General features: G+C 48.7%; 2 protein-coding genes and 1 long non-coding RNA gene across 6 annotated transcripts in view; 1 reads left to right on the top strand and 2 right to left on the bottom strand.

Annotated features, from left to right (window-relative positions):
- SAR1B (secretion associated Ras related GTPase 1B) overlaps nt 1-9,931 on the top strand; it is a 14,717-nt gene extending 4,786 nt beyond the window's left edge. For all 3 annotated transcript variants that reach the window (XM_027747664.2, XM_027747662.2, XM_039391002.1), the window contains exons 3-7: nt 2,683-2,802; nt 3,546-3,611; nt 4,152-4,255; nt 4,415-4,546; nt 6,120-9,931. In XM_027747664.2, the coding sequence (XP_027603465.1) occupies nt 2,683-2,802; nt 3,546-3,611; nt 4,152-4,255; nt 4,415-4,546; nt 6,120-6,236 (539 nt within the window). In that variant the 3' untranslated portion in view covers nt 6,237-9,931. The remainder of the gene's footprint in view (nt 1-2,682; nt 2,803-3,545; nt 3,612-4,151; nt 4,256-4,414; nt 4,547-6,119) is intronic.
- An 18,303-nt stretch (nt 9,932-28,234) lies between these two features.
- JADE2 (jade family PHD finger 2) lies at nt 28,235-101,072 on the bottom strand. 2 transcript variants are annotated; one of them, XM_027747591.2, is made up of 12 exons: nt 100,706-101,072; nt 94,156-94,213; nt 91,228-91,313; nt 80,142-80,299; nt 63,707-63,876; nt 53,341-53,552; nt 49,543-49,710; nt 48,918-49,034; nt 42,927-43,388; nt 38,249-38,366; nt 34,191-34,319; nt 28,235-32,806 (listed from the first exon to the last, which is right to left on the bottom strand). In XM_027747591.2, the coding sequence occupies exons 2-12, from the start codon at nt 94,211-94,213 to the stop codon at nt 31,938-31,940; spliced, it is 2,547 nt and encodes an 848-aa protein (XP_027603392.1). In that variant the 5' UTR covers nt 100,706-101,072; the 3' UTR covers nt 28,235-31,937. The 2 variants fall into 2 exon arrangements, with proteins under 2 accessions (XP_027603392.1, XP_027603394.1); XM_027747593.2 differs by lacking the exon at nt 34,191-34,319.
- A 1,920-nt stretch (nt 101,073-102,992) lies between these two features.
- Nucleotides 102,993-113,626, bottom strand: LOC114001983. The gene is made up of 6 exons (XR_003545721.2): nt 113,229-113,626; nt 111,859-111,938; nt 111,058-111,172; nt 107,387-107,560; nt 105,729-105,819; nt 102,993-104,556 (listed from the first exon to the last, which is right to left on the bottom strand). It is a non-coding gene; the product is annotated as an uncharacterized LOC114001983 (long non-coding RNA).
- Nucleotides 113,627-143,266: the final 29,640 nt, after the last annotated feature.

Raw genomic sequence — 143,266 nt, 5'->3', positions numbered from 1 at the left:
ATCTCACATTAAGCCTTAACTTCTTGAAAGAAATTACATTTTCCTTCACGATCATATTATGTTGGACTTTTCTAATCATAGTACATTTAAGCTGGTGTAGTTTAGTTGGCTTTTGTGGACCTTTTCCTGATTTTTCTCTGCTGTAAAGAACTGAACTCAGTTATTTTAGTTCAGTTCTTTTGCACATGAGGATGTTACTTCAGAATCCAAATAGGAGGAACTGTCTACAAAAATTAGTGCCAGCTATTAAGCCCTTTCTCATGTTCAACAATGTGTTGTTCTGTGACTGGTGTCACAGAAATCACCATGAAACTTCACTGGTATCTGCTCAAGAGCCTCAGAAAATTATTCCCTGGCCAAAAGAGTCTGCAATCCAGATCAGTCCAAGGTGAAATATTAGCTTGTGCTTAACAGGGAGGGGAAAAAACCCCACAACCAGGAGGAGAATGTGTTAGGACACTAAAAAAAGGAACAGAAGTTGCAGATCTCATAGGTAAAAGGCTCAATTTCCAAGTTCAAAGGATGTTATTGAAGTGGTCAAAAAGCATTTGAGGCTAAGGAATCATGGCAGGCTGTGCCACCTGCCTTTTATCAGTTGAAAGTTTAAAGTTTTTTGCTGAATGTTGGACCCTTGGCCTGCTGTCGAAATGCCAGCCAGTGAAATTTTAACTAAGTTGACTAATCCTTCTTATCTCCTCTTCCTTAGCTGTGCAGTGATTGCTGCACGCTGCCCTGCTCTTCCATTCCTGGGCAAGCAAAGGCTAATTTGGTGTAAGATACAGGAGCTTGAAGCAGGAAGGAGAATTACTTCCAATATGTCCCTCCTGTTCTAAAAGAAACACTTTCTCTTTTCATTCTCAGTTATGTTCACAGCTGAAGAAGGGTGATCATAACACTTGGGAGGCTCCCCACAGTTCCCTGTCCTGTCAGCAGGCTGATGGGATCACGTTAGGAAGCACATCATTGCACAAAGAATACTTTTTTATTTATATGTATATATAAAAACTCCAGTCTTGGTGTAGCCAATAGCTGAAGTATTGCTGCTTGTTAGTCTTGTGTTTCTGTGACAGACACTTGGGAAGTGTGAAATGTTTTGGAGAAAGCAGCAACATGTTACTGGGGAGCAAAGACTCCTTTATGTGCAGGCTGAGAGTGGCAAAAATGTTATTGTTTTACTGTGTATTAATAGACTTCTGTTTAACTCACAGGGTGAGTTTCTCCTGTGATGTAAGTAAATATATGAAAATGTTTGTCACTTTTTCTTTCTCTGTAAACATTAATATTTTCTCCTCCACTCTGTAGTTCAGTAGTTAATATACATATGGACATGTGAGAAGGTGAGTTTGGGAAGTAAGAGTTATTTGTATTTGAAAGAACTGTGAAGACATTCAACAGGACCTGGAGTAATAAAGATCATTAATGACATAAGATGAGGAATATGAGAGAATATCCATTTATGCAAGTTACAAAATATGTCCCTCTGGAACATGATCCCAGAGATTAGCTGAGAGGCAGAGGGAGAGGTGAGCAAACAGCAGCAGTGTAAAGGTCTGGGCAGAGGCACCTGTGCCCCTGGAATGCTGTGGCATCAGCAGGGCTGGCTTAAAATCCCACCACAGAAAACACACATGAGGATAACACTTTAGATGAGATGGTTTTTTTTTCAGTATGGAACAGAATCGACATTTTGTTTTTAAATTTAATTTATCTTAATGTTTTACTTTGAATATCAATCAGTTTGAGGCAGTGAAAACTAATTCTGGCAAAGGATGTAGTGTTGACAAGTTATTAGAGAATTGCCCTTTGATAATCTCCAACATTAAGAAAATATGGTGTTCGTGTTTTAAATGTCTTTCCACTCCTTCACAGCAACTGTTACATTTCTGGGGTTTCAAATAGAGGGGAGAAGAAGGGGAAAAGTCATTCTTATAAAGATGACAATCAATGAAAATAGGATTTCTTATTCCTTTTATGAAAGCATTGTCACATGGCAGCAGATGTGTCAGAAGTGCCCTGGCAATGCCATTCAGGATGTAGCCACCAGTTTTCCTGGGGGTATGGGTGGAAGTTACTTTTTGTCCAAATGAACCAACACTGAAGAATTCATACATACACTAATTATGAGCATTGTCATTGAAACCAATTTCTCTGTAATATTCTGACTGAAGTCTGAATTCTCTTTTTGCCTCAGACAAGTTTTTTGCTGTAATTGGAGGCAGCTGAACGAAGCTCTGTGCAGGTTCAGGTCCATGCTCCAGAGCCTGCTGGTGGTGCTGGACCTGCACACCCACCTCTCACCTCCTGTGAGCAAACTGGCCTTTTGCTGGGGCAGAGTAAACTCCACTGGCAGTGTTTAGTCCTGTTCTGCAGTGCTTTTCCTGAGCTAATGTAACTGCATTTCCAGGAGTGACACATTCACACCAGTTTTGTGCCTCTCCCACTGCTGCCAAGCTGCACATGGTACCACGTGGCAAGTGGGAATGTAATTTGTACAGGAGGAGAGCATGGATAAAGGGCAGTGGGGATAAAGTGACACTGATAAAGTGTGTGGTGGGGCTTGGCTGGCCTGTATTTTGTACTGGGACTGTAACACTTTGTTCCTGGGAGCAAAATCATCTGTAGGGCTGGAAATGAACTCCCACCACTTGAACTGATTATTCACTGGGTCCTTCTTTGTTCTAGGACTGTACAAGAAATCAGGCAAACTAGTGTTTCTTGGACTGGACAATGCTGGGAAAACTACACTGCTGCACATGCTCAAAGATGACAGACTGGGGCAACACGTCCCCACGTTACACCCCAGTAAGTGAATATTGCTGGTCCCATAACTAGAAAGTGTTGGAAGGATTGCAGGAAAAGCAGGATTTGATTATATGTCATGAGACCAACAGTGTAATTGGGAGAAACAAAGTAATAGTTCAAGTAATATTAAAAAAAAACATGTAGGATTGTTCAGTGTGTTACATTAAATTTAAGAGGTGAGTAACAAGCAGAACGATGAAGCTGAGAGTTTATATTATAGAAACTGGGGGGAAGAGGGGCCTGCAATTTTAGGGAACAGCTTCTCTGTGTAGCTGGAAAGTTAGAGTGTAATTGTTATCCTGGTAACCTTGCAGGAGTAAAAGTTCAACACAGGTTGAAAATGTGGATTGGTGAAGTCCAGTAAGGAGGTGAGAAATTGGGAATGGATGTGAAGAGGAGAAACCTTGAATAGTATTGGACATAAAATGCCATCTTTTTGGCAAACCAGATGCCAGAACCAACTGTTGTTTGTGTATTATTATGTAGGGATACATAATGGATGAATACTGTCTGCTGTTCTTAGTGTTGCAGATATTTCATTTCATGCTTTAATGGTTAATAACATTTTGGTGTTACACAAACGTGTCATTGATTTTGAGAGAATGTTTTGCTCTCATTTGCTTCTTGAATAACAAAATACTGAAAAGAACCAAGAGGAAAAAGTAAAATGTATGTGCTGGACGGTTAGACTGTTCCAATGCACTGCACAATCTTCACGGGAACATAATTCTGTGTATTTCCAGCTTCAGAAGAGCTGACGATTGCTGGCATGACTTTCACTACCTTTGATCTGGGTGGACATGCTCAAGGTAAGCGTGTCCATTGACTCACTTAAACTCAGTGAATTGGGTTGGAATTTGTTTCCAGTCAGAAATGCAAAGACTGACCTCCCACACTCTTCTTTGAGAGCATAAAAGACATTGGCTGGTTTTTTGTCTGTCTCCACCACTTACCACAAATCCCAAATACAATTTTCCAAGAGCTGCAGTAGAGCAGAAACTTTTGTCTAATACTGTGAAGGGGATTATGTACTTTGAATTGCTTGTATTTACCTTTAAGCTTTATGCTTCAAGCTTACCTTTGTTGACATAATTCTTGGGGAAACAAAAAAAAGTTCTGTACATCAGCATCCATGTGGGATAGAGGGGTGATAACAGTAAAGGAATGATATTTTTGCTCTGTCATTTCAAGTAAAACACGGGATTGCATTCTGAACACTGGCAACATAAGCTAAGACTTAAAAAAAATCAAATAAAAAAACTCTACCTGTTGCTCCTTAATGACCAATATACATCACTCTGAATTTGGGGATAATTTCCTTTTATTTTTAATTCTCATTTTCCCTGTAGCTCGCAGAGTGTGGAAAAACTACCTGCCTGCAATTAATGGCATTGTGTTCTTGGTGGACTGTGCAGATCATGAAAGGTTGCTTGAATCAAAAGAAGAACTTGATGTAAGTTTAAAGGAGCTTTTCAAAGCATGACCTTTCACTTGTAAGAGCTCAGCTCAAATACCCAGTGTCCAACAGAGCCCTGCTGTCACCTCACATGAGGAGGAGCGATTTGACCTGTATTCTAAATTCATCACTCCTTCTTTCTCCTTTCCTTTGTAGTCACTAATGACAGATGAAACTATTGCTAATGTGCCTATCCTAATTCTTGGTAACAAGATTGACAGACCAGAAGCCATCAGTGAAGAACGGCTACGGGAGACATTTGGTCTGTATGGCCAGACAACAGGAAAGGTATTGCTCCTTTTTTCTTTTTCTTTTTTTTTGGCAGGTTTTTGCTTTAGTGAGATTTTTTTGTTAGGGAGTTTGTTTGCTTTATTTATGTGTTGGCTCTGGTTCCTTCTAGCTACACAAAACAAATGTTTTTTTAATTTGTAAAGTACTTAGTACCTGATAACAATATATGAAATGAGTTCTGGGGTCTGTTTTTGTGTGTGTTAAATGCATCTTTACTACAACTTTTTAGCATCATATTTAATGCTACATTTTTTCAGAGAAAAAAAGAGAATAACTTCTAATACTTCAAGTTTCTTATGCAGTAGTTTTAAACTGAGTTTTAAGAGGCTATAGTTCTGGAGAGAATTACAAGAAAAAACTGGATAAAGTCTTTCAGTAAGTGACTTTTCTCGTGTGAAGTACAGGCTTTAATAATTTTCTACTTAAAATGTTTACCTGAAGCTTGAACCTAAATTTACACCTAAGTTTGTAGGTTGTGGGAAGGAAAAAGTTCCTACTGGTACCTGTAGAAACAAGGCAGATTTCTCATGTGGGTCTTCATGATAGTTCAACTCTTCTTAATATAAAGTTAATACAGTGCAGTGCTTATAGGAGACACTGGGACACAGGGCACTGGGAAGGAGTTGCTCCCTTGTCCTTGGCCCTTGGAGAGACACCTCTGTGCAGCTGATGGAGTCATTCCAGCGTGGCTTCCATCCCAGCTCCCATGAGCTGACCAGCACCGTGGTGCTGAGAGCGCCTGGTCTCACAATTCCTCTTTGCTTATTCACCCTTAGGGGCCTCCCCTAAAGTCCAGTGCCAGTCAGAGTTTAGGCTGAGCAGGAACAAAATCTTTACCTTCTTTTTTTCGGGTTCTTACACCCCCACACGTAGTCGATGAGGTCTGAACACTGTTGTGAAGCTCCAGTTGAGCAACAGCTTTATTGCACTCTACTGATCTTGGCAAGCACCTTGCACTCCTGCTTTGGTCAGTCCTAAAATCAGTATAAAATACTCTTTTTATCTGGCTGGAAAACTATTGGAAACGCAGCAGGGAACTGTGATTGAAAACCAAAACTCTAAAGTTCTCTGTGGACATGTTGCTGTTCCATTCTGACTTCAGGTACTTCACCCTCTCCAGTGTGGATGAAAATATGAAAATATGCCTTCAGCACACGAAAATATGCTTTGTGTATTCCTTGTGTACATGTTACTGAGATTAGGATGGCAGGGTTAGTTTAGAGGTTAGGAGGAAATCCTTCCCTGTGAGGGTGGGGAGGCCCTGGCACAGGGTGCCCAGAGCAGCTGTGGCTGCCCCATCCCTGGAAGTGTCCAAGGCCAGGCTGGACGGGGCTTGGAGCAACCTGGGCTGGTGGAAGGTGTCCCTGCCCATGGCAGGGGGTTGGAACAAGATGAGCTTTAAAGTCCCTTCCAACCCAACCCATTCTACGCTTTGAGATGAATTTATGTTCTAAAATTCCAGTATCCAACACAAGTTAAGTACTGGCATTCCGTAGAAACAGCTGTCCATGTAAAGTAGGAGTTGTTTTACAAGGAGACTGTAACTGGGGGTATTTCTGTGTCTCTGCAGGGCAGCACACCACTGAAGGACCTGAATGCCAGGCCCCTGGAGGTGTTCATGTGCAGTGTGCTAAAGAGACAAGGCTATGGGGAGGGGTTCCGCTGGATGGCCCAGTACATCAACTGATGGATGCCAAAATCCCAGCAGCACACCCTGCCCCTGGCTGAACCTTGTCTGCTCCTCCTCTGATCACTCAGTGTGCGTAACTTGAATCCATTTGACTGTTCAAGTCAGAAAAATACACCTTTTTAGCTGATTATATCATTGATGCTAAATTATAAGTGTTGAGGATTGAAAAATTATTTCACGTTTGTAAGTTGAAATACCACAACCTGTGAGCTTTCTAATCCCATGCAACTTCCTTTTGCAGCTTTTAATTTAATGAGTCTCCAGCACCATTTTTGGTCAGAGCAACTTTCCAGTACAGTATGTTTGAATGCACTTTTTAACAGCTAAAAACGATGAACATGTGAAAAAAAAAATATTTAATGCTTATGTTAAATTTTTTTATGTACTTTTTTTGAAACTGGTTTTATAACTTTAGAGTATATAACCATCTTTCAAGGAATAATAAATAATTAGCTGATGGATAATTGCATGATGCCTTACAGTTTTCAATAATACACTTTCTTATGCAACGTCATGCAATAAATTTAAATCCAGTTTTTGGCAACTTTAATGGGAAATGTTTCGTTTTAATGTGTCTTAACTAGTGAGGCTGCCTGGTGATCTGAATATGTGGGATATTTTCCTGAAACACAGCAGGCCACAAAGTAGTTCCATTGTAGGTTAGAGTAAGGTGGGGTTTTTTCAGACTACCAAATTGCATTTGTTTTAAGGATTTTGCATAGTAAAGGAAAAATCTAAGGTGATGCCCTTCAAGAACAAATAATGTAAATTAGCTGTGCCAAAGTAAATCTTAAACTAATATCAAAAGTGGTCTTAATCTCCTGGTCTCTGGAATTAAACCCCTGATGTGGCACAAGAAATACAGTTTCTTTCTGAAGAAAAAATTAAGAATATCACTGCACTAAATATCTTGTTTCCAATTTCATTAGTTTTGGGGTCTGCCAGCAGATTTGCCTGTGAAATTGCCAGGAAAAAAAAAGTGTTGCCATTGCTGCTTGTGAAAATTTATCAGCTGACACCCAATTGACCAGTTTTAGTTTTGGTACTTTAGACTGGGACAAGAGGGATTCTTTTGTGTGGTTTTTACCCTGACAGCTGGCCAGTGGGGCAGCTGCTGGCTGCCCAAGGGACTTATTTCTGGGGTAAAATTCAGTTATCTGCAGTCCCTGTTTCCAGTCTTCTGGTTTTCCCTGTCTTTGAGTGTGTTGGCTCCCCAAGGAAAAAGCAGGTTATCTTTGAAGAAAGGGTGTTGTCTGTCAGCATTTTGTTGGTGCTGCCTGGGAGCTGTGGTTGGTGCTTCCATGTGCTGGGGATGTTTTATTTTACTGTGAAATGAAGGTGGGGTTTCATCCCTGAAGTCACCGTTTCACCTTGATGGGTTTGGGTTTCACTCTGTAGTTTGTTTTCCCCTTGTACAAATACAAACTGCTGCAAGTTTTACTGGATCCCTTTTACCTCCTGCTGTAGGTCTTCAAAATACTTTAGGCCTTATGTTTCTAATATCCATGGCAGCAAATGTATTTCTGACTGGTTTGATTTCATAAATAACTTTCTCTGGGATGGAATCTCAGATTTAAAGCCTGTAGGCTCATAGCAAATAAATGAGACTTATTCCTTGCCCAGATCTGAACTGGTATGATTGAATATTGATGATCAGTTCCCCACAGTCCTAGACTGTGCATCTGAATAAGATGAATAATTCAGAACATAGCTAATATAAATTGTAAATGAAGTTTATTGCTGCAGAATCGTGTGCAGAGCATTAAGCCCAGTTTGTGCACAGTGAAGTTCAGTGTGATGGTATCAGATGGCTTTTCCAAATGACCAGCACAAGAGAATTCTGCATGTAAACCAGTGCTCAGCTGTAGTGTCTCTGCTGCAGAAATCCAAACTGGAGGTAAGAAGTGGCCTCTCACCAGCGTGTGGACAGTGTGTTGTGAGTCTTTACTCCCTACAGCCATTGTGTAGGGGATGTGCCTCTTGGGTTTTTTTTCTCTAGCTTTTTCTGATGGTGGCTGTAATGCAGAGAACAGCTAAATCACTAGATGGTGTAAATATTAAAGGTACTACTTGCAGAGTCACATTGTAGTGTTGATGTGAGAGACTCGGGACTGTGCTGCCTGTGCTGATGGAAATGAAGCTGGAGGTGGAGATGTTCTGCTGCACTTCCACAGGCTGAGCCACTGCATGGGCACAGAGGGTCCTCTTCACCTGCTCTTCCAACCAACCATGAGCAGCAGCAGCAAAGAAAGGGATAATCCTATGAAAAATTGAAAAGAAGGGAGGAGATAGTGCTTGAAAAGTGTGTGTTAAGAACAATTCTCACTGTTTTGGAAACACTCAGATTTCCTGGTTCCTGCTGTGGGATGCTGCCTGAAATGTGGTTGCTGTAAGGGCATGAAGAAATCTGGACCGTGTGTTTATCCACCTGGGTGCTGGAATGGTTCCTGCTGTGGGAACAGCTGATCAACACTCAGTGAAGTACACAAACAATCTTGCTCTGTTCATTCAGCAGAGGAAGGATCTTCCTTCTGTAGTTTACCTTCTGTTGTGCACTTGAATGTGAATGAGTGTTGTGTGTCTTTTTGTGAAGATTTCATTAATAGACAAATAACTTGATGAGAGTTTTCCTGGTGGTTCTCATTGCTACTCCCCCCCACATCTCCCTGGCCATTTATTTCTGTCTTATTCCTAAGACTGTGACCAGTCTTGCTTAAACAAAAGCAACATTCACATCTGGGTCTGACTTCTATGAATTGATTTTTTTTTTGCACTCTTGACTATGCAGATTTCAATTAAACATCACTTTAAAGAATGTGAAAAAGAAAACTCATTAATAAAGATGTTATTTATGAAGTGTCTCATTTTGTTTTTACATTACAACAGTTCCTTAAGAGAAATGAATGCAGATTTCTAAGATCCTAATAACTACTTGTGACAGTGGCCTGTATTTCACTGCAGTGACCCCAGTTGCTGGCATCTCTGGGTTGAGTAAGATTTATTTTGCTTGGATTTAGTTAAAATTGGGGTTTAGTATGTACTGTATAACTGAGAGGTGATTGCTGTATTTCAGTCTTGGTTTAATAAATTTTTCAGCAATTATTGGCATTGGAGAGGGGAAGGATCTCCAAGTTTTCTCATTTGTCCTCTTGCCAGATCAAGATAATTTCATTATTATTTCTGTGTTCAGGTCCTGTCTTTGATGTGCCAGAGGTGACCTGTGGCATTCACTGGAGTACAATACCAGAATGTATGGGAGCTTTATTGGATTTTGATGATTGCAACTGAACACCAAATAGAACATTTGGCACCTATTTATTTATAATAATGTCAGTTCAGAAAAATGATGGAGGTGGTCTCCAACCCCAGTGAATTCACAGGTCTGCTTGAGGTCGAATTGTTCTTCTCTTGTTTGTACTGTCCAAATATTTGATTGTTACCAACCAAAGTCCAGTATTTCTTGACTGCACCGTGCTCAGATTTAGGTCACATAAATGTTAGTTTTGGGCCGAGGAGTTACATTAAAACAACCTCATCCAGTGGCTGTCACTGGGTCTTGTAGCTTCCTCACACTGAGATAAAACCACTCTTTGCACCAGTATCTGTGTGGAACTGGATTCTGTTTGGAAATGTGAGTGCTCTAAGTGTTTAAAAGCATAATTTATATAATAAACTGTAGAAGAGAAGCTTAAGACCAGAGTGTCCGTTGACATGTTCTCAGTGTGTTTGTTGTTGTGTTATCCCATCCCATGCTGGAAATACAAGTATGAGAAATAGAAAATAAAATGTTGCTTGGAATGTGAAGAAAAGGAGTTTTAAACAGGGAGTTCTTGTAAAATTATCAAAACCAGGAAAAAAGTGTGCTCAGTACATGGTCTAGTAATGAGCTGGGTTCTAAGATGGGTATGGTAATAATTCAGTCTGGACTAAATGACATTTCCTTTTCTGCAATTCTAAAATGAGGTGGAAGGATCTGATCTTACAGGCAAATAATGCTGCCTGAGAATCCAGCTGCCCTCTAGGATTGGCACTGTTGGTGGAGTGGGGATTGCCATGGAGTATTATCAAACTGATAAACTCAACCTTGACACAGCCCATGGGGAAGTGTCTTAACCTACTGTGATAGACAACTATTTTCCAATCCTAAGCATATGTTCTCCTTAGTTTACATTTTTCAAGTTATTTCTTACTTGTCTGCTTTTGAATTAGAATTAGAAGTTCGGTGAGCAGGTATGGTAAAATAAAAAAAAAATACATCCCTTGTCTTCCTTATGACCCTGGTTCTTATTGCACATGTCCTGTCATGGTAAGAAATTTCCTAGTAATATTTTGGAGCCTTTGATGCCTTTCATTCCAGGATCTCAAAGCTCTCAACCTGCTGATGCTGCCTGATTATCCTTGTGGAGGCAGAGGGCACTCATCCTGTTTTCCCTGTGGCGAAGGTGATGGCTGGAGGGATCAGGTCATGCTTGGTCCCTGCCTGAACAAGAAGAGCTCTCACAGCAGCCTCGGAGGAAGCAGTGCCTCCCTAACTTGGGCACTGTCTGCCCATGTCCCAGTGGGATGACAGAAGCCTCCCTCACCTGCAAACTACTGGAGATCCTGCACAAACCGTGTGTAAATCAAGGGCATTTTGGGTCCCCTCCTTGGTGTTCGTGACACCACAGCCACTCTAAGCATGAGCCATTCACTGTGTTGCTCCCAAATGTGACAAGATTTAGTAGATAACAAAAACTTGCAATGTGAGGACTGGGTGCAAAGCTTGAATCCACTTGTAGTCCTGGATTCTCCTTCCTAAATGTGTAATAATAAACGCTCTCCTCATTGAAGGAGAATGTGAAGGCATACTTTCAGTATTGGGTCCAAATGCCTGGTTTTGGCACTGGCAAATAAGAATTTATGTTGCTTGGATAGATTTTCCCCCACAAGGGTGGTACTTCACTGTCAGAGTGGTTTGATTAACTCCCAGGAGCAGCACTAGCTGGAGCAAACCCTTGGCAGTAGCTCAGGGCAGGGATGAGCTGTTGGAGACCTGATCTTGGCCACTTGGTGATATTTGAGTGCCCGACCCCAGGGGTGGGAACAGCAGCTCTGTTGACAGGGGGTGTAGTGTGACAGGCTGCTGCTCTGGGCAGGGGCTGAGAGGGGAGCTGAGCTGAGGAGAACCTGAGCTTACCCTGGCAAGAGGCTGTGGGACAATTCAGGTTTTGTAGCACATGGGGGTTCTGATAGAAGGGATTTGCGTTTCCATCAGAATGTGACTCCCAAGAGGAAGGGCAGAATTTAAGTTGGAGTTTGTTCAAATCTTTGTTGAAGGGCAGCCCCAGGTCCTATGAGCATCTCTAGGAAATACTTGAGCAAGTTCCCACTGTGCAGTGGAGGAAGCAAAAAATCAGTTGGGTTGACAGATGTCCCCTTGCCAGCGAGGTAAAGAGGGAAAGCAATTCAGAACAGGGCTCCTGATGCTGCTGTGCCACAGCTCGTGTGTGGGGCTGACCCCAGGGTTTGGAAACACTGGTGCTTGTGAAAGCAAAGGAGGGAGAGCACCCAGGTAGTGAGAGGAGCTGTGTTTCAGTCAGCCTGTGCACCCTGTGGTGGTGCCAGCGTTTGTCAGGATATTTTGAAATCTATCCAGTGTCCTACAACTAAACTGGGCTTTGCTAAGTCACTGACAACTGCTGGTTCTTGGTGGACTGTTCCCCAAGGACAAAGCTGAACTCACTGGTTTAGCACACTTGACTTCTGACCAGATCATGAGCACAAGCTGCAAAACTTAAACCATACTTTAAGCTCTCTCTGCCCATTGGCACTCAGAGATGGATTTTGAGTTCAGCCCAAGCTCTTGGTCCCAGCCCCAGTGCCCAAATGTTGTTTCCTCTCTGCATTCTTAGAGCAGGTTTTGGTTTAGGTTCAAATAAATTGAAACTGTAAAAGGAAGACTCCTTTATGTGCCACTTAACTCTTCTATTCCTTGTCTTGTGTGTTTGTAATATGGCTACAGGATGTAAGTATATGAATATACATATATATACACACACAAGAGGTTTAATATGAACCTGTGCAAAATATTGTTACTGAGATGCATTAGCATGAAGGTGCAGAGGACATTTAGTGAAATTCTCTGCTCGTAGTAGGTTTTAAAGGGTAAAAAAAAATCAGGAGTTTGCAGTACAGAAAATTAAAAGCTTTTGCTTTACTGGGAAATAATTAATTACGGGAGATGGTGTGAGAGAAATTCAGATGTGCAGCTGCAGGAGAGCAGCTGGAGCTCGGTGCTGCCTGGACAAACAGCAGTTAAACAGAACAGGAGGCAGAGCTGGGAATGTAGTTTTCCCTTTTTTAGAGCTTCTGTTTTGTTTCTGGCGTCAGAGACACTTCTAGCATTGGTGTAAAGAAGTTTGGGTGTTCCTACAAAATGAGAGGTTTACTTGAGCATGTTTTTAGGGAGTGTGTCCCATCCACTTGCTCTGACTCACTGCTCTGTGACAGCTGGCTCTGAGGAGCTCCAGTGAACATCCACAAAAGAAAGTGATGATGATTTGACATTTGTGACTGAAAATCAGGCTGTAAAGAGAACTGCTTTTTGATTTATAGTATTTTTTTATTTTTTCACTCCCCCTCTAGCCCTCCTATGTTCTATTACCACTTCTGTAATAGCCTTTTGTTTCCTAACCTGTATTTTGAATTGCCTCCCAAGTTTAAAAAACAGTATGGTTCTGTTTCTCCCGGGCTGGTTTGGAGGGAGCTTTTTTCCAACACTCTGATGCTTAAAATTCTGGGGCAGAAATTTTTAAAGAGGCCTCTGTCAAAGAAGAAATTCTGCTGGTGTTTTCAGAGCTGTTGTCAGGCAGAATGCAAGAGAGAATTAGTACAAGGTTTACATGTGTTCTTTGCCATTATTATTTTGGGAGAAACGAGGAAAGCCCAAAAAGTTACAGTCTCTGTGGTTAGTTGAAGTTAACAGAGCTGCTGCAAGTCTGACTGCAGAGAAGAATGTGTAACAGATCCTCACTCATGTGACTGTGGATGAGTCTATTTCTGTCTCAGTAAACATGAAATTATGAAATCCATGCCATGGAGATGGGGCTGGTGAAGTCCTTGGCTGACCTGGTCAACTGTCATTGGACTTGCACCTCTCTGGGAGTACAAAGTGAATTTGAACTTACTGCAGAACATTGTGCTGCTGGAAGATGTGTAGTGAAAGGAAAGCAGGTTCAAGCAATATTGCAAAGAAACCACCCAGTATGTTACCAGGTAAGAGGGAAATATGTAATAATGTCTTACACACCTCGTGGGCATAAGAGCACTTCACAAAGACAACATCTGGGGAAAAAAAATCACCAAGAAACACGTTTTCTTTTGTACATTCCAGATTTGAAATACATTCTTCGTAAATCTGATGTGTGGCTGAGACTTGGATCCTTTCTGCAAAATTTAAAAAAGTGTGTGTCTCAAGGCTGCAAAACAAGGAGAAAAAGATGTGAGGGAAACGGGTCATACTTTGCCTTTGCACTCCTTAGATGGTTCCAGTGATCCCCTGCACAGTGCAAGGCTGTGGTGGGGAAGGAGCTGGTCCTACCCCAGCCCTTAGCTGGATCCTGCTTCATCAGTGCCCTTCCCTGCTGCTCCTCCAGGAGATGTGTCCCACCTGCACTGGGACCATCCCTGGCACCTCTGCTCTGCACCAGCTCCAGCTCTGAGCATCCCAGGTGCAAAGGTCGGTGATATTGCCCACCCCAAATGCTTAATTCCTCCCCCAGTATTCAGTTCTGCCCTGCCGTGGCATCTTCTCTCCAGCATCCCCATTCAGTGAGCTCAGTGCAGGAGGGAGGCTCAGGCAGCTCTTGGGATCCAGCCTGTTGCCAGAGGGGGAGGAGTGGGCAGGTTGCACTGGGCAGGAGCTTGCTGGGACAAGCACAGCCTGCCTGTGCAGGCAGGTGAGTCCTGGCAGGTGGGAGGAAAACCAGAGCCTGTCCTGGGAACTGGGTGAAAAAGTCATGCAAGGAGGGAGGGCAAAACCAGGGGGCAAAAAAGACCAGTGGGATCCCGGCTTTCATAGAATCCCAGAGTGATTTGGGTTGGAAGGGAACTTAAAACTCATCTCATTCCAACCCACCTGCAAGGGGCAGATACACCTCCACTATCCCAGGTTGCTCCAAGCCCCGTCCAACCTGTCCTTGGACACTTGCAGGGATGGGGCAGCCACAGCTTCTCTGGGCAGCCTGTGCCAGGGCCTCCCCACCCTCAGGGAAGAATTTATCCCTAATATCCAATATATCCCTGCCCTCTGTCACTGGGAAGCCATTCCCCCTTGTCCTGTCCCTCCATCCCTTGACCCAAGTCCCTCTCCAGCTCTCCTGGAGCCCCTTTAGGCACTGAAAGGAGCTCTAAGGTCTGTTGGATCCTTCTCCAGCTGAACACCCCCAGCTCTCCCAGCCTGGCTCCAGAGCAGAGGGACTCCAGCCTTCAGAGCATCTTTGTGGCCTCCTCTGGACTTGCTCCAACAGATCTGTGTCCTTTTTATTTACTTAATTCCTGATTTTCTCATTTTGCAGAGGAGGCAATCGAACTCCCACCTCATTTGCAGCAAGTGCCTGAGCACAGTCCTTTCAGAAGCAGATGGTGACCTTCCATTCACACACAACATCCCCCAAGCTCCTGGAGCAGCACGTGCCTTCACCTCCCTGCTGTGTAATGCAGCCTATAGGGCACGTGTTGCAACCCTGCACCTGATCCCTTTAGCCTGTATTTCTCTATCTCCCTAGGGAATAATCTGTTCCCAGTCCTGACCTTTTAGAAAGTTTGTGGGGTTTTTATGCTAAGAGTAAAAAAATTAGGTGAAGTGGAAAGAGCAGCTTTCCCCCACAAGCCTTCTACAGCCCTGGGAAGGTCCTCAGTAGAAATCTGTGCCTGATGGGCAGGATCAGGAGCCCAGGCTGGCACGTTACTGCTGCACAAGAGCCAGAGAAAGCCCTCAAGCCCCAAATCCAGCTCATTCCCCCAGGTCCTGGTGCGTAAGAAAAGCAGGATCAAGCCTTTCATTTTGCACCTTTTAAACTCTCAAGGCCCAGTTTTGCTCCTGCAAAATTTGTCCATCCCTCACACGCTGCTGGCACTGCATTCCCTGGGCAGGAATGATGTACCTCTGAGTGACAGAGGGGATTCCAGCTCCAAAAGAGCTCCTTTGACTCAGATTTCAAACAGACGTAGTTAGGATCTGTGTGAGAGCTTCAGTAAAGTGGATAATTTGGATGGTGGCCTCCTTTCCCCTGTGAATCCTAATAAATGAGAGGTGTCTCAGGAACCAACAGTTGTTTTTTTCTGCCTCGTGGCAGTTTCTAGAAACTTGATATTTCCAGGTATTTGAGTTCTATCATTTGGATACTTGTCTCTCCTTCCAAGTGTCTGTATTTAAACAGCAGACAGACTGTCAGTAAGACAGGGGTCATGTGAGTGCTCTTCATGAAAGATGATTAAAAAAGCAAATGGAATGATCACTCCAGGTTCACCCTTGGAAGTAGGAACAAACCCAGGCTTAACCAGTGATGAGTCAATGCAGAAATGAAGTGCCTGTTTATTGGTAAATTAAGGTTGGCTGCCATTCCCTGCTTCGAAGCCCATGTGCCCCCTGGGGTTTGGAAAGTGGTGATGCAGACTGATGAGTCACAGTTTAAAACAATAGTTTCTTCACGAGAAATGACTCAGGATAAAAGAAAAACAGGTTTTTCAAGAAGCTGATGAAATTACAAAAAAAAAAAAAAGAATAAAACAATAGGACATCTTTAACCCCGTGTTGAAAGTATTATACCTTTTTCTGAAGAGTAAGGTGGTGGATGCCTGAGATCAGGGGATTAAGTTGTGCCTGTTTTCAGCTCACTTTCCACTTCCAGAGAGTGCAGGTGGATAACCAGAGCAAAAAACAGTAACAACATCTCATATAACACTGAATTGTGGTAATTTGTTGGCACTGTGCTCCCTGCCCTCTCCTCTTTGCCCAGTTTAAGGTAAAGGTTGGTGCTGTTGGGCAGAGGGCAGCCTGGCCCCCCTGAGGTCTGGCAGGATGCTCTGGGAATGGGAGGTGTCCCCTGCCATGGACCAAAGAGCCTCTTCACGAGCCAAGAGCTCTGCTAGGTATGATGCTATAAAAATAACACTCATATTATAGACCTGTTATTGTCTATAACATTATCTATAGTATAGGTATCTCTGTTTCCTCCAGTGAGGGTGGAATATGCTGCCCTGTAGCTCCAATGGCCCCACAAATATCCATTTCAGGTGTTCTGTAGAGTTTTCCTGCAGAAATTATCACCTTAGCAATCTGAATGCAAACATGCACAATTTTTTTTTTTAAGGATTTAATTACATCAGAATAATTAGGTAAAGGGAGGGCAAGCCACAGTCTGTCAATGAAAACACCATAATCGGATTGATCCAGCAAGCCAAAAAACAGGCTTATTTCCTCTCTTGTACTACATGTACTCACATGATGCATAGCAAATTTCCTGCACTTTTTTGGGTTTGTCTGAAGTAGGAGAAGGCTCAGGTCTTTGCCCAGGGCTGCTGGCACATCCCCACTGCCAAGGGCTTTATCCAGAGTTCGAGTCTCCCTCCAGTCAGGCATGCTCCTGGGAGGATTCCTGCTCTCACTGCTTTCCTTCCATCCATAGGTGGCAGCAGGCTTTAAAATCTTTAACCTCTCAACATCGATGTTTTTTAAGAGCTCAGGGAATTGTGCAACGATCTCCAGAACTTTGGTGCCCAGAGCCCGGTGCAAGGGGAATGGCTTGTTTTCCAGGAATGAACCACCCTTTGCAGCTGTTCCCTGAATTGCTCCGTGAAGTCAAACAGCAGAAAGTCAAACCCAGGGGAAAGAAAGGGCAAATGGGCACCTCTTTGGGGCCAGCACAGCCTTGCAAAGAGCAGCATTTTTGTCAGATAAGTAACTCAGGAACAATAATGTGGTCCACAGCTTTCCCTTGCAAAAGCGTGTGAGTGCAAATTTAAGCAGCTTTGCTCCAGTTTGCTTTTGGATGCCTCTGCCTGCAGCTGGGGATCTCTCATCTCTGTGCCGTGGTGGTGCCTGGCTCTGTCTGGGTCAGCTGCAGGTGAGATCACCCAGAGACCCAGCTCAGGACATGGGGACACAGGGATGGCTTGGACAGGTTGGCTGCTCGTGCTCCAGCAGCACATGGAGCATGATCTGCTCCATGGTGATGAAACACCAGCTCCAAGGGGTGCTCAGGATCTCCAGGCCTTGGGATCTCCACCCTGATACCTCCACCTGCAGCTGCCCTGGGCTCAGCTGTGAGCCAGCCCTTCTGCAGCCTCCCCATCCCAATCCTTTCCTGAGGATGGAGCAGATGGAGGAAGGTCAGCACCATGGTGTTTCTACTCACATTAATTTTAGGTTGTGGGTCCCTGCTAGAACTGCTGGGCACATCCTGGGCAGTGTGGTGCCACGTGCCAAGCACACTCCATTGACTCTCTCTTTGGTTTGCCTTTTATTTTCCTGTGTTTCATGCCAGGCTCACACAAACAGTTCAGCTGTGTTGACAAGGACCAGCCAAAAGCCACACTGGCTGCAGGAAGAGCTGAGAGGTCAAAGGGCTCCTCGGGGGGCAGGATGAGGCAGGACTTGCTTGGAGGAGGCAATGAGTCACAGCCACCTCCCAGGGTGATTAATTGGGAATTTGTTAAAGCATGGAGAAAGAAAAGCAAAGTGGCAGGTGCACCAGCCAAGAGTAAGGGAAACTCTCCATACAAGTCATTATACTTCTCCTGCAAAAATTAATCACTGCTTTAATTGAACGAGATATTCTCCCCCTGCCCAGTAGCTGGTGGAGTGTTGCTGGAGCAATGGTAATGACTCACTTGGAAACCACAAAGGTGACAAGAATTCTGACAGGCAGCAGAGCAATCCTAAATAAAACCTTGCAAGCTGTACATGGTGTTGTAAGATTAAATAATAATCAAATGGTAGTTACAGTAGTGCCTGTATGCACAGGGTTGGTGCATGGCCCGGAGGGGAGGCATCATCCAAGGGGGAAGGAGAAAGCCTGGGTTTGTGAATGTCCTGGGGCTATGAGGGAGCAGGATCAGGCCTGGTGAGCAGAGGAGCTGAGAGAGGACATGGTCCCCTCCCTGTCTCCTCCAGGACAGACAGAGCCCATCCAGCTCTCTGCATGTGCAGCAGTGGACGCTGTGCTGTGCCTCAGGGAAAGGCATCTGCCCTGCATTTCCATCCTCAGCCTCGCTGCCTGATCCGGTAAGGAAGAGTACATGCTGACTTACACTTAACTTTCCTAATAACATGATTAAAACCACATGTTTTACACAGCTGACCTGCCCGAGGCAGGGAGGTGAGTCCCCGCGGGGCTGCAGTGCCGGTGCCACCGCTGGGACGTGGGGACCGAGGCTGCTGTGCCCCCCGGGCGTTATCCCACAGCCCTGGGGAGTGAGAGCCCTCCATCTCCACAGCCCCTGCTCTGAAGTGAAGCACGGCCACTTGTTTACAGCCAGGAGCTGGCTCTGCAGGCAAAATTACCCCTATTTTGACACCTCTCAGAAGCACTGAGTGACGGCTCTTGGAGAGGAGCAGCAGCTCAGCTCAGGCTGCCGTTGACAGTTCCAGATGACAGGAATATGAGGGATAATTATGATATAATTAAGTTGAAGTGATCATCTCATGTCTGTTTAGTGTCTAACATAAAATGAGCTGGTGATCTCGGTCTCCTTTGCAGTGGCCTTTGGTTAGAAAGCAGTAACGTGGGATGGGAGGGGGTGCTGGCATTCCAGGGGGAAAAGGGGGTCAGGGAGAAGGGTCCTGCCCAGGCAGTGGAGACCATGCAGGGAACGGGGCTTCTGCAGTGTTCTGCCTGTGTTTGAGTGGCTTTTTACCTTCCCTGCTCTGGGAAATTCCCAAAGAATGATTTCCATGTCAGACAGCTGTGAGAACAGTGGTTCTTCATCTGCTGTAGCATAAAATGCCAATTTGTGCATGACCCAGGCAGTGGCTGTGCTCGCTGGGCTCCTGCCTGGCCCAAGGGGGAAGGGTGGAGCCCTCAGCTTCCATCATCCTCGCTGGTCCTGAGCACCCAGCTGGAGTGCTCCCAGTACCCAGGAACACCAGCAAAAGGCAACAATATTTGCAAAAACCACTATTCAAACCACGGATGTGTAACCTCCCTTCTTGGTAGCTGCCAATATCACATTTCCCTGGAAGAAGAGTTGAGAGGATGGTCCCTGTCCAGGGTGAGCACCTGCCACAGGAGTGCAGGGACCCCCTGCACTGTGAGCAGCCCAAGGCTGAGCCTTGGTGGTGGCTGGTGCCCCACAGAATCACAGAATATTCCGAGTTGGAAGGTACCCACAGGGATCACGGAGTCCAACTCAGGAGACAAGTCAACGCCTCTCTTTCTTCCCACATGGAATTGGATTTTTCAACCTTAAATTCTGGGAATACATTTTTTCATCTATAGATATTCAAGATCTTGAATATCTATAGACAGAAAACTATATTTATATAGCTAGCTATCTATAGATATCTATTTATATAGATGTTCATATATAGATATTTCAAGCTATTCAATACAGACATGCCTGTAAGATACTTTTATAGGACTAAAAGCCTTTTTAATTCCAGGTAAATGTGGGTGCTGGCATTGATGGGATGCTCATCTGTAATGCCTGAGCAGTTTCTGTGCCCGCAGGTGGGAGCTGCATAAGGAGATGCTCTTTAACCCAACAGCTTCACCACAGGTATGCTTTTTGGTTGTGGTTGGTGCCATCAGGCCTGGCTTGGTTGTTTTCCTCTCAGCAGGAGCAGGGTAGGAAACGTTAGAACAGGTGTTAGGACATGTTTGTGTTTTAAAGGCATTTCCCATCGGGGTTCACATCTGTGTTGGGAAAGCCAGAGAGGGGAATTGCAGGTGGGTGGGGGACATTTACAGTTTAAGCATCACATGCAGTAGAACCCCCTCCTGCTCAGGCTGGGCTCTTTTATTCTGGCTGGATTATTCCCAGCCTCCATCTGTGCCTGCTGCTCCGACACAGAGTGCCTGCAATTACTTCCAGAAGAAGTTCAAGCTCTGTTTGAAAACACCTATTTCCCTCATGCCTGTATCCAAAAAAGATCTCCAAATGCTCTTTTTCTCTGAGCCAGGGATGCAGCAGCTCCTGGGCAGCTGAAACAGGGGGCTCTGTGTCCACTGGGTGAATTCTGCTCCATCTCTACAGTAAATGCTGGTTTTTATTTATTTTCACCATTTCCCTGCGTTAACCACCTGGGAAGTAGCTGCTGTGCAGCCAGGCAGGGTTTGTACCTGACAAGAGGCCACGAATTTCAGCATCTCCCCACCCTTCCCCTGTGCTCTGCTGGATTGTTTGCTGAAATAGTGGTTCTTGTGGAGCTCACTGAACATGTCAAAGCTGGGAGCTGTGTCAGAGCTGCCCTTCTACAAGCACAGCAAGCACCACCACGGGCAGTGGGACAGTTTCCTCAGCTGCTCCCAGACCATCCCAGGAGATGAAATTGCTTTGCAGGCACTCAGTGTGATCCACGTGGCAGCTCAAACCAGCCCAGTGGCACTGCACTTCCCAAAAATGCTTTCCTGGCACTGGGATGCCTGCCTGGAGGCAGCAGTGCCCAGGCTGGAACATGCACAAGTGGGGTGTTCATCAACAGGACCTTTGCCAGTGACCTTGCTGGGGCCTCATATTCCTGCAGGAAAGAGCAATTCCCACGTGCTGCTACCACAAAACTGCTCCTCCATGCACAGCCGAGTGTCACCCTGGGTCACCTCTGCTGTCCCTCCCAGTGGTGGCAGGTCTGGGAGAGCTGGAGTGGGCTGGGGCAAATGCCACACACAGCAGGCTGAGTGTTGCTTTTTCATGAAGGTTTTATTCATTTATGAGTTTATTTTGCCGGGTCCAGCCTGTCTCCCACCCACCAGCTTGCTGGGTGGTGAGTCACCAGGATGGGCACATGTCATTTGGAGGAGCAGTGATGGGTCCGGTGTGTTCTGCAGTGTAATCACCTGCCTGTGGGCCTGGAGTGACACTTTGCCATCAAATTAGACTCGAGAAGTCATAAAATTATTGTGGTAACATCTTCACAGTGTTTCCATCATTAAGCATAGAGCACTGCTCACACAGAGCACAGGGGAGCTGCTGGTCCTCGTGCTGTAACAGTGCTGGGCATCCTGGCATGCCTTAGGGTCCGTGTCCTCATCCCTACCCCCATGCCTGTCGCTGTCCTCGCTGCTGGGGTGGGAAGGTGCTCAGCAGCCAGCGCAGGGGGTGCGTGCAGCAGGGAGGGGAGCAAAGCCCCTCTGCACGGCATCAGACCCAACACGGGCTGCCCGGAGAGCTGCGGCAGGGAGGGCGAGATCAGCCCTGCTTTGTGTCCCTGCAGCCAGCTGGCCCAGATCGACCGCAAAAAACCCCCAGCCTTGAGAAAGGCAGCATCCTCTGGAGCAGAGCCGGGGGCTGCCGAGGTGGCGGCGGGGGGGAAGGAAGGAAGAAGGGGCCGGGCGCTGCCGGGAAGCCAAAGGCGCTCGTCTGGGGCTCGTTTTGGCCGCTCCCCCCGGCAGCGGGTGGGATCCTGCGGCTCGGGCTGACACCGGCTGTGCGCTGCGGAGATGACTCATGTGTTTCGCTGGGAAGATGATGCTCTCGGTGCCGCCAAGTGATGCCTCTGCTTTCCTCTCCTTCCCCAGGTGAAGGTGCCAAAACCCTTCCAGTACCTAAAGGGGCTGCAAGAAGGCTGGAGAGGGACTTCTGACAAGGGCATGGAGTGAAGGGGCAAGGGGGAATGGCTTTAAGCTGAAGGAGGAAAGATTTATATTAGATATTAGACATTAGAAAGAAATTCTTCCCTGTGAGGGTGGGGAGGCCCTGGCACAGGTTGCCCAGGGAAGCTGTGGATGTCCCATCCCTGGAAGTGTTCCAGGCCAGGTTGGACAGAACTTGGAGCAACCTGGGCTAGTGGAAGGTGCCCCTGCCCATGGCAGGGGAGTTGGATGAGATACATGAGCTTTAAGGTCCCTTCTAACCCAAACCATTCTGTGGTTCTATGAAAACTGTGCTGAGAGCAGATGATGGCCCTGGGGAGTAGAAAGGCAGGGATTGAGCCCTCCCTGAAACAGGCAGCACCATGGCTCCTTGTCTCAGTTAGGAGGGAGTTATTACGTTCCCTGCCTTGATAATTTGGTTCACTACTGTGCACTGAACTGCAGCAGGACTCAGCTGTGTGGGGCACTTGGGGAGGGGGGAGCAAAACCAGCATGTGGGCTGGGGGACTTGGGCCAGTGATGAGAGGAGCTGGGCTGGGCTGGGGACAACAGTGTTTCAGTCCCAACTTTTCTTTAGGTTTATGTTCGATGGTGTCACAGGATGAAAAACTAATTCCTCTGTGGATGATCTGAGCCTGTCAATCCTCTTGCTCAGATTGGAGCTAAGAGCATCCTAAAAGGGGCTGCAGCACCTGTGGGAAGCCAGGCTTGGGAGCAGAGGTGTGACTGTCCGAGGTCCCAGGCAGTCAGCCAGTGTCAGCCTCTCCACAGCCTCCCCACTGCCCCCAGCTCCTGGTGTGGGTTCAAACCTCCCCCAGGTTTCATTGTTTCAGGTGTCACCCGTCCTCCTGCCGAGGGTTTAGTTCTCACTTTCAGGCTGGGATGAGTCAAACTCTCAGAGCAAAATGTAAATGAAGCTGCTGCCTGTGGCTGGGTTTCCACTTGTACCAGCTCCTGAGGGAGCATCCTCGGGGGGGACAGCCCTATGGGGGGACACAGTCATGGCCCCACATGTCCCCCTGGGAAAGGCAAAGAGGCAGAAAGTGAAGAGAAGAGATGGGGATGTTTTGCCAGCAAGACCCCTGCTCCTGCTGCTTCCCTTCTGAGGGCTGTGGATGCTCATTCCATCTGGATTTAGCTGAGGGCTGAGTCTGGGAGATGTTTCATTTGCTGCTGCAAATTGACTCCTGTTTCTTTCCAGCCATTCAGCAACGAACCAATTCCTTTCTTATTTACCCCATCAGAACAGCCCTTCAGGCCCACACAGCCCCAGCCAGCAAACCTTTCCCCTGGTTCCCTCATTTCCAACAAACTCCTCTCATTGATACATACAGAAACCAAAAAGGCAAAATGAGTTTGTGAATGCATGACAAGTTCACTGCTGCCAGCCCCTGGCATCTCAGCTCTCCAGCAGCCAGCAACCACCCTCAGACTGAAAAATCAGCTGAAATGTGATTTCTGTGAGGGTCCCAGCACGTTTCCTCTGGCTGTCAGGCAGTGCTGCCCTTGGCCCATTCCTCAGTGTAAGGTAATTGTTTGCTCAAGCAGGTGTTGTCCACTTAATTGTCAGGAGATGGGAATCCCCAGGTAAGCCAAAGACTTTATGAAAGTCTAAAAAAAAGGCAGTGAGCAGTCATATTATAGGGGCATCCTGTGTTCCCCCATGAGGAAGCAGAGAGTTACACCGAGTTTCAAATCTCAGGTCATGTTTTCCAACAGGCAGCTCTGAGCCAGGGGCAGCAGTGACACCTCAGTCACTGACTCTTTTCTAATGCTTGGGATGGAAAACACTGCAGATGCCTGTCAGGTGGGCTGATGGGATGCAGAGAGGGGGCTGTGGCTGCTGGTGGTGCGGGGGAGGCACAGCCACTCTCAGTACCCCCCTGGCTCTGGCTGTGCCAGTGCCATGCCATGCCCACGCTGCTCCCAGCCTGTGCTCCTGCAGCTTGGCTATTTATACTCCTTCCTCCTCCTGCTGTATTTGTCTGAGCCAGTTTTAGAGCTGTTGTCTAGCACACACATAGGACTGGGGAGATGCTTGCAGGCTTCAGATCAGAGCAGTGACCTGAGTCCCCACGGCTTGGCACACGTCTGGCTCTTGCCACGCCAATAAATGTGCTGCTGCCCTGTGACTGGACTGTGCCTCAGCATCCTCGTGGCTCAGAAAGCCTAAAAAATCAGCCATGAGTCCTTTTGCTACTGGAGAAGAGCTGGTGCCAAGCAGGTGATGCTCGTGGCACAGGGCATGTGCGTCCCCAGCCTGCCTCTGGCAACACAGTGATGCTGCTTGGCCCTGTGCTGCTCCAGAGCTGCTCTCTGTGTGCTGGATTTAAAATCCTGATTGGAACCACCTCGTTCCCATGGCTCTCCAGAAGCAGCCCTTCAGGGAGCTGGCCCACCCCAGGGCTGTGTGCAGGTCTCTCTGGGTGCCCAGGACTCCTGTGTCCCCCAGCATGGCACCTGGCTAAAGCTGGTTTGGGGAATGCAGGGCACAAGAGCATCCTTGCTTGCTGTGCTTTATCCCCCAGACTTACTAAGTTTAAAGCTGGAGCTGCAAAAATTGCTGATTTCCCTCTTTTAGAAGTGCTTTATTGATCCTGCTTTCTTATTAAGGGCAGGAATTCATCCCCCGCCTGCCGGTCCCTCTGTGCACTGTGAGTGTTATTTGTGGTATCCCATACAACAAACACCTATTTTTAGCTGAGCATTCTTGGAAGGGGTTTTGGTACCTTGTTTTCTGGAGGGAATTTTCTCTCTTGCAGGGTGCTTCATTCCAACCTGCACGGGGAGAAGCTTGGATGGAGGCAGAGTACACGGCAGGTCCATTCCCACATGGATGGCTGGTGTCCTGCTCTAACAGCAGCAGGGTCCTGAACAAACACAGCATCTCCCTCCTGAGAATCATTTTCCCAGGAGTTATGGCTGAAGATCTGTTATTTTGCTTTTTGACCTGCCTGTCTCCCAGGAAAAACTCCCTTTCATCGATCCGACCCTCCAGAGCTCATTGCAGGGCTGCTAATGACCCAGTGTAACAGCACTATTGTAACCTCTGCATTTTCTCCTCCTGCTCAGTGTCAGCATTATGAAGCACCACTTAAAATACAAGCACAGGCAGTCAATTATTTTAATCTTTATTACATCTGAATGTACAGCAGCTACTCCTAAGGGAAAACACGGCATCTGATGTGCAGCAGAGTGAGTTTAGCTGGGAAACACCATCCCAAGGCTTAGGGAAATGCCAAAATCCCACCACTTTGGGAAACTCCATCCCACCGCTGCACACACCAGCAGAGCTCACAGACACCCCCAGGGCTCGTTTCTCAGGGCACCCACAGCCCAAACAACACCCCCAGCACCAGAGTCCTGATTTTGGAAGGGAGCTACGTTCCTCTTACCTCCTGATTCCCATATAAACTGTTTGCTGTTTGCATGATTTATACCCCATGGCAGGCAAGGTCCAGGATTCGTGCCCAAAGAACTCTCTTGTGGATGGGGGATGGATACAGGCAAAGCTGTGGCCCCCCTGTGCCCCCAAAACTTGGCTGGGGGCTGAGCACTTCCCCACCAGGACTCTGTGGTGGATCTGGACATCCATGGGGGGCCATCACAGGAGAAGAAAGAGCTGCCTGCAAGCAATGCCAGTCCCATCCCATCCCCAAGATAAACCTCCGTGAGAAAAGGTACCTGGATAAATCTTCCATTAAAAAAGTGCCTGGTTAGACCCTCCACGGGTCCATTTTTAACTTGTGCAGTAAATGAACAGGGAATTGAGTTTGTCAAGTGGATTTTGGGACGGGCAAGACATCAAAGCAGAGACAGCACTTGTGAAACCCTCTGGATCAGCCAGGGTGGGCATTGGCTGCAGTGGGATTTTTCCCTTGTTTTGTGGGTTAGTCATAGGTTTGTTTATTTTTTTAGAGGTTGTTTTTTTTTTTTCTTATTCATCTGTTGCAATCACAGCAGACACATCATTTCTCAGCCCTACATGGAAATCCAAGGCCAAGGAACTATTTTTAGAGCACAAAATGTCTCCCCTAAATGTATTAACTTTGGAAGAGTAAATATTAAATATGCTCTCATCACATTAGAGGCGTTTACGCAGAAGTACAACACCAGCGGTTTTAATGGTTAGGGGAAATTATGTTATACCACCAGCACTTAATCAAACACAATAAAACAAGGTCTTACTGCAATTCTTTCAGGAGAAGCTGAAGGGAAATTAATTCCTTTCCACATCCGTTGCTGATGATTTACTGACACCGGGGTGTATTTGCTCCATTAGTATTTATGGTGGCACTTCCAATCCTTATGCAAAACATATAGGGGCTAGCCTAACATTTATTTTGCAATTAAATTGAAATGATTCTTTGGCTGCTCATTCCAGATCGAGGTACTCAGCACCACCTGTGATGAGGATACTACAGACAAACCCCAAGGGAGCAACACAGGGAAACCCTATGTGCTCCAAGTGCCTATAAATATAGATTATTACTAAGAAAGGCTTTTTCTACCTTTATTGGGGAATCATTTCTCAGGCTGAGCTGTAGGAGAAGGATGATGTGGTGCTGCTGGTGGAGCACTGGTGCCCCAGGTCTGTCCATCCCTGCCCATGATAAATCCATCCAGACTATCCCAGATATCTCTGGTCTAAGGTGCCAGAGGCAGGAATGTACCTTCCCAGGAATTTGGCAACCTCTTCCATTAACCTCAAATACAAAATCCTTGTCACTTTGTAAGGGCAAACATCAGATCTCCAAGGTGTGTCTGGGCTGAGCATCATCCCCTCAGACATTCTGGGAGTTGGGAAGGTTGGAGTTAAGCCATGACAGGCAGGCTGGCCTCGCTCCCTGCTTTATGGAATTGAACTCTATTAATATCTCCCTGCCTAAAACAGGTGAAAAACTTATTACAGAAGACAACTCTTGAACTGGCTTTGTACAGGCAGGTTCATGCACGCTGCTGTGGGCATTGTGCCTGCACTGTGGGGTTTTGGGACCAGCCAGGAGTTTGAGTTCATCACTGGGGTGCCTGGAGAGCTGTGAGCAATAACACAGCCTAGTAATAAAATCCTTCATTTGCAATAAACTGATTCTTTGCCTTTTCCTTTAAGAGTGACATATAAGCCCATGACAGTTTAAGGTGAATTTCCCCCTCTTCTTCCCCTCAACGCCCAGAAAACCCATCTCAGATTGATGGATTTTGTGCTGTCTTCACCAGGCACTGTGATTTCCCTGATTAATCACTTGGCTAATAAATTGCACCAAGTATGTCTATTGAACAGCTCATTTTTCTTCAGCAGCTTGGACACGTGGTCAATTTTACAGAAGAAAAATGTGCCAGGAAATGCCAAGAAGGCAGAAAAAAAGAGCCATTCTTTGATGACTCCAGTATTTGCTGAAACAGGGCTGCACCCTTGCCTGTGGCCTCCAAGCCGGCCAAGTATTCACAGGAAGATGTGGATCCCATTCAAGTTTTTAAAGCTCTGTGATGAGCCCTGTGCTCCCACCACGCTCCACAGGTGGAGGGTCGGGCCCAGCAACCACAGCCCACACCAGCAGACCCACAGAATGGTTTGGGTTGGAAGGGACCCTAGAAAGATTTATTTCCAATCCCCTTCCATGGGCAGGGATGCCACCCACTAGATCAGGTTGCTGGTTGGTATCATCAGGAGAACGAGGAGTGTCTGACAAACAGCAACACATTGCTGGAGTAATTTGGATTTCACAGCTTGCCTTTGCTCCCACGAATAGCAAATCTAGCAGCGTTTTTCCCTGCCTGCTACACCAGCTCCTGGTGCAAGAAGCTGTTCCTGTGAGCATCCCAGCTCACAGCAGAGCTTCCCCTGCAGGTTTTGCTCCAAATCTGCAAAACAAGACTTAAATCTCCAGGAGAAAGGTGGTTCCCTTGAATTACAGAAACTTTTGGGCATGGGCGACTCTGTGAACATCCTCTTGCTTGGGCTTGCCCTTCCAGCTGTGACAAATGTCTCCAGCTGCATTTTCCAAGGGCTGGCTGAGGTCTGGCGATGGAAATGTAAATGGAAACGTAACAGAAGTTCAGGAATTTGCTATTCTCAGGCAGAGTGGCTGCACCAGCAGGGCTGACCCAGCCCTGCATCCCCACAGAGCTGCATCCCTGGGATGCTCCATGGGCTCTCCCTGGGTGAGTTTGCTCTGTGTGACTGCTCACTCCAACAACACGAGGTACACAGAAAACACTGCTTTATTGACTGCATTTGCCAACACATTGAGGAATGCAAAGGGGTTTTTCATAAGCAATGGGCCATGGTCCCAATGTGTATTAAAGCATACACTGTATCTGAACAGGATGAAAATAATGGCAGACAGAGCTATTCCAAGGCAACACAAATAGCATGCATAATACACTCTCACACAGAACGAGTTTGATAACATTATATTGCTTTAAGGATTAACTAACATGGAAAATGTACAAAAAGGAGAAATAGGTTTTTGCATTAATGAAAAATACATTTTTTCTCTACAAAGGAATTTCTAATACAAGAAAATAAATATTGCAACATAAGCCAAAAATAATTTAAAATTGCTCTTTTCAATATATTTTCAATATTTCTCTTTTGTATTAACAAATGGCACATCACGTTCTTTGAAACAAAGAAAACAGAAGGGTTTCTCCTCCTGCGACATTCATATCGTTTCCTGTAACTGATGTGAAGTGGGTTGTTTTGGATGTGGAATGGTGCAAACTGGGGGGGATTTCTTTAAAGAACAACCAAACCTCACGTCCTGCCCTGCAGCAGCATCCTCCTCCTGCATCCTGCATCCCTCCCAGCTCTGTTCTGCATCCCCCCTCGGGGCGGGCTCCGTGGGACAGCAGGCATCCTAACCCCATCAAAGAGGTGCAAGCAAAAAAAAAAAAAAACAGGAAAGAAAAATAACTGAAAGATGGGTGTGGGGAAAATGGGAGCGTGGAATGGGAGCTGCACTTGGGAAACTTCCACAGCCATCGGGGTTGGGGCTGGTGTGGGGGGCTGTGCTCCATCAGGGCATGATGCCTTGTGCATCCTCACCTCAACAGCTGCTGCTTCTCCAAGGAAACAGGTGCTCTTACAGTGCAAATGTCGATTCCTGCAGTTTATACATCTTAAAAGACAACATTTCTCTACTAAAATAAACCTTTTTTTTTTTCTTCTTTCTATTCATTTCAAAATACATTTACATTAACATCAAAAATATTTTCCTTGTGCATTTTCTCTCCAGAACACCAGACTCCCCCGCTCCGAGGACGCACCAGGCAGGGGATGCTCTGGGGTGGCCACAGCCCTCCTGCCACAGTCCAGTCCTCACTCAGCCCCATGGCTCACCAGAACCCCTTCCCTCCTCTCTATTCCCACCATCCCATTCTTCTCCCTGTGCCCCACCAGCCCCCTCAGCTTTCCCCACCCAAATGCCATCTCCTTATGGCAAAACACGATGCCTGATGTTTTGGGAGTCTCTCAAACTGGTTTATTGCCCGGTGCTGGTGGTGCAGGGTTGGTTGTTCTTTAAAGTGTCCCCCTTTTTGCTTTCCTGTACTGAGAAGACAAGTAGTGCAGAAGCTGATGAATGGAGCTGTGTACAGCGAAATTTGTGGATTGCTTTTTTTTTAACCATAATTGAGTGAAGCACACGGAAGCAAGATTCATTAAAAGGCAGCATATTGATTATTGTTATGACTCTTATACTAGGATACTGGAGCTAAAGCTAGCAAGCCTGATAAGATAAACTAAGTCCTATTTACTGTATTTAACATTATCTGAACATACTGAGCCTTAATTAATGAGCAGATTTTCATTTCCAACCTCAGTGGATTATGCTAATTTATAACAAAGGTGGTTCCCGTTTTGTTGGTTTTTTGATGTGGTTTTATTTTGTTTTCCTTCCCCCCCCCACCCCCCCATTAATAACTTGTGTCACATTTTTCCCATCTGAGGAAGATTCCTCCCCAGGCACGGTCAGTCTCAGCCGGGTGAGTGTTGGGCTCAGGCAGGGCTGGGCATCCCACCCGGAGCCGCCACCGCTCGCCGTGCCCGGGATCAGCTGGGCTGTCAGCGCTGATCTGTGCTGCAAATTTTACCAATAATAAGGACTTTTGGAAGGCTGATAAAGATGATCTACTCTAAAACATCAATCGAAAAGAGTCTCAGAGTTTCAAAAAGAAAGCTCACAGTGAAATGAGCAAAAAGCATCGGAAACCAAAACGGCAGGATGCAGTCTCGGAGCAGCAGCATCCCTCGGAGCAAGCTTGGAACCTAACGCCGCAGCAGTGTGGTATGAGTGTGTCTTTAGTCCTTGGTTGCTAAATAACTTCCAATTTTTTTTTTTTCATAGTGACAAGTTTCCGGTTTCTGGCTGTGCTGCTTGACTGTCAAAATATTTCTTTGGCATCCACAAAATTCTTTGACTGATTGGTTTGACAATTGCAAGGTTTTTTTTGTTTAGTGATGGGTTTAACCGGTTGCAGAAGTGTCCCAGGTTTGGGTTGGTTTTATTTGTGATTTTTTTTTTATTATTTTTTAACATTTTTTTATTTTTAAAAAACAACAACAACAAAAGTTTCAGTGAATTCCTTTTTTTTTTTTTGTTCCCTGAGCTCACACTGGGGTCACTCCAATAAAACACGTAGCATGACTTAACTGTGACCTTTGAAGCCAAAACCGAAGTAATGGTGCAATTAAGTGCAAACATGGAAATTCGCCTGACTTATAGGTAACATGGGCTTTTAAACAACATTTAAGGCTTATTGGGGACATTTTATGCATTAAATTATTGTAATATTTATAATGTCAGCTTCTGTGAATCACCCCTCCACAACAAGTCAACAGCTTGTAACCAGGATTTAAGGAATAAAAAAAAAAACCAAACCCCAAAGGATGGAGAGGAATAAATTCACCATTTCCACTGTAGCATTTTGTAGGAAAACACAATGGTGATGCCAAGGGTTGCCATTTCCCCTCGGTGATGGCACGTTTGGCCTCGGGGCCATTGTTTTGGTGTGCAAAGGGGATTTCAAACGTGCCAGCCTGGCATGGTGGGACCACGGCAGCATCACAGAGAACCACGGGCAGAAAAAATCGCTCAACTTCCCAGGTTACACCAACCCTGACTCCCCACGGTGGTTTTAAAGGATGCTTTTCTCCTCCACCCTGCCCCACGTTTCCATTTTCCAGCTTGCTGCCAGCTGATCCATTCACCTGAGTAAATCCCTTCAGTTCTCCTGACCTCAATGGGGGCAGGGATGGGGGGAAATTTAGCATCCTGGCCCCTGGACGGATCCTGACCAGATGGAAAGGTGAGGGGAAAAACAATGACCGAGGGGTTTTTTTTCCTAAAAATAGAAATGTAACATTGCTCTCTTCCACCCCAAGCGTTTTCCTCCAACAAGCTTTTTGTGCTTTAGTCATTAATTATTTTAGTATCGCTTATTTTGCTTCCTCGTCTCCGCACACACGGGCGGGAATTTCCCCTCCCACAGCTGGTCACTGCCGGACCCTCTGCTCGCTCCCTGCTCTGAGGGCAACCGTCCCGGGCAGGAACCTGCCCCTCATTAATAATGCCCGTTAATTGAACTGTCATCCCTGCAGAAAGCACGGGTACCGGCACCCTCCACCCTCCGGGCACCCTCGGCATCGGTCCTGCCGGGCGCCGGCTCGCGCTCCTGGGGAGTGGGGTCTGGCAGGGAGCCGGGGAGGGACCGCTGCTGTCACAGTCATCGATGTCGGTGAAGCTGAAGCTGTATCTCAGGCGTATCGAGAAGAGAAAGACAACAGTGCCGAACTTCCAACTATATACACATATTAAAAACCCCCCTCGCCGTGATACCAGGCAGAAATCGGACATGGCAGTTGGAACTGGGTTGAGGCCTCGTGGAGCCGGCGTGGCGGGAGGAGTTAGGACGCCAGGATGCTCATCCTGACGATGTCCTCACCGGCCGCGTCCAGCTGGCCCCGCTGTGCCCGGCCGCCGCGGGACTCCCCGTCCGAGTCGCTCATCTCGGCGTCGGAGAAGTATCCGTCCGTGTCGGCGTCGAAGCGACGCAGGGGAGCTCCGCCGGCGCCCTCGGGCTTGGGGGGCTGCGAGCGCCGCGCCCCCCGGCTCTCCTTTGGTAATTTGAACCGCACGATGGTTTTGGGGCTACCTACGGAGTCAGGCACTTTGGCCGCGGGGCTGAGCTCGGGCTGAGCGCAGCGCGGTGTCTCCTCCTCCTCCTCCTCCTCCTCCTCCTTGCTGACACAGCCCCGTGTCCCGGCAGGGGCGTGAGGCTCGCTGGCTCTCTGGAGAGAGCCCTTCTTGGCCGCCCTTTTGGCCTCGCCCGTCCCTTTGCGGTCGGTGGGAAGCTTCACCGCCCCTTTCTCCGACTTGCTCGGCCTGGAATCCAGAGCGAAGGGTTTGGCGGGATCATCCAACAAGTTGCTGGCGTTGGTAGTCCAGGGCTCCGAGCCCTCCGGGTGGCCCCCGCCCACAGCGGGGGGGCTGCTCCGCGGCAGCTTTTTCTTAGTGTTCGTTCTCGTTCTGCTTTTCACTTTCTTTGTGGCCTCGCTCTGCCTGAACGGGGACCTGAGGGAATGGTCCATCATGAAGCTCAGCAAGGTCTCCTCGTCCTGGAGGAGCTCCTCGGAGAGGCCGGGGGTGCTGTCCTCGTGGTGGGCGTTGTTGAGGGACCACTCGCTCATGGCCATGTTCTCCGCCGTGATCTGCACCGACTGCGCCAACCAGCTGTTGAAGAAGGTCCCGTCGATGGGGAAGGAGGTTGACAAGCCTGGAAAAAACAAGAATGGAAGATTTGCCTCAGAAGCCAGGAACACGCACGTTGTCCTCCACCACCGCCGTCAACTTCACCGAAACTCCCCGGCACCGGAGAAACACTCAAAAGGTCAACTCTAACACACCACACCAGGACAGAGGAGGGTTTACTCCAGCACTGATGCTGAATTTGGGGTTCACTGAGATCACAGCACGACAACCTGAGTTGTCCTTCACATGCCACACTCCATGAACCTCCCTGAATCCAAATCAAGCATCTTTCTTCAGCAGAGACGTCAAGCAATGACCCATCCCAGCATGGGGGCAAATACATTCCCGTGCAAAGGTGGCAGACAAACAATCCAAGCATACGCTGAAAAATTTGGTGACAGAGCAGGATTTGTGCCCAGGCAAGGGGTGACAAGTTCTCCAGGGAGCAGCTGCCACTAGGCCACCATGTGGGCCAGCACCAGAGCCAGGCAGCCAGTGTGGTGATGGCACTGGTGCTATATCTGCATGGGAGGCAGGTCTGAGAACATCTTGAGAGGTGAGGAGGCTGAAGAAGAGGAGCATAGATTAAGACTGGAATGGAAAAAGCTGAAAAACTTCCTAATAATGATCTCTGAGAGCAAGAGTGAGCGTTGTGGGTTGGGCTGGGTCTAATTAGCAAAGGCACACACCTGCACAGGCACAAGCATTGTAATCCCAGAAACGGAAACCCACGGATTCAACATCAGAGCTGGTTTTATGGATGCAGGAAAAATGAGGTTTGATTTTGGATTTCCTTTGAAGCAGTCACTCTGGCAACAGAGAGGGAAAGAGCAGTGGCACGGGCAGGGTGAGTCACGTCCACAATGTCTGCTGCTTGTGGTGACAGCTTTGCATCACCCTCACCTGTGAGCAACGATGGGATGTGACCCTGCACCTCCTGCACCTTACCGTGGTCCTTTTGGAGGAGACAACACCCCACCCTGGCACCTGACCAGGGGCAGTACATGCCATGAGAACTCCCAGCCCACGTGCTGTGCTCACCATCGTTGCACAGCACAGAGGACACGGGGGAACAGCCCTACCACGGGCTGGGTAAGTCTGATTTTATCCCCCGAAAGCAAAATCACACTCCAGCAGCACATCACAGGTTTTGTAACACGTTCTCCCAATCCTGGGGCTACGGGGGTGGATTTTACACCCCCTGCCCCACCAGGGACTGTATTTCAGTCCCAGTCTCTCTCACAGGACCTGGATAATTCAGGTTGAGTTCTACAAAGGAGAGATGGAAGGTGTAACTCCACCGTGTACGTGCAGGAGGGATCAGGGGCTGGGACTCTTAAACCCTGCTCCCCAAAACAGGGAGTCTCCAGTGGCACGGGTCAGCTCCACACTCATAAAATCAGACTTACCCAGTTGTCCCAATACAGTTTCGTTGACTGATTTCCTTTTTTCTGTCTTCTCAGGACTATTTTTTCTACCATCTCTTCCTTTCCTTCTTGGGTCACTTTTCTTACCCTTTGTCCTCTTCCCAGTTTGTTCTGGCATTTTTTAGGAAAAAAAGGAAAACGCCGTGTGAGACGAGGCACCAGGGACGCTGCGGTGAACAAGTTCCCCTGGGGACACCCCACAGTGGAGACCTGGAGCAGACCTGCAAGCAACTCCAACACAAAGGGGGAACAACAGCCACTTTTTGGAGAGCTGTTAGGCTATGGTCTCCATATTTTAAGAAAATCTGAATCCTGTAGGTTATATAAAAAAGAGGTTTGGGCCTTGGAGAGGAGCTTGGCAAGGCCACAGGAGCAGCCCCACTGAAGGCAGGGACCCCGCTGGAGACCCTGCAGCCACCAAGGTGCCCCCCTGGACCAGGGCTTTGGGGTGAGGACTCACAAAGGAGTAACCTCAAATCCTGCTTGGACACCTGCCAAGAGGCTGATCTTGATTCGATTTGACCTTTCAGCAACAGCAGCTGTTCACACTCAAACTGTGCAGGGGTGATAAAAAAACCAAAATTACATAAGTACATGGAGCAGGAAAGATGACCAGGATTGCCCATGGAAAGGCAGGGAGCAAACTCTTAGCTATGCAGACATTCACCTAAAAATTAGCATTTCCTAAATGGCTTTGAAGCCCTACTGGATTTATTCCTCCTGGGTAAACAGGACAAATGCCCTATAAAAGTACAACCTGCATTGCCAAGTAAAATACTTACAACAGTTTTTACTTACTCTGTTAGGCCAATGTCCCTCAGAAGTCCATGCTAAAAGTTCTATTAATTTTCAGAGGGGGAAGGATATTGCCCTTAAACCAAAATGTGGGTGGCTGATGGAAGTGGACGTGAGACAGGCAGTTTTTCAGAGGCTGGCCCATAGGCTGAGCAATGATTTTAAGGAGGAAATCGGTTTATTGTGTCAGCCAGCAGCAAATCCTCAACAGACCTGGCAGAGAGGCCAAGGAGTGGATGGGTCAGAGGGAGTAACCCCAGCTCTCCCCTTGCTGTGGCAGTGGAAATGTACTGGGTGAGCTGGGGAGGGAATTTGCATTGCACCTGCCTGAGTTCTGGATTAACAGAGGATTTACAGTCCTGGGGTTGCCAAGCCAGGAACCCCTCCTGACCCAAGGACTCGCAGGAAGAAAGAAAAGCAAAGGCAAAACTGGTATTTGCCGCGTTCCTGCCAAGTAACGGGAGGAAGGCAGACACATTTTTCAGTTCCCTTAGAAAATCAAAATCTTAACTTTGTTTAGACAGCACAACGGGGCTGAAGAGAAACCCGAGCAGCACTTTCTGAAGAGGAACCTGTCAAAATAGTAGCCGTGTTTCAAAGCCAGACAGTGTTTACTTTTCACTCCGTGCAAGAAAAATACAGGGAGGAGAGGAGGGTTCATTTTACACGGGCAGTTCTCACTGATTTTATTAAGAATCTCCTGCTTAAATGATCATTTGACAGCGGGAAAAATAAACCCCTCCTGTTCTGAGTTTTATGTGGGAGCCAGTCCAAAAAAACCTTTGTGCCAAAACCATCTTTGGAACAACCCCAACAGATCTCGGTCGATGGCTACTGTAACAGCAGTTAAAAACTGGCCTCATCCGGCTGGAATAACTGAGACTTCTTCCTTTCTCCAAGGAACCCCAGGTATGGAGAGCAGCCCTGTCGGGAGCTGTGGGGGGGATGGAACCATCCCCTGCTTCCACACCAGTAAGTGCTTTGTAATGCTGGAAAATTCAGCAGTGAGTTATCCAAAGCTTTGGTCCCACTGGCTGCTGAGTATCTGCAGCTCTAGGTACCATCACCTGGCAAGGGAACTCCTCCCAAGCTCAGGAGACTCCATGGACTGATGACAAAAGGCATTCAGGTCCCTAATGTCCCCTGGCACAGGAAGGACCTAGATGCCCAAACCACCTGGAGATTCCAGGACCAAAGGAGGCAGCTGGGCCCTTTCTCTGGCAGCAGTGACTCCTGGGGCCTGGGTGCCAGAGGGAGCAGTCAGTCCCTGCTCAGACTCAACCAAACAGTCCATCCCAGGAGAGACAAGCAGCTCATCCCAGTGGGTTCAGAGTGGAAAACGAATGGGCAAACACCGGCCAGGTGGGGCAGGAGAGAAGAGCATCTGCATCCCAGAGTCTGAAGTGATCCCTGAACACCAATTCCCAGCTGGGCCACCCTCTCAACTGGGGGTTTGTCTCTGATCACTCACCTTCGGGTGTTGGTGTTCACCAAGAACAAACATCATGGGAACAGCAGCTGTGCTTTTCCTCAAGTACACATAACATTTTGGGGAAAGGCAATTGCACAGCACTGGCACTGGGCAGTGCAGACAATCTCGAAACACCATCAGAAGAGCCCCAACACAGCTCCCCATCATTGGTTGGCATCTACACCCCACTGGCAAGGCCCTGGCTCAGCTCTCCCTGGGAGGATTTGCCAGCTCCTACCCCATCACTGCATCAGAGACAGGGTCAGGCATGCACTGGTGGTCAGACTGCCCAAGGCATTTTGGGCAACACAGGTCCCCAGGGGCATTTCCAGCTATCTAACACCTTGTTTGCAAGGGAGGTGAGCTCAAAAACCTGGCACACTACCCTGCACCTGTCTCCTTCTGAGAGCTGCAAATGATGAACTGGGTTCACCCAGCTGAACTGAAAAGCAGCCCGAGGTCCCCTGAGATCCCCCTGAAGGCCAGAGAACCCAGGAGCACAGTGCATGGCACCTGCCTTCAGGATCCTCTTGTCTTCTATCTGTATTCCTGAGCTGGATCTCCCACCTCACCACCCCAGCCAGCACATCACTGCTGGGAGCACCACCCAGCACAAACATCCCAGGTGACAGGAATGGATGTGCAATGCAGGGTCTCCAGTTGCTGGGAACAGCTGGGAACACCACTTTGTGTGTGTTCAGGCTGGCTCAGTGAGGACATAGAGCAACACACAGTGTCACAGGGACCAGGATTTACGGGTCCCACAGCTCCCTGGAGAAACCCTGGGGTCCAGCCACCCCTGTCCCCATCGCTGCCTGGCTTTGGCCATCCAGAGGAATTCACACGGGCCTGAGTCACAGGCACCTCAATATACACATCCCTCAGCCTCCAAAACTTCAGTGAAAGGAGACTTTTGTCAAGGAAAGCTCAGCCCAGACGGTTCCTGAAGCAACCCCAACCATGTGATGGTTTCAAACACAACTCCAAAGCCACAAACACAACAACCGTCGGAAGCGGCTGCCAAAGCGCCAGATGCTGCTGCTGGAAAAACTGTTCTGCAGCCATGGGGTCTGCTCTGCCCTGCCACCGAAGGGAAAGGAGGAGAAGGAGGAGGGAGCAGGAGCTGTGGGCTCCGGCACTGCTTGTGCAAAAGGAAAAAGAAGTAGGACAAAAGGAAATCAACTTTATTTCAGTTGCTCAATAAAAGTTGCCAGAGGCTTTGCATGCAGCAGCATGATCTCCACTAATGGGTACGTGGAGCAGAGAGCTGCAGCCCTCCAGAGCTGAAGGAGCTGGTCTCCTGGAGCAACAGACCCCCCACCAGCAGCTTAACCCTTGATTCCTGACAGAGCCAAAGGAAAAGGAGAAGAGCCCAAAGTGGGGCTGCCACTGGGCCAGGGAACCAGCTGCCAGGGATCAGCCCCGTGCCCAGGATTTACCATCTCCTCCCAGACAGCTCCAGCTCCACGAAAGGCACCAAACACTGCCTCAGCATCTCCATCCAAGCAAATGCTTGCTCCTTCTGACTGATTCCCAGGGAGAGGAGGATCAAGAGGGGTCTGTGAAAACAGGAGCTCCAGCTCACTGGTCATCCAGGGTCTGGCCTTATTTTGTGTTCCTGAGTCAACACAGGAACCATGTGTTCCAAAATAACACATCAGGGGAGGGGGCAGCTCTGGTTTCCTTGGGGTGGGGGGCTTGGGCACCCAACTTTGGCTTCAGAAGATGGCAGGGACAGTGGCTGCAAGACCAAGCTCTGGGAAGCAGTACTGACCTGGGTAAAGATCCTTCTCAATAAGTTTCATCTGGAGATGGAAGATCTGCTCTTGCAGTTTACAAATGGTGTGTTTCATTTTCTCCCGTCTTGTCACCATGTAACAGAGATTTCTTACCTACAGAAACACAAGAAACAGTGTCTGGTTTAGGCAGGGTCAAAACAGGTCCCCTCAAGTGGCGTTGCTGCTTCTGCTGCCCAGGGAAATCCCCACTCCCTGGGATTGGGTCCTCTTCACCTCACCATCATCTGTGTTCCACCAGAACTCCTACCAGGGCCCTTTGGGTGAGCCAGGACTAGCAGTGAGGGCTCCTGATCCAAACTGTGGAATACATATGGGAAAAAGCATGTGGTGAATGATTCCCAGCCTAAACCTCTCTGTTCTGGCTCCAACAAACAAGACCTCAATGGGGGCAAGGAAGGCTGGCTGGCTTCTCCAGCACGGGCACTGGGAAGTCTCAGAAGGAAGATGCTGTAGAAGGACCATTATAACAGAGTTCTGGAGGTCCAGCTCCAAGCCCCTGAGCACTGTGCTGAGCCCACCCAGCAGCTGCATCATGCACATCCCTGTCACAGACACCTGCACCAAAAAATGCCAAATGCTGAGAAGTACCTTGGTACCCTGAGTCAATACACCAGTTCTCACCCACAAATTGATCCTTCTGCAGGGAGGGAGAGACCCTCTTCCCACAGCCAGTGCAGGGAAGGGGCAGAGCTGGGATGGAGGTGTCCATATCAGGCTAAGAACACTGAAAGCCTTACCGAACTGTCTGATGCCCTAAAGCAGGTACCAGGGCAAAGCATAGAAAACACAGCAAAATACCCCAGTGATGCTGGCCCAGGTCAGCAGCCAGTGCAGCTCCCGACCTCAAATCTGGCCCCTCTATTTGGTTACTCACCCTTGCTCCACATCTACCTGCAAATCCCTGCTGCATTTTGTCCCAGTCCAAGGAATTTCATTAACCACGGTGCTGGGGTTGGAACCAGGTGATCTTTAAGGTCCCTTCCAACCCAAACCAACCCATTCTACGATTACCTGAAGCTCTAAACACAAACAGCAAAGCACAAGATGCAACTGCTCACACGCAACAGTGGCTAAACCTTGCTTATCACACGGGGCTGCTGATAAAAACACCCCAGCAGCATAAGATGACAGAGCTGCTGCTGATACCTGCTGGCACCTGCCTCCTGACGAGTCTCAGTGCCACGCTTTTGCCAGCCCTGAGCATGGGTGGCTGCAGAGCCAGGCTCTGGCACCACGGCTGCGGCGGGCACTGAGGCTCCGGGAGGAAGTGGAGGCGTTTGGCTGTGGGACAGAAATGCTAATGGCAGCTAACAGGATTTGACAGCATTTACTCAGCTTTCTGATGCTCTGAGAGAGCAAAGCTGCCTGTAATAAGGTAAGGAGGAGGTGGCCTGAATGGGGGCGTGGGATTCACGGCAGGAACGTGCGTGGACACGTCCACACCCATGTGTGATGCTGATGTCTTCAGTTCCTCCCCCCTCTAGTCTCCAAACCCCTCTCTGCAGAGTATTGTCAGGCTTGGGGGACTGTCCCTACGTGGTCAGGAGGCTTCGTGCCTCTCACAGTGACACTGTCCATGCCTACCTGGAATCTGCCACCAAAGGCTGTGAGGGCAAAAGGACGACTGCAGCTGTCCTTTAATGACACTGGTCTTACCTAAGGACAATTTGGGAATGCTTAGGGATATGGGAGAAAAAGCTGTTCTTTTTTTGTTGTTGCTGTTGAATCCCCTAGCTGTAAATACAAGGCAGTGAGCTTTGTAGTGTATTTTACTATGTTATATCTTTTTTTCATTCTGGATTGGAGAAAACATCAAACTAAAATTTCTTTATGAAGAAAACAACTGCCTCTGGCAACCTGAACCTCCAAGTGTTTGGCGGTATCTCTTCTCTATGATTTGATATTCCTGGAAGAAAACATTACTTTAGCTTTGCTTAGAGACTGCTGGTATTTACCCACACTTACACAGCTCAACACCACCCAGTGCTGCTTCCCCAAGCCAAGCTTAGATGCTGGTGTGAAAGCCTGGAAACTACAGCTTTTTGTTAAAGTTAATTTAAACACTCAGCCCTTGGGAAAAAGCTTTAAAAAAAGGCAAAGAGTGTTAACAGAAGGTCAAAAAGAAAACAAGGGGAATGTATTAGGATTCCCAGGCAATAGGTTAAATTTGCTGACACTGTGAAGTGCAGGAATGACAGGGGTTAAAAAATGGCAGAGGGAAGGAAACATCATCACCCTGGATGTCCCCATGTCATCTGCTATGCTGCTTCTGCCTCCTCAACAACTCTCCTGGATCCAGAGACCACTATTAGTCCTGAAATCACACCCAATTCCAGATTAATTGCTGAAAACATTAAAATCCAACTTGATGCCCCACGGACACCCTCTGAAAGTCCGCCCTCCATGCTGCTTGTCTCCAATCCCAATCTGATGTGAAGCAGGGTGGTTGTGACTGGCACTGCCAGGCAGGATCAGACACCTGGGATGCACTGGAAACAATTGGATTTAAACCTGTATCACCCATATGAGCACTGGACTTTGATCCAGCTGGTGTTTACTGTTCCACTCTTGGAAGTAGAACAAACAAACAGCTCTTCCACGGCCAGGCAGTGAAACCTGGCAGGGAGTTGCTAAGCAGAGGCTGAATGCCGATGGGCACACCCCACAAAGCCTGGAGGCAACTCTGGAAAACGGGAAATCTGGTAAAACACCGAGTTTTGACACAAAGAAATCAAAGAGAAGCCGCTGTGAGCAAAGTGTGGTACCCAGGGGTGCACAGTGGTTCACTGCAGCTGGGAAAGCCAAGCTGGGAACAAGGGGAAGCAGTGGGAGGCATAGCAGCCTGGTTTAGATTTACAATATGGAGCAGATGAAGGGGGAAAAGTGAGTTGAACTTGTCACCCTCGGATGGGCAGCTGCAGCCTGTTGCCATAGCTTGGTGATGGAGACCCACTAACGGTGGCAGCCCCACACAGAGAGGGGAATGTGAGGGGGTAAAGGCAGGAACAAAGGAGGGGCAGACTGGCAGAGCGATGGCAATAATGACCACAGGGATGAAGGAAGACCGGACCATAGAAAAGAGATTAATAGCTTCAAACCCAATTGCTTTTACACAGAAGAAGGCTCTCAGGCTCCAGGATGCACCTGGGAGGTGGGTGCAGGAAGGAACCAGGGCAGGCTGGTCCAGAGCTGAAACCCCACCTGGACATGAATGCAGTGCCCACCCACACCACCTTCCCACTCATAAGTTAAACTCTGCCACAGACCCTCAGCAGCTTGGAGAGAGGGTTCAGGGACATGCAGGGGCAGCATCCCCACCACCTTCACCTTCCAGGGAGCTGCAGCACCCGCAGCCCCCTGCTCAGGGAACCACAGCACCACACCCACTGAGTCAAAGCAATGCTGTTTTCCTGCTTTCCTCCTTCCTTGCTCCCAGAGACCCCCTGAGCCCTTCCGTGGCTTTTGCACCCTGAGTGGGCAGTCAGGCAGGGACTTGAGCAAGGGCCATGGATTCACCCCTCTGGCAGAAGGAGGAGAGGGGGGACTAGGCAGGGTTTGGGTCTTAAGCAGAGGAGGAGAGGGAGTTTGGGCTCTGCATGCCAGGCTGAGCACCCCTGCCCTGCCTGTCCCTGTCCCACTGCTCCCCTGTGCTATGTCCATGTGCTCCCTAGCAGCACCACTACTGTACCTGTCCCCTCTCCAGGTTCTGTGTGTGCTTCTTCCCCTGTGCTTCCCTGTGCTTCTTCCCCTCGCTGCCTCTCACCTTTGCTGCCACTCCTCATCTCCAGCCTGCCTCTGCCCTCCACACAAGCAGCTTGGAGGGGTGTCTCCAGGGCATCACACCATTTTTAGTGTCTTCAGCAATTAATCTGGTGGAAGTGGTTGTGATTTTGGGGCTGACAGTGGTGCAGCCACAACAGCCAAATGCACAGAGAGCAGCACAGTGCAGCACCAAGCCCAGCCCGGGGAGCTCCAGCACCATTTGAGCCCTGCTGCTCCACCAGTGCCCTCACCCAAAAACCTGCTCCCTTCCCCTGTGGATGGGAGGATTCAAGGATGCCCTGCACCACGGGGACCTGCAGGTGCCTGCATGCTCTGTCTGCATCCTCTGGCATGGCTCTGCCTCCGCCAGCAGCTCCCGGAGGAGCCGACCCACTTTCGGCTGCGGCAGGGCAGGGAATGCCCAGTCCCACTGGCCCTGCTCTCACTCCTGCCTTTCACACGTCTTGGATGTTTAATGGAAGTAAATAATGATGTGTTCCTGTGCCTTGCTGCTGGAAAGCATCTGAGAGGCAACACAGGGTAATTTTTAGCTTTCAGACTATTTAGACACAGTGGACATAAACTGCAGCATCATCTGCCTCCCACCCACCCAGCCCAGCCGAGGCACTCTCCCTGCACACATTTGTTCTTTTGAACCCCCAGCGGAGACCAACACTAACTTACTCCATCAGTGTCAGTGTTTTGGCAGGGGTGATGTACACACACTGAGCACTGTTATGTTTCTGAATGAAGATGGAAGGACACAACTTTTAAGGGGGTCAGACTGAGCTGGGGGGAACAGGGCTTATGCTGTCTACAGTCCCCATCACACACTACAGCAGCCCTGGTGGAGCATGTGGGGTACATGACTGAAGGAAAGGCTGTACTCACCCTCTCCAGGTCTTGCCTGAGGTGCATGAAGAGCTTTAAGCGTCGGTAGAGAACATCCTGCTCTTGCTGAGCCAAGTTGTCCACTTCATCCGTTTTTGGTGTCAGCAGCGGTTTGTTGGAATTTGCTTTCCTCTTTAGCTTCCAGTACTGGTAGACAAAATCCACCAGCGATTCACTTAAGTCGAGGTTCTCCGCCACCTCCGAGGGCTTCACGAGTTCATAGAAGTCCTCCTCCAGCTGCTGGAGCTTCTGCTTCCGCAGCGTCACCTTCTCCAAGTCCAGCTGGGTTTGGTCGGGCTCTGTCCGCGCCTCCTCGGGCAGTTTGGTGGCACCGGTGCTGTGCTCGAGGCAGAAGGACTTGAACTTCACCTCGTCGTTGTCTGCCAGGATCGTCCGCATGTCCAGGTTGTGGTCGAAGGCGCAGGTGACGTGGAACGCGGTGACGCAGGCGGGCATGGAGCACTGCGGGACAGGGACAGGGCTCAGGGCCAGGCAAGGCACCAGGGCAGGGGGACACCGACCAACACAGCGGGCAGCAAGTGCTTCCCAGGAACCCAGGAGAGCCACCTGAGTGACACCTGTCCCAGGGACGGGTGCTCCATGACACACACTCCCATGGAGAACACCGGTACTGGCCCAGCCAGGGACACCCGAGAGCCCAACACCAGAAACTCAAGCAGAACCCCAGGGTTCAAAAGGTACCACTGGGCACCTTCCCACCTAACCTTCTTTAATCCTCTGTGACAGGCCCTGCTCATCTCCCACCCACCACAACCAGGAGCTTCCGATGCTTCTCCCAAGAAGACACGTCAAAAGCCAAAGAACAGCACCAGCCTACAGGATGCCTCAGGAATGTCAATTTGTTTCTCCTGACGAAGAAATGCTATTCTTTATTTCACCCTTAAGCTACTCCCCTCTCCTACCACATCTAAAGCCAATATGCCATTTTTATTGGAAGCACAGAGAACATGGCAAAGTTTAGTTGTGAACATGGGATCTAAGCAGCAGCCAATGCTCCCAAATGCCTTCCTCCTCTGGAAATTATACACTCTAACTAGTTCCATTTAAAAAAAGAAAGGAAAAAAAAAAAGGCAACCAGAGCAAAACATGTGGCTAGAATGTCATCAAACTTGTATCAGATTAATTTTTTAACCATTTCCCTAACTTACCTCAGGCTTAAAACACTTTGGATCCCACAGGCAACAAATCTCAGCCTGGTGTCCTACAGAGGAACCCCCACCAGTCAGTACTGAGCCCGTGTCCACCTCAGCACCTTCTCCCCCTCTACTCATTAACTGTTTTTTAATGGTTCAGAGTGTCAGGTAATTATTTCAACCATAACCCATAAGAAATCAGGCTATTCCAGCTGCTAATGACCAGTTAAACTGCAATAATGAGACATTTTCAGTGGGCTATTAACCGTAGGCACCATTTTGGAGTTAACAGAAGAATTGTTCTTGTGGAGGATGAAGATGCACTTGTGGCCTGAAGGACTAGGTGGAGGCAGGTGAGATTTCCTGGATGTCGATGACAAACCACTCAGTTTTACTGCACCTTAATTCTCAAAAAGAAAACTAAATACATTCTGGCAGTAATTGAGGAGTAGAAGTTTTACAGCTTTTAATCTCCACCCCATCCATCAGCCCTGAATCCTGCTCAGGCATCCAGGTGTGAACTTTTGACATTGCTGCTTTTAGATATTTTCCTCTGGCTTTTTTTAATCAATCTGCTGGTGTTCATGCAGCTGCCAGGGCCAAGAAAAGTATAGGCAAGCATTGTCCAGGTCCTCCACTTCCAGGGCTCTCCAGGCCCTGTTCCAAAGCCTCCAAGACCAGTGGGAAGAGCTGGATGCAGCTCTGGCTGTACCAGCACGGCTCCAGGCAGTGATGCTGAGCACTAACTCCTGCAGGCACCACACACAACTGGATTATGAACTCTCACACCCTGTTAAATATGGCCATTTGGTCCTAACTTCAGTTTGAAATTGTTCACAAAAATAGCTGATAACTTGCAAAGCTCAGCTCCCTCTGCTATGCTGTTGGTGCCTGGCATTGTGAGGGACCCACTGGTGCTCCCCGTGCCAGCCTGGGGCACCCACCACCACAGCAGGGAGCAGGGGCCTGCCCTGCCACCCTGCCCATCCCATGGGACAAGCCCTGTCACAGCATCCCACATGGCTGAAGCACTGGCTCCGCTCTCCAGTATTTATTTTTGGCATCGAGGGAGGGACAGAGGGAGCCCAGCCTGACTTCCAGCTTCCAGATTTACTCAGGGCAGTCAGTATATCACCTACTGGCTTTTAAAGCACACAGAGTGATGTCCCTTCCCTCCTGTTTCTGCCACCAGTGCTAAAAACAGCATTAACAACACGGCTGTGTCTTCTGCCAGGACAATGTCCTGCTAACAGGAATGGCCATCACTCCACCTTAGGAATAAAGCAAATCCAGTGACATCCGTCCTGGACCTCTCCTGTGACAGATGGCAAGCAGCACTCATCAGAAACCGTGCCCAAAATGCAAACAGAAAATAATTAGGCAGCTCAGCTGACAGGGCAACAAAGAAAGGTACCCGGTCGGCCACAGCTACTGAAGGACCTTGGATAAACTAACAATAAAAACATATTGATCCATCCCAGAACGGCGCTGGAATGAAGCCACTGGTGATGGCAGGGAGGGATCTGCCACCCAGAATAAACCAGGCTCAAAAACTGGCTTCGTTATTGATCGTGCTTCGCTATCTTACAGCACCTCCCATTCAAGGATTTCAGCATATTGCTTATCCAGGCAAATCCATCCCCAAACACAGTTCCCAGAGAGAGAGAGACAGAGAGGGTGAAAACTGCCCCAGAGATTAATGTGGGCTGTCAATTAGCCTGCAAATCACTCTTACTGGGAAGAAACAGAGGGATGATTTCAGTTGCCAAGGAAATTCAAACAGAAGTTCAGCAGCTTGCAGTGGTGCTCTGCTGCAGTTTGGGGCCGGAGGGGAAGGAAGCGGCTCCTCCAACAGACCTGCGAGGGGAGCTCGGGAAGGAAAAATTAATTACCGGTGCTGAACGCCGGCCAAGCCATCAGAGACAACACTTCTGCATCCTTACAGAACTGCCATGTGATTTTCTGTGACCACAGATGGTCTGGATGCTGGCAGAGCCTCTCAGCCGAGACGGGCACTGTCGGCCTCCCAGACACCCTCCCAGGATGTGGGGCAGGGGGTGGCAGGGGGGCACACACGCTGCTCTTCCCCTGTGTCACCCTGTGTGCTTTCAGGGCTACAGGTACAACCACAAGACAGCTTTGGGAACCACCACACTGGTTATCCCAGTGGATGGGGACCAGTGGCCCAAGCAGCTCAAGGGGAGTGGGCAGCAGCGGGCAGAGGAGCAATGACAGACAAATGAGTGGTGGAGGACATTTCCAAGGGCTTTTTCTCCAAAAAACAACAAAAGGTAAGCTGGAAGATGATGACAGCAGAAGACTGTGCCCTTTGGAGAAGCCTGCCAGCAACTAACAGAGCCCTGGCATTCCATTCTGCCTCGGTTACCACTTCCTGTCTCTCTGACAAGTGAGGAGGAGGGAGCTGGGTCCCAAAAAAGCATGGTCAGGACTCGGTTGCACCAGAGCCTGGCTCCTGGCACTCTCTTTTCCACCTCAGCAATGCAAACAAGAAAATTCCTGCTACATACCGAGCTCTCTGGCATCTCCTGATGTCTGACCACAAGAACCACCATGAAATAATGACTTCCCCTTAACAGGAGCTAGGGAAAGGGTGTCTCCAGGACTGCATCCCTGCACAGTGTCCAGGAGCTCTGGCTCAGCTACAGCCACACCGAATTACACTGGGCTCACAGCTCTGTACCAGGAAGCAAGGGATGAGTTACATGCAAGTAGCAAGGGCAGAGGCATCGAGAGCAGTGGGGAGCCCTTCCTCAGGCTTCCCTGGGTTTGTTTCCCTTTCGATGGACAAATTTGGATGGGGAAAAACACCTCCACACACAGAGGTGCCTGTGCAAAGATTTCTCACATTTGTCTCTGCAAATGTGGTTCAGGAGGGTGTTTTCTTAAGCTGTGGTGCTGCCTCTGAGCATCCCATGCCCTGTTGGGATGAGTCTTCCTCTCCTCCAGTCTGCCTCCCAGATTCCACCTTTGCAAAACCCAGATCCCACTGCCCACTTGGAAAACCCCCTCCTGGAAGCAACGTCCTTCCTTCCCCAGACCTGCCCACCTGCAGCACCCGATTCCTGCTCCCAAGAATAAACACCCAGTGCTTTTGCAGAAAACAACCTTCTCCTTTCAGAGCTTGGTCACAAACCCAAAATGCTGACAAAGGTAGATCACACCTGCATAAACAGGCACTAGCACAAAGTATGCTCCATAAACATAAGCTTTCAAAACAGACCTCTGTACCACTGAAGAGTACAGAGCATATTTATTTATCTATGGGTGTTCATTTACCCCATAAATCCTTAAAGAAAGGCACTGCCTACTTTTTTTTTTCACTTCTCCCCCTTTTCCTTGAAGCAAAACCAGCCTGCACACGCCAGGGTGGCCTCGGCAAATGCTCCAGTGACAATTTCACGAAGACTTATAAACTGTGAACTGCTGGCACATGAGACAAGCAGGCTCCTGTTCCATCTCAGGTGACCTTTAACGCAAATCCACCCAGCCCCCGGGATCTCGTGGCTCCCGTGTCATGCTGGCGCTAAGAGGATGAAGCCTGAGAGACGCTGAATTCTTTTTGATGCTGCCAAGCCTGTTTGCCTCCTTCCCTGCCCCTCTGTTCTTTGAAAGCAGTTGCCATTCTGACACAGTATCTCCATCTGGCAGGGTGAATAAGCATCCAGAGCCATCAAAAAAGAAGTGAGTCAATGCTACAGATTTAAAGGAGTATTGTGAAATTTCGTTTCAAACTACGGGGATTGCTTTTAAATAGCTCCCTTTAAAGGATTAAACCCAAGACGATGGCATAAACACAGTGGAGCCTGCAGACCTCCTATCCCTGATGTCCTTCTGCAAACAGGCAGCTGTTCTGGTCCCCCATCATCACCACTGTGTACACCAACATCAGATCCCCTGGGACTGTTACACATCCCAAACTTTCTCTCCATTTTTCAAAGCTTAAAGGCTCTTCCATTTCCCCCTGCATGCCAAGGCTGCTCCAGTGCCTGCTCTGCCAATGGAAGCAACCGGCACTGTAGATGCTGATGGGCTGCAGATGCTCCATCCCATCCCCAGGGATCACCAGGATCACACTGGCCAAGCAAGGGGAAGGAGGGGGAATCAGGGGGTTCAGCAAGGCTCCCCAGATGCTCTCACACCAAGTGTGCTGCATTTGGGATGGGAGCTTCTACTCTTTGCTCCCCAAGTAGAGGGATCACAGGGTGGGAAGCTCTGTCCCACTTTTGCAACAGGAAAGCCCAGAGCATCCTGCTTTCCATCTGAAAAGAGAATGTCTGCCCTCCTGCTGCAGGGAGAGCAGGCAATCAGATGTCTGCAGTAGTTTGGTTAGGTGTGGCAAAACAGAAAATGTGGAAATGCAGTACATGGTAAATACTTTATTTTCCAAGCCAGCAGGCTAGTGAGGACTCTCCAACCCTGGGGTTCCCTGGGATCCCCCCAACTGAAACCCCAAGTGTTTGTGAAATACTTGGGCTGTGTATCTCATGAGCATCTCACTTTCCTGGCAGCTTCCCAAAGCTCTTTCTGCTGGAAATTCCTGATCCAAATCAAGGTCATTTGCAGTCCCAGTCATTAGTGTCACTACAGCAACATCACTGTGTTATGCAAAGAAAGTTAATCTACATTTCTAGCACTCAATGCATTAAGTGATTGCAAACAACATCTGATGATGCCTGACGGGTTCTTGTTATCAGGTTTACTCAGAGCAGAAATAAGCCTTTGGCCAGACTGTGTCCTCCAGCACCTCCAGAATCTCCAGTGGCTGATACAGGCACAACCCTGGAGGTCTGAGTGTCTTCAGTGCCAAGCTACATACCTGAATACATGTCCCAGTGCACTCCTTGCAGAGGCTGCAGGACAAAGCCCATCTGCTTGCTGGGATATGTGAGATCTTCGTAATGGGTTCCATTTTTTCAGGACATCCAATGCTAACCTGGCCATGAGATAGAAGACAAGTTGTAAATACTGGCTACCATCCCACATCTCCTACAAGGGGGTGTCTGTGGCGGTCTGAATGAGGGATGGATTACATTTATTAATTTTTGGGGTCAGTTGCAATTTTGAAAAGAAAACCAAACCCAAACCCACATCTGGATGAAACAGAAGGAAAAATGTATGTTGGTGTTTCCTCTGAATTAATTCCTCCCGTGGATGTTGCTGCGTATCTCAAATGGGCACATGAAATTAGCTTTACTCCACTACACAGAGCTATGCCCCCCAGCTCTGTGCCCTTGCACCCCAGCTCTGTGCCCTCCCTCCACAGGGTGCCCCTTGGCTGCTAATTAAACACACAGTCTGATGACTGCCCCGCATCGCTCTGGCACAGCTTGACGAGCCAAACTGGGGTTGCAATTTAGACCATTAATGAATGGTCTGGGCCGAGACCTGAAACCAGGTCTGTGCCCAGCCACGTGCCACGAGGAGGCTGCAGAACATCTTACTTCAGGAATCCATAAGGCACAGCTAACGTGGACCCATTTCGTCCCGCTCCGTGTGGGCTTCAGCGCTCCCCCTCTCTTGGGGCACAGCAGACACTTGGGCTGAACTCCCAGGGCACAGGTCCGGCACAGCCAGCTCCCGATGGGGACCTTCAGGATGCCATAGCACGCCTGGGCAGACAGGAGGGAGGAGGGTTAGTCCCAGCAGCCAGGATGAGCATCCTCCCAGACCTCCTCCATCACTCCCACCTTTCTTACCGCCGCTGCCTCCCAATAAACAGCAGACAAAGGCACAGACAGTGAGGTTAAGCTCTTCCTTCCTTACTACCTTCCCTGTTTTCACATGGATACTCGTGGCAGACCAATATGTCCTGGGCTTTAATTAAAAATTCCAGGTTGGGAGTGGGCAACCAGGCTGCTCAATCAGAGCACCCACCACCGGCAGCTCTGCGGTTTGGACATCTGCCCACTCATCTCCTGCCTGTTCCCGACCCATGACAACTCAGGGAAGTAAGAAATGCTGTGCAGAGAAATCCTCTGAGGTCACTGAGGGCTGAAAAGCCACAAGCCCATGATTGAGAAAGTTGGTCACACTGGTTACAGACCCAGAGCAGCCCAAAGAGGAAGCAAAAATAACTATGGAAAGGTAAAAAGGGGAAACCAATAGTCATGAATGTAAATTAGATGAGAGGAACCAAAAAGGGTGATAAATCTTAAGGATGACACATCTAAAGGAGGCAAATCTACAAATGGACAAATCCACAACCAAGAGAGTGAGAACTGAAGGACTTGGGTTGCCCACGGAGCTCCCTGACCTGCTGTGGTAATGCCGGAGGCAGAGAAGCCAAAGTGTTTCATAAACATTTCTCTTCTGTACTTGGGGAAGAGCCAAATGATAAGCTAAGCTGTATCACATCATGATAAACTACTTTCCACTTTGACCATAATTCATGATTATATTAAACAGCTACTACTAAAACTAGACAGTTTTTAACCAGCAGGTCCTGATAACTCGCACTTAAAGGGTTTTCAGAGGGCAACACACACTGCCTTGGGCACTAGCACAGGGCTGTGTCTCTATTTAAAGTGAGGAGACGTAATTAATTCTAGATCTGGCTGCTCTGACATCCCTGCAGAAGGCAAGCGGGCAGGGCTGACAAGGACCCCCAGCGCTGGTGGCTTCACGTTGAGCCCAGGCATTTGTCAGCTCCACTTCTACAAGTTTACCCCCAAAAAGAACAGCTTTTCATCCTGCTGCTGCAGGGCATTGTCACCGTGAGTGACAGTGCTGCAAAAGGGGATGGGGACAGAGGGGGCACACGGAGATGTGTGAGCGTGAGAAAAACACATCTTCGGTCTTTACTGGCCAAGAACAGACTTTAGAACATGACTTTAGGTTGCCCCAAATCATAAGTTGACTCTGATAGTGATTTCCAAGGGGAAAAAGCCACTTTATGAACAGATTATTGGGATAACAAGGAATTAAGGGAGGTAATATTATTGCAGTGAGTCTACACAGTTCAGAGAGACTTAACTGTGTGTTTCACAGCACCTCCAAATCTGGCAGATAAATCATCTCTGGAACAGAGTTTTATAAAGCACATGATTTAGTACCAGACAAGATTCAGCCTGATATGTACTACCAGGAGAGTAAACTGGCAGACTGATCTCAAAATCGAGGGGAAAGCAGGAATTATGATCAGGTGTCCATCTCTAGCAGATTCTTGGCTCCTGGTTATTTATTTCTAGTGGTTTTAGAGTGTCTGAAGGTGCAAATCTGCTCCTTAGGAGCAAATACTACAGGGTCTCTGTCCTGGACAAGGAGCAGCTCTAGAAATGAGGTGCATTACCAGCTAAACACACTTTCCCAAGTCCAGCACCAGGCAAAAGGTGGAACATGGAGCCAGAGGAATGCTGAACAGGAACAGAGCAGCTATTGCTATCACCGTCTGTCACGGGTGCAACATCACTGAGAAGGGGGTGCCAAAAAACCGGGGAGGATGCCAAGCCACAGACAAGCTTGGTGTGGTCCACGGAACAGAGGGTGGGCTCAGCCATGTGCCCACACCAGGGAATGGGAATTCAGCCATGGCAGGACCATGGCAGGGTGGTTGGAAGCTGGAGGTGGATCGTTCCCATGCTGAACAGAAGTGTGACTCTGTCACTGCGAGAGCAGTGAACTGTGATTTAGCAGCAGGGGGTACAATTCCACCTCACTGGCAATTTTAGAACGACTGCATGTGCCTCCTAAAAGCCACGCTTCATAGGAATTAATTAATAGCAAGCCTCGTGGCTTGTTATGCAGATGAGATGATTACATCGATACCTTCTGGCACTGTAACCCAGCACCGTGTGGTCCTGAGCCCCTTCCCGATGGGATGCAGGATGACAAAGCCTGTGGCACCAGCACCCCTATGCCCACAGGGAAGCATGGTCCCCAGCAGGTTTGGGATGTGGGGCAGGTTAGGTAAGAACCACGATGCCATGTAACACCCTGCACTGTGGCTCTGGCTTAGTGGCTTAGGGTGTAAATTGGGGCAGAGATTAAATCAGGGGCAGCTTATGGACTGGCACAGGGTTTAGGGCTGGACTCTGCTCCCTGAAAACAAGGGAAAATCCCTCTTTCAACAGCCTTGAAATCCCCCCCACTGTGTCCCCTTCTGCAGCACTGGGGCTGCTGCTGAGAGCGGAGCCCACAGGGTGCCACAGCTCCCCCTGAGCCCCTGCTGTGGCACATGCCAGCCCTCAGCCTGACATTGCCACTTGGGCTGGTTAGAAAAGAACCCAACACAAAAAAAGTACCCCAACCCCAACCCTGAATCATTCCGGTATTTTGTGGGATCTGATTCACTGATGGAAACCATTCAAAACACCCACCTCCCACAACTATAGATATCTCCAGTGCTCTCCCACCTCCAGGAAGAGCTGATGGAAAACCTGCCCAAAAGATGAGCAAATGGTTCTCTTTAGAACTAAAAAAAAAAAAACAACAAAACCCTTCACACAGAGGGTGAAGCCCAGGAGCTGCTGACCCCCACCAGACGTTGCTTCCCCTCAAAGCACGACCAGTAAAACTTCCCTGGGCCCACGTGGGACCCAGAAGACCCTCACTTGGCTGCCTCCTCCTTGACAAGGTTTCCCCAAAAGCAGGAGCCCACAGGCCCCCCCAGCAAGGGCTCGAAGCATTAGCATTCAATTCTAAAAATAAAATTATTTTCCTCCAGGCAGCAAAATAAAATGAAATCCCACGCTCATGCAGCAGGGAAGCTGGGACAGAAACCCTGCAATGTGAGACAGAGCTGGTGGAGCGGGAAGGTCCTACCACCCCCCAGACAAAGTGGAGGAGGAGGAGGCTGGGGGGGTCTGTGCAATCCCACCCCTCTGGTGAGTGCAGGGCTGCAGACCTACATCCCACCAAGCCACCAGCCAGTCCTGTACACGGTGCTGGGGTGCTAAAAGTCCCACTGCAGTTCAAAAAATGGGATAAAGAAAGAAGAATACGCATAGTAATGGATGAGGAGACATAAAACCTCACAGAGACCAGAGAATAAGGAGGAAGGAGAAATTCAGCCTCTGGTTGTGCATTTCTGCGGGCACCTACAAAAGGGTTGCAGGTAAGAAAGTAAGAAAAGCAAGTTTGCTGACTGCCAGCTATCCAAAACCCCACTGCTATGCTCGCTCCACTGCAGCCGCCTGGGAATCCAGCAGGAAAGCTTAACAGGAGTCCAGAGCAGCCCAGGGCAGGGGGACAGTGGGGGTGGGAGGAACCCAGAGGAAGGTACCAGAGCACGAGGGGCTCACCTGGTGCACGCAGACGTTGCACTTGTCACAAAACACCATCTCGTTGCCGTCCTCCCCCTCGGGCGAGCGGCACACGTCGCACACCACGTCCTCGTCGTACTCGATGCCCAAGCCCTCCTCGGTCTCGATGGCGATGTTCATGTTCTCGTAGCACATGGTCTCCAGCTCCTCCAGCACTCGCTCCAGGGTGATCTCGTCCAGCTCGGGCTTTTCTGCAAGGCAGAAGGCAGAGGATGAAGGCGAAGCCACCGATGCAGCTCCGGCGCCTTCGGGGAGCGTCTCCGATCGCGACTCCAGAGGCAAATCCACGGTGACGGGAAAAGCGACGATTCGGAAAACGCCTGCTCCTAACTCGGGATGCAGTTTATATTTCATAGACAGTAACGAAATATTGCTGCTGGCTGAGAGGAAAGAAACCCATTCAGCCGAAGCACTGCGGATAATTGGGGCTGACAGTTTAAATGTTCAAGGAGACAAGTTTTGCAAAGATGCTTTCTGCAGCGAGGGCTCAGACAAGCTCTGGCAACACAAAGTCAATGCTTTAATTGTTAAGACCGAAAACTGACCCTTTTAAAGCCAATTAAATGGAACTGTAAAACTGAAGACAAAGGTGGAAATTGATGGTAAATGAGGGGGGTTTTTTCCTGTTTGGGTTTAGCAGAATCAGAAGGTTGGACTCGGGTGCGTCTTTTGTTCCCCCCACACCAGGATCTTTAATGGTAAGAGGTGGAAGAGATGCTTCACCAGAGCTTTCTCCACAGAGACAACCAGGAATACAAGGTCAATAACCAGGAGAGGCTTTTTCAGAGCAGCAGTGGGACACCCAGTTGCCTTTAGAGGGGGGATGCTGCTGCCAGGAGCTCAGCCGCACTGAAATGGTGCCACACTGAATGCTGGTCCCAAAGGTGATGCTTCTCACCTGCACACAAAGATCCTGGTGCCATAAACACACTGTGAGGTCACTCCAGGTAAGGAAAAAAAGAAGGAAAAAGATCGGTCAGCAGCAAAACAATCTCCTCAGCAGCAGGAGTGAGGATCTCTGCAAAGGGCTGGAGGCAGAGTTAAGCCCTCACCACACCCTGTCTCCTCCCATGAGCACTATCCCATCACCCAAGGTGGCAGAGAGATGAGGATAGAAGTATCAGAAGGATGCAATACAAAACAATTAAACGTTGCATTTCATTAGTGTGTTATCACCCAGAACGGGGCAGACAGTGAAGGAGCACGACCTGCACTGTTGTCCATCCTCCTTGCTGCAAAGAAATGGGAGAAAACACCTCACTTATGAGCAGAGAGGGAGAAAAAAAGGCTGGAGGAAGGAGCATAAGGAGCAGTTACTAATTAAATGTTCAGTGAAAAATCTGACTTCCTGGGTATCTCTCGAGCCACAGTGTGATGTCCTGTCCTGGACTGAGCTCTGGAGCCCTGATAAGCCCCCAGGGGTGGGGAGGGCTGGGGTTGAGGGGTTCCCAGACAGTGCTCCCAGCACCTCTGGCTGGATGGGGCTGGCAGAGGTTGCACCATTCCCCCACAGCCACCGACCTGCTAAAAAAACTCTGTCAAGGGGGAAATCATCCCGTAGGCGAGCTCGGCAAGCAAACACACCATTGTCTGCCTTTTTAAGCTCTTCCCCAATGTTTCGCATTGGCACGGTTTCCCTTGGCTTGACAAGTCTCTGCAAACATCCAGCCTGGCATTTTACACGTCTATGTCGAGTCTGAGATACCATCTAAGACAGACAACACTGTTCCCTATCACAGCCCTTTCAAGAGCTGGAGCTGCTGTGCTGCAACACGCCAAGGAACCTGCCGGTACCTGTCTGATTCCGGAGCAGCCCCGGCGATGGGCGCGGGATCCCTGCAGAGCCCCAGGCTGGCACAGCCTGCTTGGGGCTGCTGGAGCTCAGCAATGTGAAGCATCCTGCTCTAGAACAGCGAGTTCTGAGCAGCAGAGATAGGACAGAGCCACCGTCTTGCTCTTGGCGCAGTGCTGGTTGGATGCAACAGGTCAGGAAGCACAAAATCATGGAATGGGTTTGGTTGGAAGGGACCTGGAAGGGACCTGAAAGTGTACCTCTTTCCAACCCTCTTTCACAGGCAGGGACACCTTCCACTATATCCCAGGTTGCTCCAAGCCCTGTCCAACCTGGCCTTGGACACTTCCAGGGATGGGGCAGCCACAGTTTCTCTGGGCAACCTGTGCCAGGGGCTCCCCACCCTCCCAGGGAGGAATTTCTTCCCAATATCTAATCTAAATCGACCCTCCTTCAACTTAAAGCCACTTCTGCCTGTCCTGTCATTGCATGCATGTTACAGAAAAAGTCAGAGCATTATTTTTGCCTTAATGGAGTCCCTTCATAAACACACCACCCAAGGTGCACTTGCTCAACACTTTATGTGAGCATCAAACCAGTCCAGCAAGAATATCCTCCTCTTGGTCAGGGTTTCAACTCCCTGTCTGTGACTACGAGCCTGGCACTGGAGTGTCAGCCCAGAGTTATTCCCTTCCTCCCAACATTTCAGGCTGTGCTTCTCTGGAAAGCATTAAGGTGTTCCCAGTGTTTTTTCCCCATGTGCTTTCCAGAGTTGCCCTGTGCTCAGAGGACAGGGCAGGCAGAGAGCTGGCAGCTGCAGGCAGCACGAGGAAGCAAAGGGAGGGCGTTTTCCACAGGAATCATGACCCTGACCTGCCCACAGGGTCGGGATCACGCTGGCACTGCCACCGTTCCGCTTCGCCTCAAGTGGAAAGAACCAGCGCCCATCCCCATCTCCTGCATTTTCCAGCATCACCTGCTTAACCCCGGGAAGGAAGTTCACGCTGATCCCAAAACTGCTGCACCGGAGCAAGACCAGCCCCTTGGCGGGGTTTCCTTGTCAGCCCACGAGCCGTGTGGCTGTTGCACCATTAGATGGGAGAATATAGACCCTCGTCCCGCAGGCGCAGGCGCTCTCCCACTCCATTCAGATGTAATTACATTGGGAATGCGTTTGCCAGGCGTCACTCCCAGTACCTCCGAGCTCATTGAATCGACAATTGCACTTGATGGGGATGAAGCGATTAATCGTTTATGAAACACTAAACAATGGGGCCTGGGGGTGAAGTGCTTTTTCCGTTTGTGCTCCATTTATCTCCTCCTGCATCACACGACGTTCGTGCTGTTAAACTCCATTCACAAAACTGTCATCTTTTTGGCTGCCAAAAGGCTCTCTTTGTTGACCGTGGCCAGCCAAAATGGTAAACACAAAAAACCTCTCCACCAAAACATTCCCTGTGCACACGCACAAGTGACACTATCACTGTCCCCAAGGAAGCAAAAGTAAAGGCACAGATACTGATCTTGGCTACAATTAATAAATCCAGTGACATCCACATTTTTGAGACCATCACCGGGACAGTGGACTCTACCTGCTGACCAACAGAACTACTTTCACCTGGTTAAGGTATGCCAAGGTCTTGTACGAAAAGTGGGGGAGAAAACGAAGCCTTTCTGAGCCTCCACAGAGAAGGGCAGTGTAGCTACAAACTTCTCAAGAGTTTCTGTCCAGAGGAATGCAGGCAGGAGTGAGGCTTCCATCTCATGCCAACACAATCATCAGCGATTTGGAGCAACGTTCAGAACACTGACACAGGAGGAAAAGGCTCCATGTCCCATCACCCCTTCCAGGAGGCCACCTGCACCCTCTCCTTATTAACACTGAGTGTGTTAATGATGATGAGTTTTGGTGTTGCCACCCAGCCTCCCCGAGACACCCTGGCATTACCCTGCAAGTGGGAAGGGCTGTTATCCAGGGAGTGCTGCCTCCCATGGCATCCCAGATGGACAAAGGATGTCCCTCCCCTCTCTGCTTGGGGCAGGCTGATGGGGGCTGGCACATCCCCAGCTAAGGGAAGGATCAAAAAGGGGGACTTTGCTTCAGAAATGAAGGAGGAGAAGAGGTGCAGGTGATGATGCACTACAGGAAGTCTCCAGATCTGATTCAGGAAGGGAAAACATGAAGGAACTTTGCTCCAAGCAAGGAACTCTTCACCGTATCTCTGCGTCGGGGTCTGCCACAACCCCTGAAGCTCCACAGACACCCAGCCTTCCACTTATCCCAGGGGGCTTCCAAGGGGCCCAGCCCCAAACCCACATAACTCAGCTCCCCCAGCTGCCTGTAAAGCACCTGAAACACAGAACTTAAATGCTTTATCCCAAAGGGGCTGGGATGGCTGGCCTGGCACCGGAGCCACAGCGCCACGTCTGGGAGAAGCACCAGGCACATTCCTTCACACAACGCCGCTCTCCCTTATAATTGTGTCTGTAATATCGTAATTTATGTGGCATGAAGGAGCAATATTCTTCTGCTAAATGAATTCTCAGCTACTCCTTGTCGTGGTGTGAGCCAATTCACTGTGCAGGGGAGGAAAAAAATAGCTGGAGAGCCACCTTTCACAACACCAAGACCTATTTCTGACTGAACTGTGCTCCACTAATATCAATTTACTGAAACAATAAATCCTCTCCCCCTGTGGAGAATACATGGAGATAGAAGCAGCTCATGAACAAACAGCTATCAGGACTGCAGGCTGTGCCATTTGCTGATTCACAGCCTATAAACCTGGAAGTCTACTTTTCAGTAAAAATATATCTATAAACAAGCAAAATTACTGCCTCTTTATAATAACAATAAAAAAAGGGAAAGCATTTGTGAGATGATGTAGGCTTGTCTCTTACTCTCTTTGAAAAACTGGGAGTGAAAGAATGACAGGTCCCTGATGGGAATGGGGTGTTCACACACGGCATAGGAATCACAGACTCCAGAGATCTCCTTCCAGCTCACTGTCCCTCCAGCTCGCCCCAGGCAAGACACTTCAAACCTGCCTGCTTTGGCACCTGAGGGGACACCAACCACCCTGCCCCGGGCTGGGTGATCCCCAGGGCATTCCACATCCTGTCCCAAGATTCCTTCAGGGACGTCAGGGACTGACAGCCAACCACCTGAACACCACACTGGGTCATCTGGGACTCCCCCAGTCACCTCCACTTTCCCATGTGCAGGCCCACAGCGCTTGGGAGATGCAGCAATCGTACATTAATCTTTTATCAATGTTATTTATAAACAGACCCTGCACGCAAAGTGTGGCCAACGCACAAAACAGCAAGCTGAGCATCCACAGTAAAACTTCCAGACATTTTGTTACAAACACAGCCTGCTAATGCACTTAAAAGATTTACAGGAACCAATTATCACCCTTTCTGCCACCCACCGACATCAATTATTGCTCAAATTTAAGATGATGACAAAATGTTTCAGGAGCCACTTTATAAGGCTCTGCCTCTCTGCGGCGATGCTCAGCTCTGACAGAGCTGTCCTAGAGCACTCCTGCTGAAAGCCTCCTTGCTCTACCCAGCAGCAAAACCTGGAGTATTGCTGGAAACTACTGCAATTACTGCCAGGAATTTATGGAAACAGCAAAACAACAGCCTGACGTGAAAACTGATTGTGCTGGAAAATGTGGAGGCAAAACGTCTGAAGGGTCTCCCACTGATCTCCAACCCTGCTATTCTGTACATCAATACATCATATACATACAATTAATACATTAACCTACACATGGTATAGATTATCTGTTTCTCTAAGGAGCTAAATAAGTCCAGCTCCCCCTTCCATAGGCTTGCAGTTTTCATCTCTGCCAACAACTTAAGAAACTGTCACCTGAAAATTTTCCTGAATTTCCTTGCTTAAAGATAAGCTTAAAGGCCAAGGCTATTTTCACACGTGGATTATTTGTGCTTGGGTTCTTCTTTTTCCCTCCCTTCCCTTCAGCCACCCCATGCTGCAGCAGCCCAACAAATGGTCCCATCTCACCTGTTCTCACCTGGGTACAGTGGCTCCCATTGTTTTGGGAGCACCCCTGGTCAGTGATGGAGGCGCTCGTGGGAGTGATGCTGTTCACAGCAGAGGCAGAAGCCCTACACACCCACCTTTGGCTTTCCAAGACCCCCACCATACTTTCAGCAGCTCTCCATGGACCTGCCACAGTGTGCTCTCATCTTCATCATTCCTGACTGCCATCAGTCCTGTGCCCCTTCACCCCCTGAGCCCACCAACTCTCCTGCTTACAAGGCGAGTTCTGCTCTTGACTTAAATTGGGGGATGGAGTCCTACACGAAGAGCAACAACCCAACAGCAAAGTGTGAGAGTGGCACCTGCCTATGGGCAGCTCAGGTGAGTCCTCCTCCCTTTGACAGCAACAGCATTAATCCAGACCAACACAGTGACATTGAGAGCAGCTTCCAGCCCTAAATCTGTTCCCAAAACACTTCTACACTGTACATCAGTACCTCTGTTAAATATCTCCTGCTTGTACAACACCACCAGGTAGTGGAGGGTTTGCTGGTTCCTCTGTCCACACAGTCCACCCTTCTGCTGCTGAAATGGTACCTGTGCCATGAGCTTACCAACCCGGGGGAAAACAAAGATTCCAGGATTCCAGGCTACACACGGATGTTTGTTGTGGGCTGCAGCACAGACACATTATAAAACAGCTCCAAACTGGCAGGATTTCTTCAAAACAACAACAATAACAATATCCAAACAAACAGACCCTGAGTTATTAATGGGCTTTCCCAAGCTCTGAGTGGCAAAGCAGGGTGAGCCTGGGTGTGGGGCCACGGCAGGGAAGGGGTGCAGGGCCATTGCTGGGAGTGGTCCCCTATGGCTATTAAAGGAAACCCTATGGCTGTGTGACAGACCTCTGCCCCTCCTCCTGCCAGCCTGGCCTGGGGAGCACCCTCATGGTGGGACAGCAGCCCTGGATCCCCTGCAGCTGGGTGCACCAGTGGATGCTGCAGCCACGGCACAGTGGGGCATTGCTCCTCAAGCTGATAAAATAATGGGAGAGCTGACAGACTTCTGACAAGGGCATGGAGAGAGGACAAGGGGCAATGGCTTCCCAGTGACACAGGGCAGGGTTAGATTGGCTGCTAGGAAGAAATTTTTCCCTGTGTGGCTGGTGAGGCCCTGGAACAAGGTGCCCAGAGAAGCTGTGGCTGCCCTGTCCCTGAAGTGTCCAAGGTCAGGTTGCACAGGGCTTGGAGCAACCTGGGAGAGTGGAGGGTGTTAGAACTGGATGATCTTTAAGGTCCCTCCCAACCCAAACCATTCTAGGATCCTACCTTGGGGTGGCCCTGCACAGCCGGGACATGGGGAGGGACACCCGGGGGTGGGCAGCAGCTGCCTGGAGACAGGCTCTGCTTGGGGAACGCCAACTTGCTGCCTCAGGGTGGAAAAGGGGCTCCTAGAATCCCAAAAGCATGCAGTGGGATGGGAGCAGCCTCAGCCTGGGACATGCAGCACTGCTGGGGAGGCAGCGTCAGTCTGCGGGAGTACGACTAACTGCAGCCTCTGCTCCAGAGAGCACATCTTCCCCAGGGGTCCTCCACTGACTTCAGCTTATTTCACATCTACTTGACCAATCTCACCTCTGCCGAGGGAGGTATCATCTCATTAGTACACAGACATATCTCAAGTATGCAGCGATGAATTCCCCCCAGAGCTTCAAAAGCAATCCATGTGACCTTTGCATGTTCCTGCCGTAAAATACCAGGAACACCTCCAAGCTCCCAAGATAGAAGCTGTGGTGGGCATATGTGAGCAGAATACACCATATGGATTAAGTCAAGGGAATACTTAGAAACTTCAACTCTGCCTTCAGCAAAATTGATTCCGACAACAATTTTAGCAATTTCTTCAGGATTTTCCATGTGTTTATGAAGTGCCAATCTCTGCAAAGGGATCTTTCAGCCTTGCTCTTTGAAGTCTCTCTAGCCCTGCTCTTACAATGGCTTTGGATTTAGTGGAGATCACAAAATACAGCATAAAATGTTAATATAAAACCAAAAACTTACGGTACGGCTCCCATCTAAAAGGAAAGGCCTGTGCTGCCTGCAGTGGCATGGACATAAATCTGGCTCAGGGTTTCATTCAGCCCTCTTCAGAGCCACTTTTTTTACAATCTCATATTGCAGCAGCAACAAATAAAACACTTAGGCATGCCTAAATACTGACTTCATCTCTAGCACACAGAGGTTCTTTAAACAGCACATTTCCACCAAGTACAGCAATAGCTCCTGAGGCATCTTACTGGGGGGTTTAAAACTATTTAAAGCTCTTTTATGTTTGAAAGTTTTGCTCTTCATGTAGAAGTTTTGCTTTTCACAGCAATTCCACCTAATTGGAAGAGGAATCAGCAGGCAGAACGCAGAGAGATGGAGCTATCTGGAGGTTTATCTGATCCCAGTGATAAAATTCCATCCCTGGGGTGACCTAAAAAGGACTGGAAAAGGCATGTGCTACGTGGATCCACGAAAGGAGAGCTGGATGATCTCATAGGTGTTTTCCAGCTCTCCTCCCCGCAGATCCTCAAGAGCCAGTCAGAGATCAGGATCCTTCTCTGTCATTAAATATTTTGGGAATGACATATTGTGCCCCTGGACTGCCCAGTGACAACAACTCAGCCAAACACCCAGGAGGAATTTAAACTTCTGCCTATCTCTTAAGGCTGGGAGATAAGTCCTGACTCCTCTGAATGGAAGGGGAGGCTGCAGTTCTCCAGTTAAGTCACATTAATGATCTCAGAGATTAGCAAAGCGGGTTTGGAAATCTCGGCGTGTCATTAATGTCAAGGGCTTCCGGGAGAAAGCACTATTTATGGACTGCCTTTGGACCAACCCAGGCCACAGCAATCCTCTGTCTTGGGTGGTGAAGGGCACCCAGATCCCACCCTGGCTTCTCCCATCTGGGAAGCAGAGGAAGCAAAGCCTCTGCTCTGGCACAGCCCAGGAGGTGAGAAGCAACAGATGTGCTGCAACAACTTTCCTCTCTGAGCACCCAAACCCCACCACTCCCACGGGCAGGAAAATGCACCCCCCCAAAGAAGCCCACTGCCCCAAGACTCTGTGCTGGGCGTGGCTGCCATGGGGGGTGTGACTCTGACAAGGAGATGGAGGAAGAAGAACGGATTTTGCTCAGAATTGCAGGGGGTCAGTGGTAAAGCATGACCTCTGTCCTGACATCGATCCACGGGGATGTTGAGGTGAGAGCCCACCCAGAGCACCTGCACAGAGCACCTGCACAGAGCAGGGCTACCAGGGGGCACTGCTGTGATGAAGCTTAAGCTCCCTTCCTAAACCCAAGTGCCTCCCAAAGCAGTGCCACTGGAGAAGCTGCCTCTCTCTCCTGGCACACTCGGGTTGGGCCCAAAGGTGACGTGGGGACACCAGTAGCCAGCTCCCATCTGGCCTGGGGCTGAGACCTTCCAGCTATCTCAACCTTCCATCAACACAAGAGCTCCATATCTGAAAGCCATTTAGGACACTGCACTTGAAACTTAATACTCTGAAGAAATAATAAAGTGAGCCAAATTTAACCAAACTGAGCTGGAGAAGCCAAACCTCTGCCCACGACAGAGCTGAGACTAAGGCAAGACCAGTTGACAAGGGCAAAACTGACTGTGGTTTGCAAGTGATGCTACAGGTTCCACAATGCTGAGATTATGGGAATTCCAATATACAGGATACCTATAACAGATAATCAGAGCAACTGCCAAAGCAGCCTCTGTAACTTTCCCAAGGTCATGGTAACAAAATTTACTTGTAAATCGTGAGTACATCAGAAGAGAGACATCTTCCAAGATCAGGCAATGTGGTGGCCAACTTCTGAGCTGGTTTATGCTCCAGGCAAGCTCACTGAAGTGCATCTTCCCTGCCTTCCTCCTGAATCTCACTGCAGCCCTCAGCCAGCTGCCTGTGAGACCGAGCACAACCCTCCTGCTCCACAGTGCACGATCCCATCTGCCCAAGCACTTAGTGACATACTCTGCCCCACCCTTGAAAGACCTTTGCCACTGCAAGGAATGCTTCATGCAGGCACACTTCAGCCTTCACTGACCTCACAAGGTGAATGTTTTATTGAGGTGTTATTCTTACCTGCACAGCAGCAGCCACATCACAGCAACCCTTACCTAACAAGGACTGGAAAATCCCTCCACGGTCTGGCAGGACTACACACCCAGGGGTCTGTGCCAACAAATCTGCCCAGCAGACCATGCTAAGCACTTAGTGCCAGTGGTCAAATTCCAAGCTCAGGTACTTGCACTCAACCAAAATGCACTAAAGGATTTGAAGAATGTGCAGTGATATAACAGCAGTGGTGCAGGCAATGTTATGCTGTGGTATTTAGAGATGCCTGGGAAAGGAGGCAATCAGGACCAGTGTTTCTGAGATTTCTTCCTTAGGGTCTTCTGCCCCACATGATTACCCAAAAAGCCCAAAATGTCCACTCTGGGACACCCAGGCAAGGAAAAAAACAACTGCAATACTCACCCATCTCCTTGAGCTCCATATTAACAAGCTCCAACCAGCAGGCATCGAGCTCGTCCAGGTCATAGCGGCTCATTCCTTGCAAGTAAGTCCTTGTGGCTTCTGAAATCTCAGAGCCAGGCAGGCTGCTCGGTGACACCTGTGAAAGGGAGCTCTCCAGCTGGGGGATGATCCTGGAAGGAAAGAAGGAGAGGCTGAAAAAGAGCTACAACTCACAAAAATTCTGTTTCTTGCCCCGGAGGGTGAGACCACGCCGTGTACAAACCCTACTCCAAGAATGAAAGCACCAAAGTCAAACCACGTGCACTGACAGTGGCCTCAGCACAGGTCCATGGCAACTTTCCTTCTACTGCAGCAACAGTTTTCCCATTCACCTGCAGAAATTTAATCTTTACATGAGAAAAATGAGCTACAATGGATATGATGGTCCAAATACTGAGAGCAACAGTGACCCCCCCAGCCATTACCTCCCCCATGAACACCTCCAGCGTGCTGTGCCACTGCAGTGCCACAAACACACCAGGCTGAGCAGCACTTTGGCAGCCCTGGCACTGGAGGACATCCCACGGTGGCCTGTGACATTTGTTCTGAGTCTGATCACAACCACAGGGGTGGGGAGAGGAGTTTATCTGCTGCAAACTCCCTGCCCAGAGAGCGACCAGGCACTGGCTGTCAGCTCTGCTGCCTTTCCTTGGCAACTCTGCAGCAATATGCCTCGTACTTGCCATGCACATGTCAACAGTGTCATGCCTAATGACATGCAAGCAGAGGGCAAGCTGGAAATGAGAAGCAGCCCCTGGTGCCAGCTGACAGATCTCGGCAAAGTTGGGAGCTGGAGCTCGCTGCAGTATTTGCACAGCTCACATTTCCTCCCACAAAATCCACCTCCTGGCACAGATACTGAGACAGAAAGATGCTGCAAAGAAACAACAACCAAATAGCAACCTGCTGCAGCACATCGACCCCTTCTAAGCAGCTTCTCCCCATGCAGAGCTGGAGGACCCAGCCCTGCTCTTGCACCAGAGCCAGTTGGGAAGGCCACTGATGCCTGCAAGACTTTTATCTGCCTTCTGTCCTGCTGTGTAAGTTAATGTCAGAGCACTGAGTGCCTCGTGCTCTGTGATGTGTCTGGGGCAAAGCCATCGTGCCCATCACATAACCAGATGAATCGTGGTACCAGATGCTCCAAGGTCTCTAAGTGCCAAGGGAAGAAACTTGTGCCCAGCTGTCCTCGGGAATGGGATCCTACCTTCCTTGCCCAAGGTCAGGAAGGAAATCTGTGGCAGGGCAGGAAAAAGAACCTGGAGTGTCTACAGACCCAGGCATGCAGTTTAATTGCTGTCTTCTGCAGTTACAAACACTGGACGAGCTTCAGGAGCCACCAGCAGGAGAAGCAACAATTTGAAACATCTAGACATGGATTATTTTCATCTCTTTTGCTTTACTTTCCCCACCAGTAAACTGAAAATAAAGATGTGACCCAATGCCCTGAGTACATCTCCAAATTTCAAGTCAGGAAATGAAATAATCCCATGAAAGGACAGCTCTCAGTCCCCACATCTTAAAATGAGCTCACTGTAATCTAGAACAGGTCTTAGGGATTCAGTAATGTCTGTATTTAATGCAGATGGAGTAATGACACTGAAACTAGGCATGCTCCAGCCAACACTTCAGGACTGACATCTAAGGAGCTCCCAAACCCCTAAAATCATAGAATCACAGAATGGTTTGGGTTGGAAGGGACCTTAAAGATCATCCAGTTCCTCCTCCTCCTGCCACAGGCAGGGACACCTTCCACTAGCCCAGGTTGCTCCAAGCCCTGTCCAACCTTGCCCTGAACACTTCCAGGGATGGGGCAGCCACAGCTTCCCTGGGCAGCCCCTGCCAGGGCCTCCCCACCCTCACAGGGAGGAATTTCTTTCTAATATATAATCTAAACCTGCCCTCTGTCAGTAGGAAGCCATTTCCCCTTGTCTAGCCTTTAGGCACTGGAAGATGCTATTAAAAAAAAAGCAGAAGCTGCTGGTGTAAGGTGCATTGGTTCACAGAGGAGTGAACCTCTCCTTCCCACGTCCAGCTCACCCCTGAACAGAAACAGGCCCTGGGAGGGTCAGCAGCCAGGCTGGACAACAGGGCTGTCTTACAGGAGAGACCTCAGAGCTGTTGAGAAAAAAACAATCCTCCAGCTGCAATGGATGTTCTGGCTGGAAAGAGCTGCCTGAGCAGCACGAGGCTGGCCCTGTAAGCCTCCCCTAAGCCGAGTTACACAAGCTGCTCACCCAACAGGCGGCTGCAACAGGTGATGGTCTGACACCCGGCCAGCCCGGGATGCTCGGGATGGCAGCAGGAAGGAGCTGCTATTTTTACCCTGGCATAAAAGGGCAAAGATTAATGCTCTGTGTACATATCACAGGAGTATCCTGAGCAGGTCATTCACTGTACTGACAGCACTGCAATGCCCTCGGTGTGATAAGGATGCTGACGTGACTGGAGAAACTTCCTGGGGTTCTCACTGACACGGGACACACGACACCACTCAGAGCTGAGCACTGCACTCCCAGTGAGGGACACAGCACCTGCCTGAGCCTGGGCATGTCAGCTCCATGTGCAGCCTCCACCTTCTTTCTGCAGGTACCTTGTAAAGAAGGATCTTTGCTGAACCTGGTGCTCAGAGACGGGAGACAAGTGCCCCTCCCCAGTCATGCCTGCCCCACGCTCCCAAACCTCTCCAAACCTGATGTGTGTAGACTCTCAGGCCCTGGCTTTGCACAGCCCCTGGTGATGCAGAGACCACAGGGAGCTCAGGGGCTCACTGATGATAACAGCACCACCAGCCCTTGACGTCCAGCTTTTCCTGACACTAATTAAATGGAGTTTGCTTTGGTTTAATGGGAACTGGCACTTACAGAGTGATGCTTTGCTTCTCACCATGTCACTGATGATGAAGATCAAGGTAATTAAGATACAAACATCTAACAAGCTCCACGTGCTCGCTGGCACTCTGTTCAAAGGTTTGAAACGTGCCAATGCAGAGATGGCAGGTGCCTCCCCCATCTGGGAACACACGGATCAGGGAGGGATGATCAGGTGCTGCAGCACTCGGCAGCCACTTTCCATTACTAGTTATCGGTCCTACAAGGAATAAGTATTAATATGAAATGTATCTTCTTAAGAGAACCACTAAACTTTACTTTTGGAGTTTCCTCTCCATGGGCACGACCCCGTGCCCCCACACTGATCAGGCAGCATGGGCTGGATTCCCAGTTAATTCAGGTTTGGGGATGCTGGGACACATCTGTGCCATATTCTCACCATTTCAAATATCAGCAAATGGAGGAGGTCAGAAATGAACAAACTGAAATAACTGCTAAATTATTTTTCATACAGTGAGCAGCTTGTATAACCCTACGGAGACCCGCTGGAAGCCTGGTCCAGATCAACCTCCTGACTCATCCACAGCACTTAAACAAGAGGTTTTCCTGGCTTGCAAACAATTCAGCAAATCCTATGAGAGGCTGTGCCTGCTCCCATGAGCATCTCCTCCCATCCCCAGGGGAGCTGGAGGCTGCCAGAAGCTGAGGCTCACATGGGACACCCCAAGCCTCTGGGAAGACCGAGCAGGATGTGATGCCCAGAGGTGCACAGCCTCCCATCAATTCCTGGATTTGCTTTAGTGGGTAAAATCATGTTCCTAAAAAGCAGCTCACTCCTTCCTGACACAAGTTAACACACCCGCAAAGAGCTTCTTGGTGTTCAGGTATAAAGATCAATGACTGCAGTGACAGTGCCTTGGGCTAGAAAGGAAGAGAGCCTACAATTTAATACAAGAGAGCAATCCTTTGGAAAAGCCTGTGCCCTGCCTTACAGCAATACAGAAAACAGACCAAGCTGTGCAGCCCTCCTAAACTCCAACAGCATCAAGAAACTTAGCCCAAAAAGCTGCCAGCTTTGTGCTGCCCAGACACACTGCAGTGGACTCACAGCGAGAAAAAGGGAACAAACCACGGGGGCTGCCCTCAGCAGGGTCTCCTGCCCATCTCCTGTTGGGTCCTGAGAGCTGGGCATGTCATCAGGGCTCCAATTCCATGGAGGAACAAGGTTTAATTCCTTTGGAAATACTCAAGTTTCCAAACAGTTGCTCAGTGGACAAAAAGAAACACATGCCAGCAACCCACCCAAATTCCCTGCAGCATCAGGGTGAAGAATCACGGAGGCAAAGCCTCCACCAAGAGCCAAACCATTTGCAGGAGCTCCATCACACTGGAGGAGCATTCACTCCTTTATTTATCCAGCCAGAGACATGACATTTTAAAAAAAATCCGTATCAGTCAAAGGCTCATTTAAACGAAGGGCTGAAAATTGGGATCAGCCTGAAAAAGCACAACAAACCTGAGGCCATTAGTCTGAAAGTGGGTCTCAAGGGCACTTGAGGAAAAGGAGTAAGTGGACCCCAACACTCTTGAGGATCACATCCATCCCTGGAGAAGATTACACAGTAATAAAATATACTCAGCAAATTCCCATGGTTAATCATCTCTGTAAACTGAATGCTTCACTTGGCTGAAGGGAGAAGGCATTTTTTTCTATATGCTCTCTTTTAATATACTAGATAGAAATAATTAATCCTGCATAGTGTTTCTCATCTGAAAATACTTAATTTTATTACAGCAAAGGCTTTAGTCTGTCATCTTTTCTTTACCTCCATTCCAGTCTAAATTAGTCTTGCCCAGTGTCCATAAATAAATCAGCTTAGGAAAGTCAGTGGAAAGATAACTCTGCCAGCAACCTTCAGTGGATGCTGATACTGTTCCTACTGCCAGCTCTGCTCCCAGGGGAATTCTCCTGCAGCACACGACAACTTTAAAAGGCCAATTTAAAGGATGATTTTCACTTTCTGTTTATTAAAATAGTATCTAGCAGGCCATTTGGACCAGATGCCCCATCTTCTTATGAACTCAAGCTAACAAATTTTATAGATGGTACTGCTTCTCCATAGCAGAGCAGAATTTAAGATGTTAGGAAAAGAGCCTGGGGGTAATAAGGGTGAAGGATGGGGTTGGAGATAGTGGTGGATGGTCGCAATAATGAGCTGCAACCCACACACAAGATTTTGTGACCCTCAGCGTACCCACACCCGGATTTACTAACCATGTTACACCTACTTATTGCATTTTTATGGCTTCTAGTAAAGTCTATAAAACCATGAGCCAAAAACTATACTCCCAAAGCTGGGTTCAAAAAGAAAGGGAACGCCAAGAAGATATTAAACGGTTAGGTTTTAAATTAACTGGCCTGATGTTCAGACCTGCATGCAAGCTGGCTGGACCGGCTGGACGAGCCTAAAAGCATCTTTAGGATCCAGGTTTTGGTGCTAACAGGTACCTGTGCACTTCACCCCTCCCCTCCTTCACTGAAGATACTCCAGGAAACATCCGGAGCACCCTGGTCACCAGCACAGGGTGCTGGAGAGCTCAGAGCCCTGTGGGCATCCTGCTGTCACCCCTGGCACAAGTCACCCCTAACCAGAGTCCCTGGACCCCATAGGAGGGACCACTGGTACCCAGGGTCTGCCAACACATCCTCCTGCAGATAGAGCAGAGAAAGGGCTGGAGGTGGTTGGTCCCAGGGAGGTGACACAGAGTATGTCAACAGGCCACTGTCACCAAACCCTTTTATTTTAAAACAAACAAGAACCTGAGCAGAATCAGATGGTACTGCTGGGACCACTCTATGTGCAGAAAATAAAGGATTTGCGGTATTTCCTTACTGGTTGCTGGAGCCAAAACCCCCTCAAGATTTGGCAACGGCCTCTGCAAATCCATGAAAATTCCTACATATATTAACAGCAGCCAGGGGGTCCGGGTTGGGCCTGGGAAGAGGAACCTGTGGTGGCTGATGGCCCCGTCTGTCACCCCTCTTTGTGCCACTGTAAGCTGTTCACATGTGAGGGGCTGTAACAAGCACATTCCTTGCAAGAAAAAGCCGATGGAGGGAACATCACACCAACCCCTGCCGTGCACATCCCTGCTCCAGCAAGCAGCCCAGTGCCACCGTGCAGATGGTCCCCACTGCTGCTGCTGGGCACAGCACGTGGCTGGGCTGGCACTGCCCTTGGGTATAACCTAAACCTTCTGTAAAGTGCTTGTCCCAAAAACCTGCGCAGGCAGCAAATGCCTGGTTCAGCTCTGAAGCTCCCGCTCGGCTTTTGCGGCAGTTCTGGGGAGAACAAAGCAGCTGGATTTGGCCCTGGGAGGATTCACCAAGCTCTGGTAACAGGAGCAGCCGTGCCCAAAAGGCGCTCCCTGACTGCACAGAGACCAGTGGCCACTGCTCAGCCCTGGGAAGGTCCCTTTGTGCTACCCAAGTGGCGCTGAGGACGTTCAGGAAGGGGTTAATGCTGCTTGCAGCAGCGTCCTGCCCTCCGGGTACCAGCAGCCAGTGAGTGCAGCTCCAGGTGACGTAATGCCTGGGTGGCTGCGCAGGCTGCACATCCACCCCATCCCTGCACACCCCATCCCTCCTGCGCTGGGCAGGGACCACGGGATGCATGTCTCAGGGACCCTGCTGCCCTCTGCCAGGCTCAGGCACACCCACCGTCCCTTCAGCTGACGCCCTGGTCCTTCCCCGCTGAATTCTGACACTCGGCACTACCCAGTGAATGTCAGAAATTATCATTATCGGCTTTTAAAACATCCCCAGCAATCGGGAATGTGTGATCCATGACCAGCACCACACAGCACCACAGGGCACAGCATCGGCACGGTCCCAGTTGGGAAACTCCTCTGGGCTCTGGGACCATTCAAGGTCTCTCTCCCTCCGGGCTTGGAAATCCCCCTGTGACAATCCCATTTCTGTGCAGAATGTTAAGGACAGGGCAGGGTGGCCCCTCCCAAGCTGCTGGCAGTTTAGGATGTACACAGGCAGGTTCTGGAAGTTTTAAAGAAATGCAGCTGAAGCTCCAAATCACAATTAGCAGGTGCAATAAAAAAAATGCTCAGTTTTCCCCCCACCCACCTAAAATCTCCTCCAGTAACAGCCCGTAACCATAGTTGGTCCTTCCAGGCCTCTGGAATAATGTAATCCTCTAAGGAGAAAGTGATTCACTCTTCTTTGATGTGATAAAAAGAGGAAAACAAGTGAACAGGAGGCACTAAACAGCCATCTTGTGAAACCCAGACAGCTTTTCCAATTCCGTTTCTGAGCTGTTTATCACCACATAAAAAGCCTGATACCCAGCAGACTAGAGAAAGACCGGAGCGTTGATGTCCCTGTCTTCCTCACGTTTATATTCCAGCCTAAATCTCACCGAGATTCAGCTCAACAAATGAATTATTTAAGTTGCAACCCTGATTCAGTGCCCAGAAAATCATTTGGATGTAAAAGGGAGCAGGGACCTGGAACAGAAGCACTCAGGTGCAGAGCAGTCTGCCTTCCCAAGGCAGGGGAGAGGACGGGCACCATGGCACAGCTGGGCTCATCTCCACACTTCTGTGGGAAGCAAACCACGGCTGCAGGGACACAGCAGTGGCTGGGCAGTGGTTTGCTGGTGGGCTGGTTGGAACAACAAAATGCAGATGTTTTTCTGGTTGACTAGACAAAAGCGGCGTCTGGGCTGAGAGCAAAGTACACATGTAACTTCTGATGCTGTGCAAGGATCTTCCCCATATTCCTTTCCCCCCTTTCTCTCTGTGCCATTGAGTTTTAACAGTAATGCTGAAGGCAGCAGGAGGGGACTGTGCCCCGCTGCTGGGACAGAGCACAGCCTGTGCTGCTCTTCTGGCTCTGAAACCCAGCAAACCCCAGCAGCCTCCGGCCCCAGGGCAGCTGCAGAGGATGCTCAGGCAGCATCTTCTCCCCACAGGCAAGCAGGGCAGAGCCAGCCACAGCCCTAACACCCGTGGGTGCTGCTCTCCATCTCTTCCCAGAACATCACTGACCTACCTGGTGGCCCTTCAGGGACCCATGCCACACACCAACCTTCTCCAAACCCAGCCCACAGGCTGCTAGCATTCTGCTCTTTTCCATTTACGCAACATATATCTTGGAATTGCTACTAGGGAAGCCAGGGACACTTGAGTGTGTGTTTTCTGGACATAAAAAGACAAAAAAAAGTTGCTTCTTTATGTAACTTAAGCCAAGCTACTAACATTAAAGCATCTGGAATTAATTATCCCAGACAGATAATGTTCGCACAATTACTTCAGTAACGCAAACAGTTCCACTTGCCTTTGTATCCATCTCCTAATGGGGACCAGAGACAGAAGATGTGAGAAATGGTGGCAGCTCTGCACCTGCTATGGTCTGAGCTTGAGCCACAGCAGATCAGGAACTAGCCAAGTGCCCCTGACACTGCTGCTCTCAGAGTTGAGCATCTGAGAGCTCAAAATACAGACAAGGGCACAAAGAAGACAATTCCCATCCTCAGCACGGTGTCATCCCATGGGTCTCCTGACACAAACCCAGCCTAAGGAAAGCAAAGCTTTGAGGGATTTGAAAAGGCAGCACCCAGACTCTTTTAATGTGTTCTGGATGGCTGCACTAACGCTGAACCCTGAAATACATGAGAACAGTTCTGATGCCGAGTCACCCAAGCAGCTCACAGCCCATCCCAGAAAACCAGGAGGGATCCGTCTCCCTCTTGCACCATCCACGTGCAGCTACACTTGTCTGGGTGCACTTCATGGAATCCTACCATGGTTTGAGTTGGAAGGGACCTTTGAAGGTCTCCAAGTCCAAGCCTCCTTCCATGAGCACAGACACCTTCAACTAGATCAGATTTTCCAGGTCTTCTTCAAGTGCACTGAAAAAACCCACCCACCAGCTCTCCTCCACCTCCCCAGGGTCCTGGGAGCAGAGGGACGCTCACTTTCCAGCAATACAGGCTTCACCTAAATTCAACAGGATTATGTGCAGCGGCACCAAGAACCCAGCAGCTATTCCTGCTGCTGGGCTGTCCCGCTCCTCCCATCACTCTGAAGAGCACTTAAAAATAATAGTTCAATGGGGACCTAAGGTGCACTAAATCACTAAGAGGTGATTTAATTACTCCTGCGGTTGCAAGCCCAGCAACCAGAGCTGCTGGGGTTTGCCTGGCTAGACACTAAATCCATGGTTCTGGATGGGGAGCAGAGGCAATGAAGCGGGATGGGGAGGCTCCCAAAGCTGTACCAAACTGGAGTTGGTCCCAAGAGCTGTAAACCTCGTTACAGAGCAGTAGGAAATCAAGCTCACTCATTCTATACCTTTGCTGCTGAAATACACTTGACTTTCTGTGTGCTGGATCCAGTATAAACCACAGGCATCCACTGGGAGGATTAGCAAACATTCAAAATAAAAGTCCAAGTGGCTCAGAACAAGGTAAGAACAGGTTGGATTAATACATTTCCCGCAGCAAGCTAATAAAGGTGAGGACTTGCTGAAAGGCCACACAAGAACTTGTCAAGCAGAGAGTAAACCAGAGCTGAGGACGAGTAAGAGGCAGAGTAAATCACACTTACTCCTTTGCAAAGCACTTGTGGGCACCGGGCATGAGCTCACAACCCTCCACAGCACCAGCACCACCCTCTGCATTGCCCAGACCCTCTGCACCACACTGAGAGTGTTCCACCCCATCCCAAACCAGGTACCTGAACCACCAGCAGGACAGACCACCCTGTGCACAGCCCATCCCTCCCCGCTGCCTGCAGGGACAAGGGTTTCCTGAGCAGATCTGACTGGAGTCCTCCCTTTGCCAGTGGCAGAGGGAACTCACTGATGTTACATCACTGGGGTGGTTCTGCTGCCCTGGATCAGTGCCACCAACCAGCCTGTCCTCCCCGTGGCCAGGTGTCCCTGTGGGGGTCCCCAGGAGTGGGCAGGCAGCGAGCTTTCCTCTCCCCACGTTCCCCCGTCCCAGGGCTTGTGATCTGAACATTTAGGCCCAGGGAAGTCAGGATTTTCACTTCTTTTGATCAGAGCACAGCCTCAGATCTTGAAAGGGAAGCGTACACGTATTTCTGGAGCATACCAGAACCCAGGCATATTTAAGGGCAGGCAGCCACAGAACGGGGATAACCAACCCGAGAAATAGCCCTTTGTAAAATCACCAGCGTGCCATCTGCGAGCTCCAAACTCACACATTTTTTGTGATGAGCTGGAGGGAATGAAAAAAAAAAAAGGGGGGGGGAAGGAAAAAAAGGAACATGTTAAAAAAAAAAAAAAAAGCTCTGCTCCAAAAGCTACTCAAACTGCTGCAGAATCCTGCCTGCCCCTTCTGCAGCAAAGCCCAAGGGAAGCTGCTGATGAGTCAACAGCCAGCCTGCGTTGCCGACCGAGGAAAGGAAGTCCAATCTCACCACTCGAGAACAAAGTGTGCTGGTTCATGCAGTACACACTGAACGCAGCCTCGGGAAGCCCTCCCCGGGCTGGGAGCAGCAAGGATCCAGCCTGGCTGCCAGCCAGGGCTCCTGCTGCACGCCAGGGAGAGGGAGAGGTGACGTCCAGACATTGCTGGGACATCTGCACCGTGCCACCCTGCTGCCAGGCCAGCCTGGCCACAGCCCCTCGGGCTACCACGCTCCACACCACAGCAGAGGCTGCTCCAGGGGGATTTTCTCCCTTGGCTGGAATTGCTCCCTCCCTGGACCACGTGTTCTGGATGCAGCACCCAGCCCTGCTGGGATGAGCAGAGGTGTCTGCTCACTGCCAGATGGGGGGCAGGGATGTGTCCCAGTCCTAACCCTCTACTGGTGCCCCAGTTAGTTCTCCCTGCCTCAGTGCACTCATCTCCAGCACTGCTCCTCGCAAGCAGACCTGCTCCTCGGGGATCCTCTTCCAGTGATGCTGGTACTGCAAAACCACGGCCTGCCAACAACTATGTACCCTCTGAAAGAGCTGCTGGAACTCCTGGAGATGTGAAGGAGACTGGAGTCCAGCAAAGAGCAGCACAGCTCGAAGGAGATGAACACCAATTGGGCAGCCCCACACCACCAGGATCTGGGCACAGGAGCCCTGCCCCACCTTGATGCGTGCCCAGCAGCACAGCAAGGGGCTGCCTGACCTCTGTGTGTGGTCATCAGAGGAGAAGGGCAGAGGGGACCTAAGGCAGGAGGACGGGGAGGGACACAGCCCCCGTGCGACGTGGCAGACGGCGTTTGTGCCGGTGCCGCCGCCATCGCCGAGCTGGTACCCGCCGAGGTTGTGCCTTCCTGTTGCCACAGCACTTTCTGTTTTCTGTTAAAACAGGGCCACAGCGACGATGCAAGTATAGATCTGCAATGCCAAGAATATCTGGGAAGCCTGCCAGCAAGAAGCAGCCTTCCTGCTCGTCCTCCCGCTGTGTGCAAATTCACAGGAAACAGAATCTACAGCACATACTAATGTGGCTTAATGCGAGATCCAAGAGCCACCTCGAGATCCTGCTTACATCCCTGTCAGCCTGGGGAAGGAGCCACATGCCAAAAGCATTAAATCATTAAATAAAGGAGGAAATAAAACCTGTACAGGTGCATAAAATCCCACGTAGATGATGCTGCTTTATGAAGGGGTGCTCTGCTGTGTGAGCTCAACACTCTGCCAGCATCAGCACTGGCATCGCCACCAGTGGGAAGGGACGAGCCTGGGTCTGATCCCGGCACACCCCCTGTGCAAAAAGGGCTTCACAGCCTCCTACGAGCACTCATGGCAAACCAGCAAAGCCTACTTTCCCCTTGGGTTTATCACAATGTGACTCTGGGAAGACACAGCTCATCTGAAGCATCTCCTTCCCATTTACAACAGGAGAGGTACCCACAGCTCCGATGCTCCAAAACTGGTGAAAACTCTTACCCGCACTTTATCTTGCTTAATCCTTAAACTCAAGCTCTAATGAGATGGGCTAGCTTTGCATCCAGCACCCAACTGCACCCCACACCAGACTGGGACCTTGTGCCCGGCTCTACCACTGACTTATGGTGTAAATCTCCATGCCTCACTTTGCCCAAGTGTAAAATAACTGTAGGGCTCACACAGGGGCTTGTGAGGCTCATCTCTGGTCCCAGAAAGCCAGTGGGGATCCTTCAGCGATGGGGTCTAGCACAGGTGGAACGTCCTGTCACCACTGGGGTGGAGTGTCACCACCACCCACATCCCAGGTGGGTGACCAGGAGACTCATGGGCAGAGGATGCCAGCCTGCCTGTCGGGAGGGAAACTCACCTCCACTACTCACTCCTCTGCTCCCAGCTGACTGGAAGCAGCTTTTATCACCACGCTGGAGCCCTTCAAGCTTTGGGCAATTCTCAGACATGTTACCATACAAAATAAAACCCTTTTCAGTAGCAATGAGCCAGAAATAATCATGGAGAGGAAACAGCTCATCTCCTGCACTGCCTAATGACCCTGGCACACAGGTGGCCCCCAGCAGCACCCATGCCTCCCGGGACACCAAGCCAAGAGATGCTGCACCTCTTCCCCCACCGCTTTCCTCACAACTGCACCGTGATTTGTGCTAACCTAGAAAGGACCCTTGAGTTTAAGGTGGCTCTTAGTGGAGGCATTTTGAGACAGCTGCTTTCTGGGGAAAGCATTCCTTAAAATACAGCTCTTTCCTTCTGCCTCACCCCCAGCTTTTGACATTTTAGAGGTTCCAGTAAAACAAGATGTTTCAAAAATCTAATTTTCAGCTTCGGAGGCACAAAACCTCGAGGCAGGGTGCAGGCAGGGAGAGCTGGTTTCCAAGCGCCCGGGTGGGAGATGAAAAGAGCAGCAGCGGCTGCGTGAACGGCAGCACCTTTGGAGAACAAGATCCACCTCTGGAGCAGGAAGCAATTCCCACACACTCTGCAGCACAATCCGCTGGCTGGTGATGGCTCAGCCCAGGAACCAAACCCCTGGGCTTCAGGATGATGGGCTGGGTATTATTTCGCAGGCAGCGCTTGCCTGCTCGCCAGCTCCTGGGGCTCTAGTGGCTTCTCCCCCCTGCTGCCTCCCTCTAGGAATTTCACATGGAAGTGGCTGTCAGAATTGACAACATCAGGACTGGGTTACCATAGGAATCCCTCTCTAAGGGCAGGGTGCTGTGTCACACCTCTGAGATGGGGGGACAGCAAAGTGCTGCCCCGACAGTGAGGAAGAGAGGCAACTGCTGGGCTCAACATTTCCAGTCTACAGAAAACATCACTGCTGGGATTTTTTTCAGCAGGTTAAAGGAATTTGGACGGTTCATATCTCACACAGAGAGGATCTGCTGGGTTTATGTGAATTTTTTTTGTTTCGAATAGGGAAAATGGAAAGTTAGGAAGCAAAGGGGGAAAGTGATGCTGAGGCCATGGGGCAGCAGCTACAGGGTGGGAGCGAAAGCAGCAGCTCAGGGGGGACCAGAGAGGTACCTGCTCATCCATCACCTGGGATGGAGACCAGGGTGAATTAAAGCAATTAAACTAGGGAGGTAAATGGAGTTGTAAGGCTTTTTAAGGCTGCTCTCTTTAGGCAGATGAAATACAGTCATCTCTTGTGAAAAAACACTTGACATTTCTCCAACGCAGGGCAAGCTGCAAGAGGGAGTTGTCTAACCCTGGAGATAGGAAAACAGCTGCAGTCTGCACCGTCCCTGGCAGTCCAACGCTGCCCTCTCCACCTCCAACTCTCACAGCGCGACCCAAGTGGGAAAACACCGAGGGCAGGGATGCTTTTGGAGGGAGAGCTGCTTGGCAGAAGCACACTGTCCCCACTGTGCCTTCTGGTGTGGCACAGCAGCATGTGCAGATGCTGTCCTGACCAAAACAAATCTGGCAATGTCACTGCCTGTCCCCCTGGGATGTGCATCATGGCCACAAACCAGGTGCAGCTATTAATGCTGCTGTAAAATGAGCTCTTCGTTCCACTCACATCACACCAGTGAAGGCAAAATATCCCAAACAGGCTTCAGTCTGAGGAAAAAGTCCTTCAGGATTGATTGATGTCCTGCCAGCAAAGAGAGATGGTTCAGGCAGATGGGACGTGGTGCAGGACAGACAGACAGACAGAGCAACAAGAGAGGAAAGAACTCCAAGGAAGCTAAGGCTTTGGGTAAGCAGCACAACTCCAGAGTATCCCTGGAGCAGCCTGGGATGAGCAGGGCATGGTGCAAACCTGAGGGGCTGCAGAAATCCACCTGGGATTAGCTAGGAGTGATGGAGCCAGCAATGAGTATCTCTAAAAGGTCACAGAGAATGGGTCAGATCTGAGAACCATAGAATGGCTTGGGTTGGAAAGGACCTTAAAGATCATGCAGTTCCATCCCCTGCCATGGGTAGGAACACCTTCCACAAGCCCAGGTTGCTCCAACCCTCATCCAACCTGGCCTTGGACACTTCCAGGGATGGGGCAGCCACAACTTCTCTGGGCAAGTGCCTTAACACCCTCACAGGGAAGAATTTCTTTCTAATATCCATGATACACATTATCAGACTTCAAAAATAAAACAACTCTCTGGAGAGAAAGGCTTGAACACCAAATGGTATTGAGGAACTGAAGAAAGAGCTGGAACCACGGCAGGAGGCAATGCATCAAGGATTATGGAATCGTGCCGAGATTGAGAATAATCACATAAGCAAAATTACCCCAAGAATTGGGAAATTCTTCAGAGGAGAATCCGATGGTGGAAGTGAAACCTCACACTCAAGGTGAGTGGGCAGCACCAGGATGTCCCCTCCAGAAGCCGTGGGTATGTCCCTGTGGTGGTGGTGTGGGTGAAAGCAGGGGAAGCCTCAAGACTGACAAACATGTTCACAACTCCAGAAAACATAACCTTTGATGGGAGCTTAAAATAAATGGATCTGCTTTGTCTTGAGGAGAGGACTGAGAGAAGACACAAGAGTGGCCTGAAAAATGTGAAAGATATCAGGAAAGGGCTGGTGCCAGAGCGAGACAGAGTGGGATGGGGACATGGGAAGGATGACCTGCACCAGGAGTAATTCTAGGAATATCCATGCATGGGAACACATGGCAGTGGCAGAGCTGCCCCAGGACCCCCAAAATCAAGAGCTTAGAGACAAGCAGAAGGGCACATTTTCAACCTGCCCTGTGCCCTGGCAGCTCCTGGCTGCCAGGTCTGGGATGCCAAACCCCACCCCACAGGCAGCCACTGCCAGGTTGGATCTAAATGGGCACTGCCAGCCTGGGCAGCACCAAGATCACTTTTCACTGGAAACAGCCCCGGCACAAGCCCTCAAGCTGGGGAGCAGAGCACTGGCAAAGCCAGGCTGTGGTTAGCTATCAAAGACAACTAAAAAAAGATATTACACACACAGGTTTTTTTTTTTCCCCTCTCTTTTTTTTTTTTTTTTCTGTTTGGGGTTGGTGTTTTTCTTTTTTTTTTCCCAAGGATTAAATCAACTCAACAGCCCCCTTTACAACTTCCCTTTTGATGTGTTCAGACTCATTAAAGTTTCATTTCTTTCTCTGTCTTCCCCGGGGGAGGAAGGGGAGCGTACACAAAAGTTTACTTCAGGAGCAGGGTCGGCAGCTGCAGCAGCAGCTGCTGTTGCTGTGGGACAAGCGGAGCCTCCGCCGGCCTCTGCTCCCTGCCGGGATCCCTGGGCAAAACACAACCCCCTGCAGCCTCCCTGCTCCCACGAGCAACCCCAGCGGCACCCGGGCACGATGCTTCACCAGTGTTCCTGCAGGATGCACACCCGCTGCCACACGTCACGAAGGGAACACATGAGAGCTCCAAAGCTCCTGCAAACCCTGCGGGGAGTTTCGGGTCTGACCCCGAGAGTTTTGGGGTCCCTTCCCAACCTGCCCAGTTCACCCCAGCAGCAGCACCAGCCTTTCCCCCACAGCTTTGGCCACTGCCCTGGGACAATCCCACACACACATCAAGCGGGTGGCAGTTCCCCCACGTTTCTTTTTTGCCTGAGCAGCTGTTTAAGTGTCTATTTTAAAACCCAGTTCCCTATTTTAAAATAGCTAATGAGCCCCCGATCTCGGCTGACAGACGTCGTCTCTACAAGGTCTGGGAGATGCTTCTCTATTCGCTGGGCTCCTTTTCCCAAGCCCTGAATCTCAGCATGCCCAGCACGTTCCCAATCCACACAAACATAGTAAAGAGGGAAGTTTTTAATTTAAGGGCCAACTCCTGCTCCCCTGCCGTGAAATACCAGCAGTACAGCCACGTGTTTCTAGGCAGAGAGGCATCAGCCAGCCAGGCAGAGGCTGGAGTTCTGGGTGGTTTTCTGCTGGTACTTTTTTATCCTCTCTTTGATTTTATCACATCTTTTTTAAAATTCCCCGATCAAGAGGAAGCAGGGAGCTGGCCCGCCTGGCCACTGCCCAAAAAAAGCCAGGCACACAAGAGGGACTTTTCAGGGTGTGGTGGGAGGTCCCTGTGAATCCCTGTGCAAGCCCAGGTTCCCATGCATCACCTCTGCGTGCCCCCCGAGATGGTGTGCACCCCACCAAGGCAGAGGGGACCCCGCAGAGGGGACAGCGCTCACTTACCTGACCACAGGCTCAGGGATGGCCTCGGCACTCGCCGGCACCTGGACACCCTTCTCCCACTCCTGCCTCCAAGGATCAGCCAGGACGTAGTACTCGTCAGGGCTCAGCTGGAAGGAGTCAGGGATCTTCATGGCTGTTATCAGGTCCGTACGGAAAACCTGCACCGGAGAAAAACCCATCCTGAGTGAAGGGGTCTGGCAGGGGCTGGGGGCACGTGTGCCCTGGGGAAATGTCCTGGGGGTTTGCATCACCAGTGGTATGGCTTCAGGGTGTCATTTAGTGTCACTTCAGGGTGAGGTCTGGGCAGGAGAACACCGGCACACAGGCAGGGACTCCCCTCCAGCCAGGCAGTGCTGAGAGCCCAAGCCCTGCAGCCACAACCCTTCCGAGGTCCCACAAACCAGGCAGTCAGGAAATCCAGCCACAAGGTGTGAGCTCCCATGAGACATTAACTTGGATTAATCCTAGTTTTTAATCCAAAAACTAGGATGAAACTAAAGAAACAGGCTGCCTTCTCTTAAAGGATTGATGGTTTCAATGTAGCCACACAAATATCTACCCAAATGCCAAGGGATGTCCTGCAACTGGGCTTCTCTGCACTTAGTCCTCCTGGGAGAAGGGAAATTATGTTCTTGACACGAATGAAGCTGTGGGAGACAAAGAGCACATCATCCCAAGCACCTTCATGTCCCCATCACATCACCTCATGACCCTGAGCATTTTTGTGTCCTCTTCATGTCACCTCATCGCCCTGAGCACCTTCATGTCCCCATCGTGGTTACCTCATCACCTTGAGAACCTTCATGTCCCTGTCATGTTACCTCACTCACTGTCCCAAGCACCTCTGTGTGCCCATCATGTCCCCTCATCGTCCTGAGCAGGGACAATCAAAAGCTAAAGGTGAAAAATAACTGGCTAAAAGGTAATCTAGGTGCTGCTCACACATCCACAGCCAAACACACCGAGATGTGTCCTGACACAAAAAAACCCTTGTCAGATCAACACTGGACCCCTCCTTTAGGAAAATCATCCAGTCCTTCAGTCAGTGAATGGGTTCATTTTCCATCTCACTGCTGGCCCTGCAGCATCTTCTCCCAATACACTAGGATGAAAAACTCATTCCAAAAATATCCCTCACGGTAAATAAGGTTTTCCTTCCAGAGGGCTGCCTGACAGCAATGACTCGAGCAATCCTGCCTCTTGCAGCATAAAAATAAATTGTAAATGAAAATGGATGATTTCTCCTCTCTACCATCTGCTATTAGCTGGAATAATAACTGCCAGTGCCAGCAATCCTGCCTGGACACCATCTCGCTCCATCCACTCCATCCCTGCTACTTCTGCATTCCTTCCACGAGGCCGGGATGGATCAGATGTTTTCTTCAGATGTTGTTTAATCTCTTCACAGAGTCTATTCTCCAAATGAGTATTGCTGTGTCAGAACCACAAGAAATAATACAATATAGTTTCACATTTTTGATACAAAAATAACATGCTTTGGAGAGTATTGGGGAACCCAAATCGGCTGAGATGCAGGAAACTAGACATTAACTAAGACCACTGAGACCAGTATTTAGGTCAGTTTGCTTAATCCTCAGAGTCTCAGCTGCTAACCCAATTAGAATTAAATACAATATATAAACAACCTTTGCTATATTGGGACCTCTTTGAATTTTCCTGGTGCTTTCCTCCTGATGCAGCTGCTTGGAGACATTTTTGACTATGCCTATATAAACCTGATTTGAATTGGTCAGACAGTCTCAGTGCATCCTTCAACAAACATAATTAACAGCCTATATACTACAGGCAGAATTAGGCTCAGTTTGGGAAAGATCATGGTCCTTTAAGTCTCTGTGTGCTACAAAAGCATCGTTAGAGATACTACAGTAACCTCTTAATACACTGCCAGTGTGAGAGATTTAAAAAAAAAATTAAAATAGGCATTAATTAAACATGAGAAGAGATATGGGAGATATCACAGTCCTTCCAGCGCTGTGTCTGAGTATCCAAACAAGCACAGGAATCCTGCTGAAGCTCATTTTCTACAAGACAGGGTAGAAATACACCCTGTTCTTGCCAGCCCTGCACTGACAGGTCACAGCTTGGGCAAACACCACCTCATAACCCAGTTTTGGTGCCCAGTTCCAATGAGGACAATGCAAACCCCAGTTAGTGTCCCTTCCTTGGAGCACCTGGCTTTGGTGGATGAGATGCTCCCCTGTGCCCTAACCACACAGGTTGAGGGCAGCATGGGGATCAGTGCCACCTCCCTGCCCTGGCCACCAGCACCACAGAACCACTGAACCACAGAATCACTCAGGTTGGAAAAGCTCTCTGAGATCATCGAGTCCAACCATTAACCTGGCACTGCCAAGGCCACCACTAACCCATGTCCCCAAGTGCCACATCTACACGTGTTTCTAATACCTCCAGGGGTGGTGATTCCACCACCCTGGGCTTAACCATCCTTCCAGTGAAGAAAGTTTTCTTAATCTCCAGCCTAAACTTCCCCTGGCACCAGCACAACGGTGTCACGGAAAACACCATTCTGGAGACACGTGCCCTGGGGATTTGTGGGCAAAGCCAGGTAGGAATGGTTTCCAAAGGTGTGGGGCACCCAACAGCTCTTCTAAACCAAAATCCTGGCCCATCACCCTCCTCCTACTGATGGAGAAGCCTGCAACACGTCATGCAACCAACCCAGGGAGGAGCTGACAGCACCACTGGGGAGCCCCGGCCACCCCCAGGGCTGCCATCCACGGGTAGGAAACACAACAGCTCCATACAAACCTCGTGTCACAAGCTTAACTCATTTTCCTTTGCTTACAGCTATCAGGAAACTTCTTCAGTGCTCTCAGCTCTTTGCTGGGGTCATGTCTCCAGCAGTCCAAGTGCCCTGGGGCAGCCTTCTGCTGCTCACCACTGCTCTGAACAAGGCTCAGCCTTACCAATGCTTCCCAACACCCTCACCAGACACAAAACCCTCCAGAACCTCGGAGCCTGGGCACTGGAAAACGCAACAATGGGACCAGCCCTCGGTATAATTCCTCCCCTCTGCACGGTGCAGATCCCAGGCTCCTGTTTTCCCGCATTAAGTCTTCCCCAAATTCATCCCTTCTGGCTTCTCAGCCCGCGTCGGCACAGGCAGCTTAGTTTTAATTTTAAGCCAAATAAGCACGATTGTATCTATCTCCCTGAAGATAAGGAGCATCGCGGGCTGGATTTGCAATCTCACTACTTCATTTATTAGTCCTTCTTGGAAAACAGATAAGCTCGCCCCTCCGACGGCAGCACACGCGCCCGCGCTTTATCACAGCGACGCCTCTGTCTTTTCATGAAGAACTGGATATGCTCAAATTATTAACTATCAAAGCAGAACACTTTAGAAATGATAGAACAGCGCAGAAATTGTAAAGGAAAGCAGATCAGTTGTCTGGAAATCTCCCAACAGCTAATACGCTCAAATTGTAATCTAAATGTCTTTTTGTTTTGAATTGTCTGGGATTAGGGTTGGGAAAAGACTCAATTATTCTACTCAAACTCTTCTGAATTATTTATGAAAACCAAATAAAGGATAAATTGGGCACTGATGAACCGAGGACCTGGCGGTGAAGAAAAAGTTGGGTACCAGAAAACAAGCAATTTTCCCTCAATAGGAGTGTTTACTGTTTCTCCCCGGCCGTGGGAGATGAATTGTCTGCTGCCCTGCACCCTGCTCCCCCTGCCATCACCACAGCCCTGGTCAGGCTCTGTCCTCCCCTTCCAGCCTGGCAGCAGGATCCAGGTTATTGCCTATCGATCTGCCAGCAGCGGGAAAGGCCAAACCAAGATGTTCCTTTATTGCCTCTGCTTGCTCAGAAATCTCAGACACGTTTAGGGATGCTCAGAGATGCATCACACCGATGCCCAGGGCCAGCCTCCCCTTTTGCTAGTGTCAGCTTTAGAGATGAGGAAAAAGAACATTAAATTGCAAAATCCCAAATATTTTTGCCTTCATATTGCCAAATGAGAGGGACATGGTGTCAGGGTCAGCGTAGTTGTGCAGTCTCAGACCCCAGGCAAAAAAAAAGCACATGGAGAAAACTTCCCTCTCCCTCATATCTCACAGGCCAGGCATCTGGATTACCCATCTTTGCTACTTCCCCAACTTTTCAGTCCACCAGTTCGTGGTGTTGGACTGACTGCCTCACTAGTAGAGCCAGTCCCAGCAGTCTGGGAAGGTGAGAAGTCACTGGGACACCAAAGCCATCACATTCGCAAATGATACATCAGTGTCACTTGTTATTTCTGTAATTTGCTGTTCTGAGGCAAAAGCTGTATTGATTTTCTCTCTCAAAAAGAAAAAAACCCTGAGCTAATAAAATGTAACACATCCTCTGATTTTGACAGCCTATTGCTTCACCTGGATCCAGTCTGGCACTGGAAGGATGACACTGTGGGTGTGGCACAGACCTGCAAGGCAGAGGTTGGATTCGGCTCCTCCTTGAGCCCCCAGTGCCTCGTGCATCAGTTGCTCCACCTTGGCAAGGATCTGCTGCTTCTTCCACCAGACACAGCCCTGCAGCCTCTCCCTGTGCCCTGCAACAGCTGTGAGGCACCTCCAGGAGCCCTCCATGGACCAGCAGCAATTTGTCCAACACTTGGACAACCTCAGAGAAAAACACGTACTCCTGGGAGGAGATGCCCAGGCACACGGTGCCTTGCCATGACAGGAAGGATGATAGGCATTGGAAACTCCATCCCTCTCTTAGCAAAGGGCTCCTAGGCTGTGCCGCTTTCCAGCATCCTTCTCCTCCTCCTCTGCCTCTCCCCCATCATCATCCAGCCCCTCTCAGAGCCTCTCCACCACCTTTCCATGCAATCCTTGCATCGATTTCCAGGCTCTTTGATTCACTCACAAACCCCTCTTAGCGAAGTGGCTGACAATCTCCCCATCATTCAGCTCCCACTCCACGTGCTCTGCCAAGGGCTCAGCTTTTCCAGCGACTGTTCTGTAGGTCCGAGCCTGCCAATTATCCCCTTAGCCCCAAATACCCACCCAAAAACACCAAATTCGGATCCTTTGGTAACAACGTTCCGCTCGTACGAAACCAACTGCTGGGAGGGAGCCAAAAAGACGGAGCTGTTTTGGGCTTTAAATCGAAACGAAAGGAAACACTCGTCTAGCACTGGGTACAATTAGCCCTTAGAGCAGCAGCCAGCCCGGGCACTGCTGTGCTGGATCCAGCGTGGCCCATCGCTCCGCCGAGGCGGCACGGCCGCGGCATCACCCGGCTCCGGGCGCCTGCTGCAAACCAGCCCAGGAGAAAACCAGCTCTGCAGGGACCAGGCAGCTCAGCAGAACACAGATGGGCTCCAGCAGGCCGTGTCCCTGCACACGAGGCTTCCCGGGCTGGCAGGAATTCTGTTACACATTCTCCCCTGCCATCTGCACCCAGCTGACCTTGGAGCTTTCAGACCTTGCTCTTTGGGGCGAGCTCTGCCCCTCCTCCCAGTCCCGGGATAGGATGGTATTTTTAAAAATATGCACTGACATCTTTTTTTGTCTGCCTAACAGTTTTAGCAAAAAGAAACCTTTCCAAAGCACTCCACACTGCAAGGCAGTGGTACAAAATGTAAGAGAAGCAAAGCTGGTTGTTCAAAATGAAGTCTGTGAAGGAAAACACACTGAGGTCAGTAGGGAGAAGGCAGATGGGAGAGGTGGGAAGGGACTGGTCACAGCCTGCATCCGAGATCTCACATCTGATCCATTCCCTCCATCACCCAAGAGACCTGCAATCCTCCTCCAGTTCCCTCACACACACAGTAGCTGTGTGGGATCTCACAGTGGTGACCTTGCCACAGCAGGCACAGGCACTGGGTGCTCCAAAGGATGGGCAGCAGCAGGTCACCACATGGGGATGTGGGAGTGCTTTCTGACAGTGAAATAACAGGTTGTCTTCAGGTTTTGGCTCAATGCTCTTTTTCCCCCCTGATTGCAGCCCTGGCAGCTGTGTCCTGCTACCCTCCCTGCCATAACCACCCTCCTCCATCTGCACCAGGACCAGGGCAGTCTCCAGCTCCCTCCTCACTTCCAGTGGGCTCTGTTAGCCCTTCACTCTCTGAAGCACAAAGTTGTTTGTTGTAGCTCATGAGTCACAAGGCTTTTTGGAGAAAGAGAAAACAACGGGAACAATGGGAGCCCTGGGAATAGTTTTTGGTTGTACAAACTGTCTTCATATCAGCCTGAGACGGTACCTCCGTGCCCGGCCCCACTCCCCTCTAGACTCCCAGCCCTGCTTCCCTGCTGTTATATCACATTTTTCCAGTCCCTTCTGAAATGAGAGAAGCGTTGATACTCGGTAGCAAAGCTCTGAAATGTGACAGTGCCTGGAGTGTGTGTGCAACCAGCAATAATATTTGCCTGTGGGGAGAAAAATCCTGAACTCCTGTGTCCATTTGGGAGCCAGTCTCCTATCTCTTCATTTAGTCTCGTTTCCTCTCGAAATGCTGGATGTTAAAGATCCAATGAACAACAGAACTTAAAATAGGAACAAGAAGCATTTTTGTCTGGCCCTTCTCAGCATTCAGAAGACAATGGTATTAATCTGTTATCCCCGTGCCAGCATGGGAAAACTGACAAAGCCACTGCAGTCAAACCTTTCAACAGAGACAGATCTTCTCATCCAGCCCAATAAAAGCTTGTCCAGTCTTGCTTGGCCATACTCACAAAAGCTCTTCTCCAAGCATGGACAGCTAAATTCACATTATATACCTACTGCAGGGGGAAAAAACCATGATCCAATGCATGAATAATTACTTTTTAGAAGGGAAACAACGAGGATGTTTGTTAAATGAGTTAAAACCTTGTATAGAGATATGAAAAGGCATCTTTCAAAACACGGAAGTAACAACTAAACAAGGCAAGCAGAAAATAATGTAAATTGTATAAATTTGTGGTTTCCCCTTCATCCTGAGCCCTGCCTGCAGCTGTGGTCTCCCCTCGCCTCCTGAAGGTCCCGAGCAAAGGAGAAGGGCCATGAGGATGTCCGGTGGGATGAGCAGCAGAGCTGAGACTGCACAGGGCTCTCCTCTCCAGTTGAGAAAGGGGATGGCTGGAGCACTGTCAGGTAGGTGGTTTGCACAAAAATGCAGGCTTTTGTCCCTCCACAGTGTATTCCAGCAGCGCAGGTGAGCATTTTGGATCTCAAATAGCTCTGGAGCTAATGACGAACACAGCGGTTCAGGCAGTGACTCAGAGGCAGCATCCCAGGGAGCCCCCGGGCTGCCGATGGCTGGGAGCTGGCAGATAGAACCAGCTACTATCATTACACACTTGCCTTGTTCTTATATTCTCTCCTTAGACACTGACAACTGTTCCCTGTCAGGAACAGCAGAGAGGCTTGATGACTGCAGTCAAACCAGCGAGCCTTGTGCTCACGTCCCCAGCAGCCCTACAGCCGGGGGCAGGACTGTGCTAATGTGCCACCAACACAAGCAGAAATGCACACTTCAGGCACATCTTACTCCCTGCTGCAGACTCAGAGCCATGACAGGTAGGACCTGAGCGAGCATCCCCTCCTTCCAGCTCCCGCAGGGCAGGGAGCACGACCGGCGTCTCCTCGCAGGGACCCAGGGATGGGTACCAGCCACCACACTCAGTCTGAATCCAAGCTCTAATGAGATTAATTAAAATCACCAGATTGGTAGACTGCTATCACTGCAGATGCAAGAAGCTGCTGGCAGCTGCCCACGTCCATCCTCTGCCTTCAGGCAGAAGCAGGGCAGCAGAGCCATGCCCACGCCCGGGGCACCATCAGGCTTAGCCCCAAAGGCTCTGCTGCCCAGGAAGGGGCACGGGAGGACGGCTGTCACCTCTGCAAGGGAGACAGCCAAGACAGAGGCCTGGTGCCTGGGACACATCAGGAAAGAGCCCGGGCAGAGCCCCGTGACAGGCACAGATAAATATAATCACCCTCCCTGGCAATGGCCCCTTCACGGATGTTTACAAACAGCTCAGTACTTTTCCATGGTAAGAAGCTTGTTTTTCCAGATGCCTTGTATCGGGTGGTTTTTAATGTGTATAGTTAATCCCTTCTCACAGAGTCTTTCATAATAAACATCACCCCCTGACCTGACTAATAACTATGTAACACTAATGCTTTTGATTTTTTTATCTCCTGCCTGGGTTGTCAGGGCGAATGCATGTTTCTCTAGGACAGCAGCTCCCAGAGAAACGGGGACACGACTTGGAGAGGGGCAGGAGAGGCCAGTGGGTCCTGCTCCACCAGCCCATCCTCCAGCATCACCATCCCTCAGGACACGCCTGCACCCACTGCAGCTCTTGACAAATCTAAAAGCCACCTGTAAAACTGGAGTTTGAGTTATTGTTTGAAAAGATTCGTCCAGACCCAAATGTCTGGGGGTTCAACATCTGATAATACATTCATCCTGCTCTCCCTGTTACCCTCCTGTGGTTTCCATCCTCAGTGGGATGGACAAGAGAAAGGTACTTTGTCATTTCATGTGAAGTAGTTTGACAGTGGTGTGGTTCACATTTTAAATTTCTCAGTATTTGCTCCAGCAGGACATGATGCCCATCCCAGACTGTGCCTGAAATCCTCCAGGGTTCCTACAAGGATGTGCCAAGCCCTGCAGTGTGTCACAGATGACAGGCAGTGGATCCCACACGTGGACCAGATGGGTTCACGGCTGATCACAGGAACAGCAGACGTTGGGTCACTCGTGGAAGATTTTGGAAGATGCTGTTGTAGAAGAAATCCATACTGGAATGACCTCCAAACCACCACCCTGCACTGCTGCAGATCTTGGGGTAATCCTGTGTCCAACCTCACACACTCCATCCCGATCCCCGGGTTCCACCTGGAGCTGATTTCCAGCAGACCTGGACACAGGAGCCACAGGGGTGATGGAGGGTAAGGGGAGCACGGCTGAGATCTGGACTGCTCCATGTGCTTGTGTTCCCACCACGCTTTTGCAAAGATGGTTTGTCAGCTTGAGCATCCTGGCCACACTCCAGCTTGAGCAATCACACATCGCCTCCCAAATTCCCCTGGAGTTTCAGTTCAGATAAGCCACAGAGGTTCACTTTCTGTCCCAACTGTTGCTCAGTTGGGCACTGTTCAGCTTTTGCTCCACTTTATTTGTTCCAGAGCTACATTTCACTGAGAATCCTCCTCAGGGCATAACAGAGCATGAAGCAGAGGGATGAGCCTGGCCCTCCACAGGCACCACATCTGACGTCTCCCCGGGTGCCATGGACTAAGATCTAGTTTTCACTCCAGCTGTTGTTGAGCAGCAACTTGGATCCAGGTCTGACCATCCTTCAGCAAGTCCAGAAGCATTTTCACTTGGAGTCTTAGATTTATATCCAGTAACTTCATTAGCAGCCGGGTAAAATCCTAGATGGCTGATTAAACTAATTCATATTATAAGCAAAAGCATGTCTGTACCACCGATGCAGTAAAGAGATGCATCAACTCTTGGAGGAAAGTTTTACTGGGCAGCAGCAGGGTGGCACATATCACACTGTCCTGATGCACGAATCACATCCTGTCACATCTAACCAGGTCTAACACTGGGCATCTCCACCTTAGGGACTCCTGACAGCACCTGAAGGGCTCACCCCAGGCCTTTATGGGTGCATCAGGCACAGGGGTGAGCATTTTTTTCAGAGAGGGATAACGGTGCCAGAGGAGGAGGAGGTACCCTAAATGCTTCGCTTTCCTTGGGAGGATTCACCTCACAAAAATCACCCCTTGATCTGTATCAAGACACATCTATAACCAGTGCTAATGTTCAACTTTCTAACAGCCTTGTCAGCAGCCAGTGACATCTGCACCCCTGGTTCTTGCTCTCTGGAGTGTTTCCAACTACCTCAGCTGGTCCTAACAGCTTTCCAGTCCCTCTCTTTTCCCACGGCACAAACAACTTGGACTTTTTCAGTCTCTGTCCTTCACCAACACTTAAGATGTTTCAATGTAAACCTGTCAGAGCAGTAAAAAAACAAGTGTAGCTGTAATTCAGGCAGTGACCACAGGAAAACCTCAAAATCTCTACTCAGCTTGATGCAAAAGGAGGATGTTACAGAGGTTTGTGCTCACCAGGCCACAGCATCAGGAGAGGTGAAACGGGGGAAGCTTGGGAAGGAGTTCACATTAGCCATGCCAGCTTCACCTGCCTCTAAACTTAGCTCTGTCTGACTCCAACCCCTGGTCCAGAGGGAAGGGAATGTGAGAACAGTGTCCCTCTGGCTTTGCTCAGGCTGCTGCTGAAATGAAGATGACCACTGCCAAACACCGTGGTTGCTACAACAGCAGCTCATGCCTGCTGTAGTTTCCATGGCTCGTGGAAATGTATCCGAGGCACACGAAGGAAAACAGGGCACAGCACTGTCCCTTCCACCACAGCCCCGGGGACACACGGCTGCTCCTGCCCCAGTCCCAGACCCTGCACTCAGAGCTGGCAGGGGAACCTGGGCAGTGTCCCCAGGGTGGGCAGCACTGCCCGTCCCAGCCAGGGAAAACCCTGTGGGCAAGGTCAGACACCGACGGCCTCGGCCTAATGCCCTTGAGCCCCGTGACAGGAGGAAACCAACACAACATGATCTGCAACTCAGCTGTGCTGTCTCTCATTTCACAGCTCCCTGTGCCTCCCACTTGTTCACGGGGAGGAGCCTCCACGTCACCCTCCCCTGCCATCAGTGCTGTGACCTGTGCCACTAACGAAAGGGCACCCGGGCGGGCACCCAAAGCAGGGAACCTTGGCACACAGACACCCCAAAACTGTAGGACCTCCCAATCCCACCAAACTCAACCCACGTTTACTTGCATCGACAGGGGTGGAGTGGGCACTAGGACCCCACACCCTTCACCAGAGATGCCCATCGGGTTTCCCCCCCTGCTCCCTCCAAGCAGAGCTGGGGTTGGCACCACTGCCAGGAGCTGTGGGCTCTGCCTTCCTGGAGATGCCTTGTCCTGGCACCCACTGCCCACAGCCAGCCATGGGCACGCTGGTTGCCACATCTGGGCAAGCTCAGTGCCATGGGAAAACCCCCCCTCTGGCAAAAGCCTGAAAGCCCACATACCTCAGAGGGCTTCTTCTCCTTCTGCCGTGACCAGGGGGATTTGGTATTCGGAATTTTGGAGCATCTGGAGGTGGATGTGGTGTGACCTGCAACGAAGCAACAGACACAGGTTACCCGGAAAAGAGTCAAAAAGTTTTTTCCACATCTTTGCCACCAGCCCCACTGCTACAGCCTCAACCAACACTCTGGGTCAGCACTAAGAGGCAATAACACCTTGACACGGCATTATTTTTGTGCACACCCCAGGGTACCTCACCAAAACACATTAACATCACTCCTGCTACTGATGATGATGTAGATGATGAAATAGAGGCCCCTGAAATTTAAAAACACTGTTTTCAAATGCAGACATCAGAAATGAGAAACCCAGAATCACAAGCAAGACAGGCTTCTGAGAGGGAATGAACCAGGGCTCATTCCTGGAATCAGGAGTCTATTGGGATTAGGAATTAAGGAGATAAAAGTTTTCTACCAAGGATGCTTAAAGACAGGTATCTGAACAGCTCATGGACTTCAGACCCCATGGACAAAACTACTGACAAAATTGGGTCAAACTCCTCTGCCCACACCACGACTAAGAATTCCCACAGCTGTGTGCAGTTCAGCATCCACTGGGGACCACACAACAGAACACATCAAGCAAAGGCACTTTACACTTTTCAGTAGTAAGAGAGTATTTGCTTTGAGATTTGGGAATACTTTCCTCAGGGAGCATTATGAATGATCTCTCCTCCTCACTGCAGCAATATCATCACCACTGCTACCACCTCTGTAAGGCAAGGGTAGCTAAAGCCCAAAATGTTCTGGGACCATTATGTTACTGATCTTTATTTCCAACCCACATTTGTTAATAATAAATAACAAACTAATTATTGGAATTTTTGTATAAAAATGATGACAGTCCAGTTTACCACTGACTTTATCCTTTTATCCTGAATAGGAGGAAACAACACTGCACCTAATCAATGACCAAACACGATGGAGCCCTGCACATGAGAAAGGGCTCTGGCCAGGAGCTGAGCTGAGTTGACCCAAGGGATCAGGGTGCAGTACCACTGCAATGGGAAGTGTCTGTTCCTCCACCAGCTCAGGCAACTGAGCCCAGATAAATCCCACATGCCTATTTCTGCTGGCAGGGGAAGAGGCACCAGCTCACCTTGCACTCTTTACTTGCAGTACACTTTCCTGTTCTCCATCAAATGAAAACCAAATGTGGGGGCATCACCTGTTCCCAAAAGACAGCTGGTTTTTTCACTGCAGTGTCAAGATAGATGTCACTAAAGAGGGCTCCATATAAATGACTTTTTTATAGCATTTCAGTGCATAACAGGGCAGTGCAGGCAAAGCCCACAGCAGACATCCCTATGCTGCAGCCACATGGACATGCTGCTTTACTCAGTGAGCTGCTCAAAGGAGGGCAGCAGCAGCTCCACAGCTTTTATGGAGAGATTGAGCCACTAATTTCCACCTTGCTCCCTCGTTTCAAGCTACAGTGTGATGCTACAACTATGCAAACCTGGATAACACACCACTACCACCCTTTCCTGGTAGAGAATAAAAAAAGATGGTCACCACTCTGTTTACAATTATCCTGCAGGAGAGCATTTTGTCAACAGCTTAGATATCACCTGCAGCATAAATATCCAAGCCCAACAGAGATAAGGCCATGTTGTTTAATGCCATGATTAAAGATGCCTTACCCCTGAAAGGCAGCGAAGCCAACGAGCTGCTCCGTAAGCCTTTGAGCATCTGGGGATTAGGAGATGGGAAGTTTGAAGCACAGCTTCCAAAACAAACCCCTTTCTGAGATAGAGACGTTTCGTTTTACGAGAAGCCAGTGGTGCTGACAGAGCCTGAAACACTTTCTGTAGGCACAGCTCAGCTCCCAGGCCCCCCCAGGGCTGCAGCAGGACGGGGGTCCCCGCCAGCAGCCCAACAGCAGGTTCCTGTCGGCAGTGCTGGTGCAAACTCCTCTCACACTGACAATTTTTTTGGCTGAAGCTGTGGGAACGGCAGCCAAACCCAGCAAGATCAGCCTTTCCATAACCCCCTGTAATCTCCCCATCATCCTGTTAGGAAAAGGCCCAGAAGTTTAGTGTCTTTAGCAAAGTCCCTTTCGTTCTCGGGTATCCAGCAGCCAGATCCTGTAAAGTGTGGAGAGCAAATTCCCAGCACGGCCCAGATGAAATTACTGTGACATTTGTAAAAGACCAAGAGCAACTAGTAAGAAACTCTGGAGCCCAGACAAGGGATTAGGCTGGTGCCTCGAGGGTTCTGAACACCGAGGCACTGCGGTATGTCTGCAGTGGGTGAAACCCTGGGATAAGTGGGAGAGGAAAGTGCTCTATTTATAGCCAAAATTCAGCACACTTGCACATGTTTATTGTTGAGCACATGCTCCTGTGCCTTCCTGAACGAGGATGAAGTGAGGTAGATGTTGAAAAGCAAGCGTGGGCTTGCAAGTTTTGCTGGCTTGAGCTTTATCCCTTTTCCCACATCACTCTTCAGCTTGCAAAAGGGAACAATGCGGCTCCAATTTTACCCTGACTCCAATAAAAACTTCCCTTTCCCCCGTACGACCCAAATCAAGAGCAAACTAGTCTCAGGCTGCAGCTCACAGGAAAGGACAACTCATCTACAAAGGGTGTTTGCTGCTTTGTTAGCAGATCTGCAATCAGCAGCTCTCCTCGCCCAGACTCCTCACACGAGGGAGACACTCTCATCAGTTAAGAGGAGCCACAGCCAAGTGTTTAAATAAATTGGTATCAGCTTGTTGCTGCGTTTCTGACAAACCCAGCCCTGCACACAATTCATTGTGCAGGGACTTCCCAGTAAATGCAGCTTCCTCCAATCTTTGCAAAGTAATTATTCAAGCATTTTCCCTGCTGGAGGTGAATCTTGTTCAAAGCTTTGAATTAAAGGTCTTACTGTCAGTGGTGTCTGAGTTATCACTGCTGATGGAGTACTTGCGTCGTTTTTCTTCCATCTGTAACAAAAGAAATTGAACATTATACTTAATGTACAGAAAACTCACCTCAGCACCAAATCACTGTTATCTCTAAATATCTGCACACCGTGTTAACCCAGCACCAGTCAGTCCTTACCCTCAAGACAGAAAACTACCCAGAGGCTGAAAAAAAAGCAAGAAAACGATCCTCACAGGGCTTTTGAAATGTGTCTCTTTGCCAGCCTTCCCCACTCCCAGGAGTTACCGTGGGTACACCTGGATCACTCAGCTTTGCATGGCAAATTGTCCAGGCAGGATTTGCGACCAAATGGTTCTTCCTCTGGAAGAGCATTGCCATGGGAGGGTGCTCCACCACAGACCAGAGGATGCTCCACCACGAACCAGAGGATGCCCCACCATGGACAGTGGTGCTGTTGGACGGGACAAGAGATGTCCTATGAACCACAGTCCTGGGCTGCAAGGTTGAGAAATGTGAAGACAGAAGAATGGAAACTGTGCACGCTCTCGGTATGTCTGCAAGGGGAAGTACAAGCATCCCAGACCTGAAGAAAACCCCTGTGTACCACAAGCTTGGGGTTTTACCCACTGACTCATCTTCCCATTCAGCCAGTATCTCCTTCTATTAAAGACTTCTGGGGTATGTGTCACACAGGCAACATGCACCAGCCCAGCCCAAAGCACACTTCCCACCACCCTGCACTGCTCTGCCCGCTCCAGCACAGCCGGGCAGCCCTGCAGCAGCTCCCGCGGGCTGAGCAAGTGGCTTCTGCACAGCTGCTGTGACTTCTCCATCCTCTCAGAGTCAAAATCACAGCAGCAGGTACCACCACACCGATTAGGAGACCCCGTTTCAAGCTCAGCTGGTTTGCTTTGTGACTTTGAACAAGCCACAGAAGCGCTTGAAATCAGCAGGTTCTCCTGAACTCGCCCCTCGGGAACTGAGCGCTCGGAACTGAGTCAAGTATCTGTACTGGTAGGTGCTTTAAAAAAAAAAAAAACACGGAAGAAAAAAGGTATTCTAACTTTTAAAGACCTCGGTTTACCAATGTGGCTAGTGACTGATGAACGTGGCCCCCAACACAGGGCTTGGGGAGCTCTGCAGGGAAAGGGATACCCATGGACCAGACAATACTCAACAGGCTGTGAGCCAAAACACATCCACAGGAAAACAATGTTAATCTCATGCACATCTTCCTAGTACTTTCTGAGATATTTTGTAAGAATCTAAAGGCGTTGAGATGTCATACACACTACTGCTTCCACAAATGATAAGTGGGAATGATATTAGACACCAGGTTTGTGTGGTTTGGTCGCAGCAGCTACAAGCAGCACACACACTGGACAGCAAGCTAGAGCATGACATTCCCCCCAAACATCAGGAAATGTTCCACATAAGCAAAAAAAACCAATGCAATATCTGTATTTTACAATATATGTGCTCTGTGTTATCATAGCATTATCAGGGAAAATACTACAAAGTATCCTAAACATTTTAACTATCAGTGTTGTGGTAAGGCATTGCCCTGTCAAAACGTGACTTAAAACATTCCTTGAGAATATGGCAATATCAATAGTTTTCCCCCAGTGATTCAAGGGGAAACAGATGTTATTAAAACAGCCTGGTTCCAAGTAGCCATTAGGTTTTGCTCGGGGAAAACGAAATTGAAGACAGTTTTAACTGCAGCTTACTTACTTTTTTAGTGGACATTCTACCTGAACCTTTTAAACTGGTTTCTACTGGTCTGAAGTGGCAAACAGGCATTTGGAGCACAGAGCAATGCTTTTATTGATTCTGGAGTTCCTAATCACAGACATTAAATAAGCCAAAGCCAACGGAGGGAAAATAACCACCTGAGCTGAAGCAAAGGAATGCTATTGATAGCCAGTGAGATTTCCCAGGTTTCCCATCTTTGCCTTTACAGCAAGACAGTATCACTGACATCACTCTCCTTCCAGGGCAGGGAAAAGGTTTACAATCAATGCTCAGCACAGGCATCAGATGCTGGGACTGGTTTTGGCTCTGATATTTATGTGAGGAGATGCACTGATCATCCCTCTAACTGAACTTGGTCCCTGCATCCTGCTTCTGTCCCACACCCACCTACAGAACACCCCTGAACGTGCTCACTACATAACAGGATGGACTGATATTCACATACAGAAGTGGTTCACATTGCAGGTGAAACAGTGGCTCTACTTCAGTAAATCATTTTGGCAGGATCCAGGACAGCATCCTCTGAACCAAACTGCATCAAATTTCTGAATGAAATTCTGGCTTGAGCAAAGTGGGGACATCTCTGAACAGCAGCACTGAAAGCCAACGACCCCCCGGGCAGGGGATGGCACACAAGGTACTGTGTGCCTGAAGGGAGCAAAATTTGTGACCAAGACCAGCCCATTCCAGAAAATGGTTAAATTCCAGGCCATGCTAAGAAGATGCTGTTTTCCGAGGGACTCATCAGGAGCAGCCCAACAGTAGTAAACCGAGGGCACTTAACTGAGGAATTTACTGTAGAAGAAGGGTAATTTGGCCATTTCCCCATCTGGATCACAGAGTTATAAAGTCTGATGGTGGCTGGGCTCCCACCACCCCTTTGGCACCGCGGGGGGGACCCACTGCCCACATCCTGCCCAGGGCTGGAGCTCCAGCTCCCACAAGCTCTCAGGAGCAATTCAGTTGGTGAACTACTGAGCAACTTATGTCCCCACAAAATACGGTCTCTGCTCCAAAATTAATCTTTTGTTTCCATTAGAAGTTAATTTCACCTTTAACTGACCCATTCCCCGCATGGCATCATTAATAAAGTCATAAACAAATACCAAAAAAATTTGTAATACTTTGAAAAGGTCACTCTTAGGTCAAACTTGGCCCAAAATCTAGTTTTTACAGAGCCAGAAACCAAGTGAAAGGTTTCTATGTAGGCTTGCTTAAAAAATTCAAACAGAAACAGATGTGGGTTTCTTTTATAAACAAATGAACATCCCCCTGAAGTGTCTGCAACTCAAATCCACAGGCACAGCCCTGGCTAAAGCCTGGAAACCAAAAAAACAGAATTGCTTGCAAACCAACACATGTTTAGCATTGCCTTTGTTCAAGCTGAGAAAGGCAGATAAATGCTAAACCAAGGAAAATGATGGCCCTCCATCAGCCTAAACAAATGTAAATCACAGGGGCCTCGGACAAATTAGCACCAGGATTGGCGTTAAAATTGAGATGATGGTCTGAGGCTGGCTGGTCCTGCTTCACAGCAGGGGGGAGGGCTGGAGAGGAGCTCTCGGGAATGCAATTTTACCCATGCAACCTGGGAGAGGTGAAGGCAGCAGCACTCCTGGCACAGATACCTGTGCCCAGGTCCTGAGCTCCTGTCCCCTCTGGGCACAGTGCCCAGGGACAGGTGCCCGTTTCCATCCACACTAAACCAAAATGCCTTATCCAGCCTCCAGCCAGCACAGAACTCTTCCTCTGCGGACCCCTCCGCCATCCCTGTGCTCTGGGGAACCCCCTGATGTTTCCCAGCTCCCTGCAAACTCTTCTGTACATCAAGCCCCGTGTGATTTGGAGATTTTAGTGGCACCTCAGCACCCCGTGCAAGGGCTGTTCACAAGAATTAACCATTCGGGACTGTGGCAAGCAAAGAGAGAAATTCATACACGCCTGTGCTCCCGAAATCCACGGGGAACAGGCACAGAAACCTGCGTAAGTTGCAGTAAAAAAAAAAAAAGGGGGGGGGGAAGTATTTGTTCATCACCTCTCCCAGCCTCCCCGCAGGCTGAGGGATGCGCCGCGCCGGTCCCCGCGCCGTCACCTCTGACGCTGTGAGCAACACCGGCTGAATGATGTGCTCTGTTTGTGAGCTGCAATGAGACTGCAGAAAAACCACTTCCCTGTTTGTTCTTCCAGCCCAGAAATAGGAACACAAACGGAACATAGTGCCCCCAGCGGCACACACACCGCTCCGGCCAGCGGACCCCGCGCCGGGGACCCCCGCGCCCGTCCCACCGCCCGCGCCCCGCGGGGGATGTGGAGCCCCGGGGCTGCTCCCAACGCACCCCCTTCAACGCTTCCCCTCTGCCTTAATTGTGGTTTTTTCCCCCTCTCTGTCTAGGAACACCAGTTGTTAGAAAGTGTAATAAGAAGGGTGGAGGGCTGGAACGTCCCAGTCTTTACACCGTGGGAGGGTTGTCCTCTTCCCATCGCCTTTTCCCATCAGCGATTCTGGAGCCAAGTGCTGCTACAGGAGGCTCTGAGAGAGCGGCAGCGTCCCCCGAATTGGCCCAGCCCCAGTCTCATAGGGACAGAAGAACAAAGTTTTGGACCGAAGGATGCGCAGCGGCTGGGCCAACAGACCCTCAGCGAACCGTGGTGCACAGCCCTGACGTCTGGGAGGAAGCTTTTCTTAACCTCCCTGGAAACCCTGCAGAAGTGTAAAAGCAGACAGGCAGGATCCTGGTACCCAGAACACCCATTTTCCGGGCAGTGGGAGCCTGTCCCTGCCCGCCGGGGCTCGCCTGCCCCTCGCCTCCTCCACAGGTTGTTGCCAGCCCCAACTTTGCAGCAAAAACTCAGGTACCCAGTGAGGAGCGAGGCATCCCTCCTCTCCTCCACACCAACTCTGCTGGCTGTCTTGGCTCCCTGGGGCAAAATTTAATCTCATTTCAATTTAAAACAAAACAAGCCCTCGTTTACTTCCTGTGCTTTGCCTTTCTCCACATCTACAAGGGGATTTTTTTTCTTTACTACTCACATTTATAACTCCACTTGCCTCTTCTGACTCGTTACCCTCTAATTATCTATTTTTTTTTCAGCAAGCCCAGACAGAGCACAGGTAATCAGAAAGGTTACTGAGGGCACTGGAAACATCTCTGCCTTTGAGGGGGAGGGTGAGGGCAGGGACACCGGGCAGGGACACCGGGCACGGCTCCACGCCCCATCCTGCAGGTCTCTGAGCATCCACAGCTCAGAGGAAATCAACAGGAGCTATGGGCACTCCGATCTTTGTACGGAACACCCACAGAAAGGCAAAGACCACATCTAAATAGTTTGGGGACCACCCACCCATCAGCTTTCAGAACTTGGGTGTCAAACACTATCAGCAGCCATCGATACTTTAAAGGAATTGCATCTCCCTGCCTACAGACCCCCTAACATGTACCCTCCATCCTTTGCTCCAAGCCTACATTTTTGAACATCAAGCCTCAATTTTCCTAGGAAAAACAAATTTAACCTTCGATTTAACCTTTCTGCAAGCTATTTTTACTTCTATCTCAAGCTTATTTTAACCCCAGTAGCCAATAAATGCTTAAAGGTCAAACACCATTCCTAAGAGCCGTGCTCCTTACCCCCGGGGAGAAGGCTGAGATCACTGAATTTTTCTTCCCTCAAGCAAAATCTCCTCCTAAAAATGTCCCAGCCGTCGGAGGGTCCTGGCTCAAACCCTTCAGCAAACAATTCTCACTGTGGGTGCTGAGAAGGCGCTGGGAATTTTCCCTGTGAGTGCCATGCCATCCTTCCCTTCCCACTCAAAAAGCGCTCAGGATGTGCAGGTATGGCGAGAGATAAATATATAATTTTTTTTTTTCCCCCTCCGAGGTTGACAATTCAGCAGCCTCCCGCCTTTGCAGCGCTTCCCAACTTCCAGCTCGCTGCTCCCACCCCGGGCGCGGGGGGCTCCCAGCCCCGCACCCTGGGCGGGAAGCGGCTCGGCAGGTGGGGAAGGGGCAGGAGCGCGGCGGGGGCGCCGCTGGATCCCCGGAGGATGCGGGAGAGCGCCCGGGGAGGGGGCAGGTGGCCGGGGATGGAGGGAGAAGGGGGGGCCGCCCCGCGGGGACCACAGCGCGGGGAAGGGAGGGCGGGACGCGGGATGTTTTCGAGCGCGGTGATGCCGCGGGGGGAGCGGCGGGTACCCCCCCCCCGGGGCCGGCAGCGCCGGGACCCGCCAGCGCGGTGCGGCGGGGGAAGGCGGCGGGGAAAGCCCCGCGGTGGGGAGGGAAGGGAAGGGGGGAGGAAGGGGAGGGCAGGCGGGAGCCGGCAGCCGCCACGCCCCCGGGCACCGCCATCCCGGCCCCGCGCCGCGCTCCGCGCCCGCGGCCCCGCCGCGCTCCGCGGCCCCGCGCCGAGCCCGCACAGCCCCGGGAGCGGAGCCCGCCCGAGCCCCGCGGGCCGCCGGGCCGCCCCCTCCCCTCCCGGCGGGCAGGGCAGGGCGCGGGGCCGCTGCCGCAGTCATTAATTCGGGGGGATAAAGGGGGCGAAGCGGCGAACCGAGCCTCGAAAAGTTCTTGTTTACGTCCCCGCCGCCTCCCTCCCGCACTTCCAAAGGAGAGTGACCACCGTGCGCCATCCGCCCCGGGAATGCTGCACATCCCCCGCCCGGCAGCCGGGGGAGGGAGGGGGGTGAAAAATAAATAATAAAAAAAAAAAAGACAGAAATACAGCAAAAGCAGGGGGAGCTGCAAAATAACCATCCGCTGCAAACCCAGCCCGCTCCCGCCGCCACCCCGCCGAGCCTTTACCTTGGCCAGGAGAGTGTCCGCCCGGAGTTGCGCCGGTCTCTGGGGTGACGGGCGGGAGGAGGCGGGGGCGGGGGATGCTCCCGCAGTCCCCGGCCGGGAGAGCCCCCTCGGCGGCTCAATCCGGTGTCATTGCCGGGGCCGCGCCGCCCGGGCCCTCCTTAGGAGCGCCCGCTCGGTAACTCCATGGATGCGGCCCCGCTCCCAGCCGAGATGGCCGCTCCGCCGCGGCCGGGCGAGCCCTGCCCGCCTGTTTCTCTTTCTTTTTCACCCCGCACTTCCTCCGGCGCTCCGCGCCCCGCCGCCGCCCGGGCTCCGGCTCCGGCTCCGGCAGGGAGGCGGGGAAGCGACTTTCGGAGCGGGGACGGATAATGGTGGCGGCGCTTCCACCCCCCCCACCCACCCCCCCCGCCGCCTCGGCCGCCCCAAATCTTCAATTTCTCTCCCTTCTCCCCTCCCCGGGCGCCGCGGCAGGGCCAGGTGCGGGCAGCGCGGGTCCCATCGCGGGCCGCGCCGCCGCCGCCGCCGCCCGCCCCGCGTCACCCCCCCGCCGGCCGCCGGGGCCCCATGGCGCTGCCCGGAGCCCCGCAGCCCCCGCGCCCCGCAGCCGTCCCGCCGCCCGGCCCTGCACACGCACTCACACTCACACACACTCGCACACACCGCCCGCCCCCCCGCCCGCTCCCCCTCTCCGCGCTGTGCACACGCGTACACGGGGCGGCTTCGCCAACCTTTCTTTTTTTTTTTTTCTTTCCTTTCTTTTTTTTTTTTTTTTTTGGGGGGGGGGAGCGGGGGGAGGAAAAAAAAATAAGCTTATACTTAAAAAAAAAAAAAAAGCTTTTGGCGCCATATTAATGACGTACTTAAAATTTGCCATTTCTCCTGCGTCAAAAAGACGGCTCTTGCCCATCGCGGGGCGGGCGGGGGCCGCGGTGCGGAGCCGCTTCCTTCCCTCCCGCACCCGCGGAGCGAAGTTGCGCGGCCGCGGGGCGTGGGAACCGCCGGGGCGGGGGGGGGGAGAAGCGGAGCCTCCGCGCCCGCACCGGAGGGGCGAGGAGCGGCGGGCTGGGGATGCTGCTGCGGCAGCAGAGCCCCCCCCCGACCCGCCTGTGTGCGTACACGTGTGTGTTCCCCCCCCAAAAAAAACTTCGCAGACTTTCCGCGCAGAGGTGCGGAGCGGCGCGGCCGCCTCCCGCCTCCCCGCGGGGTGACCCTGCTGCGCGCTGCCCAAACGAGTGTTTTGGGCTCTGGGTGGTTCAGGGCTGCCTGTTGCCAGCTGTTTTCCCCCGGATTAAAAACAACGACAGCGGTGCTGTCGGGATAGAAACGGTTTCTTGAATTAAAATAATAATAACTGGGTGTACACCGTGCATCTTCCCCAGCTCCCGGGGGCCCTACAGAAGTTGGCTTGCACTGTTTTAAACCATTGCTGCAGAAGATTAAAATTCAGGTTAAAGACAGTCTTTCAGTCACAATCTGCCATCATCTCTTACGGTCTTTCAGTCACAATCTGCCATCATCTCTTACGTTCGTTAAGCTGGTGAGCTCTAAAACGCTGAATTACCGGTTATAAACCACTAGGAAGCACAGCTACGGTAGCCAGATGCTCCCCACCGTACATCCCTGTTGTGGCTCCTTATAAATTGCCAAACTTGAATGAATTAGTCTGCAACTTTCTGCCTTGGCAGAGCCTGTAGTGGATGTTTTCTGAACACTCCAAATCCTTTGCCTCTTCCAAAGATGAAAGCAGAGTAGAAGAGCATCATCTTGGTCATTCTTGGGCTTGCCATGGTTTTTTGACTGTAACTCTGGAAATAGGGTCTTGAAATTTGGCATGAAGCAGCCTTTTATGGTCTTTTAGATAAACCCACCCAAATTAGTCCTATTGCTGGGCTTTGAAGAAGAGCAGCTCACAACACAGGGGAAAAAAAAAAAAAAAGCCCGATGCTGCTGAAATCTCTGAACATGCTGCTTTTGGGGCACCTGCTGCCCCAGGTGCTCAGAATCCACTCAACAGCCCCCCCCATAGAACAGGAAACATCAGCCCCTGGTTAAAAAGCCTTTGCTGGGATTTCAAAAGTAGTGGGATACACAAGCATAGCCCCTGTCTGTCGGTCCCTGGCAGCCCCAGGGACCTCTGTGGGTGCTGACACTGCTGCTCCAGCATCCAGCAACACTCACTGCCAGGACTTCACCTGTGGATCCCACCTCATCCATGTGCACAGACTGCCTTAAGGGATATTGTGAAGGTCATCGTGTTACCTGGTGAGAACATCAGAAGTGTCCAAAGTGAGGCATTCCATACCAATTTTATTGTGCACACATACTGTAATGCAGTTCTTAATTACACTGCCCCAGTCTGATTTCCTTACAACACCTGCACATCCCGGACCTGCTGTGTAAGTCAAAAAGAAAACACTGGTCAGATTCTCATCTTATCTGCAGAACCATAAACTGCCCAGGGAGCAATGCAAGGGCTGTGAGACTCAGAGAGACTGCGACAATAGGACAAAACTCTCCCAAAGAAGCAGATTCCCTCCATGCCCTTGCCACAGGCTGTATGATGCTAACAAAGTCATTAACCCAAACTTTTGGCTGCTGGTGGCTGCAGTGCCCACACTGCGGGTGCGTGGCTGGAAACCTTTAGCCTGAATTGCTGACATCCATCTTCGTGCAGCTGGAAGCAGTGGGTGCTGTGCTTGCATGTATGAAGTGCTGTATCATGTTAAATGCTCTGAAAAAGCAGACATTATGCTTTTCAGACGGAGTACCCTGAATTAGTCAAAACTGACCTTAATCCATCCATGTGTCACCCTGACCCATCTTCAAAACGGGCGTTTGGGGAGGATTAATGAAGGTGCTGAAGCACTGAGGCAGTGTAGTGGAAAGTGCTACAGAAAGAACCATGAGGACATTAATAATTGTGTCTTTTGAGGAACCTGCAGATCCCCCTGCTCTGGTCCTGTACTGCACACTGCAGCCTTCCCACCCTTTGAGGTCATTTCTCCATGATTTCTGGACCACATCTCTAAGGAAGGTCACAGCGTGGCAGGGCAGGTCCACAGCATGCCTATGAGATGCAACCTCAAAGCATTTTTGCCATCCAGAACATCAGCACCTGGCTCTGCTTTGAAAACTGCACCGAGAAGTATTTGAGCTGTGTTTTCTATCGCTGTGAAATCCAAAAGTGGTCAGACATGTGAATAATGTGCTGAATAATGTACTCTGCCCAGGCTCGTGTGCTGAACAATAGGCATCACTGAGCCCCTTGCTGCCCATCTCACTGCACACACAGCGATGCAGAAGGAAAAGAGTATCTGAACATGAAATTAAAGTCTTGTTCTGCCTCAACAAAAGGGGGTAGATGAAGTTGCACTGACAAGAAGAGTTCAGACATTTCTGCATTTTGAGTACTTTCCATAACAGAATTTTGGCTACCATGCATGCACACTTAAACACGGCTTGTGTACAAATACATAAATGTGACACACACACTCAGATAGCACCTGATGGATGGTTCTCCAAGAAAAGTCATGTATATGATACATCCAACACTCAGTTTACATAGTATGACATTTATGTAACACTTATGAAGAGCTCTGATGGGGTGTTGTCAGTTGGCATTTGCTAAGAGAAGAAATAAATCTAATAACAAAAACAAAAAAAAAAAGGCATTTTGGAAGAAACAATACTGCACAAATCCTCTAAAAGGACAGAATTGTCTGCACAACAAAGGCTCGGCTGATTGATGCTAAAATAAGCAGTTATGCAACAAGTAAGAAATACGATCTCCAGGGAAGAAACCAGCAACATTTCCCTTTCATCTTCATTCACCGGTGCTTATTTTTGCAAACCTGAAAGGAAAAATATAGGCAGCCTTTCGATAATGAGCACACAAGCAGAATTAACAGATGTTTTGAAGTGAAGGACAGGGTCTTTATAAGTTTTGTATGAGTTCTGCAGAGTTAAATCCCATCACTAACCATGAGTCCCCAAAATGCTGCAGAGCTGTTGCCTCATGGCTGCTTCCCCACACGCTGGGGGAGCGCTGTGCTGGGGTGATGAGGTGTGAACACCTTGATTTTAGGGGTGACTCTGCTCAACCCTAGAGTCACAGCTACAAAAGTGTTGAAGCAACTTCAGGAGAACAAGTGTATCAATTAGTTCACCTCTCAACGCTTTGGTTTAATAAAATTTCTCAGTCAGAGTTGAGAGCAGTGAAGATCTTGGTGCAGACGGGAGAGAAAGAGGAAAACCCAGTTGCCTTGTTGGCATCAAAGTTAATTAATACGTGGGCACCAGACACACGGGTGGGACAGGACCATGGGAGTGTGAGTAGTCCTCAAATACAGCAAAAAAATCCAGTGTAGTTTTGAAGAGCTTTAGAAACAATCTATTTTCTGACATTAGCTAGTGAGAGACCATGAGGGAGGCTGAGCTCCCTCAGCCTGCTCCTGCTGTGACACCCACCCATCCCTGATGCTGGGGGAGCACCACGGAGCAGGGAGCTGCTCTGATGACAGAGAGCTCCCAGAGATCCTCAGAAGCACCACACAACTCGAGAACAGCACAGGAGACACGTGGCTGCTGATTTACTGCCTTGGATACCCTCTTCTGAGGCCTCTGGTAGCCAGAAGTCATTAGAATAGCCTCATGGCTGCTTTAACTCCTATCAAAGACCAGGGCAGTGCACAGACATTCCAGGAGGGGAACACAGAGATGATGAAAATCTTGCTGTGCCCATATCCCAGCTGGGGTCATCCAACACCCCAGCTATAATCGGGATGTTTAGTTTTTATTAAAATATGTGTTAATTTGGAGAGTAATAAGCAGATGCAGCAGAAGGAAAGAGAACAAGCTCTGTTCTAAATTACAATAATAATCATTCCCATCTTCGAGAATAAACTATGACAGATCAAGGGAGAGATGGCTGCAGTGGTCATTATATAAACTAATCCCTTTTCTTTCTCATTCATTTTGCATAATTCTTTTCCTCTCTGAAGCTAAGGAAAAACACTATACTTACAGGAGAAGAAATTTGATTTGGCAGATCAGTGGATAGTGAGATTTTGTTTGCAGTCTCAATTACCTTCAGTAGCTGGAAATTTGGTATCAAACTGTAAATAAAGTAGATATAGCATTACAAATGTCCATCCCTTGACAGAGAGCTCAGAAATTCTCTATGTTCTAGCAACAGCTGTTTTAATATCTTTCAAAGAAATGGCAGCTTCACTCTGTCTGAAGGGATTACCTTTAAGGAATGCATCCATAAGTGGCTTTGTGCAAAGATGCTCACATTCCTGTGGGGTTTGTGCACTGCATTTTTTCTGCCAAATTTCAAGATTCCTTTTTTTGTTGTTGTTGTTGCTTTTCCCATTTTCTCTAAGTTTGCCTCTATTGCCAAGTGCATGTAATACATCCCACATTTCATGCAGTCACCAGACTGGAAGAACTGGGGCTTTCAAAGGGCCTGTGAGTTATATTTGGGAAAATAAGGGCCATCAGTAGTGAGGTGAACAGCTCCAGTGCCCCTCCTGTGACAGGAGACCTGCTGTAGCTCCTCCTGCTTTGGAGGGATCCTTGGGCATCACAGCAGACTCCCCTGCAACACCCTCCCACCCTTCCCTGCTTTCATTCCTTTGCCTCCTTTTTGGTGGCATTTCACACTTTCCACCTTCAGTGCAGTGAGGGAATAGCACAGCTCCTCAGACCACGTGGGGTTTTGTATGAAGATATTTGACTGCTACAGGCAAACTCAGTAGGTGATGGACGATGGAAACAGAAGTAGATTTAGAATAATAATTCAGCTGGAAGGAACCTACAAGGAGCATCTAGTCCAGCTGCCTCAGTACCTCTGCTCTCCCTCGTGAAAGACTATCCCAAAGGCAGGACAGGCCATTCTAAACCCTTGTCCTCCCCATTCCCACTCCACAACCCAGGAAAGATCCACCAAGGTGTAAAAGCCATTGTGTTTTACTCCCCTGAGCAGGCCAACAGAGCTTTCCTCCTCCCACAGGAGTCCTGGCTTGGGAGGAAGGTTACAGTCCCGTGCCAGTGGGTGTCTTCCTACTGCACATCCCACCACAGAACATGCCATTACTCTCCCAAATAAAAAAAAAAGAGGCATTAATGATCCCAGTCACAGCTCAAAGCACCATTTGAGTGAATGGTACATATGCTAAACAATACATGCATCAGGACTGCATTAATCCACATTTTGTATGGATTCAGTTTATAACCCAGTTGGCTATTTCCCTGTATTTCTCTGGAGTTGGAGGGTGTGAAAAAGACATTTCCATTTCATTGACTAAGTTCCCAAGGGGAGAGTTTATGAAAGTGCAAGTGCATAATTTACTGCCTGACAGGATAAAGATGGTATCTGGTTTTAAAAAAATAGTGTACCCTGAAAAACAAAATTGCTAGAAAAGACATTTGTTTTCCATAAGTACCATATTTTAGAAGCATTTAATTTAGCTTAGAAGCACCGTTAAAAATATATGCATTGTAAATTGCAGCTGTATAACACGATATTTATCAGATAATGTCACTGAATAGTCTCCTGTTGCAATATAAATGCCAAGGCATTTATAGAAAATAAATGTTGAAGTAGCAAGCTTTCTTTTCAAAGTGGAAAACCATTATCTCATCCAAAAGTCATAAATAAAATTATGAGGGTTTGCTTACAAGGTTGGTTTTAACCGTAGGGGGGCTGACATGGATACTCCATCGCCTGAGCAGTGTTCCCTTGCAGCAAACTCAGCCTGGGTGCAGCCAGAAGAGAGGGAGGCACATGGGATGGGCAACGATGGCTCAGAAAGACCTGAGAGCAGCCAGAAGGACAAGTCAGCTGTTCATGCACTTGAGGAAAAGAGATAAAGATGAAAAGTCAGGGACTTCTTGAGATACACAACTTAATATGATATTTATAATGAGATTCCTGCAGCCCTCTCCTGGCTTCATGAATTTATCCTTCTCTGGTTCTGCTCCTTTAGCCACTTCTTGGTTCACGTGATGCACGTGTTTGCTTCCTTCTCCCTCTGTTTTCTCTCTCTGCATTTTTCTTTGGACAAACCAAGTCCACTGATCCTCTTCAGTGACCATACTCACAGCAAATTGCTGGTTATCTGCCTTTCCACACTCACTTCTCTCACACTTTGACCTGCCCTGTAACATCACACAGTCAGAGCTGAGGCTGAATGTGCTGAGCCAAATCCCTTGCTCTTCTCACCAAGCTTCCCCCATCCATCCATCCAGTCTCCCAGTCAGAGGAGCAAAACACAACTGGCACAGCTCAACTGGTACATTGTCAACTGGTATATGATGAATGATATGATGGACACCAGAAACGTGTCTAAAATAACTTTTACGTACCAGAAGTGGCTGGCTGGGTGCACAACTGATTCATTGGCCCATCAGCCACGGAGGGGAAGCACAACACACCAGCAACAACTCCCAGGTTTCTGGGCCACATTCAGAAGAAAATACTTCAGTCCTGGTAGCATCTTGCAGGGAGGATCCCACACTGAGCATTGCCCTCCTGCGAGCACCAAGGACCTCGTGGATGTGCACCACATTAGGAAAATATCACAGCAACAACAGCACGGAGACTTGTTAAACCATGAGTCTGTCATCTCCTGGGATAGGATTACAGCCCTTGTGCAGAGGATGTACCAGCTGCTGATTTGAATTTACCTTTGCCCTTTGGCCACTCTTCGCTGGCCCTGCCAGGCTGCTGAGCAGCCCCACGTTTGCCTGAGCTGTTCTCTGTTGGGCTCCACGGATCACAGGCAACCATTGGAGCAACAATTCCTGCCTGCCAGGACTTCAACACATTGTATATGCAGCACATACCCCCTTTAGAGTGGTTATAATCTTCAAATCAATCGGACCTGGCAGCGGAAGTTTAACATTAATGACTTTCTTACTACGGATGGAAAAACCCTTCAGAGCAAACGAGCAGAAACAAGATCGCTCGGCTCCTACCCCAGGAGGTGACTCTGCGGTCACAACCAGCACTTGGGGCAGAGCTGCACCCTGGGTGCTCCAGCACAGCCAGGAGGGTTGGTCTGGCAGGTCATGCTGCCTTTGGAGCAGAGACCTGAGTTCAGAAGAGGCTTTAAGGATCTCAGCTCCTTAAAATAAAGATATCAGGAAAAGGTTCTTCACCCAGGGCACGCTCAGGCACTGGAAGAGGCTCTTCAGGGAAGCAGTCATGGCACCAAGCCTGAAGAGAGCTGAAGAAACATTTGGACACCCCCCCCTCTGGGATTTCTAGAGTTGTCCTGTGCAGGGCCAGGAGTCAGACTCAGTGATCCATGTGGGTCCCTTCCAACTCAGGACATTCTGTGAGTCCATGAGTGCTAACAGTGGTGAGGAGACAGATACCCATCACATCACACAGCCCTGCAGCCAGAGGCACCTTCCCTGCAACAGCAGCTGGGACTGTGGTCCCAGGGGAAGCCTTGCTCTCCCCAGCCAGGGACAGCTGGGGGGGTTCAGTTTCGTTTTATCTTGACGGCCAGGAGAAAACAGGACCCGACCAGTTACACATTTAATTTCCAAGCTGGTCCCGCAGGGCAGGAGGATTGGGTGAGCCAGGGAGGGTGAGCGTCCTGTCCCGAGCGTGCCAGGCATCCCGCAGTGCCCGGGGGTGGTGGCATCTGCCCTGGCATCCCTCGGGGAGCAGCAGCCGCAAGCCTGGCTGCCGGAGGAAAAATAAACAACTCCAGTGAGTCACAAAGGCAAGCGGCATATGACGGGGACAGGTACTTATGCAAATAAACTGTTAACACCCAGCCAGACAGAGCTGATAAGCCTCCTAGGCCAGCTGGAGGCTTCCTCATCCTGCTGAGGGCTGGGGGGAGGAGGAGGAAGACAGCTTTAGGATAACAATAGAAAACCGAAAAGCAAGAGCAAGGCAGCTCTGGGGAGGTTGCACAGGGCTGCCTGGTTTGGGTACCAATGTGCTGCACCCGGCCATGCCAGTGTGTCCCTGAGCTGCTCTGCTTCCAGAAGCATCCTTCCGTGCCAGTGTGTTAGTGTGTGCCCATCACTGACACCTCCCGGGGTGCTTGCCAGGACACATTTCCCCACACGCCCAGGGCAGCAAGGAACTCCACCCCACGGCAAAGTCGGATATTTGTGAGGTTGTAGCACAGGAAATACAGGGGGAGCTGCCTCCCCCCCCTTTGGAATATCCCCGTAGCTCCCTCCTCTCTTGGCTGACCAAACTCCCAAAAGCATGAATGAGAGGCAATTTATCCTTCTGAAACACTGCTGGGGATCCCCCAGGAAGCTTCATATCTGGCCTGGCTGGGTTGATGATAATCAGATAGAGGGGGTTTAAAATAATCAAGCCTAAGCAGCTGAAATCCAAACGGGAATAAGTAATGGGGTCAGAAAACAAACACTGCAGGCAGGGCACAGCCAGGGGGTCTGCAGAGCACCACGCACACACACACATGGAGTGGACTGAGATGGGAGCTGTGGTGCTTCTTTCAGGATGCTGCCCAAAAACGAGAGTCTCCCAAGCCCTGCACTTTTCTGGTACTGGGAAACCTGTGGAAAAGACCCCCCATGTTTCACAGGGAGCCCCCAGAGCCAGGTGGCTCCTTCCCCCATGGCAGCCACCACCACAAGCCTGAGCCACAGAAGAAAGAGTTTTGCTGCCCCAGAGCTCTGTCGGTGTCCAGTCCCAGCAGCTCAGAGGATGCAGGACACCTCCCTGCTCCTGTAGCATCACCACCCACTCCTGGTCCACTGATCCCCACCCCCCTGGCTCTGCCAACACCTCCACCTGCTTTACCCCTGGGCAAGGAAGAGGGACAGAAGCATCAAGGAAAGAGGGAATTAAGTTTAGGGAATTTGTTTTGCCCGCTGCTCAGATTTCCAGCTCATATTAATGATGTAATGCTCCAATGGTGAGAAGCCAAAGTTTGCCCTTCCTGTGGTGTTCCCTTAGGAAAAGCATATTACTGCAATGTAAAACTGAAAATTGAAACAGGCTGGTGCTTCACCAGAGAAAATGCCTCTCCCTTTTTCCTATTCAGTGAGGCGGGGATGAATGTTGTGAGGTTTGAAAGAAAAACTGAAAAAGCCTTTAATTAATCCCTGGAGGCTAAACCCTGCCAGATATGGACAGGATTTCTCCTCTGCCTTCTTTTTGGAGCAAGAACACGAAGCTGCCTTCCTGCTGCAGCTCTTTCCGGGGGATTCTCAGGTCCCCAGAGGAGGATCCAAAGCATTTTCCAAAGCTTTTTTTTTTACAGAGAGGATTGCTGCCAGGGAAGCCTCGCTGCTGTCCCTGGACAGCAAGGAGACCAGGAGCCTCAGCACAGACTTTTGGAAGCTCTTACCTGCTGGGAGGAAACTTTCCAAGTTCAAGGTCAGGTCTGTTTGTCTTCCCTCCTGACAGACGTAAACTGTTATGCAATATTCAGGAAGTCACTTTTATCAGACTCGATTCAATTTCTAAGATTAAGAGCATGGAAAAACAAATACTAGTGCTGGATGGAAAGTGCTGGCACTAACCAGGCCAACACTGTGTTTGGACAAGGATTGCTAATAGGGTATCTCTTATTTCCACAAGTCAGTAGGGGCAGGATACAAAATGTTCTGCTCTTTATGGGGGGCTGATGATGATGAGGAGGAAAATTAACCCTTTCTTAGAAAGAGCAGAAACCATAGCAAAGCTGGTTTGGTTTTTTCTTTTGAGAGCAACTTCTGTGGTTGCTACTCCAGCATCTGGGAGCATCCTGGGATATAAAGCTGGGACTCAACCCCTGGCAGAAGACAGAGGACTGCATTGCTAACAGTGCCTGTGCTTTGTTTGGCTATAGCTGCCAGGCAGGTAAAGGCTTTACTCCCTAAAAACCCAACTTGCAAAGGAATGGGTAAAATATAGAGCATGTGCAACTTTCACAGGGATCCACAGTTGGGACAGCATAACCACCTCATTCAGAAGATGCACTGGAAAAAAGAAATCTGAACTTGCAGAGGGAAGACTGTGCCAAGCAAGACCCAAGTTGGTCCTATGATCTAACAAGTCCTGAAGTCTTTAAAGAAAAGCACCAGGAATTGCAGTGGAGGAGGATCAATCATTTGATCTATAGAGGTGCATGCTAGAGGTCACACCAGCCACAGCCCAGCAAACATACCTGCCTTCTTGGCACTTCTTCCAACCAAGGCCCTCACAAAGTTTCAATAATCACCACTATTGAGACTGGTCCAGTGCCTTCTGTTGGTACAGGAAAAAAATCAGAGGTTTAGCTCCCAGCACAGGGAACTCCCTTAATTCAGTACTGTGTATATAGGTATTATACAGAGAAAGTTAAAACGTGGAAATAAGGAGCTCTGGAGTTTGATAAAAGCTGAGGGAGAACCTGAGGTTTGAAAGAAAACCATTAGCAATAGCAGATTTGCAAGTTCAGCTGTGGGAAGGACCACAAAATCCAAGCACATGCTATATATCTTCTTTTTATTGACTGCTTTGTGGGGAGCTGCATTTCTTGTTGGAGTTGGGAGCTACAGCCTGCACTCTGTGTTGATTTTGATTATAGAGTGGTGGTAATTAAACCTCTGGAGCATTAAGTTGCCATTTTAACCAAATGCCTGCATTTTATCTTGATGGGAAATTGAGAGTGAGACTCAGATTTTCACAGTAAATAAAAACTGTTGGCTGTTTCACAGATAATCCATTTCCTCAGCTTATGTATGAGAAAATCCTCCCGTACAGCTTCCTCTACCCTTTTGCAAAGGCACACGCTCCTTGAGGAAGCTCAGCAGCAGCACTGCCAGCTTCTGCACGCTGTTCAGCTTGTAAAATAATAATTATAATCATAATGTGCCTCCCTTAATGACACTTTTAATCCAGAGACCAGTGTCCTTATCTCCACGTGAGCAAACAGGAGCACGCAAAATTTTTCCTCCAGTGATATAAATGGCCAAGGTCAAAGTCAGGAGTAACCCAGCACCCAGGCTCAGTCTATCAGCAATATCCACTGCCTGGCTCTGAGGTAACGCTCTTATCTACAAACAGATAGGCAAGGTGCAAATCTACTTAATTCCTGGACTCAGTTCTCTGCTGACAGGCACAGATCTGCCACAGCACACCTGTAGCTTAGCAATTGGGCAAGTACAGCCGTTTCAGGTTGTTATTTTCACTGTGTACCACCCTGAACAAGCGACTGAAACAGGTAAATCCCTAAAATGCCCTTGTATTGCAATTAACAGCGATGCTGCTGGAGTCAGACCGAGATACTCAGCGACAGGCCGTGAGGCTGCAGCGTGTGCTGGCTCCTTCCGTGCAGGCAGGGCATTAAGTGCTCTGGGAGATCAGTTATTCTGATAATAAACAGTTGCCTGTGCAGAGGATTGGGCTCAGCCGCTCTCAAAGCGCAGCCGTTGCCACAGAGGCTTTTCATCCCCTGCTTTCAGAGTAAAGTGCATCCTCCCTGCCCACAGCAGCAGCAGGTTTACCACAAAATACTTGCAGGATTTGCTGTCTGCAGAGGCAGCTGTTACTCACGGGTTGCTCCTTATGCAAAGGCGCTGGGATGGCAGAGTGAGGAGCTGGGACTGAGGCTGCTGGAGGTGCCCATCTGTGTGTGCCACCTGAGACCAAGGGCAGCCACAGGGCTCCTCTGGGGCCGTGTTTTCAGCAGACAGATCTGCAGGTTCACTTGCCATCAAAGCTGCATCTTCCTGGGTACCAGAGTCTGAGGCTGCATCACTTCACCTCCATCATCGCTGCCCTCCAGCCATCTGTTGAGAGGAGATGCTGGCACAGGGGTGCAGGGACACAGACAAACCTCTGCAAACCTCGGGAGAGCTCCTGGCTGCACAGCTCCCTCGGGGAGAGCTCTCCGGAGGAGATGCCTCGAGCACACAGACCTGCTCCCCCCTCAGCGAGGCCACACGAGCTCGGGTGTGATCCAAACCCTCCCCAGCAGAGCGGCAGGAGCAGCACAGCTCCTCACTGCTCCTCCCCATCCCACCCCAGCTGCAGCTCGGGATCTCCCCCTGGAAACCTGAGCGAATTCCAAGCCAGCGCTGTGCTAAAGGTTTCTCCAGATAGCAACACAATTGCTGCTGGGGTGTTTGAGGACTCAAATAGAGTAAGGTGGCTTCCAGTTTGAAGAGGATCACTTACTGAGTCAATTTGGAGAAATCCTTGTTTGCTCTTGAAAGTATGAATTATTCTATTATTTCTATCTAATATAGGTAATGAAAACTAAAGGAAGTATTGCTACTGATGCTGCTGGATGCAGGATTTCATACCTTCTTCCCATCATACCATACTGGGATATGACACCCTCCAAGTGTAACTGATAAATCCCCAACCCATCTCCAACTGTTCTAATCCTGGTTTTTTAATCCAACATGAACAAACAAACAAACAAAATTAATATTATTTTTTTTCGAACCAAGCAAACTAAGGAAGGAAAACAAACCTAGATGTAAATATTTAGGGTAAGAGAAAGAAAAAGCTGATTATTTCTGCATTTGACAGGACAAATATAAAATTATCTTATTTGAAAGCCTCGTGTAAGCTTTATCCTGCATTCTGACATTGAGGGAAATGTTGCTTGATTGCATTTTTTCCCAGGAATGGGTAAACTGCTCTGGTGGTTTGGAAAGACATAAGAATCTATTTTTCAATTATTTTTTCTTTTTTTCCACAGCCCACTGCCATTTTTTATTTGAGTGATGGCCAGGGTTAGAAGGGATAAGCCGCCACAAGTCAGAACTTTCTCAGAGTATTTTTCTGCTGTAAATTTCTGGAAACAGCAAAGGAAACCAAGTTTGTGTGGAGGTGGTGCCCTGTGAGGAAGAACGAGGCTGATCATGTAGCCAGGGAACACCTGCAGTCACCAACGTTCTGGGACACTGTCAGCAATGATATAAAAATAATCCATTAATCAAATTAAATTGGAAAAATACTCAGATAACTCAAAAAAAACCTGCAAGAGCTGTACAGAGCAGCTCGGTCACTGCTTTCCACCCCTCCCAGTAAGCTGGGAATAGGTGGTTTCCTGCCATCCTCCCTCTTTTCCCCCTTTCCTTCTCACCCAGGTGATACCAGCCTGGATTTCTTTGGAGTCGTGTCTCAAAGTTTCTCTTTTTCTCATCTCTAAAACATTATATTTTAAATAATCTCCTCCAAGCCTCCCTCTTCTTATATCAGCTGTTGCCATCTTCACTTTGAGCAGCTACCCTCAAGACACATCAATTCACTCCACCACCATACCAGTCCTCTTACATAATTTACAAGCTTCTTGCCTTCTCCTCTTTATTCCTGTTACCTTTCCACATCTCCTCTTACCTGGTGAACCAATAACCCACCTACCATACGGCCAGCCCATAACCTTTGCCCCACCCGCCTCCATAATCCATCTGTCAGCTCCTTCCCAAAGCACAGACTCACATTCTGCCCAGTTTTTCTTCAGAGTCTGAGAAAACCTTCCCGATAAAATCTGAACAGCCACTCCTTTCTCCCTCCTCCAAAACTGTCCTTACAACTCACTTCTGCCAGAAAAACAGCCAAACTCAGCTTCGACTGTGGCTGGGCAACAGATGAGCCAGGATTTTCTTCCCTCCTTTCCTTGCTCCCTGCATCTGCTCTCAGCTAAGCTTTAGCCAAACCAAATTGCTACCAAAGAAAGATCATTGCCATATATATATATATATTTATATAGATATATTTGTGTGTGTGCATGTGCTGTATCCCCAAGGTTATAAATACCTGCAGAACATGGATGAACTTTAAGGTCCCTTTCAACCCAAAGCATTCTACCATGATTCTTTGATGATTAATTCGTATCACAGTTAAAATATTCTTTATATAGTAATATAGTTGAATTAATAAGAATGAAGCCCAGAGGAAGGATATAGAAATCTCTTGCAAGTATTCCCCGTGGCTGGAGCACATGATGCATCTGAAAAATGCAGCTGAGGTGTGAGGACACAACCAAAGTGACTGTGTCAGGGTGGGTCTGTTGTGCCCAAATGTCCCTTCTCCTGTTGTCGTGATCTGGGACAAACAGCGGGTGGAAAAGGGCCAGGTATGTTCCCAGAAAGGCTGAGGCCATGGCCAAGTAAGAGGCTTGGAGTATGTGCCAGAGTGGATGTTGCTTTGGTTCCAGGTAAAATATCTGGTCTAAAATATTGGATGTTGGGAGCTGAGTGTGTCACTTGGCTGGAGAGTCTGAGGCACTTACAAAAATCCCATTAGGATGTCTTCAATGTCCTTAAAAAAGCTATTTCTAAATAGTTACATAAATTGCCTTTTTTTTTTTTAAATCAGTACAAACTGCATAATTTCTATGATTCTATGTAGAGTGAAATACAAGAGCAGAGAGCACTGAAAGTGGTGCTATCAGGTGTGGGAGCAAGTGACCACCAGCATGCCCAGAAGCTCCTGTATTTCCATGGTCCAGCCCATCACAAAGCTTCCAGACAGTCGGAAGCATCCTGGTTTCCCTGTACTTTAAACCAAACTTGTTTGCAGCAAAACTCAGTGTTTTCAGCCTTAACTTTCTAAACCAAGCCCATATTACGGCAGCTAAAATGTCAGAGCTAATTAAGAAGAGGAAGCCAAGAATAAACCAGCCAAGATGTGCATCTGCCACCGAGGAGAAACCCCGTTCCTGCAGTTCCTGCCGCCCGCGCCAGGACCCGCCGTCACACCACGTCCTCCTGGGAGCACAGAGCTGGCTGGCAGTTTGGTCAAACCCTGGATGATATCCTGGAGTGCTGACTTCCCTTGTGGTTGCAAAAAAAAAAAAAAAGAAGCCTTTAAAGACATGATTTTAAATGATGCCCAGGGGGTTCTTTAAGGAATAGGTGGCCAAATTCCACCCAGCCCGCTGGAGCACCAGTGGGGCTGCACAGCAGGTAAGAGAGCACGGTGTCTGGGCAATTAGTTTTAACCATCATTATTTAATATGGATGTCATATTGACTGCACATATACATTCTGGCATGGGGAGTGAAGTTACATTGATTTATTAAGTTGATAGTGTGCACGGGTGCCAAGCTGCCAGGTCATTGATCAGCTGCCTGGGCTGAACTTCAGTGTGTAATTTCCAGCACAATGTGACTGATCAGCAATACCATAATTGGTTGCAAATGTCCTTCCTTCTATTTGTTTTGTTAAGTGGCTTTTTCATTAACACAGCAGAGCCAAGGAAATAAATATGACTTTACTATTGGACTGAAGGCAGAGAATAGTTGAGAACTGGATGCAGACTGGGATGGGACTGTGCAGCATTGTCAAGCCAGCTCTTTTTTGTTATAAATTCTCCATTTTGCTGCATTTGGGGGTCTGGTTGCTTCAGAAGAGATGGCCTCTGGCTAGAAGGGACTTGGCCAACACTATGCTCAGTAAAGTACAAATTTATTGTATTTATGCCCCCAAACACCCTGAGTCAATAGGTTTATTATTAGGCCAAGCCATGATGTCTCTACTTAGAATATGGCCCTCAGTTGTCCTTGCTAAGAGAGGAAACCAAGTCAAATCCCTGGGAACAGGCTCTCTGCTCCATAGAGCAACACCCCTAGGCATCTGAATGAGCTGGGAAACTCAGAACCAGGCACAAAGACTTGAAGGAAGCTGGCACCTCCCTCCTCCAACACCAAAACCAAGGCTGAAACAGGTCCCTTCTCCAGAGCCTCAGCCCTGCACTTCTGCAGGACCACATGGAATGAGCCTTGCTCTTTGAAAGAGCAAAAAATGCCAGATGTGGTCTAAGTGGGGCTAAGTGAGTTGCAAAGCTCCTGAAAATATTGACAAACATTGTGCCTGTGAGCAAGCACAAGTATTGGAACAGAAGGGCAGGAGTGCACTGCTGTGGCACCAGCTATCCCATGAAATAGCTCTGGGCATCACCAGGCTATCACCTGCCCTTTCTTATTTCCAGCAGATACATAAACTATTGTTTTCTGTGTGTCTGACTCCTCAGCACCTGCTTTGTAATGCTCTTTCTCTCTTATTTTACCCCATTCTATCAATGTCAGCCCATTTCTGGCTATATTCTAAACATACAGAACCGTGCAGGACCAGAGGATGATTAGTGATTATCTGGTGACTTTCAACAGCAATGAAACATTATTACAGACCTTCCACATGAGTCACCACGATGCATTACAGGAGCAAAGGCAATAAAAAAATAAATGTCAAAGAATAAAGGTATTGAGTCAGGAGAGAAGAACTAATCCATTATTTTTCCACCACTTTCAGCAGTTTTGGACTTTATACCTTTGGTACTTTTCATCCACTGGACTCTGTCAAATAGAGCCATTGTTTTTCTCCTGTTAGCTCCCTGAAAGTGTCTGGCAATGGCTTACTAAAGCCTAAGCTCCTTACCCAATGCGTGTTCTTTGAACTATCCCATTTAAATCTCCAGGACACCAGCACGTTGCAAACAGGCACACTCCACTAGCTGATTCTGAAACATGTCCACAAAAGAAATCAGGATGGAAGTGTTTGATACCTATTTTTTTTTTTAAAGTTTAATTCTATTGCAGGTTTCAAAGGACTCTGGACTGCTGCTCTCAGACCTGCAGGGCTGCTGGAGCACCAGCACTGGGGATGATGCAGCTTGACTGAAGAGGTGGTGGACAAAGCATCACTCCCTACCCATTCAGAGCACACAGGGCTGAGGACTGTGATTTTATCTGTGCTTCATGAAGAGCTCAGCATAGTCATTACTCAGCAAATAACTGAAAGTAACAGGTTTGTAATTGGTTTGTTCAGACAGTTGTAAATTATTAGCATTTACTATGCCCTGGTGCGTGTACAACCCAGGGAAAACACCCTTCTTGTAGGAGCCTGTCCTGCAACTTCTGCTCAGAGCATTTGCTGCTGTGGGTGGGGTCACAGAAACCACCACCACCATCATTGCTGTGAGGAAGCAGCAGGCACCCTGCCCCTGCACTGAATTTGGAAAGTGCTTTTCAGTGCCCCAGTGCCTGGACCATGCCAGGCCCCTCCACATCCCATCCCCGCCTGGCTGCACAGCAGCTCTTCCCACACTGCCAGCTGCTTCTGTCCTGTCTAACTGCTCCTTCCAAAGCCTGAATCCCAATTTCACGGGATCACAACCTCCCCAAAATCCAGAGCAGTGCTCCCAGCAATGCACAGGGCAAGCCAGAGGATCACTTTTCATGCAAAACACAACATAAATGTGCCCCAAACGACTGGAGGGGATTAACTGAGCCTGGAGTTTTTTCACCCCTGCTCTTCACGGGGAAGGAGGTCGGTTTGGTTTGCAGCTATTCCAGAAGTTCTACATGAGAGGGAAATGCTCACCAGCTCTCAATGATCTGTCAAGGGCAGCGGCTGCTTCTTGGCAGGAGCCTCTGCTGAAACACCAGCGAGCATCTCTCCCACTCCCAGCACAGCTCTGCTGCCAGTGACTAAGCAGTTTCTATAAATCAAGCTGCAGCAGAGTTCAGAAGCCTAATAATAATCTGAAAACATACAATAATAATAATATGGTGGTTTTAATGTTAAGAGGGTCACAGATAAGTGTAATAGGCGTTCTGATGTTGAGACTTGTAGCTTGGTTTTGAATAATTTTAACACTCTATTTGATGTCTAGTCTCAGAGCACTAGAAACTGGAATTAAACAATGCAATTAAAACACAGCTGTAATCTGATCTTATGTTCTACTTCTTAGCCTTCCTGCTTCACCTCTTCCTCTGAGCCCTCCATCTCTCACACCATGAGGTATTTGCCATTGCCTGGGTGGGGTTTGGTACCTGCTTGCCTGCTGGGATACCAGAAGGGCTCCTGTTCCCCACCCTGCTCTGTTTAGCAGCTGAGGCAGCTGGAGGTCCATGGGTTGGCTGTGAATGTCCTCCCCAGTAGCACAAACACCAAGGCTTTGCATCCCAAATGCTGGGCCGTGTCCCTGCAGCCGGCACAGGACGGGTGCTGCTCACTCCATTTACTGCTACTGTCATTAATACTTTGTTTATATCAGTACAACTTAATCCAACTAATTACCACCATGAACAGCAGCACATTAAGGCCCTGGCTATAAAGGGCTATTGTACTGCACTAAATGTAATCCTTCTTAAAACGTCCTGTGTTCCTACCTACCAGTTTTCCAAGATTCCATCTGTGTAACACACAGACACAGGAGGTTTTGCAGACCTTTGATGTCCATGTGCTGCAGCAAAACCTCTCCAAAGCAGGCACAGCTTTGCACTGCTGGCTCTTGTGGGGCAGGAATGGTTTGTTCCATGTGTGTTCAGTACCAAGCAGTACCAGACACTGGGGCTGGAAGTAATAGATATTCCCAGAGCAAGGTTAATGAGAACCGTATGAACTGCTGCCTTCGTATAGTTTTACTGGGAGAAGCCATTTTCCTGGAGTTTCCAACAGTCTCAAGTGCAATGTAGTTCAGGACAAGGCAAGCTCTCCTTCTCAACAAAGCTGGAGGTTGAGCTCTGCATGTTTTTTTGGGGAGGATGGGAACTGATGCTAAGCACCTGCTGATCCAGCTCAGGCCAGTGCCGCTCACTGGACCATTCACAACCTGGTCTACTGGAAGGTGTCCCTGCCCATGGCAGGGAGCTGGAACAAGATGATCTTTTAGGTCCCTCCCAACCCAAACCATTCTGCAATTCTTTATGATTAGCCAGAGTTGTTCCTTGTGGCACAAAAAAGCAGGTGCTTTGGGGATGCCCAAGCTTTGTGATGGCCTGCTGTGCAGAACAAAGGAAGGAGACATCTCTGGATGCATAAAACCATCCCACAGCAGGAGTATATCCATCAGTTTATGGAAGGATCCCTGTGTCAACACCAGTCCTTTGCCCAAATGTCATCCTTCACTGACTGCACACACCATGCATCCCAAAGCTGCTCCATCATTAGGGAATAGTAGTAAAGAGCTTAATTATAATGTGTCACCACCATATTACCTTGCAAAACATCACAGTGATCAAGTATCCAAATAGTCCAAGTCCTACATCACACTCCCATCAGAGCCAGACCTGAAACCAGAGCTGGTGATGCTGGGGAAGTCAGCAAGAGTTTCATACCTCAGAGTAAGGCTGCCCTAGTGGCAAACCAGCATAAAAAGGACTGAGTTTGAAAATCAGACTTAGAGATTCTGAGTGAAAGCTGTGGAACCTGGAACTGTTTGCACCCAGAAGGAACCATTTTGTCACCCAGATTTGGGTTTGAATTAGCTCATGTCCAGCAGCAGCACAGTACCATTCAGGGGCATGTCTAGTCCAGGGGGGCAAGAAATAATTTCACTGGAAAAGAATCCAGCTGTCTGCCACTTCGGTGTGGTGGTTAACTATCACCACACGTAATTTGTGGATGGGGAAGCTGAGGCATGGAGGGAGAACAGCATGTTTGGCATCTCAGAGACCCTGCAGCCTCACCAGGCCAGGGGGGAGAGCCTCACTGTTCCATAACACAATTCCATGTGTGCCCACACAGCTCCTGGGGGGGCCCTGACCCCACTGCTGCCCTGGGTTCACAGGAGCCTGGCTCTGGCTCCTCTGCAGCTCAGCTGCTGGTTGAGAGCAAGGGTAGCTGTAAGAATCAACCAAGCCCTCCATCTCCTGTTAATCCCTGCGAGTACACCACTGGTATTTAAGCAACTAAACCTCAGCCTAAATTTCTGAGGTCCTGAATGTCTGCACTGAGTCCAGAGACATCAGAGGTTCCTCAGAACCACTGAAAATGAGGGCACTATTCTCAAATTTATATTTATGTCTCTTAGGATATGATCTTAAATTAAGAGAATGTTGAAGCCCACAGAACACTGTGGGAGCTACAAACTTAGGTGAAAGTGGTGTTACAGTCAAGGCATTGCAGTGGGTTATAGGAAATCCTGCAGAAGTCACTTAATTTCCGTGTGCCCTATTTCCACATCTGTGAAATGGGGATAACAAGACATCATGTTGCGAGGTGCTGAGCCACCAAGAGTTATTATGGGAGCTGCAGAAGCTGCTATAAATACCTGAAGAACGAGGGCATTCAGTGTTACACTAATAGAATACAAAGTCTATAAAAGCCTTTGCATTTTGGAGATGAAGGCTTGAGATAACTACAGGAAGCTGAAAAAAAAAATCCTGCCAGACCTTCCTCCACAGGCACTGCTGTTCCCCCTGCAGTGCAGGGCATGTCAGTAAGGTGGGAAGGCAGAGTTTATTCTTTACAGGGATGGGGATCTGAGAGCCTGCAAGCTGGCTAAACTTCACTTGCACAAGGAGAAGGTTATAGTTTCAAAAGTAAGCAGGAGGGCTTTGGAGCTCACTTTCAAGTTCAAATTAGGGCAAGTTTGGAGTCCACAGACATTTTACTGCTCTTGGATCGGACTCCAGGCTTTCTCCTGAAGTCAGGTTATGTCAAGTCCCCTTCACATCACCCAAATGGTAAAAAAAAGGCTTTAGAAGAAATAAATCCCAGGCTTCCCACAGCAGCTCTAGTCCTTTTCTAAATTAAAAAGGTGCTCATCTCCTGCATAGCTGTGACCTCCTGCTCCTCGGACTCACAGAGACTCTCCTGCCAGATCCAGCAGATGTAGACAAAACAAATGGATTAATTTTAGGGAGAAGGGAGGAGAAAGACCTGCCCCTGCACAGGTGGTGCAGCAAGGCTTGTCTGGAATCACAATCCTCCCTTTAGGTTAAAGAGCCCGTTTCTGTGGGCAGCCACAGCTGGCAAGTCTCTGCAGCACAGCCCCGAGCCAGGAGAAAGCAGCCTCAGACAGGGGCAGAGCTCCACCTGGTTGTACCTCCACTCCCAAAGGGGTGGTCAGAAGCCTCTCCAGCTTTGGGAATCCCCAGAATTTCCCCTAAGGGGCTGCAGTAGCTTGATTTTCCTTACTCTTTCCAGACCTTTGGAAGGAGCACATGGACACCTCTCCACTTACCAAGAGTGAAAAACGTCTCTGGAGGAGTTGTGAGACTCCTGCAGATCTGAGGATCAGAAGGATTTTGAAGGGCTAATCCCCTTCCTCTTCCAGGGCAATCACCCCTGTGCAGGTTAATTTAGCAAAAAGGCAGCAAAGGAACTTCACATAGAGGGTTTTTTTTCCCCATGCTGTGCTGGTGGCTGTGATGAGAGGCAGGAAGAAAGAAGAGGGGAAAGCTGTCAATAATCCCATCTCACCACTGTTACCATCATCCCTCCTGTATATTATGTTGGCAGCAAAAGGGAGGTGCCTCAGGCAGAAAAATACCATGAAAAGTATTTTTCTACCCCCGACCTTGTCAAACAATATTTGTTCCTGGTGAGATGTTTCATTTCTCCAATTCAGCTGTTTTCCCAACAAATGGATCTACACCTTTCACTGGGTGCTTCTGCAGGTTAAAAATTGACTGAACACACTGATTTCATGAGCTCTCTGGTGGCTGCTGGAGCTCCATCAAAGTTGCAATCAAATGTATTTATTGAGCCATCTATGTGAGAGAGATTAAGATGAATTGTGAGTCTCTCCCCGTTAATTGTGGAGTCTGCCTGACCATCCTGCACGTGCCAGTCAGTGGGGAAGGAGAAATGAATTTATTCATAGAGCAGCCATGGTTGAAATGTGCTGGACAAGGTCGATTTGAAGTGCTACCCTGGCAGAGCTGCTGCCCAGCTCCCATTCCCTTGGGAAACATTGAGGAGGAGGGGATGAGAACTCAGATCAGTGAGTGCTGGAGCCACTGGAAAGATATGTAAAAGATTCCCATGTAATTCCTCTGAGCTTAATTCTTATTCATTTGAATATATTACTACATAAAGGATAATTTAACTATAATATTGATTAATCATGATAGAATGGTTTGGGTTGGGAGGGACCTTAAAGCTCATCTTTTTCTACCCCCTGCCATGGGCAGGGACACCTTCCACTATCCCAGGTTGCTCCAAGCCCCATCCAACCTGGCCTGGAACACTTCCAGGGATAGGGCAGCCAGAGCTTCTCTGGGAATCCTGTTCCAGGGCCTCCCCACCCTCACAGGGAAGAATTTCTTTCTATTATCCAATCTAGTGGTCAATTAATGTTCATTAAGGTGAAGAGGCAAGCTCAAAGCTGATAAAGTGTGCTGTTAGATTTGCTAGAAGAGGTCTGGGTGCTCATAAATCAGCAACAGTCAAGGTCCTGTGTGGGTAAGAATTTCTGTGTATCCAGAGGCAAAGATCAAGACTTAAGCCAGTCCCCCACTTCTCATGGATCCTCTTCTGCAGCCTCTGAGTCAGGGTGAGGCTGAGACTGCTGGAGACAGGGTAAGGAGCCAGCTGGACCCCAGCATGGTACAGTCTGAGACCTTACACACTTAACAAAAGCCAACCTCAACCACATGCCTATAAGTTAGGAAAGAACCAGCTTTTAGAGATTTTGACTGCAGACTTTAGTTACAGGAGAAAAAAAAACTGACCTCAGAAAGACTGGGAGTCTTTCTGCCTCCTGCACTTGGGAAGAATTCAGAGCAGGGAGGATGCAAGGGGCAGCCTCACACTCTGAGGCAGAGCAAGCGGAGAATTTGGATCGAAAAGCCTCCAGACTCCGGGGGAGTTCAGGTCCAAATCTGCGCTTTCCAACTTCACACTTCTCCCTTGTTGTGGGATCTCGTTTCACTTGGCTCTCCTGCTGTGTTTTTCAAGAAGCAGCCGTGGAAACATCTTGGTTTCAGGCCTGTCTAACATTCTGGGAAACGGTTCAGGGAGCTGGAATTTGACCGAGACTCATGTCTAAGCTCCACTGGGCCCTTCAAGCACCACTGTCAGCATTCTAATAATGAAGTTTCACCATGTCAAAGCCATGGATCCAAACCTCCAAACCAGTTGCTTGTCACAATGTGGTACCACACGGTGCTGCTCTTTGAGGGGCCTCTCCTCCAAAGAAATATCCATTTCCACCCATTTACAGAGACTGCCAGTTTATTGTCACAAACCCAAAGCAGAATCAGCCACATCTGGTGGCTGCAGCTCCAGTGTTCTGGTTAAAACTTCCCTCAAAGCCTGTTTGTGTCTCAGGGTGGCTTTGAGGCCCCTCATGTCCCATCTCCAACCCAGCCCTTCCTCATGCACCTTGAACAAGACTCCCACTCTCCAAAATCCTACAGCAGCTTTTTAAAACACATTTTTAAACTTCCAGCACATGCATGTTTCCTGTTATTTCATCAAAGACTCGAATTTCTTTTTGGTGACATAATTTGTCAACACATGCAGTTCATAACAGAAAAAAGGTTGATCAAAGAATAGCAGGTAAGTCTTATTTACTGCCTGATAGCAAACTAAATTGCTGCTATAGCTTTGTATTAGCAGCTCCACATTTAGTGCTTTTATCAGCATTTCAGCTGCAACACACTCTTCAACTTTGGATAGACAATTTAATAACCAGAAAAGAGGTTTTTTTTCCCCCTGACAGAGCTCAGTGCCAATGTCAGGATGCAGGAAACTGTTTCTTACAGCTTGTGATTAATCCAAACAAAACATGGGGTTTGTACCAGTGCAGAAACATGGGAGCAGTGCATGGGGTGACTAACCATGAGACAACAGCACAGGTCTGTGGTGCTCACAGGGAGCTCCTTGGCCTGTGAGGGGAAGCAAAGGCAGCAGAAATGGTTGAAAATATAAAAGCAAGCCATGGGTGCCAGTGGCTATGAGAGTTTAGATTCAACTTCAATTAGGGATAAACCTGCAGGTATTTGGATTGATCAGTTCAATTATACACCAAAATAAAACTGCATTGTTGCCATATCACATAGACTTCTTTAGGAAAGTATCAGACATTAGAAGATTGCTTCACATGTGGTATTACTAGGAAGTGAGGCAGAGTTAGTACCAACATCCCTGGGTTTCAGCCTTGGGCTGGATACCAGCATTTTACACTGATAACCTGGGCATACAAAACTATGTTTTTAACCATTCATATCACCTATCATTATATTCCTTTTTTTTTTTTTTTTGTGTAATTCATAAGGTTCCAGGTGCATAGAGCTCTGGTGGTCCTGTGGCAGCTGCAGTCTATGGGCTCACCTGAACACCCCACATCGCTCTTTGAACACCCCCCTGTCCTCCTGCACCCAAAAAAGGACTTGGCACACCCCACACTGCAAACTTAATCCATTTATCCCTCCAAAATAAACCTTCATTTACCACCTAGAAGGCAGCCCTGGGTACCACCACCTCCCCAGCACAAGCTCTGTAGTCCTGGGGAAGAGTCACGTTTTACCGACTTCTTCAGCCCCTACCATGAGTCATTTCACCAAACTGAATTTAAAACAAACATATTTAAGGTTTAAAAGTGCTTACAGGGCTGGAAGGCAGGAGCCCAGCCTGGTCACACCCCCAGCAGAGCCCTCGGTACCTGAGCAAGGTGAGCAGAGCAGACCCACAGGTCACAGCCAGGTTCAACCAAGAGCCCGCAGCATCAGGCAGGTCTGTGGTGATGGGGTAGGTCAGAGGACAAGCCACAGGTCAAGGTGAGATGCAAGAAGGGTAATCCAGGTCAGACACCATCCAGCAATTCCCAAGCAGGTCCATCGCAGCAGAAAGTCCACGGAGCTGAGCCTGACTGAGGGGCCCGGGGGCAGCACAGGCTGGGCTGGAGACCAGCACCTCCCTGACTCAGCTCAGGGAGAGAGTGAGGGTCCTGGGTTGAGCTTAAATGGGCTGCTGGGCAGAGCTGAGGGTGTGTCCCAGCTGAGAGGGACCCCAACTGCTCAGGGTCATCAATGCCTGTCAGTGGCCTCACCTGACCCTGGAGCCTGTCCCAGGGAGAACACTCCCTTCCCTTGAAAGCAAAGGATAATGACAATATCTGTACCTTATATGTGCCAATACCTATGTGCATCCATACCATACTCCAAATCTTACTAAATCCAGCCTGGCCAGGGTTAGCAATGTGTTTTAAGACTCTGCTTTTAGTTTTCTGAATGAACTGTAAATAATGCCCAACAGTTAAGGTATCTGTGAAGGGAACACACCGTGAGATGAGGCCGTCTCCTCACTCATGGCTACATCAAAGGCAAAGCTGTTCCCTTCAAAGGCAGACAGGAGGCTTTTTTCCAGAGAAATCCACACCCTGACTCCAAGGCATATGCAAAAGGGAGGGTTTTCGACCTGTGACTCAAGTGACTTGAAACAAATCAGATGTTGAACCATATGGGTTTGGGGCTTTTTGAGACTGTAAACTTTTTTCATTGCAGATAAAGCTAATGATGAGGCAGCTGCCTGCTCCAGAGCTGCAGGCCAGGAGGGATGAGGACAGGCAGGTGGAGCAGGATGGAGGGTGATGCCATAAAAATATACAGGGAGATAAAATTGCAGAAGGTGATTGTGTGCTGCTGGGTGTGGTGTGACAGCAGGACATCACATAAGGGCTGAAGGGCAAAATCTGCTCCACTGAGAGGCACAGAGCTGGCTGAACAGCAGGCTCAGGGCAATACCTGAGTGCTACAGAAGACAACAAACTGCTCTTGTGCTTGGCTTCAGTTCAGCTGAGCAGCCCAGAGAGGTGAGAGGGCTCAGACCACACATTATACCTGGTGCAAGTGCCCATTACTCACTCTGTACAGCTCCAGAGGGCTGTATTTTGGCTTGTAAGCTGTATACTGGTCATTTATCTCTCTGTTTACTGCTGATCTTTTTTTCTACTGTGCCCATCTTTGCTTCCTCCATACTATTGCATTGTGCCTATCTCAGAAACAAGAGGATTGTTCATGCTCCACAGTCCCATCCATTTTCCATTCCCTATTTCCAGTGGTCTCCATTAGGTAGGTTTGTAACAGAGTGGCTAAGAATGCCGGACTTACAGAAAAAAAATAAAGAAAGAAAAGAGGGTGGTTGTGTCCTTTTACTTAAGCTGGGACATTCAATGGAGTGGTAACATAATTTGAGGGGAAACAGAAGTTTTGAAAGGGAGATGATGCTTATCACAAGCCAAATATTGATGCACCAGCAGAGTAAAACTGTCAGGACCAAGAAACTTCTGGAAGAGGCAGATGGAATTTTGCAGCTTGCATTCTGTCTGAAGAAAGACTATCTTTCTGCACTGTAAAACAATCAAATCATCACAAAGCAGAATAAAAGGTGATGGCAGTAATTAAGCATGGCCAGAAGTTTGCTGTTAAGGAAAGAAATGTGTGTGATGTGTTTTACAACAGTGCTGACGTGCAGAGATAACGAAGCAGGAGGGAGACTTCTCAGTTTTCTGGGAAATGTAAAGGGACATAATCCAACAGTCCAACATCCTTGTTCTCATATGTACAACTGCACCTGCCTCATGCCCAAATACATAATGTAATTTGCTCAAAATATCACGCTTTTGGCTGCTAAAATATTATTACCCACGCAGCATAATGTCTTCATTTCTTTCCCTGAGCTCCTTTCTCCCAAACAGATGGTTGAGCACGGAGGTGGTGGCCCCTGAGGGTGGTCTGTGTTTCTACAAGGCTGAGTTGGACAGGGAAAATGAGACCTTCACATTGTGCTCTCCCCTAGTGAGCCTGCAGTGGGAAGACATCTCATTCCTCAGGTCTTTCCTTGTAGTCACAGATGGACAGACACAAACACCCCGTCACCTAAGAGAGGTTGTAAGTCCTCATCACCTGAGAGGGGATCTAAGCCCCCTTGTGAGTTCTTGAGAGGTATGGAGAAGTTTGCCCTGGCACCCTTCACAAATTCTAATGCTTATCTTCTGTTTTATACTTTATTTTGAACGATTAAACTTAAAAGGGTCTTTTAAATTGGTTAATAATAGGTTTTCATTTTTCTCCGGGTTATTTTTTAAAGGAATTTTAAAAGAAAGGGAAATGCTGCAAGGGACAAAAAGCAAAATACCATCAGTGTCAAAAGCCTTACTGAAGTCAATATATTTGATATCTCCTGTTTTTCTTCTATCCCCATGGCCTGTTACTCTTTAAAATTAACTTAGAGCACTGTGACAGGATTTGTTCTTGACAAATCTGTATTGGCTGTTGCTCATCTTATTTTCCTGGTATGTGTCTATTTGCTGCAGCATTTTTCTGGATTTTGAGGGTAAGCTGACTGTTCAATTCTCCTGCTCTTTTTCCTCTCATCTCTCCCACCTTCTAAAGACAGGCAATACATCAGTCTGCTGGTATCACCCTGGCCCATCCATGAATTCAGAGATACCATTAATAGTTCTGAGATTACTGAAGCCAGTTCTTCAAGGACTGCAGGATTAAGTCAGCCCCAGCCAATTCCAAAACCTCCTCTGACTGTTGCTTTGGTCTTGGGTGATTCCTCTATCTCTGATAAAAGGCATCAGCTCTCTGACCTTCCTGACTCTGCTGCACACTCAGAGTGTATTTGATGGGTGAGCAGCCCTTTCTCCTTTTTATTTCACTCCATTATTAATAATCCTTTTCTCTCTATTCTTTCACCCCTTCTCCAGGTTCTTGTGGGTCATCTGTACTGTAGTGTCTTTGAGTGATTTTTTTTCATTGGCGAGCTTGAACCTAAAGTTTTTGAGGGTTCTTTTTGCTGTTGGTTGGTTGGGGATTTTTTTGTGGGTTTGTTTTGTTGTTTGGTTTTGGTTTTTGTTTTTTTTTTTTTAGTATCAGCTTCTTCTACAGAAAACAGTTCATGAGAGTTTTGGCCATGGGAGTCAGAACTCTCCTGGCAATATCACCTGAAGAGCTGTGGGTTTATGTCCATGGGGTGGGGCTTAGGAAGCTGCAGAGAGAGGCAGAAGTGGCCACACATCACCTTGCACTGCTCTGCAGCTGTGGCTGCTGGAACAGCCTGTGGGACCAGATAAGAGTTTTCAGACTGTGCTATCTGCCTAACTGGCCAAGACTTGTATAAAGTGTTCACGTTGCCAGAATTCAGTCTGAATTTGCAGCTCCCTGGCTATTCATCATTTTTTCCAAGGGTCATGAAGAAGATATCATTGAGCTGGCAGTGCTGAGCCTAGGATGCATCAGGGAGTTCACTATACCAGGAACTCGGCTATAAGTCTGCTTTACACATCTGGAGCAATGGAAATAGCCTTAATTGAGGCTATAAACTAGCTCATGATGACATTTCCTGCCAGTTCTGTGTATCATAGAGGATATCCATGCACTGAAAGGTCCTAAATCACTTCTGAGCTGGAACAGAAAATCAATCTATTTAAATATGTTGTTAAGAGTAAAAGGTTCATTGAAAACCATCTCCTACTTTCAGGAGCAGAGACTCAATGGTGTGTATAGAAATATTCTTCACAAGTTTCTTCCCATACATTTTGCTTGAGATGCTTCTGGAGCAAGTTGAGAGTGGCCAGTTCCCCTCACTGCATCATTTTCTAGACCTGTGTCAGCAGCAGGTTTCAGTCAGGCTAAAGATCAAAGGCTTTGATCTCTGTTCATCTCAGCATAACTAAAAGGAAGCCACATCTGGAGAATTTATCTAATTCTGCAAGCTATAAATACGTATGGTTTTGGTACCATGCAATTAATCAAAAGGCTGAAACAGAATACGTGTGCTAACCTGCAAAGATGTTGGGTTGGACTGGAGGAACTGATGAAATACCTTCTGATACATATTTCTGTGTTTAAGTAAACCACTCTGTGGTTTAGCACTTTATCTTTGTTATGGTGAACTCAGCGCCGAGGACACAAGCCCTCCAGAGTCCTTAAGAATTAAGTCAGTTATTTCTAAGCAAATACAAGTTTACTACAGGGGAATAACCCAGAGCCCTTCCTTGCAAGATTTTGAATCAGTCTACTCTGAAGACAGGGGCCTCAGGACAAAACTTGGATCTGGGTCTGAGTTTGAGTTGTGAATTTTTCATTCTCAAAATCTGGATCAGCTTAAAGTGCCTGGATCCCATCTCTGATTTTTCCCATTTGCTCAAAATCAGCCATAAACAGCACCAAGTTTAATCTAATCAGGGAGCACTTAAAATATGTAATCAGGCTCCAGTGGTGACTCCCTGCTTCAGCCTCCGAAATACGTCTGATTTGTGAGCAGAAATGCCGAGACAATCGGAACTCCTGATTAGCTGAACACGCCACTCGTGTGATTATTTTTAAGCCTATGCTCCTTTGCTGCAGTTTTTTCAGGAGTATGTGGCTGCTTTCTGTGAAGGCTGTACCTGAATGCTGGGGGCAGAGCTGTTGGAGTGGCTGCAGGACGCGCTCGCGGGTCCGTGGCCACAGTTCTCTGCAGCAAATGGATGGATGGGTTGGCAGATACAACATCTGATTGGGAACCAATCCCAAAATTCCTGAAGGCAGACTGGAAAAATCAGTAATTAAGATCCCCCCCAAAATACTCCCCAAACAAACAAGCATAGTGCCCTGCATCCCCCTGTGCTGCTGCTGTTGCTTCTTGCAGGGCAACACTGCTAAGGAACCTCCACAGGTCCTTCACCTTCCAGGCCCAAGAACCAACTGCAAAAAACACCAATGCTCAGAGAAAGACTTTTCAGTCATTTCTCTCCTTTAAAACTCCTTTTCCACAAGTAGAGGGAAAGATCTGTAATGAAAGGCAAATATTGAGGAGCAGCCCAGGACAGCTCTCAGTTTCCAAGCAACACAGACACTCTGGTCATGATTATTGTGATTTCACCTTTTAAAGAATCTCTTGTCTATGGCTAATTTTACATAATGGGCTTTATTAATATTAATTACATCTCAAACTCATGCGTGGTGTAGCAAAAACATACAGTTTTGAGGCAAAACCCAGAGCAGTTACGTGGTTGTGAAAGGCATGAAGGTTGTAGTGAAGTCAGTTCTCCTCCTCTCTCCTGATTCCCTCATTTTTGGGACCAAACCTGCTTCCTCCCCTGCTGCGAGGATGGCTGCTCATGTTTTCCCAAGGAATGGTTGTGCTCTGTACCTTCTCATGGCCTCCTTCACCTGGCACGACCACCCACCCAAAGCTGAGCAGTACCTCCAAAACAGAATAAATGAAAGAAATAGTGTTGTGCTGTAAACCCAGCATGAAGAATCACATCTGACAGACAGTCCCATCATACTTTTAAGCTTCTCCATGCTTTCTAGAGCAATTCCAGAGCAAGACTGACTCATCTACAAAGGAAACCACTTTTCCTCCTCTCTTCAGAGGCACTTGAGAAAGGTTTGTTTCACTGCTCTTGTTCCTGCCAAATACTTCCTACAGTGCAATACTCACAGCCACGCTTACTCATCAGAAGACCATCCTCTTGGGAAAACAGCTCCTTGCTTTGCCATATTTAAAGCAGGATACTCACAGAACTGTAATTGGAATTCTGTTGACTCAGTATTTTTCTTGTCTCTTCGCACCCATCACTGGGTAATGGAAATTTGATTACTGATGGTTTGCACCAGAACAAAATAAATTTAATGCTTTTACTGCTATGCTTACATGGAGTCTGTCCATACCACTTTTTTCATTATCTGGCTTGGAGTAATTAATTATTATTAAGCCTTGTGTGCTGAGTTTGGGCAACCACTTTGAGCAGAAGAGAATTCTGGATGGTGAAAGACCCATTTAAAACCCGGTCTCTAGGGTTTATTTCACCAGATTTTTGCATGCTTGACTGACCAAGTCTGCAGCATGAAACCCAGGGGCAACACAGAAAATTTAGCTTTACACTGGTTTTGAAAAAAGGAAATAAATCTAATACTCTAAAATTTATCCCCAGGGTTGCAAAGAAGAGAGTACTTTAATTGTAATGGGTGTTCGATAATTAGGAATGTATAGCAACTGTAGAGTCATTCCAGTAGTAGCAGTTAAATATCCTGTACAAGGGAAAGAGAACAAAATGAAAAGGCTACAACTAAAGAGGTACCTCTCTAAACACACTTCCTTTGCAGGACAGAGTCACCAGACCGAAGAGAAAATAAAAGCCACAAGGCAGCCAAAAATAAAGAAAACTGGTCCCTGAGTGTGGATGGTTTTGTTGAACACGGTCACACAACCAGCTGTCCTCCAGCCTAGGGGTGTAAATCCCACTGTAAACCCTGGAGGGTGAAGAAAACCATCCTTTCACTGAATATAACCTGAAAGTCAGCTTTTATGGATCCCTCTGGATTGGTGTCTTACTGAGGTGTGACAGACCACACATAAAGCACAATCCAGCTGTGCTTTGCTTCCCTGGGCCCTGCACGAGGCAGAAAAGGTTGGCTTGCTGTTTAATTCATGCAGGTAAGAGATGCAGGCTGTGCTGTATGGAAGAGCTCTTTGTGTCCCATCCACGGTTTGACTCAAGGTCATTCTGCTGTTTCATGGGAGACACAACACTGCCAATAAAGGGGCTTGATAATATTCACAAAAAGCCCTGTCAGTGACTAATCCCCAGGGAGAAGAAGGCAACAACATGTCCTTCATCGTGAGGAGGACAGAAGTTAGTCACAAACCCACCTGAGAATGGTGGAGCCACAGTCACGGGCCGTGTTTGTGTGAGGAGTCCGTGTCAGGCAGGGTGAGCTCTGAGGCTGGGGCACAGCCCTGGCTCCTGATGGATGTGGAGAGGTCGCTGTCCCAGCTCCTGCATCCCAGGAAGATCTCCCACCTGAGATGCCTGAGCTAGGTCTCGTGCAATGTTAATTGGTTGGAAATGGCCAAAGGAGGCATCTGCTCTTGGGATGTTCTCCTGGTTCATGTGGTTTCTTCTTGTACCTGCTCTGGTCCCTGTGCCTGTTGGCTGCAATGCCTGGCCAGCATGAAACACCAGCCAAAGGGATTTTGGTAGAATTTAGAAGCTCTGAACTGGGGTCAGTATTTTGTTTGTGTGTGCTCATCCACAGGAAGGAACATGAGAACTGCACATCACATCGTGGCTCGTTCCTCGAGCGGCTCCACAGTCCACGAGTGCCAAGGCACTGCTCCCAGCAAGCAGAAAATCCTCGTAGCGGTGACACTCTAAATGGCTCTTTTTATTTAGTGTTTAAAGACCACTTCTCTTTTTATGCAGGTTTATACCCTTGAAACCCCTCCTGTCAATACCAGAGGCATAAATCCGGGAGCTGCTGCGAGCGGGTCTGTGCAGACACAGCCCCGGATTCTGTGCACGGGCACAACCACTCAGGAATGAGACTCTGCATTCCAGCTCCTCTAAGACTGCTGGATACTCAAAACCACCCTCACTTGAGCTCTGCAGTCAAGGGTACTTCAGTTTATAGTTTAACCCTTGAGGAATAAAGGCTGAGCGGGCTCTCAGAGCCGGCGAAAGGCATTTACTCCCCCACAGCCTGAGTACACACAGATTTAAGTGGTGTATTAAACATCTCCAGGCAATTCCGAGTCCTTCAGAACCCACATCATCACTTGGTTTCTGCTTTAATTTTGTCATTTGCCTCCTGGGCTCCCTGGACATGGGCTGCTTCATGATTCCTGCCTGCAGTGTGTTTGTACCACTTCTCCCATCACCAGATAAGTCCCCTCTTCACAGCCCTTAATACACATCTGCCTTTACTCCTTTCTGCTGGGGGCTTTCCACTGCTGTCAGTTGCTTGCAAAGCCCAGATTTCCTCTGCCTTTCATCCAGGTCAGCATCCTCACCCCCCTCCAGCAGATTATTGCAGTAAATGACACTGGGTTGTTCCTCTCAAAACTCTTTAAGCTCAGACTTGAAGCAGACAACATAAATTTTGAAACAAACCTCTGAGTCTTTGTACAGCGAGGCATTAAATAATACAACAGCCTCATGAATTCAGGCAGAATTCATAACTTTGATACAGTTGAAATGTCCTAAGCCTTCACTTTACATTTCCACACTTTGATGCCAGAGGAGGTTGATGACTCTCTGAGGGCTTTTCCACAGAATGAAGTTGTATTGCTGCAGAACTTTACATGAATCCATAAACCAACACAGTCCTGGAGCGAGGGCTGGGCCCACACTGATTCCCATGTAAAGTGGCTTATTATGGGTTAGTCAAATGTGGTCCCAACCAAGCCAGGAAAAATTGATATTCCTCGTATTGATTGCAATGTAGAGATCAGTTGTAGCAGGTGGCTTCCTCCTGCAGGTGATCTCTGAGACGTGTGGGTGAGGACAGCACGGTGAGGTGCCAGCACGGGGAGCTGCAGAGGGATTCCCTGCTGTCCCTGCAGCACCTTGCCTTGTGCTCCAAACATTGGTCCTGTACTGGTATGTGGCTGTTTGGTTGGAGTGAAGGTGCTCATGCTGTACCCCAACATCTGCCTGTACAGAACTGCAGTGGTTTTACCTTCACCTCTGGGGGAAAAAACCTTGCACAGAATGGTGTTCATCTGCTGGGTGGATGGAGCAGATAAGCAGCTACCCTTCCTCTAATTTCAGTGATTTTTTTCATTAATCGAGTTCTATCAGCTTCAGAACCTTCAGATCCATCCATAAATGTAATTTTAAATGCTCAGGGTACCGTGGGTCTGTGCTGTCAGACAATCACCCGGCGTACAAATGACTTTGCCTCAGTAAAAACCCCCGAGTTGTCATTTTCTATTCTATCTTTTGCTACAGAAACAACACCTCAAATGTAGGTAGTGGCTAACACAGAGAACAGTGGGTGAGGAGATTCCAATTTGAGTGTGTTTTCCTGGTTATTTTAGGGACTTGTTGAGTAACAGTGCGAGGAGAACCCGCCCCATTCCCCGTGCTCGTTTGGAGCCTGCGCTGTGATTAGCGGGACTTCACAGCGCTGCTGCGAAGCATTCTGCAAAGTTTTCAGACAGAGTAAGTCACAGAATTACAGGCATTTCCATAATTATGCAGTGTGTGGCGATGCATTTTTATTAATTGAGTAGCCAACCGGGAAAATTCCAGTGCTAATTGTAAGTCCTAAGAGGTAAAGGCAAAGTATTAGCTAAGAATGACTTAAAATATGTCTCGGGGACGTGCTGTCACCTGGTGTTGACACGTGCAGAGAAGACATTTTTAAGAAGGATAGGAATTTGTAAGACAGACCCATCAAGGTAAGACACGAGGAAGCCCTGTGCCCAGGACCAGAGCAGGAACAAATGGAAATAATTATTCCAGAGAGTGAGTAACTGAAATTCCTGTTACAGGGACTGTTTTAGCCATAAGCTAGTGAAGAGATGAAAAACTGCCATCAGAATGAAAAGTGCTAGAAGCAGCAGAAACTCATGCAACAGCAAGGTTAGCAATTGGGTAGGAAAAAAGGAGAAAAAAAAACCTCTGCAGAATCTTCGCTCTCAGCAAAAATTGAAGGCAAAACCCAACAGATTCTGTTTAAAGAAATCGTTTACAGCGATTTTCTTTACTCCCAAGTTAAAGCGTGCATGTTCTCATTCCAGCTGAATAAGGGAGCCTTTTTGCTGATGCAGAACACATCTTACTAGTTCATTTTCAGTACAATGCACAGAGAATTAAGTGCACAATTCCTGGTAACAAGAATGGAGATTGCGCACGTCTCCTTCCTTCCTGCACATCAGGGAATAAATAACTGGGAGTGTGGGGCAGAGAACACCAGACACATCACTCTGGCTTTGGTTATCGGGAGTCAGAGGGTGACAGTTAAAATCTACACTAAAACAGAGGAAATATTTCTCTGTATAGCAATTCTTCCTATCTCCCATTTACAAGAGCAATGACCAGCCTCAATAAGCAGCAGCTGAATACAAATCAGGCTGCGAGCCCTGCAAAGCCATCAGAAATAAATGCCTGAGCTCTACCTCCTCAGGAAATCGCGTCAACATCAGCACAGCCACGGCTTGCTCACGGTATAACCTCAATCAGGGCACAATTCAGCTCTGATGGGCTTTTGTAAATATGGGGCTGACCTTCCTGAGCGTGTGACACGGGCTCCGCTGGCCTGATCCGCGGAGGTGATGAGCTCCTTCCGTGCTCACCGAGCTCATCAGGATTTAACAGTGTGCAGGCTCTGAGCTGGGCCTTAAGCACTCGGTTCAGCATCTGGGAAACAGGCATGACATTGATCCTGGACTTGGACGGGTCTGAGCCAGAGCAGTGGCAGAGCTACAGTCGCTCGCTTAGGGGGAAGAAAAAAAAAGGTGTTTTTTTCTTGCAGCAAGAAAGGCAGAAAATATCCTATTAGAGAGGCTCCAAAGGAGGGCTGTGAAGATGCTCCGAGGGCTGGAGCATCTCTCCTATGAAGACAGGCTGAGAGAGCTGGGCGTGTTCAGCCTGGGGAAGAGAAGGCTCGCTCTCCTCTCCTCTCCTCTTCTCTCCTCTCCTCTCTCCTCTCTCCTCTCTCTCCTCTCCTCTCTCCTCTCTCCTCCCTGGATTTTGCAATCATCAATGTCTCTTATGAAGAGAAGACTACTGGATTTATGTACTATATAACTCTAGTTTCCAGAACTGGTTGACAAGAGAGAAAATCTTCCAGTAAATAAACTGGAAAAGTTAATTCCTGAATGACATCCTATAATAAACATAGAATTGTTTGAGTTGGAAGGGACCTTTTAAAGGTCATCTAGCCCAACACCCTGCAATGAGCAGGGACACCTTCAGCCACATCAGGTTGCTCAAAGCCCCATCCAACCTGGTCTTGAATGTTTCCATGGATCCACCACCTCTTTGGGCAACCTGTGCTGGTGTTTTACCACCCTCATTGTAAAAAACCACTTCTTTATATCTAATCCAAATTGGCCCTCGTTCGGTTTAAAATAACGAGAGGAGACTGCTCTCGGTGTAAAGGACACACAGCATCCTTCCATTCTTTCTCTGGAAAAACAAAACACGCTCACCAAGGAACAGAAAGATGAAATCCAGCAGTGAATTGCTCCAATGTGCTGCATTTCAGGCTCTCATCAGAGGTTGCTGCTGTGGCATGCCCACGTGCTCGTACAATCAGGGCACCCTGAGACTCTGCCAGCTACAAATTGTGTTTCTCTCGCAGCTCTGACGAGGAATCATTTTCGTGGCTCTGCCTGGAGTTCCTGTCTCTGAGCCTCTCTGTGCATCTATAAATAGCAAATCATCAACTCACCTCCTCTGAGCTCATCACACCCTCGCTGCCTTCCCTGCCTGCCTGCCTGTTGAAGCTGTCACCGTGACTCAGAGCTCCCCTATCAGATTCCCTGTGCAGGGAGATTCCCCACACATTATATGGCATCGTGGAGCTATTAAGCTCCTTAGGTTTATATCACCTAAGCTGCTTAGGTTTCTATCACCACCAGTGATATGCTGTTGAAGAACCTGACATTTGAGGCAATGTAATTACAATTTGAGGTCTCAGAGCTCCTAAACACTTCAGTTAACAGAGAGGGGCTGCATCATTTTGACAACAACACTGAGTGAAAATAAAGTGTCAACATCCCAGATGAATGTCATACACAAAACCAAGGACAAACATAAGCTATGACCATGTAGGACTGCAACATTTCACTGATCCTCCTGCAGAATTCCCTCAGATACCGGGCATCAATCTCTTTCCATTACATCCAGCCCCCTGCTCAGCAAAAATATTATTATTTACACTGTAAAGCAAAACTCTCTGTTATTCTTTGCTTAAGAAACACACAGATAAAAAAAAAGGTGTTTCTCATTGTGATCACCTTAATTTTCAGAGTTTATTATAATTGCTAAAATGACTGTACCTTCAATCTAATCTTGCTTCCAACCCCCTGTAATGGCATTACTCGTGTATTCATCAAAGCACGGGATTGTTTGCACTAGAAATCTCCAGATAACCTGCTTATTCAGTGATGCTGGAGATATCTGTCAGGCCCTAATACTTCATTTCCTGAATAAATGTTTCATAGACTCCGTACTCGGCATGTGAAAAGAGTAAAATATTCTTTTGATCATTCTTTTGAAATATTTGCTTCGTCCTTTAAAAATGAATGGGACCAGCGTGCAGTCAGCAGTGAGACAATTAAGCTGGATAAACTGATACACAGAGGCTTGATGACATTTTGTGTTCTTCAAAGTGATGTAAAACCAGAGAGCTTCACTCTCCTCCTGCACACACCCGAGCTCTCTCTGGCCAGGCTGAGGGATGAAATGCCCCCGAAGGTGCTGCACAAACATTCCATTCGAGCTGAGTGTGGATGCATCAGGCACTCAGTGTCTGTGCAGTTCCACCCTTGAGACCCGGGAGATTTTTAACAGTTTGACTCCACGATCTTAAAGGCATTTTCCAGCCTGAGTGGTTCTATGATTCTGTTCTGGGATCTGTACCTGCACGTGCCCATTTCACCTGCTGACATCGCCGTGAGTCCTGCTCTGGCTACAGCAAATTCAGAAACAAAGAGTCTCATGGCTGACCCAGGAGACCTGTTTCTCATAAAATAAAAATCCTAGAAAATCGTGTATTTGCTAATTTAACCCACAGAGGAATGCTGTGACATGAATATCTACAAAACAGCAAGGAAGGTGTAATTGCAGGAGCTTTGGGTCCATTTTTTTTAGGTGGTTGTGCGCCAGCAGAGCTGGAGAGCCAGCTGAGAGCAGGGCTGCTCTTCATATTGACCCTCACGAGCCTTACCTGCTTGGTAAGCAAATTCAGTTTGCAGGAAAGACCACAAACAAGCAGCAATTTAACTTGTAGTGCTTCAGAATACTTTTAGAAATGCAGAACTGCAGAAAAAGAGAGGTGGAGCTCACCTGGTCTATGAAAACTGCATTGTGTAACCTGGTTTTGGAGCTGAAATGCCCATGCTGAGGACAGTTCCTACTTCAGGTGTGCCTGACTCTGTAATTACAGCTTTTATGAAATGTATAAACTACCAGACTTAACTATTGATTTATGATGATGTTTGTTAATTGATTAGCAATAGGAGACCAGTAGCTTTCTTGGCACTAATTCATAATTTTGTTATTTACTTTACTTCTGTGCCTGACTGTTCCTGTCATCACCTGCCTGTGGTGGAAGCCCTTTGGAGGAAAGACAATATGCTGGATTTGTTTGTGTAGAGCCCATGTAGGCTCCTTGCCACAACCAGGAGTCTGAGACACTACAATAATTCAAATATTAATATGCCAACAGAATCCAATGTCATGGATTGAGAACCTGTTTCTGCACTGCTTTAAAACACCAATAAATAAGAATTTTCCTTGTGGTGTCGCTTATTTTGTTATGGATTTTTATCAAGGGAGCCAGTTGCAACAAGTAGAACCCTGAGCTGGTTAGAGCTTATTTCAAGTTAATTTAAAGTAATGTGTTCCCTCTCTAGACTCATCCATCTCTGCAAAGAAAACTACAACATTCAAAGCGTAACGACATTCAGATGTGTCTGGACATAAATAGCAACTTCTAAACCAAGAATTTGCCTCTGGAGCCTTTTCAGTAGGTCCTCAAATAGAAAATATTTAAAGGGCGATCACGATAGTATAATTTCTCTTTGTTTGAGACAAGGATGGAGTGAATGTGTCATAAGGCACCAAGAAAGAACAAGAGAAATCTCAGTGAGACAAAATGAAAGGACTTCATTATAGACAAGATCCTCACTCCAGTTAAATCAGTGATAAATCTGTTGACTTCAGTAGCCAAGGATTTCATGACACAGCTTCAACCAAAAACATTTTTTAGCAACATATTGCACAATTTGAGGCCTCAGTTTCATCTTTTTCTGTAAATCTGTAGCCCAGAGCTGCAGGATCTATCCACGTGCCTGTGGCAGAGCCCCTACTCGAAGCTGGGCTCACCAGGGTCTTCCAACAACCCCTTGAGAACATCCCAAACTTCCAAAGTGGGAAAACTCTTTCTGAATGTGAGTCTACTTGGGATTTCTATGGGTATTAGTAAATAATTGGCATTTCAGTGCTAACAAGTTGCTGTTTCAACAACTGACATTACAAGTGTCCTCAGGAACAGGTGGCACTGACACCACCTGGGAACAGCAGCCAGCTGTCCCACTGGCCTCTGCCAAGCAGGAGACCTGGGAGACTGGAACCCTCTCCACATCCCAGATTCCATGGAAAGACACCAGCAATGAGCACAAGGAGAGCTCTGCCTTTGCCCTGTGGGTTATCTCCCTGGAACCCCACACCCCCTTACCCACAAACCCTGAGCTTGCAGCAGATGAATCACGGTGAAAAGACCTAAAATTTCCCTGGGTTTATTTCTTTTTACAGCAGAGCAAGCCCACAAACAAGACTGGGAACAACAAATGGAGTTCTCCAGTCTACTCCTTTTCCCACTTAATAAAGGGTATGCTTTGCTACCACTTAATTAAATGGAAAAATTCCTTTAGGTCTCCATGGGAACAGCATTGGGTCTATAACACTTAACTATAAGCACCAAATTCTATAAGCTTTGGCTGAAACTTTTTAGTGTCCTTTTAAAGATCTCTGTGGATAAAGAACTTCAGGCTCTGGAGTCAATAAAGTCAATGAAGCAGCTTTCACAGGCATCAAAAGTTCACTTTCAAACTTTTCTACAAAATAGTTACTGGAATTTGGGGGAAGCGAGCACAAAGAAAACACTGTAATAACTCACACAATGACCCTTTCAACAGGGCAGGCGAGCAGCCTTCTTAATGAAATTGGACTTAACGTACATTTGGACCAGACAGTGAAAGAAAATCCTCTCACCAGCACATCACAAGGCCAATAATGTGTAAACAGATAATAGCAAGAGCTGTGTGGTTCATAATTAATTCAGAGGAGATGGCATTTCTGCCTTCTTCCCGCTCTGGTCAGTCATTGAAGACAATTTGCCTCTCACCCTGCGTGAAGGACCATATTTCAGAACTAAATCATTCTATTCCCATCAAGATAGCACTAATGTGAAGTGATAAAATAACAATATTTACATTTACTGGACATTGTAGTGTGTGTCAGAATTCTAGACAAACCCCTGAACCCACATAATCTTCTGTTCACACCCAAATCAGCCTCAAAATGAACTGAAATATAAATAATAAATAAATGGTAACAATCATGAACAATGTAATTAATAACCTGACGCCGAGACCGAGCAGTTCAAAGTTCAACACAGCTTTGAAAACAACATGGGTGTGTTCACTGATTTCTGTAAGCAGAGCTTTATCCAGGATAAAAACCACTGAGGGTCTCAGATGCTTGGGGTGACCTTTCTCTGCCCAACTAGTTCCCTCATGAATACATATTTAGGTCCCCCTTTGTGCCCGAGGTTGTTGCTGTGCCAGGTAGAGCAGAACCCTCCCCAGCCTGGTGGCTCCCAGCTCAGCCCATGGTATGTGTACCAAATTGGCAGCTGTCAAAATTATTCAGCTCAGAAATGCATCAGACACGGCAGTTAACGACCCAAACTGAAAAACAAGGGAAGAAACTCAAGATCTTTTCAGTTCTAGGGGCTGAGGTCTAACACCCTGTGCTACAGGTGGAGGCTTGGGCAGGGAAATCTGCCCACCTTCAGTGCTGGCAGCCTCTGCAGCCAGGTCTCAGTTCCATCAGTGCCATCAGGACATAGCCCTGCCCTCATACAGTAGTTTGACCCGGCCCTGGCACGTGTTTAAGGGCAAAAATAATTCATTTTATGACCCCACTGAACTTCCAATTAAAACATTCACAAACTGGGATTTTAAAACACACTTTCTTCTAGTAACATTTGCACCAGCTCAGAAAATCCCACGCTACGTGCCCTGACCACATCATAAAGAAAAAGGCTTCATTCTGGATGCTGAACAACGTCCACTGTTTGACAGGAGCATGTTTGCTTTCTGGCAGGATACAGCTTTCACACAGACCACAGCAGACACAAGCATTAAGAATGGATTCACGCAGTCACGGAGGCTGGAACGTTACCATTAGTGGGACAGCGCTAAACACAGAAGATACCCTGTCTAAAAACCTTTATTTTCACTGCAGAAACATGGGATAATGACAAGAAACCTGTAGGGAATATTGCAATTTTCATAGCTTGTGATGCTAATTACAGTCATTATCACAGGGTCTAAAAAAGTTCTGCCTCTTTTTTGTCCTCTGCTCATGGTGGCTGGGCATGAGATGAACTCAAGGTGCAATAACAATGCTAAGCAAAAAAACCCCCTCAAACTCTAAATCCCATTTATTTTCAAACACTCCTATCTAACTGAGGTTTTTAGAATAGCTCAAAAAGCCCTCTCCTATGTGTACACACCCATAATCCAAGATACATTCTTTTCTAAAATGACTCATATCCTTTGAATGCACAGTAACAGCAGAGCAGCATTGGGTTTTTAATGGGTTTTGTTCTTGGATTCTACATATTTAATTAATTTTTTTTAGATTTAGCTCCTTTCCCCTTCACCTCTTTCACTACTCTTCTTTTGATATGAAGAGATTTCCAGATATTAACTCTGAAGAAGACTCGTGTTAACAGAACTGTCCACTTTTGTGCAGTAATACACAGTTCGTCGTTGGCCTCCCAGTTTTGGACTGGTTTCATCCCCAAAACTTAATTGAAATAAAAAGAATGCCTCCTAAATCATTTACCACTCTGGCTGCAGGGTGTTTGTATGGCCCAAGGCTGGATCCAAGGGTTTATAACAGACTACACCTTCTAAGGAAGTCGGGCGCACTGAGGAGGATCTGTGAGCCATCGCCACCACGATGACACGGGACAGGAATCCTGTCCTCACCTGAAGCTCCTCCATTAGAAAGATTACCAAAATCAGGGAGAGAAGGCCAGATAAATGTTCTGATACTTAAATAACAAATTAAACAGAGTGCTGGAGCTGGGGCTGCTGTGATTTCTTCACTTCTCACAGCCTAAGGCCTCAATTCTGCAATTACACACATTTATCTGT

Source organism: Pipra filicauda, unplaced genomic scaffold, assembly GCF_003945595.2.
Source record: "Pipra filicauda isolate LSUMZ 115617 unplaced genomic scaffold, ASM394559v2 scaffold89_size2521313_pilon, whole genome shotgun sequence".
In the NCBI taxonomy this organism is placed as follows: Eukaryota; Metazoa; Chordata; class Aves; order Passeriformes; family Pipridae; genus Pipra; species Pipra filicauda.
Note: the sequence above shows the minus strand (reverse complement) of the source record. Positions and strands in the feature narration are given on the sequence as shown.

Bases quoted from the DNA above. Each gene is read 5' to 3' on its own strand.
- JADE2 (XM_027747591.2), bottom strand. From the start codon at position 94,213: ATGGAAGAAAAACGACGCAAGTACTCCATCAGCAGTGATAACTCAGAC. The intron at 91,314-94,155 runs GTAAGACCTTTA...GCTTCGTTGCAG, and splicing joins TAACTCAGACACCACTGACA to GTCACACCACATCCACCTCC. The intron at 49,035-49,542 runs GTAAGATGTTCT...TCTCATGGCCAG, and splicing joins GTGCCTTATGGATTCCTGAA to GTTAGCATTGGATGTCCTGA.